Here is a 144,179-nt window from a genome sequence, read left to right as displayed (position 1 = left end):
TTTACATTTACTTTTTTAGTTTTCCACCGAAAAGTTTGACAGAAAAATGCACCTGCCTAGCATGCATTTGTTGGATAAATCAGGTATTGAGTAACACATCCCAGAATACATTTACCCTTTAAATTTTGGATGATTTCAATCATTTGAGAGAAAATGTGTGAAATCTGTGTTAGAGGTGCCTACAAATAACATAGCATTTCAAGGGTTATAGCTAGTTGCAATAATACAACTCCCAGCTATTGACCCTCCGGATCGCTGGGAGTTGCAACTGATAACCAGATTTTCCATAGAAACTCGCCACCCAGAATCCGAGCTGCAGTTTTATTGGAAATATTAGCCACATTAACTATTTTCTGGCATAAATAAGCACACATAGATTGTAAATATATGCATAATGCGCAAATTAAAACAACTTACATGATATGTTATGCTTGCATAATATTGATATTAATCCAAAATTTCAAACACTTCAACGGTTCTTTTAAATGTATATGTTTAGGCAATGGACGAAGCCGAGTACTCCGAGTAATTCCGAATTCAAAAGTACGCTATAGACTACATGTATCTCCGGAATCCTCGGCGAGATAAATCTGGTGTCTTATCTACCAATGGTAATATACTGACTATCTCCGGAACATCCGTTAGATGGATTGAATCGTCAATTAAAAACTTCCGCTTTCGGTTTGAGAACGGTTTTGTAAACAGTTTTTGTTTTGAGTATTTCTCCACAATTTACTAGTAAATTGATATCGGTAATAACAAGTATTGTGTTTGTATCGATGTATTAGGTTGATTGAACTCGATTTTATAGACATATGTGAGACATAATTTTTTTACATTAAAAAATGGGTTATCAAGAAGAACTCTGAGCTGTACGTATGTACTTAAAAATGCTCAGAGCATTCAAGAAGAACTAGGGTTAGAGCCCTGTTGCGCGAGCTTTTAATTTAGTGTCAACACAATTTATTCCATGGTTTTCAACGATGTATAGCCTTATTAGGACTGTATCTACAGCTCCAAAAAGAATCGATAATTTTTGTATGACAAAATCGTATCGCGAAATCGTATGATAAATTTATATTAATTAAATGTGCATTGCAATTCACATGATGCTTTATGTCTACCATGCATATCAAATAGTTAAGGACATTTGAACAACGCTGTAAGTGTTCATATGGTACATAACAGTTGTCATAACAGTTAACATAGTTCATATTTCAAAAAAATAAACAACTCACTTCGGGTCCGTCTAAAATGCGTATATGACTCATATTCGCGAATATAAACGGAACGTCAAACGAGCGAATATGAACGAATATTGGCATTATTGGTGCTTTTTCTGCAATGTTTTTATCAACAAATTACTGTACTAATGAAAAATATGCACAATGTATTCAAAAACCTGTTAACATAAATAGAGCAATTTACTAGACATTATCATGTTTCCAACTCTAAAGTCATGTTCTCGAATATGAACATCGTTTTCGGCTAAGAAAATGTCAACAACCGTGACGTCATGAACACAAATATTTTATGAAACGAATTAATTTAACTTATCAGGCCCGTAGCCAGGGTTTTGAAAAGGGGGGTGCGAATTTGTGTCATAGACGATTGTTATTGAGCAACGAAGTGGAGAAGGGGGTATGTGCGGGAGGGGATGTTGAAACGTAAACTCCTGCATTCTGGTCATTTTTATAATATATTCAGAGACTGGAGTTATAGAGCATTTTATATCAAAATTAACTTTCATTGACCATACTCAGTGACTGAGCTACATGAATATGATACAACATACATGTATTCCCCACTAAGTTTTTCAATAACAACCCTTTTTCGATCAGTCAAGGGAAAACATCATTTTATACCGTGTTTAACCCGACACTAGTATGCTCGCACGCACTTTGTTTACCTATGCAACAAAAATTTATAGAATGTGAAATCAACAATAAGAACGGTATAAAATATCAGTATGTATTGGAATCTTGATAAAATTGGTGTGTTTTACCGTTCTTACATTCTACCATTCATAAATCGAGCAAATTAAATGAAAATATTTGACTTTTTTACAAAACAATTATTTGTCTGCTACTATGGATATTACCAGAGGCCTAGCATTGCTCAAAACGTGCTAATAGTGTATTGTACAGCAAACACTGATTAACAAACCTGGGTCTTCTCTAATGTGCATCAATTCTAAAAAGAAATCAAAATGGTATAATTGGTTACTTATTTATTTTATTAACTATTTTTAACAAATAAGTTATCTATTTCAAAACGAATTTCGGAAACATACTAACACTTTAGGCTACATTAAGACCCTATAACCACAAACTACTGGCCCTATGGTCTCAAAGTCCTAAACAATGTATACCAGGACGTTGAAGCAAAAGATGTACTTATTTGCCCAAGATCCGTCACAGTTGATGAAAATTAAACGTTAACGTCCAGCTGATCATAGAACGTTTTGAATTCATTATAACAACTGTTTAAGAGTAGGACATTCATAGTATGAAGTTTGTTATAATTAAAACCTTGTGGAAAGTTCTGTATGTGGAGCAGAACAGATGCCATTAAGTGTTGGTAAATAGAAAAAAAGCTACATTTCTTTGTAACAATTATTTGTTTTCTTGTAATTCAAAAAAAATAATCACCTAAAATATATTTTCTTGTTTATAAGATTATTTATTTATTCAAGTTAATCAATTTTTTTCCAGCCATTTAGACAATTTTCGAAAAAGGTTATGGGACTGGGATTTCAACCCACAATAAGTAGGCTTCAACTTTTTGTTATGATATCTCTCACAGTCATAGCTTTAACAGACATTAAAAACGATTAAAAAAGTTACAAAACAATCATTTGGTATCAAATATATATAAATACGTATCGATTGTATACATATAAGAGTGCCAGGTTAATAATTTTGCATCGTACAGAAAACAAATATCTATTTGTAACAAAGATTCCAATTCCATTTTGCGGTGACCGGCTTCTTAGATCTTCTAAAATTTTGCTTTCAGTTATTGCTAGATTTCAACAATTCTACGGTTAAAACTTGTAAATAAAAATCACGCACTATCTTGGAAATTACTTAATCGAAAAATTAATTATATGGAATCCTGTCGGTTGCATTTTGAATACAACATTATTTTAGCGCTTAAATACGAAGACTCACTGGGTTCCTGGAAAAAATAATTTTCCGTTTTTGCGTCCAATAAAGCTGGGTGCAACTTAGAGTACAATGTTTTAACTCGTCGAAAAAGATTGGGTGCGAACGCACCCAACGCACCTCCCCTGGCTACGGGTATGCTTATATTTGTATTGTATAGTTATTAAATCTTAAAGAGATAAGCAAATTTAACTCTTAAATAAAAAATATAAATTTACTTCGTGTATTTAGTATAATTTCCGGACTTTACCGTAGATATCGCTTATAGCCGAAACGCTTTCCGAATACGGCGATATCGACCGACTATTCCCGATCTCATTAGGCACCTACTGCCTTAATTAGTATTTCCGATTTATTTGAATCCGACATCGGGTTATTACAGGGAGAAATATGTTCGCCAATAATGTTTTCATTATTCTTAAATGACATTGAGTTGTACTTACAAGCTGATATAAATGCGGGCATTACAATTGATCAATTATCCATTTATCTTCTATTAATTCGCCGACGACGCAGTACTAATCTCAGAATCAGCTGAGGGTTTACAATCATCCTTGAACAATTTGTTTGAGTATTGCACGAAGTGGAATATAACGGTGAATGTCGAAAAAACAAAAATTGTTATTTTTCATAAAGGCAGATTAAAAAAAGGCTATAGATGGGTGTACAATAATAATCCAATTGAAATCGTGAACAATTTTAATTATCTAGGAATAGTAGTTTCAAGCAGCGGCTCGTTTATACAAGCCACAAATACTTTATCAGCCAAAGCGCTTAGAGCGATGAACGCATTATGTACTGTTACAAAATCATTGAATGTATCTGTTAAAATAATGTTAAATCTGTTTGATGCATATGTTGCCTCGATCCTAAATTATGGAAGCGAGGTATGGGGGTTTACTAAAGCCGAAAATATTGAGCGTGTCCAACGCAAATTCTGTAAATGGCTTTTAAGTGTAAAAGCTTCTACTAATTCAAATGCTTTGTATGCCGAAGTAGGGAGATACCCGATGTATATATGTCGATATTTGCGAGTAGTTAAATATTTCTTAAAATTGTGCAACGAAAAATCTTCTAACTGTATTTTAAGTAATATTATTCGTAAACAATTTAAAGAATCATGTGATAATCCTCACTCCAAGTCATGGACATCAAACGTTCGGAAACTCTTGCAAGAGTCAGGTTTTAATGACGTATGGTTATATCCAGAATCGGTTAATGTTAACAGCTTTATTATAATGTTTCGCAATAGATTAAAAGATTTGTTTATTTCAAAATGGCGAATTGATGTAAATGACTCTCCATCACTATATTTGTACAAAGAATTGAAACCCATATTTGAAAGATCCATTTATTTAGACAAAATTGAAAATTCGAAATTTAGAAACATAATCGCAAAATTGAGATTATCTTCCCATGTTCTATTTATAGAAACTGGTAGGCACCAAAATATTCAAAGAAATGAAAGAACATGTACATTTTGTTCAATGAATGAAATTGAAGATGAGTACCATTTTGTTCTTATATGTCCTTTATATGATAATATTAGAAATACATGTATACCTGTTTTTTACAAAAGAAGACCAAGTATGTTTAAATTTGTACAATTGTTGAATGAGACTAGAAAATCTGTATTGATACGTCTAGCTAATTTTTGTATAAAAGCATTTAAACTTAGAGTCGAAAATTTAAACCCATAAACATGCCCCGGCAATATGGCTTACCTTTTGCCTTACCACTGTCGCGGTGATCTTCCCGCGAGAGAAGGCTAAGGCAATAGGGGAAGCCTTTATCAAACTGCTAGGCTCTGAGAGAGTAAGACCCCTAAAAGAGTCCAAAGCTGGTCTCCTCTTCAAAATTAGGGACGACGCACTCAACCAAGCTAAACATTTCTCCTTTGATAGATTTGACTTCAAGCTAATTGCTTCAAACTAAACTTGCAAGGGGTGTCATCCAGGTTCCCAAAAACGCGGATATAGACAAATTAAAAAACGATCTAAAAAACAAATCCAATGTAGAAGCAGTCCATAGTGGTCTTAAAAACAATGTCATTACGGTCACATTCAAGACGGAAAACGCCCCAACAAATATACTAGGCCACAATGTTAAGCCCGCGCTCCTAGCAACTCTTCGATGCTTTAAATGCCAGATGTTCGGCCATGCGTCCAATGTTTGTAACAATAACGCGAAGTGCCCACATTGCGCGGGGAATCATTCGCACGCGTCGTGCAATACCAGGCACGCTAGGAAATGCGCAAACTGTGGCGGCGGGCACAGCGCGGCGTATAAGGGGTGTCCGATCTATCTCAAATACCAATCTACTATCAACAGCAAAAACTTAAAGGTTACCAATCAATACATCAATAACCTTCAAGCTATAAATAAGCGACCCAATCTTGCCCAAATAGCTAAACAGTTAGTTGGTAAATCTGAAACAGAAATTTTGTCCATACTCAAATACAAATTCCCCGAAAATGAGGCGCAATATAATATTGAGCATACCACTCCTACTCCGCCCGAACAACCGGCATCAACATCAACCACAAATAATGTAGCCACAAACAATGTTGAACATACATTCCGCCATCAGCAACAACAACAGCATAAGCTACCCTCCAGCTCACAAACTTCAGATCACCCTAAAAAAATGCTCAATCCTATACCATCACCGCAACAAACAAGGCAACAACAACAACCTAGGCAACAACGCCATCATCAGCAACGACACAGGATATCCGACCACCCCGCGTATTCTCCCTTCATTATACATAGAAACCGGCTACGCATGGCCCGTAACAGCTCGACCCCGATCATGCGCCATAGCCTCCGCAAAGGACACGCGATTGCACCGCCGTTTCCGGTCTTCTTTCGCCACGCGTACGGAATATATTAAGTTAATCCAGTAGCCTTAAGCCCGTACGTTAGGTCAATTTAACACACCAAACCCCAAATGTCTGCGACAGTTCATACTCATAATATAAACAGTCTTACAATTATGTCGTGGAACGCCCGAGGGGTTACTCATAACTCAAATGCAAAAATGTACGAGCTTCAAAATTATGTTAATAACAACGAAGTGCATGTAGTATGTCTCCAGGAAACGAACTACAAAAGTAATCACAGACAAGTTCATTTAAAAGGATATCAAGAACCTGTGAGAGGTGAACAAAGAGAAAAACTTATAGGCACTGGGGTAGCAATATATGTAAAATCGGGCATTTCATTTACTAAAATAAACATTGATCAAGATTGCCCTATTGAATCGTGTGCCCTCACACTGTACTTGACTAAGCACCAATCATTCCGCATTCAATGCGTATATGCTCAAACTAAAGATAATACGTGTAAAAATTATGCAAAAATAGTCCATTCAGTTGAACATAGAAAGAATAATATTATTGTTGGCGATTTCAATCTAAAACACCTCTGCTGGAACCCCGAGGGTGATCCACGATGCGACGATAACTCTGAAAATCTCCTAAAATTAATTAACAATAACAGCATAAACTTCCTAAACGACGGTCAAATAACGAGATTGTCTGATCGCGAAGATCAACCCGACAGCGCGATCGATCTAGCTCTTACCTCAGCCCATCTTCAAGCTATAAGCGATTTCAATGTCATTGACGACTCGTTTGGAAGTGACCATCTTCCAATCATAATAAACATTAAGACAAGAATAGAGAATACCCTTCCGTCCACACAACACAAATGGAAAATACACAAAGCCACACCTGAACAATGGAACAACTTTAAAACTCAGTGTAATAATGAGTTCCTTCCTAATGTAGATAATACTGACGCCAACTCTTTCTTTAAATCCTATATAACAAAACCTAAAACTGCGCTTGATAACTCAATCCCTGTAAGCAAAACACCTAAAAAACTCAAACGGTCTGTACCATGGTGGAATCAAGAATGCACAGACGCCATTAAATATCGTGAAAAATGTAGGAGAAAATGTATCCGAATCAGAACCGGACCTAAGTATGACAAATATAGGGAAGCCCGCAAAAGTGCTAAACAAGTATTAAAAAAGGCAAAATTAGAAAGCTGGAACGAATTCTGTAATAATCTCTCACATAAAACAACTAGCAAAGAACTATGGGATCAAGTTAAGCGCATGCAAGGCAGACCTCCTACTAATACACCTATCTTTCGGGTTAACAACGAAGTTCTTGTATCTAACGCTGATAAAGCTTCTGCCCTGGTACAACATTATCAAAAAGTAAGCAGTGACGAAGGATACTCTGAAACGTTTATTGCAAAGAAAATTAAAACAAAAAATGAATTTCCTGTCTGGTTACAATCTCTTACCGAGGAAAAAACTCACAAGTACAATGCTCCTTTTAGCCTGTTCGAGCTCGAATCAGCTCTCCTTACATGCAAAAACGGCGCGCCGGGCGACGATTACATCCATTATAAGATACTTAAACAACTTCCACTCTCGGGGAAACAAGAATTACTTGCCCTTTATAATAAAGCATGGTCTGAAGGTACTCTTCCTGATGAATGGCACGAGGCCACAATAATTCCGATCCTTAAAATCAATAAGCCTAAAGACTCTCCAGCCTCATATCGGCCGGTCTCTTTAACCTCTACGTTCACCAAACTAATGCAGAAAATGATAAAACCGAGACTCTGCGCGTATCTAGATAAACATAACAAAATTTCAGAAGTCCAATCGGGCTGTAGATCTAACCACTCTTGCGAAGATCATTTAGTACGCCTTGAAGCTGATATTAAAAGAGCCCAAAATCTTGGTCAAACCGTAGCAGCCGTATTTTTAGACCTCACAGCCGCATTCGATAAACTATGGAACGAAAACGCCATTAAAACACTTAATACGTTAGGAATAGAGGATAAAATGCTCAACTGGCTTGCAGCTTTTCTTACAACGCGTAAAATAAAAGTGAGACTGCATGACGCGACATCAGAATCAGTTGAGACTATAAACGGCTGTCCCCAAGGTAGTGTCCTATCTCCAATATTATTTTCCGTGACTATGAACACCCTAGACAGAGAAATTAAGGCACATAATGCACAAAATAACACTGATCTAATCAATTTATCACTTTTTGTAGACGATAGTGCAATGTGGACCACATCTAAATCACCGAATCTAGCAATTACTAAAATCCAAAAAGCCCTAACTGCAATAGAAAACTGGAGCGCATCGTATGGCTTCCAAATAAATCCCACAAAAACCCAAGCAATCTTATTCCCTGCCAGTGCACAAAAAGTAGCGGCCAATGCACGTAAAGCAACTCGATCTAAGAAAACCCCTAACCCCCCACAACTTACTCTATGTGGTGCTCCTCTTCCGCTTCTTGACAACATTACTTTTTTGGGTATGACATTTGACAAATATTTAACATGGACAGACCACATCCTTAAACTAGTTGTACGCTGCCAAAAGGACCTCAACTTTCTAAAATGCATCCAAAGAAACAACTGGGGTACGGATAAAAAAGCCCTTATGCGTATCTATAAAGCCACTATCTGGGCAAAAATAAACTACGGAAGCATTGCGTACAATTCAGCCAGTGAAACATTACTCAATAAATTACAAGTAATCCAAAATACGGCACTTAAAATTATAACTGGTTCACGTAAATCTACAAGCACCGTTCTGCTGCACGCTGAATGTGGAATGATAGAACTGGGTCAACAAAGGCAAATTAACCAACTAAAATACCGCGCGCGCACGCTATCTATGGGACCACACCTCCCAATTAACCTTAGTGTTACTGAAGACCCGGCCTACCAAACAAGGAAAAAGAAGAGTGGTCTCCCGTACGCGCAGAACGTGCTCGAGCTAGGAAATTATTATGAGACTATTGACATTAAAACTCAGGAACCTACATACTTTAGCTTAAGAAATCTATCAAAACCAAATATTGACTTACATCTGACAACATTTATTAAAAAATCCGACAACGACCCAAACAGTGGCTCTATAGCTCAAAACTATATAACAGATAAATATGGGGATTACACCCAGATTTTTACTGACGGTAGCAAAAATGAGGAACTTGAAATAGCAGGCGCGGCTTTTGTAGTGTATCAACCCAAAAATGTCATTATACATCAGTGCAAGGTAAAATACAATAAAGAACTGTCTATATTTGCTTGCGAACTAGCTATAATAAACAGCGCCATAAAGTGGCTTAATGAACTTGAAACCCACGAACGCTCAAACTACGCGATATTAACCGACTCTCTCAGCGCCTTACAAGCACTTAATGCAGGATCCTCGAAAACGCGTCCCGACCTTATATGTGCAACATTAAAGGGAATCACAAAACTAGCAAACAACAATATCACTCTCCAATTCGTATGGATCCCGAGTCACGTAGGCATTCCGGGTAACGAACACGCTGACCAACTTGACAGAATAGGTTCCCATGAAGGTCTAAGGGTGACCAGATTGCACGGCGACTATTACAAAACTGTCCTCTGCCCCCAGTGCAACATTCATAACACGTTTGAACATCTTTTCTTTATATGCCCTAAACACGCTGAACAGAGACTAGAACTAAGTGCAGGGGTAATAGCGGCCTACAAAAACCCACTTATCATTAATCGCGACTCACTGTTGATGCCTCCAAGCGGAATCGCTCCTGCTGTGCGACTGCACGTGTTTAAATTTTTGCGCGACACGGGCTACTTAGATAAAATATAATATTCCATTGGACTATTAGCGGTAGATAGAAATAACAACACATACCGTCAGTTATATACTGCTTCATTTATTCAAATTAATAATAGCAATCTTATGTACTAATGACGGGCGGGTCTCGGACGATGGTCACTTCGGTGTGCACCATATGGCCACTCGTCTGGGCCCGAACTGAACCTAACCATATTATCCCGGCCCTATAGGAAAAATTAAAATAAATAAATAAATAAATAAAAACTCAGATCAATAATGGCAACTTTATGTACTAATGACGGGTGGGCCTCGGACGATGGTCACTCCGGTGTTGTCCATATGGCCACTCGTCTGGGCCCGGCTCGAACTTATATACTATTATTAATTAATTTGGTTCTAAAACTGTACCGTAAAACAATCCATGATATATGTAATTTTAAAGATTCCAATTAATAATGACTATCTTATGTACTTATGACAAGAGGAAAATTGCATCAATAAATAAATAGATATAGAAACACTGCATGTAATGTGCACGCCGAGAACCTATATTTGTATTTGGGGTCCAAATGTACTTTGGATTGGTAGTACATTACAATGCAGTGTCCAATAACACCTTGTTGACGTCAATACATAAATAAACAATACTATAAACAAGGCCAAGATGAGGGAGCTGTCTATAACGAACGTTCGCGGTTTCCTCGTCTGCGCTTGATGATATATAGGAAAATTACACCAATAAATAAATAGATAAAGACTAATAATACTAAAACGACGGAAGGGTACGTCCCCCCCCCCCAATACATATGTCACTTGGCCCCTTTCGACCACTATGGATAAGCTCTAAGCCTTCTTTTACAACCAAATAGCGCTCTAGGTAACAAAACCCAGGGTTCCGCGAGACCCTCGCTTTCCTTCTCTTAAGCTGTAATCAGCAACAACGACGAAGGTAGGGGAAAAGCACACAGACAACATACTTCCACGCAGGATCGGAAGACGCAGTAAGTGCGCACGTGGGCAAATTTACCCACAGTGCAACCCCTATAGGTGTAAATATTGTTGTAATTAAATGTGATTAGTTAACATTTTTCCCATATGTACAAGACTTAAACATGTTGAGTAGAGCGTGTCAGCTGGGCCAGAGGGCGCGCCTGAAGAGATATCTCTCGCCCGTGCACTCTGGCTCCGTTGACATGACATCCGTGCACTCTGGCCCCGTTGACATGACATACCCAACATGACAAAAATAAAAATAAAAAGAGAATGGTGACGGTATTTGTTGTTGTTGTTTCCCCTACTGTAGCATAGGTGATGTTTTCTTGTAGAGTAGTGTAAGTTTTTTCCTTGCATGCCTGTGCCTTGTTACGTTTGACGTTGAATTGCAAACCTTGTATTGCTAACCTGCACGTATTACCCTTGTCACTATGAGGATCAGATCGAATTAGAGGGATGGTCAGCATTAACATCCCAGATCTATTCCCTCCTGAACAAAATGCACTAATACATATAATTACCATCTGTGTAACCACTAGCAATATAAACAGGAAGAAGAACGTGCGCTCTCTCTCTCTCTCTCTCTCTCTCTCTCTCTCTCTCTCTCTCTCTCTCTCTCTCTCTCTCTCTCTCTCTCTCTCTCTCTCTCTCTCTCTCTCTCTCAAAAACAAATAAAGGCGCGTGAAAATTGTCTCCCAAAGAACGAAAGTGTAGAACCAGATATTGTCCTCCCTGTACCACCAACAACCAACCAGTCATCTCGGTCCAACCACACAAACGCAGCCCCTTTTCTACTATATTAAACTTCAAAACTATTCTGACCCTTGCAACACCATTAAACACCTGACAATATCCACCAGCACAACAGAGAGCGCCCATGTGAATTTACACCAAGACACAGGGCAATAGAGTAATATCTGTACTAATCTATGTTTATGTACTAACACGTCCTCCTCGAGGGACGTTAAACGGGGGTGCAGTGTATCGGTGCTGTACACCGGGCACTTAAAAGAACCTGGGGCGCCTCTGGAATCGGGGCGCCCTCTGTATCCCGCTCGAACCCCCACTAACACCTCTTGGGGCGGAGAGCACAAAAACCGCACACAAGCTATAAGGAATTAACATTAATGCCAATAAGGATCATGATAATCTAGAGATAATAGGAATACTGCAAAAACCACTTTGATAAAAGGCAAACCACTACATAATCCATTAAAAAAAAAAAAAAAAAAAAAAAAAAGCATCTAGTCACATTAAGGTCTCATTGGCCATCGTGCTATGATGTATAATATGACCTTATTTTCTCCCCTGAAGGGTTACAGGGGCAGGTCGATACATCTGTAGTCGAGAAGACGCTGGACGACCTGTAAATAAATCTCAAATAAACAAAAAAAACAAAAAGTCGAAAATTTATAGTCTTATGAGAGAATAGTTTTTTCCCCAAAATTGTGATTTTGTAAATAATTTATAACTGCATAATGTCTAAATTTTATTTTTCTCAATCACTAACGGATCATAATCATTTACTTAACTTTGTTTAACAATTAAGAGCCTTCTCTTTCTCTTTCATATTGCATTCTCACAAAAATCATCTATGTGTAAAAATGCATAAACATTTGTTGTTAGTTTGACGCATGTGTATGTATATGTATTTATGATTGATTTATTGTTTTTGACGATGAGCTGTATATGCTTAAGTCGCAAATAAACTATCTGTTCTGTTCTGTTCTTAATAAGTGACTGTAGTGTAACGGTTATCAATAAAGCAATTAACCGTGTAATCGCTGTAGTCTTGTAAAATTGAAATAAAAAGACGCGTTTACGTAACTCGAACAGCAAAAGTCTGTAAGAAAAACCACAAAATAAATATATTTTGATTATGTTTTTTTTTTATACAAAACCAGAAAGTTTCACCGGTTCGCGTATTTGCCCAGTCCCTGTGATCTTTTATTATTGCCCAGTCCCTCTGATCAGTTATTAATTAAATTAGTTAGCTTTGCATTATTGGCAATAAATGTTGTATTCAATGTAATAGGCACAAATGCAGTACTTATTTACACTAATTAAAAAAAAAACACACACCACTATGCAAGATATTCTTAAAACAAAAATATATACATTGTTCCGTAAATTAACTTCTCCTCACATAAGCGGAAAAAACCCTATTACATACTAGTCGCCGCTATTCAGTGAGACGCCAATAATAACCTTTTTTGAAAAATATGTATGTAAATCATGTGTTTTAGTGTTCGTCTGTCGTATAAGAAAACGCGATTGGAGAAAGACAAATTATCCAGAATACGGACCTTATTATGTACTGATAATATAATTATTTTGTTGATTTAAACACAACAAGAGTGTCGTTGCACAGACGGCCCATGTGTTAGTACAGAATGATATCCGCGACTATGGGGAAATGATCGCAATCAATGCTGTTCATGGAGTAGCAAGGAGTGTCAAAAGTGAGAATTTGTATATTCGCTTGTATTTAATCTAACGATGTGATTAACACATCATCTCTTATCGATATAAACGTAGTAAACTTATTTTCTAGTTCGCATAATCGTGTAAAATATTACTCTTTATACAAACGTATTTGATAAACAAGCTTATTACTGATAATCTTCGGATAAATAACTATGTTGATTATATACATGTGTAATGCTTTTAACAAAATACAGGTTGTATCAATCGTTGAAATAAAAAATCCCGTATTACGCTACTCGCTGTTTCCAATTCCGTATTACCATACTAGCCGGACTACTTCGACCCATTTAATGACGTCACATTACACGCACCGAAAATAAAAATATCGGTGGTCACATGACGAGACTTACATACCCTTTTACGAAATATATTACGTAGTTCATCGTGTGACGGCATTTCTACGACAAAACACAATAGTTTTATCTAAACTCTGTAAAGACATGTAGGACCTGGTGTTTTTTAGCAGTAAACTATGTGTTAAAAACGTGTTTTTGAGTGTGTGTTTATCATGCATAAATGTATATTTCGATAGGAATACAATAAAATAGTGTGGTTTAAACTAAGTTTCGATAAAGACATGGAAGATAGAAGTGAAAGTGCATATCGTTTAAACGTTTTTGTTATAAACATCGGATTAAAGTTGTCAACTTAATTGTTATAAAAATTGGATTAACGATGGCATTAAGGTAAGCGTGTCGGAAACCTGTGTTTTCCCGGTTCGAATGTTTACACGTTAATTTACATAAACTGTATTCATACGCGTCTTAAATAAACTATGGCGTACCGTTTTAGTCATTGTTTTGTCAGTTTTGTTAAAGTAAAAAATACATTTGTTAACTGTTTTCGTAAGTTGTTGTATATAATAAAAGAAATTTTACGCTAGTCAATTGTTCCAAGAGTTTGTATCACTCTCGTGGCTTGTGCTATTTCGCATCACACTCGAGGCGATACGTCATCACACAAGCCACTCGAGTGATACAAACTCTTGGAACAATTGACTATCGTAATATTCCGTATGTATTATTCAATTCACGTTGGGTCGAAAAATGTATAAAAATTTTGCGTGAGCGCATACTAAATTATCTTTTTTTTCATGTTATATTGTAACGGTATACATGTGTATTAAAATATTGTGTGATTCATAATGGAAAAACGTGTATGTTGTTATAATGTTTCCTTCTTTACTTTCAGCATACCATAAAATGCAGCAAATACATATTAGCTTCCCGAGCCGATTGTGACATATTTTCCTACAATAACCGAAGCACTCGTCTTCATCGGGTGTCGTATGAATAGAATAGCATAAAACATGGACAGACTGCGAGTTAATCGCAGGCTGTTTTGGTTTTATGCTGTTTGCACATCACCCCAGGAAACCCGATACCTTGTGATCAGCTTAATACCAATCGAGCAGCTTTGTGAATTTTAGCCTGAACTTATATAGGGTAAGTAAATTGAAAAAAATAAAAAAATTCAAAGTCCAATTTCAAACAACTGTGTATTAACATTGATTACAAAGATGACAAACATTTTGTCACGAAAAAGAATTATAAAGTTACTGCTCACATAAGGTTTCCTATTCTTCTCCAGATGGTATCCATGTTTTCCCAACATGGTCATAAAAACGCAAATTCCTCCACAAGAAATAGTGTTCTGGAGAAACCCTGCTGAGAGGTTATGGCAGACATGTGTAAGTTTGTATAACTCCTTTAATTATTGTAGTGGTTTGCAAATTAAAGCAGTTTTTCTCCCCTAAATGCCTGAACATAGCCCATTTTGCCCGATCTTCTACTTCAGGGAGCCACATTTTGCTCAATTTTTAAGAAAATTTGTCAGGATTTTTTCTACATGTATGCCAATACCTTTGTAATCAATGTTAATACACAATTGCTTTAAATTGGACTTTGAATTTTTTTATTATTCCAATTTACTTACCCTATGTAAATTCACGCTAAAATTCACAAAGCTGCTCGATTGGTATTACGCTGAACACAAGGTATCGGGTTTCCTGGGGTGACATAGCCATTTTCACTTTTCTTCTGAGGGAGAAAGGGTTAACGTTAAATTGGTTCTAATAAAAGAAAATAGCATTTATATTACCAAAAATACATCATTATAAGAATATTTTTTTTATAACTCATGATAAAATATGACATTTCTGCAGTGAAATAACAGCAGTGAAAAGAATCGTTGCATGAAATTAAAATGATCCGTCAAACAAAATTGTGTATTTGTGTCGTATGAACGAATCTGCACTAAAACTAAATTTAGATTCACATCGTACATGCATGCTGGCGAATTCGACTGTACAGATATTTTTGATTTCAAAATTTAAAATCTTGCTTATTTCGCATTTTCCGACACATGTTCTTCTTAACTTTTATTTTAATTTATATTGAAATATATGTATAATTTGTTTTTTACACATTTTATATTGCATAACTTGAAAAAGTTCATATTTTCAGTATGTTCGGTAATAACATTTCGCGATGTGAAATCGAAAGTACTTCGCGAAAAAAGACGACATAACGATATACACACTATAAATAACGCAAGAAGATTGATCATTGTATATATAAAAAAATATACAATTCACTACGCATGCACAATTGGCATTCCTGGGTTTACCACGTGACGATGATGATCAATCTACTTACGTTATTTATAGTTAACTGGTAGTTACCTGGTAGTCATACCCAGAAAAAAATTATTATTGAATATACTGAAAATATGAAAACTAAACAACTTTTTTTCAAGTTATGTAATATACCAGTCGTGTTATTTTAATAAATATAAACTTAAAATTGTAAAAAAATACGGTATTTTAGATCTGTTCTTTTTTCGTCCTTCGTGGTTGACGGTCCCTTTAAGTAAACCTTACTTAAATACATACACAACTCAGGCTATACATAGACAAGTTGAAGACAACTGTACTGTTTTGTACGATTTTAATTCTGGCAGGCTCAAAAATAATAACCGTATATGAAATCGCCCATTTGAACATGACAGTTTGTGAATATAAGTCTCTCGACCGCCGTTTGTTATTACATGTGTAGTACAGTCGAATGTTCGCCTACCCATCTGGTAGAACATTGCTTATCAAGATTTTATGGATATAGACATCCTTTATTTATGAATAAAGACAGTATGCACATCATAGAACATTTAACACAATACACATAAATATATAAGCTGGTTTATGGTGAGGCACGTCACGTCATGTAAGGTATACGTACATACATATAGTAAATTAAAGTTACATCAACATTTTGTATTGATAATAAAACACGTTTGAAAGCAATGGGAATAAACAAAATTTAACCTTTCTCTGTCTTAGACAAGAGATTGGGTTCTTTCGGAATAAAAAATAAATAATAGCTTAATGACATGTTATTGTGTTATTATTGACGGAAAAGGCTGGTTATAACGGTGACGATGTGGTGACAGATATAGTAAAACTGAATTCAACAGCAACGCACATTTCGCTCAATTGAGTATAAATTAAAGTGTCACCGCTCGTACACATTATTTGCATATTTTTAACGGTATTGCAATAATGAAAACGCTAAAGGTTGTTTTAACAACTGTATCGTATGTCGTCACATACCAATCAGTAGATATTACGTCTTAACTTAGTCTGAAACAACAAACTATTGTTCGTATACTAAGTAATATTTCATAGAGAAAAGTACTTAAAATGATATATCCCCTATTAATATACGTAGTTTTCGTTTCCTAGGAAGACGTTACTCTCCTTGGGATGAATGATTTATCAAACCCTCATCCGATGTATATTTGGAATTATATATCTTGATACGTTCTCTCATCATAGGAAATAAACAATACTAAAACTTAATTCATGTATAAAGGAATCCTTTAAGTATTCACCTGTTACAGAAATTACCTCCAAAATAAGGTGATGTGTCTCCACATAAATCTATTATCAATTAAATCAAAGTCGGTATGAAAGGACAAATGTAATTTTATCCTACCAAAATCCAATCAACATTTCAAAAGAATCAACTTATTAAATGTAAATGTACAGCGTGTTGAGAGAACGTTATTTTTTGTTGTAAAAATTAAGGAAAATAAATATCAATACATATCAAACAAATGTGTTCTCCAAGCAATCTAAATACATACAGTGTTTAACCTCACACCATTTAAATGTAATAAACTTTATAGGCATGGTCATCGCATTTTAAAATATCTTCATATATGTGTAGTATTTTGAAATACCTATATGTATGTTATGTAACCACAAAAACATAAGAAAAGGGTCACTAAATGCTATTAATTTTAAGATTTGTGATTTTTAACAGAAACAAAACAACAAAAATAATAAAACGGTTTATCAATGTGGGCAGCCGCAAATAGAATAAACATGTTTGGTTTCTATTCAATTGTTTGTGAAATGTTATTTAACATAAATCTCTATTTGCTACAAAAGTATATAATTAAAGTTTTTTTTTCTGCAGTTGTGCAGATTTTTTTACATTAAATAGATTCTGTTCAAAATTTATATTCAAGTAATACATACAAACACCATATGAAAAATAAAATAAAACATAGGGTCAACGGCTTTGTTTTGACTTTATTCACAATTATATAACATGTATTTTTTCATAAGAACTTAAAAATAATTCATAACTTATAAAATTGGCCACATATAGATATCATATAAGCTAAGATACATCATTTTTATTATAAAATCACACTTCTAAAATAATGGAGAACACAAAATTATAAGAAAATTGATTTATTTTATACATGTAATATTGATGTCACCTCCTAAACGGTCAAAGTTTTACTTTTTTACCACTTACTTGGAATTTTTAAAAAGTTCTGTCATATACAATTTTGCGAAACTGCTTAAATATGTTCAGTTACGTGTAGTGATCATAAAACAAAATTAAACAAGATGTGTTTGTAAAACACTATGTGCCCCCCCCCCATATATTTGACCTTTTACTTTAAAGGATGATCTTGACCTTGTCCTTTCGCCACTCTGAATGCGCAGCTCCATGAGATACAGATGCATGCCAAACATGAAGTTGCTATATTCAAGTTGCTATAGTTCAATATTGCAAAAGTTATGGCTAATGTTAACGTTTAACGATTTTGACCCATTTATTTGACCTTTGACTTTGAAGGCTGACCTTTGACCATTCACCACTCAAAATACGCAGCTCCATAAGATACACATGCATGCCAAATATGAAGTTGCTATCTTCAATATTGCAATAGTATTCGCAAATGTTAAGGTTTGACGCAAACAAACCAACAAATCAACAAACAAACCAACAGACAGGGCAGAAACAATTTGTCTCTCAGCATAGACTTCAATCATATGTGTTTGGGCCTTTTACCAAAATGATCTGCGATTGATTAGTTGTCATCTTTTGTTGTTGAGATTAAAACATTGAACTTGTTGTTTCTATTGCTTGTTTAATTTAATCACTAATATGCACAACTGAAATCAAGTGAACTGCCTTTTGAGAGCTCTTTGAAAGTCAAAACACCTTTTGAGACGGTCCCTGACCTTCACTCCGAATGCATCAGGCGAACGATTTGCCAATCAGTCACGTGATTCGGAACACCCTCAAATGGTTCGAAATTCCCATTCAGAGGTGCGGGTATTGATAAATTTCAACGGGTTATTACGAAGGCGAACATGAAATGCATTCAGAAGTCTATATACGTTGAACATGTGACCTTCTCAAAACATAAAGTTTGCTTGGTAAACCTTTAAATTATAACCGTCGGTGCTGAAAATATCGTTACTGATTCAGAACTCCTAGCGCGACTAAAACACGAAATATATGCAATTTGTTACATAACGCCTTATATATATATATTAAGATAGTATTAATCTATGTTTGTTTTACATTAAGTTCAATATAATGCATACTTAAATAGATATGCAAACATAAACCATAAGACCAGATAGCCAGGACCTATTGTATCTTCTAATTATAGATGTTACTCAGCTCATTAATGAAGGGACGGATACATGTGTTAGAGCAATGCCATAACGTCAAACTAGACGAGAACACACCAAGTTTATTACTAATTGCTTATCTCGCGAATTAGTCATGTCTTGGGTATACATACGACCCATTGATTGTTGTATAATTTCATGTTAATGGCGGGCTGACATATCCACATACTTCCGTTGCAAACAGTTATTTGATAATCATATAACGTCGCTACCTTTGGGCACGTGGTTTTGCACAAATTCCCGTGGGAAATTGTACACGTCACCTTTGGGTGTTACAATCTATATTAATATATAATTCTTCAGTAGAGGGAGGGAGGAGTATCAGAGACACGGCCGAATTTAACTGTCACACAATTTGTTTTTGTCATGGGGTCAAAAGTTCGCTACATTTAGCTTGTAATTCAGAATATTTTACCAACATTGGAAAACATTGTGTTAGAAGTAAATCAATATAAATTAATCGCGATGAACACTGAAATGGAGTTGTGTAAGTTTATTTTGTTTTAAAGACTAAATCACCAATTAAAATTAGGCAATATAGCTTTATGACCAAAATATTGAGCAAACGAAAGTGTTCGGTCATTTGATGAAACACAAACGTATACCCTTTAAATATAGTTAAACAACGTGACAGGTATTTTGTAATCGCCTTTGAGACTCCCCGAAATGTGATTTTGTTTTAGTTTCATAGTTTGAAACTGCGCAAAAACGAGATGATTGGTTGTGAAATTAATATCATCATCTCGATCCAGGTTCTCTAATTTTTGCATGATAATACAGAAAAAAAATATATGAGTTTTGGATAAAGATCAAGTTCATCATGCGAGACTGAGAACCATGGTGGCGCGAGGCTTGCCAATTTATCCTATCATTTCATCCCTTTTTCCCATTTATTAATTATCAAATATCGCATTTTTGACGATTTTGTTTATCCGAAGTTGACAAAAACAAATTCTATTTTTTAAGAAACCCCCGAGCGTGATCGGCGATAGCAATAGTATAAATAGCGATAATATCAAGCTAAAGATTATGCGACCGTTGTTATGCTGTCGATTTTTATCTGATAATAGGATAAATCGCGAATATACGGCGGCATGGAGATGACAATACTCAAGTGGGCAGTTGTAAAACTTCACACGTGCGTGTCTTCACTTGCGCACATGAAAGTCCGACCAATGAACGGCCCGAATTCATTCCATTGACACACATTCCACATAAAGTATCATATTGCATTTTAAAAGGGTGTTACTTATAATTAACGTAAAGATCTGCGATTTTAACTTCTTAATTATTAAAAGCATGTAATGGTGTACATGTTCAAAACTTCGTTAAAAACTAACTTAGCCCTTTGTGCGAATACTTAAGTCGATATCACGACTTTCAAACTGATTAATTCGTTTCCACGAGTGAGTAATGTCGTAACCACGACTTTTTAAGATTTGCGCACTTTATTGAGTCCATATCACGACTTACTAAGTGGATTCCACTCAGCAGTTTGTTTATTCCATTACTTACTTAGTCTTTCATACGAGTTAGTTATAACATCCGTGTCACTGAACTAAAAACACGTTCACATTAGTAATGTGTATCTTCGATAACGGAGCGAATATACTACGCGCACTGCGATTTCTCAACCTATCTCTTTTGGTGAAAGTTAGAAAATATACGATTAAACCCAGGTATTTTATTATTTTACTTATATCGATTTCAGTTAAGACGCGTGTTCTTATTATTGTTATTGTTTCAGTTATGTCAATACAATTATGATTTTTTGCTTAAACACGTGTATGACTGTTACGTGATAAAACTGAATATCATCTCATAGATACCCGTATCAATAAATAGTACTTCCACTATCTCTCAGTGTCGCGTGGTCTATCACTATTAGGACATTACTTGATTGTATGTAAAAAGTTAAAGATTTCATCTTTTCTCGGGTTTATAATCGAATCACTGGATTATATTCATGATTAATATTTACAAATACAAAACCTTTTAGTTTTTTTTCAATATTTGAAAACGTATATAAGCGAAGAAAGAAGGATTGTTTAATATAATAGAAATGGCAAATGTAATACCGATTGTCGTTTCCCTTACTGGGAGCATTTTGGTCCACCTTGTGTTGGGTAGCTACTATATTTTTGGTAAGTCAACATTTTCATATGTTTTAGCCTCGCACTGGGAAAACGGCGATTAATGCATGTGCGTTGAGGGTCGACCCAGATTAGCATGCGCAATCCGCATAAAGCTTTATAATTGTTTGAATACGACATAAAATATCATTATAATTTTACTGTAATTTTGTTAATTAATATGGCTTTTATAAAATGGACACAGTTTTTATAACTAAAGTATACAAGAATTTACACTCGTTTGTGAAGGAAAAATGTTACTCACAAAAATACCAAATCAATTCCTAATCCCACAAATTGACTCGATAAGTAACAGCAATGATGAAACTGACCATATATATGCACTTTCTTGTTTACCATTTGGCACTAATACATGTATATGACTAACTTTTCATCTCCAGACGTTTCCATGAATATTCTTGTATGGTGTATACTATTGGGCACTATCAGATGACCTCAACCTCTTCATCTCCAGGGCTGGTATTCATAAAGCTCCTAAGGCAATCTGGATTTAAGGAGAAATTTTAAAATTCAATTTTCTATTGAAATTTTAATTATTTCAGTCGCCGTGGTGTAATGGATATGGTGTCCGCCTAGCGACCAGGAGGTCACGGGTTCGATCCCCACCGCGGGAGCGTTCTTTAAAACTCCCCAAAAAGTACTGGCCCAGGAAACGGACTCGATAGCGTTTATATAAGCCTTGGGCTTTCGATGCAATCGAGCTAAAATAAATAGGTTTAAACTAAAATACTGTTCTTCTATGCAAAATTTACTTAAATAAACTAATTAAATGAAACAAGACACCAAAATGAAAGAGAAAAAGACTTAAGGAATTTTTAATTATTTAAGGAATTTTCTTAAGTTTACCCTTAGGAGCTTTATGAATACCAGCCCAGAACTTTTCATGCACACTTGATTTATACAACTTGACACTATCAGATTACCATGGCATTTGCGTCTCTAGGCAACGTATCCCCGTACATGATCTCCTATCTCAAGAACAGGACCTCTGAGACGACGCTTCGAAATGAGGACAACATCTGGATCGCTAACTCTGCCATAGTGCTGTCACCCATAGCTACCAGCCTTGGTGGAATCTTAGCCGCACGTTTTGGTATTCGAATCACGTGCGCCATCGGCTGCTCTATTCTGTGGTAACACGACTTTCCGCACTTTGTTTTTACATGCGCGGCTTTTCAATTAGCATTTTCAAAAAAAAAACTTGTATCCATGGACTGTCATCCGTGTTCAGCTGCCGTATTCAACAGTTCATAGCTCCTCCAACAACATTTCATTCAGCGACTGATCTGTCAAACGAAAGCTTGCAGACTTTTATAATCGACCTCAGTCAAACGAAAGCTTGCAGGCTTTTATAGTCGACCGCAGTCAAACGAAAGCTTGCATACTTTTATAGTCGACCTAAGTCAAACGAAAGCCTGCAGATTTTTAGAGTCAGCCTCAGTCAAACGAAAGCTTTTTTATTATTTTATATCACTAAAAACAAACATTATACATACATTGTAAAAAAAGTTTTCCTTCAAGAAGATTACTATGCAATTTATTGGCGTATATGCACGTACAATAGAATGGTTTTAAAACTTTTTTTCTTTAAAATATACTTAATCTGCATGGAAATTAGAGATAATTGTGGTTAAACAATGGATAATTATTAATATAATTTTTGCAATATGAAAAGAAAACAAAAACAAAATAAAAGTTAAAAGTAACAAAGAAATATAAGAAAGAAATATATCAAAAGAAATATAAACAAAAGCTTGCAGACTTTTATAGTCGACCGAAACACGGTGTACCTTTAACGCAGCTTTTCTAGACCGCATTTGCATCACATAAACTGCATACGATTTGCGAAGTACATGTTTCATTCACCAAATATAGAATATTGTTTGGTGATTGCACGACTGTGTGATGGTGTTATTTCACATCTTAACCTAAAAAAATGTACATGACTACCATAATTAATTTTCGTATAATCCCTAATAGTTCATAATTATCAGCATTGTTTAAATGAAGGAAATAAATCCAGTGTGTATATGTGCAATTTAATGACGATCCACTTTTGCAATTTCAGTGCAGGTGTTGCGCTTACGTACTTCACGTTGAAAGTGTCTTTGGTTTGGGTGTCCATAACATATGGTCTGGTAAACAGCTTCGGCAACTTTATTGCCTACGGTCCACCAGCACAAAACGCCGTTGGGGTAAGTAGCCTTTCCTTCAACGACTTACCTAATTTACTTTACAACCGAACATTGCAATCTTTTTTCGTGTGCTTTGTAATAAACTGTCTCATTTTCATCGCCAATATCTTGTTAATGTTTTCATACATTTATTTGAACGTTTTAAGCTTTTAATTTTAAGGCGCTCCTTTTTTATTTGGTTTTATTTCAATTGTCACTGGAACCGTATATAAAATACAGTCGACTTGTGCGCAGGTGTTGAAATTTGTTTGCAACTAATTAAAAAAAGGATACGAGCCTCGCTAAGAGAAGACGGGACTCAATTCACGTCCGTCAATTGCCATCCCTTATTAGCCTGTGCAGTCCGCAAGGGATAATCAGAAGCGACACTTTCCGCCATTATGGTATTTTTTGTTTTGAAGAAATGCTCTTCTTAGCAAAAATCTAATTTAGGCGGAAAGTGTCGTACATGATAAGCCTTTGCGAACCGCACAGTATAATCAGGGAAGAAATTATGCGCACATGCATTAAACCCAATTTCCCCACAGCGACGCACACATTTTTCGCTGTACAGAGGATCCCAAATCTCCCTAAGATGAAAGTTAACGCGAACGAAATCATATGATACTGTCATTTCAAATAAGTCTAGAATTTTTAGGATCCCAAAGCGGCTGCAGTACGCGTTGGATCTGAACACAAAATTAATGTGACGCTCTTTCATCACTATTTCACCGTCTATGTATGTTCGTGGTCTTTTCCTACTAGTCCCAAACTTGCGCTGGGTCTGACGTAAGTGGCTGTTTAGTCAGTTTGGACAGTAATAATATTCACAACACACTATTTCCAGTGGATCCCCAAGCGGCCCACGTTTGCGGTGGGTCTGATAGTATGCGGGTTTGGGGGCGGGGCTTTCATCTTTAACCAGGTCGTCACCGCCTTTATCAACCCCGACAACATCTCACCTGACCTCGTGGACAAAAATGGCGACAGGTAAATTATCTGACCTCGTGGACAAATAAGGCGGCAGGTAAGTCACCTAGCCTCATGGGCCAATATGGCGACATGACGTCGTGGAAAAATATGTCGACAGGTGAATCATCTAACCTCGTAGATAAATATGTCGACAGGTGAACTGCCCAGATTTCAGTAAACCGCGTGGACAAATATCGCAACAGGTGAGCCACCAACATCTCACCTGATCACTTTGACAAATACGGCGCCAGGTGAGTCACCTAACCTCTTGGAAAAAATATGGCGACATGTGAGTCACCTAACCTTGTGGACAAATATTGCGACAGATGAGTTACCAACATCTCACCTCACCTCTTGGACAAATATGGCGACAGGTGAGTCACCAATATCTCACATGACCTCTTGGACAAATATGGCGACAGGTTTTTTAGTCACCAATACCTCAACTGACCACTAACGTCTTGGTCAAATAAGTCAAGAAAAATCCGTTGGGACGAGTGGACCTGAGATCTTTTAGCAAGTAATTTCTGCCAAGTATACAGAAAGACGTGTTTGGACGTATTATCATATTTTAATGACGTTGATTTATTTGTGCAGGTATTTTACCAACAAAGAATTACTGGACCGGGTTCCCTATGCATTCCTGTTACTTGCCGGAATATACGCCGTCATGTGCATCGTTGGTGTTATCATGATCATACCCGCTCCCATTCCAGGACAGGTGCGCTGAGTTTTATCATTAAGTTTTTGAGCTCTGGGAAAACGGGGTTTAATGCATATGCGTAAATTGTCCTCGCAGATAAGCCTGTGCAGTCCACACAGGCTCAGGCTATTCTGAGACGACATTTTCCTCCTTAAGTGGCGTTATCACTCAGAAATAAGAATATAACTTTAAAAGATAAATGCAATAGAAGCCGAAAGTGTCGCCCCTGATTATCCTGTACGGACCACAAACTGAAGTCTAAATGGGAATGAAACATGTAAACTATTGTTTGGTACTAGAATGTAATCCAAATGGGTGCATGCTTATTAGATTGTATTTCATATTATGTAAATCAATACATCCAGTTCTACGATGACAAGTATGAAATGTAAATAATATATTACATTAAAACGATGCTATATTTCATGTATATTTATGTTTTATGTTGTTGTTCTATATGTAAAGAAGACAACTCAACACATGTGTATACTAGTGAGTATTTTTGTTCCAGAGAGACACTTGTTGTATGCAACAGATTGGAACTGTTGATATAGAAAATATTCAACAAAGTGGTTCTACACCAAAACAAAAGTAAGTTGTTAACAGCATAATATAAAATATCTGTTTACGACTTGGGCTACTTCATATAGAATTATTGCCGATATGAAATGTTTGGGTTTTGATACGTTCTTGTACCCATAATGAACAAAGCATATACTTATTATTATATTTAAAATAATATTCCATCTAAACAACATAAAAGCAAAACATCTTTTAATTGTTAAATACTACATGTATATTAAAAACACACCCTTAGATTACACTTAGGAACACGCCGAAGCATTATCCTTTTTCTGACCAAGGCGGCAACTGTAAAGAAAAAAAAACTAGGCCGATGTTTAAAAACCTTTTCTTAAACTTAAGAATAAAGAAGACTTTAAATCACGAACATAAGTCCAGTCTTTGAAAATATAGAGGCTTCCAAATTTGATTATTATTTAAAAAAAAATACATAAAAAACCTTGTAGTTAGAGGTCATTAATGCCAAGTTTGACTGAAAAAGAATATTCTTTTTGCTTAGACTTGAGTATTAGAATTTTTGTGTAAACATTGGGTTCTAACACCTGTACGTTCTGTGACGCATTTAGGGAGCCGTTCAAAACTGTTCTCATACGGATCATGAAGAGCAAGAACGCCTGGATCTGGGTCACCATCATGTTTTTCATGTTCAGCGGCATGCAGTTTGCTAACAGCTTGTATAAGGTATATATTCGAGTACATGATGATGTACTGTATTTATAGTTTGTTTTTTCTTATAAATGAAATCAAAATAAAAGAATAAAGAGACGTTAAAACACGTATCGCTTATTTGAATACCGAATTAATCAATCTACGTTTTTGTGTATTCTTCCATATTAAAGATAATAAACACACAATAGCGGACCTAAGGTCTATTATTGTTATTTATTACCTGCTTCGTGTCAAACATTTCAATGGCCATCATTCTTAAGTTTGCAACACGTTGTTTCCGCACTTTTAACTCTCAACAAAGGATACCCGCTCTGGGAAACCCGGAATTAAAGCGTGTGCGTAAAGTGTCATCCTACATAAGCCTGTGCTGGTATGGATTTTTTTAATTTAAAGGAGGTCTCTTCTTAACAAAAATCCAGTATAAGTGTCGTCCCTAATTAAATGAACTAAATGGGGACGACACTTGACGCTCATGCATTAAGCCCGGTTTTTGAATAGTCTTGTTTGTGCCGTATTCTTTATTTTCTTACTGATTCTTGTGCCTACATGCCAGAAATGCTGTATGAGTGATCAATTTATATTGAAGGATTATGGACAGACGTTCATTTACGACGACCATTTCCTGGCACTTGTCGGCGCCATTGCATCCATTTTCAACTGCGTCTTTCGGCCCATCTGGGGTCTCGTCATGGACAAATATGGATTTGAAGTAAGTTCATCATAAGATATATGTTATGTTGAGAAATTCAACAAATCACATTTGCTTTTTGTTCTAAAACTCTTGTTTTCAATATCGTATGATACATTTTTATTAGGAGTTGACGATAATCCGACATGGAGTTTTACAGATAAGGTACACCGTTTGTTCAGACAGTGTTTCCTACACATCATCATCTTATCTTTGCATGCGGTCCCGTCTGGGCTACATTTTAGGCCACAAACCAGCTTCCTCTTGGCTTCTCGGTTCTGGGCGAGTTTCTCCAGCTGCCCGCATGTTTGGCCCATCTGCTTAGCATTTGCATCCAGGTCACGGCGCCAGATGTTTCTAGGCCGCCCTCTCTTTCTTTTCCCTTGCTAGTTCCATGTGAGAGATTGCCTTTCCGTATTGAATGCCAGCTTGCGAAGGAGGTGGCCTATCTTCCTCCTATGTCTCTGAAGGATGTCTTCTTCAACTGGCTGCTGGTTTGTTCTTCTCCATAATTATTTGTTGGAGATCTTGTCTGGCCAGCGGATCTTGAGGATCTTCCTGAGGCAGGTTTTGATGAAGACCTGTATTTTCTTTATCGGAACCTATTAAGGTAGTACGCAGTGTGAGGCAAGAAGAGGAACTATCGACATTTTCCTACCTAGCCTATATAGATGAGCTATTACGAGAACTACAAGCAAGTGCTTGTGGGGCAACGGTACTAGGCATAAATGCGGGTAATCCGGCGTTTGCCGATGATGTCACACTGGTCGCGCTTAACCCTCTTCTACTCCAAAACCTCGTAGATATCGTGTATCGGTACTGTAAAAAATGGAGAATTTATATGACCGTCGAAAAATCAAATGTTTGGTTTTTTCGAAACGTCGTCATAGCTCACAAACAGGTATCCTGTAAGGGGGCCAGTATATAGAACAAACCAGGTCTGTCTCGCACTTAGGCATTTTACAAGAATCTGATCTAAAGCTACATAACCGCATCGAAGATGGACTACAGAAAGCTAAAAAATCATTTTTGCTATGGCAAGTCAGGGTCTCCATCCAAGGGGTGTCAATCCCCTAGTTTCAGTAGAACTATACAATTTTTTTTATACCAACTGCTTTATATGGCGCCGAATTATGGAATGACATGACACAAAACAACATACTTAGTATAAATCGCTTCCAACATTTCATCGCATAGCAGATTCAAGGACTACCCATAAGAACACGCTCAAATATGGCCGAACCAATAATTGGTCTCCATAAATTATCAGCAGCTATTGATATAAAGAAGTTAATGTTCCTAGAAAAGATATTGTCACTACCCGATGACACAATCACCCATAAACTATTTATAAACAAATTCATATTGTATAAGTCTGATAATAGATTGATTTAAATGGGTTTTATTCCAGATATTTGTAGTCTTTTAAGAAAGCACAATCTCTATTTTATTGTTAATGAATGTATAGAAAATGGTTTTACTTTGCCTCTAAAATCAATTTGGAAATGCGTTGTGGAGCACTCTGTTTAAAGGCTTGAAAAGCTACGACTCTCCAGCCACAATAAATTTCTATTTGTTCGTGTTTTGCACCCATTATTTAAACCGGCCGTCTTATATTCTGTTTCAAAGACATGTAGCTTTAGGGATACGCTACTAACATTAGCAAAACTGTGGTTAAGGCCCTTTCAATTGGCCATGAACACATGTGATCGATGCGAACAAATATATTACGACCATCTTGTACATGTTTTGTGTGAATGTGAAGTGTCGTCCTCGTTGAGACACAGTTACTTCGACCAGATAGACACAGCACTCGGAAATGACGTTAAACATCAACTCGAATAGCCTAAAAATTTAACTTTTTTAGAAAGTGGTACGATTAAAGCGTGTTCGTATATTGTTTTTGCTTTTGACTTAAAAATGAAAAACAAGGTAGTGTACATATACAGTGATGCAATTTCACTTTTGTTGTTCCTTAAGTCCGCAGTGAAGATACTGTGCACACTGTGTACCGTTCTGTCCTGCACCCTGATGTATACGGAAAAGATGAACAAAGTGTTCTTCCTTCTGTGGATTGGTGGGATTTATGGAAGTAATTGTGGTAAGTACTACTATTGATGGTTTCACATAGTCCTTGAGAGTTTACAGTTGCAAATACATCAAATTTATATAGCGCAACATTTATTTACATATCTTCACAATTGCGCTTACATATTAGGCATTTAGATACAAACTTGTCATTGCTATACGTTTATTTTCAGAAAATTCAAAAACAATCATAATTTTACTATTTTAGTTAAACAAGTTTAGTTAGTAATTTGACTTATTTCATTATTCGATCGATCTTACATCAGAGCCATGATCAGAGAAAACTTTCATAAACAAGTCCAGTTTGCTTTCTACCCACATGCAATTTATTCATAATTATTCTGTGTTTTTTTTAAATAACTATAAATAACTATTACAAACAACCAAAGAAAAAAATACATATTATTTTTTTTTAAATAAAAAAAACAACACAAGGTCAAAAAAGTATATATAAGCATATCTTGTATAACATGTTTAAAAAATATTGCTGCTACGTTGTATCACTTTGTTTTATTATCATATACATGTGTAGATTTTATGTATTATATTGAATAAAAAAATGATCAGAGAAAACATGAAAACATGAAATCGCGAATTGTTATTTAGTTAATTTTGTGTAAATGAAATTAAATTGCATGTCTTTATATGTGTGGTATATGTTTTAATGTATTTGAGCCGTGCTGTGTAAAAATCGGGTTTCTGTTGTGTGCTTTACGTGTCGTCCCAGATTAGCCTGTGCAGTTCTCACAGGCTAAACTGGGACGACAATTTCAGCTTTTATATGGTTCGTTTCAAGAAAGTCTCTCCTTAGAAAACATCAAGTTTAGGTGGAAAGTGTCGTTCATTATTAGCCTGTGTGGAATGCACAGGCTAATCTGGGACGACACTTTCCGCACATTCATTTAACCCCTTTTCACAGAGCAAGGCCCATTTGTAATTTTGCTGGCTAAACTGAGTCTCATAAAGTATCGGTATACTATAAAACATAACGTAAAGGTATTCTATGAAACATAACGTACCGGTATACTATAAAACATATCCTACCGGTATACTATGAAACATAACGTACAGGTATACTATGAAACATACCGTACCGGTATATTATAAAACATAACGTACCGATATACTATAAAACATAACCTACCGGTATACTTTGAAACGTAACGTACCGGTATACTATGAAACATAACGCACCAGTATATATTGTACTATGAAACATAACGTACCGGTATACTATGAAACATAACATACCGGTATACTATGAAACATAACATACCGGTATACTATGAAACATTACGTTCCTGTATACTATGAAACAAAGCGTACCGGTATACTATGAAACATAGCGTACCGGTATTCTATGAAACATAACGTACCGGTATACTATGAAACAAAACATAACGGTATACTTTAAAACCTAACGTACCGGTATACTATGAAGCATAGCGTAACGGTATACTATGAAACATAACGTACCGGTATACTATGAAACATAATGTACCGGTATACTTTAAAACCTAACGTACCGGTATACTATGAAACATAGGGTACCGGTATACTATGAAACATAGCGTACCGGTATACTATGAAACATAGCGCACCGGCATACTATGAAACATAACGTACCGGTATACTATGAAACATAACGTACCGGTATACTATGAAACAAAGCGTACCGGTATACTATGAAACATAACGCACCGGTATACTATGAAACCTAACGTACCGGTATACTATGAAACATAACGTACCGGTATACTATGAAACATAGCGAACCGGTATACTATGAAACCTAACGTACCGGTATGCTATGAAACTTAACGTACCATGAAACATAACGTACCGGTATACTATGAAACATAGCGTACCGGTATAAAATGAAACCTAACGTACCGGTATACTATGGAACATAACGTACCGGTATTTTATGAAACATAACGTACCGCTATATAATGAAAACTAACGCACCGGTATACAATAAAACATAGCTTGCCGGTGAACTATGAAACATAACGTGCCGGTATACTATGAAACACTTCGTTTTATATAACACGTCTGTATCCACTTGGTGGGTCATTAAGTATTTTAATAATGTATAAAGGACTTTTATGATAAAAGGAATACACCTTACTGTTAGCCGAGATTTGTGACGTGTATTTTAAGCACTCAAATTATACTGAAAATGTATAATCTGCATTATTTGTGAGACATTATTATATTTGAGTCGCGCTCTGTGAAACGGTGGTTTAATGCATGTGCGTAAAACGTCGTCCCTGATTAGCCTGTGCAGTCCTTGTATATTACTAGTACTTTTCTTTTACAGAACATCTCGTCTTTGCAAAAATCCAGGTAAGGCGGAAAGTGTCGTCCCTAATTAGCCTGTGCGGACTGCACATGTTAATCTGGGACGACACTTTACGCACATGCATTAAACCCCATTTTCACAGAGCACCGTCCATTTTCATATCGATGAATGATGTTTTTTTCAAAATTGGAAATCCACATATTTTCATGTCAATGAGTTTTAAGTTTGTCCACGGAAAAATATGTTTTATTTCATGGCAATTATTATACGGTATACTGTTTCCTATCTCCGCATTGGAATATCCGATCATATAAAGGATTCGTATCAGCAGAGATCTGAGACTTATAAACTAGCGTTAAAACAAACCCATCTATTGCGTAAACATTACTGGAAAGAGAGAAGCTATGTAATAATTATTTTTTTTCGTTTTAATCCTTTTCGTAGAATGAATATATTGTGCATTATTGATATACACTGTATTTAACAATATAAGTCAATATGTTCAAACTAATCTGAGACACGTTATGATACTCATGATTTCACAGGTGGGCGATGGGCCCATCCGTGATGGGCAAGCTGTTCGCTAATCTGAGACACTTTATGTTACCTATGATTTCAAAGGTCTATGGGCGATGGGCCCGTCCGTGATGGGCAAGCTGTTCGGCGTAGAAAACATCTCCGTGGCAACTGGCTTTCAATTCATTGGTGTCGTACGTATCTGCTTTATACATGTACATATACAAGTACTTAATTTGCATTATTTTTACCTTTTACAGGATTGTTCTATGCTTTATAACAATAATTTACCGTGATGTTTAAACCAGACAAATGTTTTCCTCCAATTGGTTCCAATATATTGTTAATGATGAATCCCTTATTACATCCACAACTTGCTGACCAGACATAGCAAAGAAAGCCAATATAAGCGTTTAGGATGATTTTTGACCCAAAACAATAATATAGTAATGAACTAAAATTGCATTCAACAAAGATGAAATATTAACAAGATACTGTATGGCCACTATAATGTACATGCGTTATTTATCAGATTGAATACGAGTGTTTATTCAATTTCATACAATTTTCAGGCAATCGGCACGATTGCTGGTGGCTTCCTTGGTCTTGACTTACAGGCAACCATCGGGTGGCATTGGTTATTTATTGTTGCAGGTTTTCTTGGGGCGTCAGGTACGTACGAATAGAATGATACTATATAAACGTGGTTAGTCTTTACTAAACGTACGAATATAATCATAATGTTCACTTAGTTAGTTCAGTTCTGAATGTACAAATCAAAGTCTGCTGTAAATTTGTTAAGTTCAGGACTTAATTTAAAAATCTAATCGTTTTGTCAATTTGTTCAGTTCATTACTAAACGTACGAATATAATCGTTCCGTAAATTTGTTCAGTTCAGTATTAAACGAACGATTCTAATCCTGTTGTCAATTGGTTCAGTTAAGTACGAAATGCACGATTCTAATCGTGTTGTCTATATGTTCAGTTCAGTATTCAAGGTACGATTCTAATCGTGTTGTCTATATGTTCAGTTCAGTATTAAACGTACGATTCTAATCGTGTTGTCTGTTTGTTCAGTTCAGTATTGAACGTACGATTCTAATCGTGTTGTCTGTTTGTTCAGTTCAGTATTAAACGTACGATTCTAATCGTGTTGCCAATTTGTTCAGTTCAGTATTAAACGTACGATTATAATTGTGCTGTCTATTTGTTCAGTTCAGTATTAAACGTACGATTCTAATCATGCTGTCTATTTGTTCAGTTCAGAAATTAAACGTACGGTTCTAATCGTGTTGTCTTTTGTTCAGTTCAGTATTAAACGTACGATTCTAATCGAGCTGTCTATTGGTTCAGTTCAGTATTAAACGTACGATTCTAATCATGCTGTCTATTGGTTCAGTTCAGTATTAAACGTACGATTCTAATCGTGCTGTCTATTGGTTCAGTTTAAGTATTAAACGTACGATTCTTATCATGCTCTCTATTGGTTCAGTTCAGTATTAAACGTACGATTCCAATCATGCTGTCTATTTGCTCAGTTTAAGTATTAAACGTACGATTCTAATCATGTTGTCTATTGGTTCAGTTTAGTACGAAACGCACGAATCTTTTTATGTTGTCAATTTTCTCAGTACTAAACGTACGAATCTAATTGCGTTGCTATTATTTTCAGTTTAATCGTGTGTCAATTAGTTCGGTTCAGTATTCAACGTACGAATCTAATCTTGCTGCCAATTTGTTTAGAAATTAAACGTACGAATCGAATCCATTTGTTCCGTAAAGTGCTACATGTACAAATGTAAACGTGCTGTACATTTATTCAGTTTATTATTAAACGTACTTATCTAATCGTGACTATCTTTTTCAGTTCAGTACTACACGTACGAATCTAATCATGCTTTCAATTTGTTTAGTTCAATGCTACACGTAAACATTGTTGCTGTTGATTTGGTCAGTTTAGTATTACATTTATTTATCTTATAATGCTGTCAATTTGATCACTTCAGTGCTACACGTACAAATGTGATCGTGCCGTCAATTTGTTCAGCTGAGTACTAAATGTACAAATCTGATCATGCTATCCTAAACTATACAGGCAGTATGACAATATTGTATTTAAGTCACAGAAGTCATGATCATTGTAATTTTAATGACGTGAGTACAAAGTTGCTCTCATCAAGTCGTAATCGATCGTGTCGTTTATGGACAAATGCACTTTGCTCTATATTAACGAAGCTTAGTAAATCGTTGGTTTGATCTGAATGACTGCAAATGAAGCGCTTTTAGGGCGCAGTATGATGTTATTGCGCCCACTTACACGTTGACAGATGTTTGAGGCTGCATAGCTGATCGATTTAACCTGTTTTATTTATTTGATTAGTTTATCTGTGTTTGATTAAAGTTGTTATATGTATTTGATAAGTTGATTTTAAAGATTTCGATCGATCTTATCAAGAACGATATGCGTTTTCCGTATTCATCTCATCTATGATAAGCTACTCCAAAAGACACCAAATACTGGTTCTACCTAAGAAACGAACCCTAGTGTGTCTCAATAAACTGTAATAGAATATATGTACCACTTAAACTAAAAAAAAAGATGTTTCTGGTCTTTACAAAATAGTATATATGCATTCATTTAATATAATGATGTTGCATTTTTTACTAAATTGTTATTGTATACTTTTTAATTTTAGGTTTCTTAGTATCGTTTTTCTTCGACGGCAGGGACCTCACAAACAAACCGATCTAATTTTGAGGAGAAAAATCTCATACGAAAGGGTGCAAAAAACTCCATTACTTTGAAATGCGTTCTGATTTATTTGCTGTCCAAATACATAATATTTATTATAATATGTTTGCCATCTATCCGCAGTACCTTTTTAACTTTATCCTGTTTACAACCTTTATAACTCGATAGTATTACATGTATAATAGCAGAACAATTGCAATCACATTTTGTTATATGGCATGTTGTGTTGTTCCTTCTATACTTAATATATGTATATACAATGTTTGTACACACAAAATATATACTTTAAGAATGCAACATTATCTACTACATCGGAACGAATCCAACGTTTTTGTGAATGTAGCATAGTTGAAAGTGCAGAAAGCAATCGTTTGATGCAGTTAGCTGAGTAATTGAAATGTCATAATCGGGGAGGGAAAACATATATTTTATGTTGACAACTTAACTATTTCACACCTTATAAAGGTCCTCGCGTTTCTAAATTGGTTGTGATTGTATGTTTCTGTTATATTAGGCTTGACCATTGCTTCTCGTTATGACACGTCAAGCATTCCATTTTACAAGTGTTATTTATGATAATGAACTTTGTTAGAAGCTAGTACAAATGTAATGAGGGCAGTTGAAGCATAACTAACCGATTTCCCTAATCAACTACTCTATGGCAAATACAAGCGTTAAATGGAAGCACATTTACGAATATGCAACATTGCATGATTGTTTTACTTCGTCCTTTACGATTGGTTGACGTTTTGTTAGTCACGTGCTTTTGAAAACTGGATTAAATCTATCTAAAAACTCATACTCAAAACACATACAAAACAACTTGAAATACACCACCATAATACCCAGGATATATATTTGCTAGTTGGCCTTTGCTCATTCGGATATATAAGTTTGTTTATATTAAGATGGAACTTTTTATGCCATTGATTGTATATGTCAGAAGTGGCGAAACCGCATGACACATTTAAAACAGGCAATCACCATTGAATTATAATTGCGAGAGCAAAGTTTCATGTGCACTGCATCGCCATGCAATGTAATGTCTTGACCTATAAGCAGTTTTGAGCTTGCATTTTCTCGAATTTGAATAAAGGTTAAACTAACTTGTTGGCGAACCTGAAATGGTTATCATATGACCGTTCTTCTCCCTTATACAAATGTGCCTGTATACGATTTAGAGCAACGATACACATTATAGAGCAAACTAATAGTATTTAAAGCAACATTACACAATTTAGAGCAAACCAATCCGATTTAAAGCAACGCTACGCACTATAGAGCAAACAAATACGATTTAAAGCAACGCTTCACACTATAGAGCAAACCAATAGGATTTAAAGCAACACTACACACTACAAAGCAATCCAATACGATTAAAAGAAACGCTACACACTATAGAGCAAAGCAATACGATTTAAAGCAACGCTACACGCTACAGAGCAAACCAATACGTTTTAAAGCAACACTACACACTACAAAGCTACCCAATACGATTAAAAGAAACGCTTCACACTATAGGGCAAACCATTTTATATGATTTAAAGCAACGCTACACACTATAGAGCAAACAAATACGATTTAAAGCAACGCTAAACACACTATACAGCAAACCAATACGATTTAAAGCAACGCTTACACACTATAGAGCAAAACAAATACGATTTAAAGCAACGCTACACACTATTAAGCAAACCAATACAAGTAAAGCTTTATTTATATGAGCCTCGCGCTGCAAAAATGGGTCTTAATGAAGTTGCTTAAAATGTCGTCACAGAGTAGCCTGCGCAGTTCGTATCGGATAATCAGGGATAATCAGGGACGACACTATCCATTTAAACTGTATTTTCGCTAAGAAGTGAATTCCTTTAAATGAACATATAAATTAAAGCAGGGAAGTTTGACCCCTGAATGCTCAGTCTAATCTGAAGCGAAACTAAACGCATGAGAATTAAGTCCCGTTTCCCAGGGCCACGCTCATATAGATAACGGCATCAAGAGGCTGTACACAGGAGTACACTTATTTTTAAACTCGTCTATACCTTTACCACTTAAATGGGTATTTTGACGCATTTGTAGTTCCTTAGAAAGTTAAATGTTATTATAGATCTTTCTTACTAGATTCAAGTCGAGTCACCCGCAGGCTGTTCTGGATTTATGTTGTTTGCACATAGTCATTTTCACTTTGCTTCTGAGTGGGAAAGGGTTAAATTACGCCATAAAACGTACTGTGGTAATATTGCGTTCAACAAGTGTTACAGTAGGAGATTGACGTGGTTGATGTCAAACCTCTTATACTGTCTACCTATTAGACTTAAATGATAACAAGAGTCGCGTTGTGAGAAAACTGGGCTAAATGCATTATGGTATTTTTCGTTAAAAGGAAGTCTCTTCTACACGAAAATCCAGTTAAGGTGGAAAGTGTCGTCCCTGATTAGCCTGTGCGGACTGCACATGCTAATCTGGGACGACATTTTACGCACATGCATTATGCCCGGCTTCTCAGAACGCGACTCATATGTTCATTTTTGTCACCTCATCAAAGGAGAACTATATGAACGAATTTGAAAACGTTTGATTAAATCCCTTACGAATAATGGCCGGGCTATTTAAGTATTTAACATAGAAACATTTAATTTAGAAATCAAAATGTTGTTTTTGTATGGAATTTTTGACTTAGAAATAGAGCAGTATATTATCGAATTTCCTCAAAATCTTATTATTTAATTACAACGCAGTTTTATGCATGCTTTCATTTCTATCATATATAAATCAGGCGCGCATGGTACTTTACATACGAAAACAAGTGGTTACATGAATTTTATCAGAAAAAAATATATTATGAATCTATTAACAAATGCAAACGTGTTATGTTTGTTCAAATATAGTCTTGGATCGCCGTGATTTCAACAACTGCAGCACCTAAGAAAAATAACGGTATGTTATTTTCATGTTCACATAGTGAAAAGTTTCCTACAACTAAAATAAAGTTTTACTAAACAATTAAAGAAGATTGCCTTAACAATTGAATGAAACGTATGCTTTATTATCCACAGAATGCGAAACACACAACACATGAGTGTTATTTTAAAATCCGACCTTTGCTTACCAATTATCATCAGAACTACATGGACTTAGCTAAGTCGAAGTTCAATTTCCTTTAATTATATTACAAATGTAGATGTGAAATTTATTTAAAAATGTTATTCAAATAATTCCAAACAAATCGTGTAACTTTGCACTTTTGCATTGTCGGGCCGTCGTGAAATATCCAATTTGTCTTCGCAAATGACACCTGCTTATATTGAATTTATTATAACCTTAGATAATTTTGGGAGAATATATCGCTGCATTTATGTTACGCATATGAATGCAATTATTTTATTCACAAACAAGATGTGGATGAATAAATATATGTAGGTGCATTAAACGCAATCTACACACTCGATCAGATGACGGTTCATTGCATAAAATAAGCAATCTTATGGAAGATTCCGGTGATAATCGATTGTAAATGATTTATCACGTTTGCGCAATCCATTTACTTGTACTGAATATTTTGGCGTCGTTCTATAAATAGATGAACTCGAGCTGAGTTTTCAACTGAGCTTATTACGCGTACTTTTCTAAAAATAGATGAACTCGATCTGATTTTTCAACCGCACTTATTTCGCGATCTGAATATTCACATTGCTCGTGTTTTGGATTTAAATAAGAGACGCTGTTCGTCGCTCACCCAGCTAAATTTGCATGCCTTCGCTTAGTCGACTTAATGTAATGTATTTTTTTTTTATCGAAATTTGAGCTTGAATACTCGTGCGCCAAGAACAAAAACATCATTTAACACCTAACACAAGAAACACTAATTGTAGCTCGATTGGTCATTGTCGGCTCGGGTACTTCTTACATGTACCTCGAGTACTCTTAAGTTTGCTTACATGTACCCCGGGTACGGAAAATATACTAAAAGTACCCGGGAATTTTAACGCTACTCCGGTCGTTGTCGACTATTTTTATATCAAAGTTTCTGTTAAATGGCCTCAATATTATCGAAACTGGTACTCAAAAAGCATGTTGATGCAATTTTTTTAAAGAGATGTTTGCTTAAGATAAACAATATCGTTTTACGATTATCGTTATCGCGTTTTGCGACATCGGATTTTGGGCAAGAATACAACTCAGGTCTAATATCGACCGGGTACGTTTAAGTATATTTACCGTACCCGGGGTACATGTAAGTATACTTAAGAGTACTCGGGGTACATGTAAGAAGTTTCCGAGCCGACAATGACCAATCGAGCATAAGTGTGTTAACATTTTATTTTAACAACTGGAATGAATTTTATATGAAAGTCATACTGTCATAGTAAAGTATGGTTATTAAAACATTTATTATTTTGATAACAGGGAATATCGTTTTAGAAGCTGGTGTTTACATATTATGAATTGACACATGTACACAAATAAGACTACAGATATGCAGTTACAGACATGCTTGATTTCTGTAATTTACAGAGGAGTGTGTTTTTAAATGCAGTGATACCAATGTTCCAGGCGAGCAATGCGTTACATAGAGACATCGTAACTCAGAGTGATTTAAGTTTGAGGAACATTTCGTCAGTAAGAGCGGTTATAAAAACAACGACACTTAACTCTTGAGAACAGTTGTTAACATTGTTGAAGGAATAAAAAAATAACAGCGTCTAGCGCAAACTATTGTCGATAACTTTAAAGGTAACTATATATATATATATATATATATATATATATATATATATATATATATATATATATATATATATATAAATAAATAAATATATATATATATAATGTTTTAATAATGGTAGATCATAGAGAAACAAAAGTGTTCTTTATTAATTCAATATAAGTGAAATGGGATTGGTTATACCTAGCAATTAATGTTTAATAGAATCACAAACATGAAATAAAAACCGATATTGTATTACGTACAATATAATGATTTACCATTCGAATTTAAATATTTACTTTATTGACAGACAGTTTCTAAACACATCAAATGATAGTTTACAAATGCGCAATTAGTTATTAAAGTATTATTTATGTTATGCTTCAACAGAAATGTCGGAAAACAAGACGCGTGTCAATGCCTCTGCAACTTCCGGTGCGATACTTCCTGTCGCCGTCGCCACCTTGTTCCAGAGCGGATGCTTCCTCGCCGCTGCGGTGTTGAAGAAGAATGTGAATTTCCTGCCCAAGGATCCGCTGGTTCTTATTGGGACGGTCTACGCGCTGGCCGCCACCGATATGTTCGCATACAGTTGGTACATAAGCAAGAACAACGACAAAGACAATAAACAATAAACGTGGATTAATAGAACATTTTAAAGACTGATCATATACATATGATTACTTTTCAGTTTTAAAGTTTGAGTTTTTTTTCAAAACTTAATAAATAGATTACATGAATTCAATGTCACCAGAGGACTGTTGAGTTTATCATGCAAGAGAAGAGAATGTGGTTTTATACGAATAACATCCAATATTTTGCCGTGACCATTACACTCAGAACTACAGTCGTTATCTCTTGTACGTGATTTATTATGACATTATGACCAGCAGCCGTACAAGTCAAAGCCATTTTGCTGTTTGGAATAGACAGCATGGTCACTCAACGTACTGATAGTGTGCATAGTGTGAAATTTGAATTAATTTGAATATTATTTTTGAGGTTTATGTTAGTCAAAAAGTACACATTCCCAACGGTGGAATGTGTGCGATGGATGCGTTCTGGTATATTTATCAAATTAAGTACTTTGATCAAACTGTACAGTTCGCCATTCTGGTTCTCCTTCTATTCATGATATGTTCACGTTATTTAGTGGCAAAAAAAATCAAAATTGTTTAGTATTTAGTTTAATTTTGAAATAAATTTTCTCTTTATAACGTCTTACAACTGTATGATTTTATTAATAGTTGTTGTCCATTAGGTTATAAGTTAAATATTATAATGTGCGTAACGTGTTTGTTTGCCATACGAGAAAATACTACTTGATTGTAAGGAGCCAAACTTGTTTTCAATATTTTGAAAAGCTAAATGCTACAATGACGGACCATTATAAAAAGCAATTATGTAAGATTTGGATACCGACTGCCGCCGATGCGATTTTTCCCGATTAGCATTTTTTTTCGATTAATGCTTGCCGAATGCGACGTGCATAGTGTACTCGCCCGTCCTTCTAAATTGGATCAATTTATTTCCAATATTAGGGCTGTATAGTATACTTATTTCTATATTAAGAATATTTCGTACAGAAATTCCGTTAAGCAAACAGCACAGACCCCGATGAGACGCCGCACAATGCGGCGTCTAATCTGGGTCTCCGTTGTTTGCCAAAGCCTTTTTTTCTAGACGCTAGGCATAAATGGGTTAATTAGCTAGATTTATTTTATGTTCGCTTGCTGTCTGAAAATCGTTCCGAAGAAGTACTTCAGTTCACCAAATCACATAAAAATTCGAGGATTGATGGCACACTGTTGTATCTGTAAAGTATTTTCTTTGAGATACAATAGTTGAACACCCACCTAAACAATCGAGGTGTAAAGGCAACTATAGTGCATCTGTATTATATTTTTAGTTGTTCGCTTGCGAACAACTATGGTTAATATCACACGTTTTAAATCAGTTTTCCTAACTACGATAAACCTGATAACTGCCGCATCTGCCGCATCCGCACCGAGAATGAGTTGTATACAGGTATATACAGGTAATTTATGCAAGAGGTTTGAGTTCTTCAAATATATTCATTCACAAATGTAAACATAATGTGAAGAACGTAATAAATGGAATATATTTTAACGGAGCGTATATAGAAAAGAATCAATAAACAATGTTTGTATTATACGTGTTGCGTTTATGAATGATTACACTTTTTATTGCATCTTAATGACGTGGTATATTTGCTCAGCATAGGTCATTCAGAATCTGTTGCTATTTATAAATGCGAGAAAATAAAGTTACTGTTCATAAATAAGGGATATGATGAGTCCAACACATTATCACGCGTCTGTTGCACAGCCTTGTTGGTAGTGCTTTCTACCACGGCAAACCTTTGTGGTCAGATAATTTAACGAGTTTCCTCTTAACGTGACACTTTACTTAAACGCAAAACTGTGTTTATCGATAGTCAATTATGTCTTTCCCTGACGATTTTGTGACCGAGTACAGACTCTGAAATTCTGCGAGATGGATTTAAACGCGTACTTGTAACTGGGCCAACACTTGTGTTTATGTGTCGTTTGAACTTGCAGAGAGTACTCCGGAATACTGTACATTGAACAGTGTCATATCCGTTACGCCGTGTACAGACACAGTGATGCAGCCACCTTTCAGGAGATTTATCTCGAATCCGCCTTTAAAATATTCGAATGTATTAATTCGTGTCTGCTGGTGTTATGTAGATGTCATTCAAGGTGAAAAGCTCGGTAAAGCAGCTATGCCAAAAAAGCAAGAATGTTCTATACCAATATTAAGGTCATAGACTGGTTGATACCGTGTGAACTATTGGGTAGCAAGTAATGCATAAACAACAAAGTACGGGTCAGCAGCGCTGTCTTTATGACTATCTAATTCGTGAGTAAAAAGTACTGCCCCTAGATTGATTTGTTTTTTTCTTGCATCAATTATGTTATTGTTTATTTTGAATTGTATATGGTGTCAAAAAGTTTTTTGAAAAGGGAATTTCCATCATGAAATTATATTCTTAGTGTGATAGTTATTCGATATTCCCACAATATTCATTTAATATGTTGGTGATTGAAAATTTTATTGTATATTCACTGGTTTTCATTATACCATTTTCATCATATTTTTAATGCTTTCAGAACGTCTAAAAAAGAGACATGTTGTTGTTATCTATATAACATACTAGTAAATATGATAATAAACGGTGCACACACATCTCGACCTGTACGTTAAGACACACTCTTTATAAATGTGATTGGGTTGTGTTCATTTCCAACTTGCGTTTGTGTGCGCGTATCATAGCTATCGCGTGCACACGTAGTGATGTCACTGAATAAACTATTTCATATGTCCCCTGAATAACAACGTACAATGACAAAAAGACGGCATGTCAAAGTAAATGGCTAACCGTGTGGTCTTCAGAAAAGTTCAAGACTTGGATAAAGGCGAATATTATGACAGCGAAAAGGTACTCAATTTAGCCTTCAAGACGCTATGAGACAAATAAATATTATTTTTTTTTGTGCACGGATTTATTTTCACCTTATAATATTACAAACATGCATGTTATGTCCAGAAATGTACATGTTTATAAAAAAATATTGTTATTATATATATATATATATATATATATATATATATATATATATATATATATATATATATATATATATATATATATATTATTTATATATATTCTTTATACAATATTCAAAGTTTCATATTGAAAAAAAAAATAATTTGTAGGGTTTCATTCAACAACAAATTAGTGAAATATAGTGCACTTTCTCGCATATTGCACGTTCTCACATATTGCACTTTCTCACATATTGCATTTCTGGCATACTTTTATTGCACATTCAGATCTTATGCATAGATCGTCAGTTCTGCGATATGATGCCTATATTTTCTTGCCGTTTGTGTCTCGTCCATCAAAGAAAAACGTTATGAAAAATGCTGAAAAGAGAAAAACAATCTTAGTTATACTGGTTCAATCAACGGCCGTTTTTACATAATCAATATTAAAGGTATTCCTTGGATATTCAACATTATCTCCGTCAATCAATCCATTTTACATCATCACTATTTAAGATTCTCCACGCATAGTCGATATTCTCCATGCATAGTCGATATTCTCCGCCCATAGTCGATTTTACAGACATCTTACAGAACAAAGTAAAAACAACAGCAATTGCAAAAATTGTACCGTATTTCTCCAAATGTTTTTGTTATCGTACAGATACCAATGTCGTTAGCGAGGAATACTGCTTCTAACGTAAACGATTTGTGCGTCATCCGTTCGTTTAAAAGACAGGCATGAATAAACTTCTTCACAATTGATAGTTTTAAATAAAACAAACGTTATGAAAATTCATTAGTATTTACATCAACTAGGAATGCACAAAATTACGTTATATGTTTACGCAGTTTTGATGACCCCAAAAGTTCAAGACAAGCACTTACAAACAGTTCCTAAACCGCCAGCGAATATGAACAGCCAGTGCCACCCTATGACGGCCTGCAGGTTGAGACCGATAAATCCTCCAACTATCGTGCCTATGGACTGAAATAACAAACAAGCGTGGTAATGGACTAAAATAACAAAACGGGCGTGGGGATGGACTGAATTAACAAACAAGCGTGTGAATGGACTGAAATAACAAACAAGCATGGAAAATGACTGAAATTACAAAAGCGTGTGAATGGACTGAAATAACAAACAAGCGTGGAAATAGACTAAAATAGCAAACAAGCGTGGGAATGGACTGAAATAACAAACAAGCGTGGGAATGAACTGAAATTACAAACAAGCGTGGTAATGGACTGAAATAACAAACATTCGTGGGAATGGACTGAATTAACAAACAAGCGTGGGAATGGCCTGAAGTTAAAAACAAGCGTAGGAATGGACTGAAATAACAAACAAGCGTGGAAATGGACTGAAATAACAACATTCGTGGGAATGGACTGAAATATCAAACAAGCGTGGTAATGGACTAAAATAACAAAACGGGCGTGGGAATGGACTAAAATAACAAACAAGCGTGGGAATGGACTGAAATAACAAACATTCGTGAGAATGGACTGAAATAACAAAACAGCGTGGGAATGGGGCGAAATTACAAAAAAGCGTGGGAAATGGACTAAAATTACAAACAAGCGTGGGAATGGACTGAAATAACAAACAAGCATGGAAATTGACTGAAATTACAAACAAGCGTGGGAATGTACTGAAATTACAAACAAGCGTTGGAATGGACTAACTTAACAAACACACGTGGAAATGGACTGAAATAAGAAACAAGCATGGGAATGGACTGAAATAACAAAAAAGCGTGGGAATGGAGTGAAACAACAGAAAATAGTTAACATTGACTGAAATAACAAACAAACGTGGCTATGGTATGTAATAACAAAAATGTAAAATAGTTTAAATGGACTATAATAAAAAACGTGGTTATTGAATGAAATCAAAGCAGTGGTTTGAAATGACGTAAATAGCAAACAATAGTTTTAGTAGACTGAAATAATGAACAATAGTTCAAGAATAACAAGCAAGCGTGCTTATGGAATGAATTAACAAACTTTAAAAAATGTGGCCATGGAATGAAATTACAAATAAATGTTGAAATGGACTTAAATTTAAAAGAATAACGGACTGAACGAACAAGTAATCGTGGCTATGAAATTAATTATAAACAATCGGCCACTTTGACTAAAATAACAAACAATCGCGTATTACGACTAAAAAAACAAACATTCAAACGGATTGATAAACTACAGAATTATGTCGGTCGACTGAAATTACAAACAGTAGTGCCAATAAAGTGAAATATAAACTTTCCAGTGAGATTTGACAATTGCTTTCAAATGAAAGGAAATAACAAAATTATTGTGAACATTTTTTACTGTGTCTAAGAGATACAAAACAACTGAAATTTCAAATACGATTACATAAGATCACTATTCAACGTTAATATTTGGAATATAAACTTTGATACGAACACATTCAGTATTTTATTCTTTTATTATTTTGTTAACTGTTTACTTTGCATTGCATTGCCGGCTATAATTTATATTGGTATGTTAACATGTAAGTTTATATATTACTAAAATAAACTGTAAATACAAATTATAACAAATGAAGTAATGAATGCTGGATGGAAAGCGTGATGCAACAAATAATAATGGTGATGGTAATAGATCATTGATGAAATGAATAAAATGGAAATATAAACTTTGTATGGCCCTTCGTTTATACGCAAGTTACAGACGTGTTAATAGTTGTTAAATATATTTTAATATATCTGACACACCATCTTGAGAAAAAACAACATATATACAATACTAAATGGAATACCTGTTTCACATATCAGATATTATTACGAATTGACAGTACAATGAATGAAGTAAGCGCACAAAACACGTTTCTTATTTTTAAATATATTACATACTAGATACATCTATTTCATGAATAACAAAACTGTCTAAGTATTGTATATGGCATCATATGTAGCAAGCTTAACAGCGTTCATTATTGCGAAATCAAAGGATACTTACAACACCAACAAATTGAAATCCTATTGCCACGGCCATATAAACCATAGGTTACTTACAACACCAACAAATTGAAATCCTATTGCCACGGGCATATAAATTATAGGTTACTTACAACACCAACAAATTGAAATCCTATTGCCACGGGCATATAAATTATAGGTTACTTACAAAACCAATAAATTGAAATCCTATTACTACGGCCATATAAATCACAGGTTACTTACAACACCAACAAATTGAAATCCTATTGCCAAGGACATATTTTCCACGCCGAAGAGTTTACCTAACACCGATGGACCAATCGCCCATATACCTGGAACATGAAAATTTAAATGCATTTGTAATTTAAAGTAACTTTAAAATGAAATTAAATTATTCATTAAGTGAAGGAGTTACTTCAAAATACATGAACTAATCAAATGAGAAATTGTGTAACACATATTAATCAACTAGTTACTTTCTATAATAAATTAAAAAAAATATAATAAAATTATAATACACTAATTAACTTATAACAATATATATAAAGATGAAATCTTTTCGCAATCGTTTATACTAACAATTGAGTGTCGCTATAGAAAACAACAGGGGATTAAAGCATGTGCTTAAAGTGTCGTCCCAGATTAGCTGTGCAGTCCTCACAGGGTAATGAGGGACAACATTTGAGCTTTTATAGTATATTTTAATTATATTTGTTATTTAAAGAAAGTCTCCTCTTAGAGAAAATCCAGTTTTGCCGGAAAATTCCGTCAAGATAAGCCTCTGCGATTTTCACAGGCTAATCTGGGACACTAAACCCGGTTTTCCTAGAGCGAGAGTCAATAATATAATATTGTGTCTTATGTTGCTTTCTGAAAATGTTGTTAGCTAATAAAAAATATGATTCTGTACACGATCCCCGAGTGGTAACTATTTTTTAACAAACGGTGATAAAACAAACAAACCGCAGTTGCTGCCATATATGCTGCCTATCCACAAGAGGAAGAATATTTTGTGCATCTTTTCTGTGTACATGATGGTACAGGACAAAATTGTAAAGAGTGCGCAGATCATCTTCACAGTGGTCTGAAATATGATTCGTGTTCTGAGAAAACTGGGCATAATGCATGTTCGTAAAGTGTCGTCCCAGATTAGCCTGTGCAGTCCGCACAGGCTAATCAGGGACGACACTTTCCGCCTAAACTTGATATTCGGCAAGGAGGGACTTCCTTGAAACTAAAAATACCATTAAAGCGGAAAGTGTCGTCCCTGATTAGCCTGTGCGGACTGCACAGGCTAATCTGGGACGACACTTTACGCACACGCATTAAGCTCAATTTTCTCAGAACAAGACACATATATCTGAAGTTTGCTCTGGGAAAACTGGGATTTATGCATGTGCGCAAAGTGTCGTCCCAGAATAGCCTTGGCAATCTTCACATGCAAATCAGGGACGACATTTTCCGTATACTCTGGATTGTTGTTGAGAAAGGCCCTTTTCAAGGCCAAAATTCTATCAAAGCGCAAAGTGTCGTCCCTGATACGACTGTGCGAAATGCACACACAGGCTAATCTGAGACCACACTTAACGCAATTGCATTAAGCCCGAATTTCCCACAGCGAGGCTGAGTTGATATGTCTTCAAATCTGTATTAATGTATGAATATGTTTGTATATTTTAGATGCCGTTCAAAGATATGTTGGGGTTTATATAGAATATATATATATGTGCTGTACAAAATACGAATATTAATTGATAGCTTATGCCAACTGGGATAGACACATTGCTACACGAAGTGTACATGAAGTTGCAGTGTCAAAGATTTGTAGACATGCAAAGCACAAGTTAACATGACACATAACATGTGTTTCCTTCACTGAAATCATTTAGCTATAGGATTAATCGACTTACTTCAAATCCATATTTGTCCATCACGAGTCCCCAGATGGGCCTGAACACGCAGTTGAATATTGACGCAATAGAACCGACCAACGCGAGAAAATGGTCATCGTAAATAAACGTCTGACCGTAAGCCTGTAATAATAAACATGAGCCTCGTTCAGGGAAAATCGGACTTCAAACATGTACGTAGAGTTTCGTCCTAGATTAAAGTAACTTTTAAAGCAATTTACTGTATGTATGATGCTCTTTTTTATTGTGCTTGACACTAGGATGTACAATTAACCATATATAATCTTTCAATAGATAACTGATCATATATTAACTTTGGATAGATAACTGATCATATATTAGCTTTGGATAGACAAATTATCATATATTAACTTTGGATAGATAAATGATCATATATTAACTTTGGATAGATAAATGATCATATATTAACTTTGGATAGATAAATGATTAAATACTTATTCGGACAGTGATTTTAGTTGACCATATACAATTCTGGATATATAAGTGAGAATATACTAACTTTGGATATATAATGTACCAGGGGTACATTTAAGTATACTTAAGTGTACCCGGGGTACATTTCAGTTGTACCCGAGCAAACAATAACCAATCGAGCCATACGTACTTTGGGTAGATACAATTTAATGATGCTATACTAAGTTTGGATATCGTATTGGTCAGTTAATAACGTTGGATATATATTTAACAATATAATAAATCTGTATAGATAATTACTGACCATATACTAACTTTTTAAAGATAATTTACCATGTACTAACTTTTAAAAGATAATCGACCATATACTAACTTTTGAAAGATAATTGACCACATACTAAGTAGTGAACGATAATTGACAATATACCAACTGTTGATGGATAGTAGACCATATACTAGCTTTCGAAGGATAATTGATCATATACTGACTTTTGATGGATAATTGACCATTAACCTACTTTTAGCAGATATTTGACCATTTACTCACTTTTGAAAGATAATTGACCATATGCTAACTATTAATGGATAATTGACCGTATACACTACGTCTAGCGCGATTTCTGCCATCCACCTCACTCCCACCGTGGACATTTTTTCGTGAGCGTGGAAAATCACCGCGATCGGAAGGTGTTTCCATCATGATAGATCGCGTCGACAGTGACTGAACACCGCGGGCGTTATCGGGAAATCGATCTCACGGTGGACCACCATGATCGCGGTGGACCACCGCGGCCTCGGTGGTTCGCGGGTGAAATACACGTAAATGTGAATAAACATGTATATTTTGATATTGCAAACCGTATAATTTTTGCAAAGTTCTAAAATGATTTGTTACATTTGTATGTTCATGTGTATACATTGTAACTTGATTGTTAACAATCGTCATTATTTTCTGTTGTTTACCCTCGTTCCAGAATCATTTGACATGTCGTACATCGAGCGTGATGTGCTTTATGTTTTGTTTCTACAGTTTCTGCGTGAAGATTTACTTGTTGTTTATTTAAAAAAATGTTTGTTTTTGTTAAAATTTCGGAAATGCTTTCTCGTTTGTACACGTATAGCTTGCGGTATCCGGACAAACGGCACCTGGACAATCGGCACCTTATTTAAAGTACCCGGTCATCACTATATATATTGACAGAATCGTTGCGATAAAAAGTACCATCTCCGTGTATTGTGGTGTTTTCAAATTATATATTGTATACATGTACATATATTTTGTTTGGGTAATGGTGAGGTTAATCGGCCGCGCTTGAAGTAATACATCGGATGCACCGGTTTTAATTTTAATTCTAACACGGCACGTGACTTGTTTTCTATAGACAAAGAAGGAAATCAAGCGTGGGTTATTCTGCAATAACTTATGGGCGGAGCTTATACACTGAAAGCACGCGCTGTAGCTAAACAAAACATGCCGATACATTTTCCACCAGCGTAATAATCCGGTATTTTATGAATGAAAGTCACGTGACAAAATACTACGCTATGAACAGAAATGCGTAAACTTGACCCAATTTCCCACGGTGTTCGTCTGCTGCTTCGATACTGAAATGGCTGAAGTTCGAATCGGAGTTGTTGTCTTGTAGATTCAACACTCTTGCGTTAATTTAAAGAGTACAATGAAAACATGTTAGTTTACGCAAGTTGTTGTTCTTAGTTAACCAAACGTGAGAAATGAAATGGGTTTTTTCCATCCAGTTTGGCTGTTATTGAGGGCGGAGATCTGATCGACAGAACAGCCGAAAGCTATTTTTATGGGCGGAGCTTCACATAAAATAGTATGCAAGAAAAATAAGATACATTCTATAAATCTTTAGTAAAAATCGTGTTAGAATCGAAATAATTCGTGTACGTTATAGTTTGTGATCGAATAACCCACGGCCGGAAGTTTAGATGCGTGGTTTCAAATTACTCGTGCTTCGCACTCGTGATTTAATCCCTACGCATCTAAACTTCCGGCCGTGGGTTATTCGACAACAAACTATAACGTACACGAATTATTTCTTAAATCGATTCACACTTGTAATTGATAAAAACAAGCGACGACGATTAAACGTTTCGTTCACAAAATTTGCAAATTTGGAACATTTAAAAATCGGTGAAACGAAACGTATTTGTAAATTGTGACGACACATAGCGGTAATTACGGGGATAATTAGTTGATAGCGATTACATAATTATTTCACCAAGCAATGTTCAACTTATCTAATTGCAGAAAACAAACAGCGTGAAAAACAAAACCAGCCGACAATATTCGCGGCGATTTTCAATAATGACGATTAAATAATAATTTGCGAAAAATAATGAAGATCTGACAGTTACCGATAATTGGTAAAGCACGGGGAGATAAAATAAATTTTCCGAAATGTATCACTTCTGTCGGGCACTGATTGAGAAAAACGCTCACGATGTCGCACAAGTTAATTGACGCGTGTATGACAATACACAGGGTCGAGTTTGTACACAGTAATCTCGATACTGATTTTTCCTGCTTGATGGCCCGATTTGCACGCATTTTGCACTCTCCGGAAAACTTGTAGAGGCAAACTTTTGTTTATGTCGTCGGATAAAATAATCGCCATTTTTTCTTGTCAATTTTAAGAAATGTTAATGCAGCATAAACATACTAACACAATATCGCGTAAAGAGAAAAATAATGCATTTAATGTCAACCGTACTTTCGTTTGACAACGGATCATTTTAATATCCTGCAACGATATCTATTCATACGCCACACGAACACTAAATCCGATCTTAATAAAAAAGACAGTTCCGCTCGGTAAAATATCGTGTATATTTTTTTATAAACAACTGGTAACAAGATGACCTGTTAATTCTGTTCAGCTCAATTGTCTTTGATATTTGTAAATTGTTTAGAGGTGTTATTAAACCAATTAGCAGATAGCGTTAATCAATCCACACTTATATTATGTCACTATTATTTATTGTGCTATAAAATTGTATTATGTTTATGCAAAAAAATTTTGGACTTCGACTTGGTTTGATAACACAGTTTGTTGACGGGATTTATTAATCATCTCTTTCACCAAAGCAATTAGCGGATTATACGAATTAATTCAACAAGGTGCTGACGGGCTTTATCGATCGCATTTAATCGGGAGCCGTTTGTGCGGGTATACAATTAAATCGGGTGCCGTTTGTCCGGGTATACAATAAAATCGGGTGCCGATTGTCTGGGTCGACAAATTTACAGGGTGCCGACTTTCCGCGTATGCAAAAAAACACTGGGTGCCGATTGTCCGGGTGCCGTTTGTCCGGATACCGCGAGCTAAACGTGCACATACGAGAAAGCATTTCCGAAATTTTAACAAAAACAAACAATTCTTTAAATAAACAACAAATAAATCTTCACGTAGAAATCATAGAAACAAAATATTAAGTACATCACGGTCGATGTACGACATGTCAAATGATTCTGGAACGAGGGTAAACAACAGAAAATAATGACGATTGTTAACAATCAAGTTCGATGCATACAAATGTACAAACAAATGTAACAAAACATTCTAGAACTTTAAAAAAATTATACGGTCTGCAATATCGAAATATACATGCTCATTAAAAATTAACTGTATTTCACAGCGAACCACCGAGGCCACGGTGGTCCACCGCGATCATGGTGGTCCACCGTGAGATCAATTTCCCGATAACACAGAGACTGACACCGCAATTCGCCACGGCGAACCGTGTTCAACGGTGTATCGTGGTGAGATAGTAATTGTCTACTCTGGGCTGAATCACGGTGAGGCGATGTGGATGGCAGAAATCGCGCTAGACGTAGTGTACTCACTTTTGAAAGATAATTGACCACATACTAGCTTTTGAAAGACAATTGACCATATAACAACTTTTGAAAGATAATTGATCAAATACTAACTGTTGATGGATAATTGATCATATACCAATTGTTGATGAATAATAGACAATAATCTAACTGTTGTTGGATAATTGACCATTTACTTAATTTTGATGAATAATTGACCATGCACTGACTTTTAACAGATAATCAATATGACCGTGTTCCTTTGTAGTTTCAATTCAATTTATGGTTTGCAATGTCGACGGGCATTAACACGCTTTAAACGCCTTACTTAAGTCCTGTTCGCAAATTATGTTTAGCTATTTTTGAAAATGCATCATGTCTAATGCACTTACCTATTTCCTTTACTACATACGTCCAAAACTTCAAATTTCCAATTATATATATTTCAAATATTAGAACATGTATCCCAATTATTCCACATTTATGTTTGACAATGTCGATGGGAACGGACGCGTCAGAAAGATTTTATAACGATCTCCTTCACAAAAATCAGTAGTGAGCCAGTGCCGACATTTCTTCAATACTTCTTCAAACATTGAATTATATGGGCCACGTTCTGGGACAACTGGTCGTAATGCATGTACGTAAAGTGTCGTCCCGGATAAGCCGTCGCACATGCTAATCCGGGACAACACTTTCCGCCTTCTTTGGATTTTCGTTTGCAAACTTCATGCTCACCTTATAGAAGCTATTTGCAAACTGCATGCCGCTGAACAAGATGAACATGATGGTGACCCAGATCCAGGCGTTCTTGTTGCTAAGGATCCTCTTGATCACCACTCTCACTGGCTCCCTGTGGAATATAATGGGGCCGCGTTCTGAAGAAACCGGGCTTAATTAATATAAGTGCGTAACCCGTCGCCTCAGGAACAAAACTTTCCGCATACTCAAGTTTTTCTCAAAGAGACTTCGTTCAAACGAACAATACAATCAAAGCGCAAAGTGTCGTCCCTAAAAAAGCGTATGCAGTCCGCGCAGGCTAATGTGGAACAACAAAATTTACGCTCATGCAAGTCCCGTTTTCCCGGATCGGGGCTTTATTGCAAAATTGCACGTGTGTATTAATTACAACCTACGCCTAGAGATTTGACGGAAACCAGCAGAGCTGGATCAAATCCATGCCTTAATATCTAACCACGTGATGATAGCCTAGCCACTTAGCCATTTAGTACAATCATTTTACAGTTTTTTTGTTATTTTGTTATTAATTTTTTTTAAAATTATGATTATAAGCGTATACACTATTTTCAAAATGTAAAAGAAATTGATACTTCTTTTCATAATATAATACTTAAACCAATAAAATTAAATTATTATTTTTTTTTTAAATTATGATTATAAACGTATACACTATTTTCAAAATGTAAAAGAAATTGATACTTCTTTTCATAATATAATACTTAAACCAATAAAATTAAATCCTACCACATATTTTAGGATTTTCTTGTAATGGCAGAGATTGTATGTGATGCATGTGCGTAAAGTCCGCAGTCTGCACAGGCTTATCAGGGGCGACACTTCGCTTTTATGATGTTTTGCGTATAAAGAAAGTCTCTTCTCAGCAAAAATCTAGTTTAGGCGGAAAGTGTCGTCCCTGATTAGCCTGTGCGGACTGCACAGGTTAATCTGGGAATACACTTTTTGCATATGTATTTAACCCCATTTTCACAGAGCACGGCCAAAAGGATATATGTTGGTTTCATTTACTGTCAAAATATGCGTTTCGCTTGAACGTATTTAATTTAAAATTATGCAACCTATTTTGACATTTTTTGTTTAAAATTAAATTACGATAATTGATAGATTTTAACTTCGGAACTAAAAACCTTGAGTATAATTATAAGAAAATCTAAAGAGAGATTAAAATGCACACTATAATTGAACGTGTTTCGTACACAATTGTAAATTATTCTTTTCTTTAAGCCATCATATTTTTAATAAACTTCAAATATATTAAAATACACAACATTTTTGCTTAAATGTTTTATATTCTGCAATTTAAGGTCAAATGTCCGGTATTTATTTAATTTCAAATGCTGTTAACACGTTGTGAGCTATCTTATTTCAATCAACGCGCAGTCAAATATAGATGCTTAAAGCTGGTAAGTTCTAGGTTATCCCTTAGCGACTTAGATGCGGATTTTCACGCAGATGTACACCCTTAGAAAGTTATATTTAATTTAAGACCTTTCTTACTAGAATCAAGCTTTTTAGGCTTCAACTCCAAATCTAATTACTGATGAGCAGCAAACAGCATAAAACCTGAACAGCTTGCGAGTTACTCGCAAGCTTTTCTGGTTTTATGCTATTTGCACATTTTTACTTTGCTTCAAAGTGGGAAAGGGTTAAATAAAGACAGTTTATGAGCGAATACACAAATGGTAAAACTGTGATGTAGCTAGCTGCAACACAGTTAATAGTTTTATGAAACGTTTCTTGGTTTTACATTTTTGAAACGAAAAATACAAAACACACGTAATAAGCAACGGGGGTGGTTACAGTAAATATGCGTCAAACACAAAAGATAAATAATGGCCGCATACTTTTTAGTTACTTGCATTGACAGACTATCTGTTTTGTTTATTTCTCCAATGTCATCAACTTGTCTGAAGCCACAACACCCTGTAGACTCCTACAATATACAAACAGGGGTAACTAAGCTGACAAAATAATTCATTAACGTTGATAAATACATTATACTCATAAAGACAGGTTATGAACATGATAGAAAAACATGATATAAAAACATGATAGAAAAAGCTGATAGAAACATGATAAAAAAAGCTGTGTATGTCATTTTCGTATTTTATCATACCACTGCATTGATTACTGCCTGATATAACGCTGTATGATATATTTTTTAAATCATATTGCCAGATGAAAGTCGATAGTGTAACAACGATCGTATAAACTTGAGCTCTATACTATCGGTATTTTTAGATCACACTCGGGTTTTTCCAAAAACTGGAAAATCTGTTTTTGTAAACTACGGGAAAAAATCGTCATAAAATGCGATATTTGATAATAATTAATGAAAAGACGGATGAAAATGGGATGAATATTCGCGCCGTTATTTTTCTTTAAGCCCTGACCGATATATTACAAAACGATCAGGCAGTTATCTGATATTCTCTATATACTTGATCCGTTCAGGGCTGAACAATCAAAACTATAATGCCGAATCTTGAAACATAAAATGAAACACTATTATGAAAAGACAAATTTCTTTTTAAACAAGGGACAACATTGTAACAAAACCAGGTTTTCAAAAAAATATTTTTTCTAACTAGAGCTTTGTCACAGACATGACGTGTACTCCCACATGCTGCATTGACACATAATATTTTGCATGTTGTCTTTATGGTTACGAAAATTTCGGTCAAGAAAAAAAATGTGCGTACGAAATTTTGGTTAAATTTTGGGAAATTTAAAATTAACAACATAGTTATGGCCCGGACAAGCTTGTCCCACCCGCCAGCCAGCCCGCCAGCCCACCAGCCCGCTAGCCTGCCTGCCACCGACATTCGCCAATCAAATAACCAGATTTTTTCATTCGGAAAACCTGGTTTAACATATTTGTCACTGCCAAACTTTTCTGAAATATCAGTGTATGGCAAAAAATATACTACAGAGCAAAGTTAAACTCCAGGAACATACTTGGGAGAGTATTTCGTTAAGCTATAGCGATGCAATTCAAATAAAACCACAATAAAAAGAGAATATCAATTGAACAAAATAACAAATGAGCATCGTTCAGGGAAAAACGGAGTTAGATGCATTTGTTTAAAGGGTCTTCCCAGATTAGCCTGTGCTGTGCGTACATGCTAATACGGGACGACTCTCTACGTTAAGACAATAAGCCCCGTAATACCACAGTGAGGCTCAAAGTTAAATGCTCGGAAACATAATCATTCCTACCTGTCCCGGTTTAGGCGCTGGTATAATCATGAGGATACCAACCACACACATGACGAAGTAGATACCGGCCAGCAACAGGAATGTGTATGGAACACGGTCTAACACTTCCTTGTTGGTGAAATACCTGCAACATGCAACAGGAAAGCATATGGGACACGGTCCAACACTTCTTTGTTGGTGAAATACCTACAACATGCAACAGGAATGCATATGAGACACGGTCCAACGATCCTTTGTTGGTGAAATACCTGCAACATGCAACAGTATTGCGTATGGAACACGGTCCAACACGTTTTTGTTGGTGAAATACCTGCAACATGCAACAGGAATGCGTATGGGACACGGTCCAACACTTCTTTGTTGGTGAAATACCTGCAACATGCATCTCGTGCTTCTCAAAATTTTTCTAGAACTAGAAGCTTTCAAATTCATTGCAAAATAACTGTTCATGTTGTTTACACAATCAATAAAACATGTGCATGTATGCAAAAGTAACACAATAGCTGTATGGTTGTGGTTGCAAGTACTATTAATGATGTCTCACAAAAAAGCTAACACCTTTGGCGGTTAATGGATAACAGGTGAGATGTTGGTGTCTCACCTGTCGCCATATTTTTTCCACGAGGTATGGTGAGATATTGGTGACTAACATATAGCCATATTTGTCCAAGAGGTCAGGTGACTCACATGTCGCCATATTTGTCCACGAGGTATGGTGCGATTTGTGACTAACATGTCGCCATATTTGTCAAAGAGGTCAGGTGACTCACATGTCGCCATATTTTTTCACGAGGTCAGGTGAGATGTTGATGACTAACATGTCGCCATATTTGTCCAAGAGGTCAGGTGACTCACATGTCGCCATATTTGTCCATGAGGTCAGGTGAGATGTTGATGACTAACATGTCGCCATATTTTTCCAAGATGTCAGGTGACTCATATGTCGCCATATATGTCCACGAGGTCAGGTGAGATGTTGGTGATAAACATGTCGCCATGTTTGTCCAAGAGGTCAGGTTACTCAAATGTCGCCATATTTGTCCACGAGGTCAGGTGAGGTTTTGGTGACTAATATGTCGCCTTTTTTGTTCAATAGGTCAGGTGACTCACATGTCGCCATATTTGTCAACAAGGCCATGTAAGATGTTGGTGACTCACCGGTCGCCATATTTTTCCCAGAGGTCAGGTGAAATGTTTGTGACTCACCTGTCGCCATATATGTCCACGAGGTAAGGTGTGATGGTGGTTACGCACCACCTGTCGCCATATTTGTCCACGAGGTCAGGTGAGATGTTGTTGACTTACCTGTCGCCAAATCTGTCCACGAGGTCAGGTAACTCATCTGTCGCCATATATGTCCACGAAGTCAGGTGGGATGATAGTTACTCACCTGTCGCCATATTTGTCCACGAGGTCAGGTGAGATGTTGTCGGGGTTGATGAAGGCGGTGACGACCTGGTTAAAGATGAAAGCCCCGCCCCCGAAACCGCACACTATCAGACCCACCGCGAACGTAGGCCGCTTGGGGATCCACTGGAAATAGTTAATCTTAAACATTATTCAACATCGTTTCTTAACGGACTGAACAGCCACTAACGCTTATTGGTCGGTGTCGGTTCGGGTACTACTATTTGTTCGCCTGGTTCTCGTAAGTATACTAAAATTATTATGGGTACGGAAAATATGCTTAAATCACCGGCCATATTCCGTGGTACTTTTTTAGTATTTTTCCGTTCCCCGGTCCATTGTAATATACTTAAGTACCCGGGGTAGTTTTAAATGGTAGCTGAGCCGACAAAGACCAATCGAGCCTTACATCAGACCCGCCGCAATAGTGTGCCGGTGTTGACATCAAATATAGTTAAATCATAAATAATCGGTGAAATGATGACGATGAAAGACCGTCACATTGGTATTTCGCTCAGGTGGGAATGTTACAAGTCCATGTGACCTTGACCTTTGATCTCAAAATCAATAGAGGTTTTTTTTTCATTTCACATCATAGGCTTACCCATTGAGATGATCGCGGGTCATTCGTTCTCTAGATATCATACGGAAAGGAATAACACTCTACTGTTCCATGTGACATTGACCTTTGATTTGTTGACCTCAAAATCAATAAGCGTGCGAGATTATGGTAGATCAACTTATTCTATGTATGTATAGCGGTAACGAAGTTTCTTTTTCTTAGCAGTCGCTATCTTTTTTAAACAAAGGCGCATGGAACGGCGTAAGGAAAGTATAATATAGTGTGTTTTTATCGAAAATTTCCAAAATCTAAATAAAAAAATTAACGAGTGTAATCGGTACAACAGACGCCACTTTTCGCTTTTATGGTGTTTTTCGTTTCAAGTTATACACTTCCTAACTTCCTTAACGCATATGCATTTAGCCCCGTTTTCCCAGAGCGATGCCCAATTTATAACCCACAAGTCAGAAACTATATTAGTTTAACCTTGCCGGGTTTAGTTGCTGGTCATGAGTATAAAACCGTTCCAGCCGTCTGTGAGTTTAATCACTACGATACTCTTTGAATCCCAAAAGACAATCGAGTGGACATCTATTGCTTAACAACAATTGTTCGTATGTCTTTCTACACATCACGTGAAAACATTGCAATTGTGATAATCTTGTAAAAGTGGCAAATACTACTTGAAATACATTGTATATCATTTTATCAATATCGTGCCCATTTGTTTTCATGGAGGGTTTCTATTGCAAATAAAGGCTCTATCAAGAGCAAAAAACAAACAACATTATGTTCCCTTGGAAATATAACGCATCAAATAAGATCCGCCTAAACGTTATAGCTAGATAATATACGTTTTTTTAATCAAGTCTTCGTAGTTTTAGTATGCAAATAATTTGGAGCTCGTTCAATCATACATTCTGTCAAATATACAAGCTTTTCTTGTTTGTAAATTATACAGGTGCATTTACAGCGTAGATAATACATGTATTCTTAATCATGCATACACGATAAATTCCTATTATTAAGTTAAACAACAGTTGTATCAAGATCATGGAAGATTAAGTCATATATCCCAATATATCCCAAGCGTGAAAAGTGAACACATTAAAACACGAAGAAGAGGTCAATCACCAATGTAGATGAATAAATAAACAAAAATGTAGAATAAAAAATTTACACCTGTAAACCTAGCTGAAAAATTTCTTTCACAATAAAATGGAGCTTTACGTTTTCTTTCGCGACAAAAAAGCAGCTTTATATTTGATACATTTAATATAAAGGGATACGATATACATTCATACGGCTAAATTATAATGTTTTCATAAAACATTTGTATCAAGTATAGTTTTTTAACGAAATATTTGGTTTCTACATTGTAATATTTGTAAGGTCTGTTTCCACATTAATATTGGCAATTACACGTAAATTGGCATCTTAAAAGAGCGCCCATAACGAAATGCACTTCATTATTGTTAGTTTAAATGAAGAGATTCAGTATTTGTTTTGCAAAAACAAACAACAACATTATAGTGTTCTCTCTCTCTGTTGAAAACAGAATTTTAGCCTTGCTCTGGCAATCGGGGTTTAATGCATATGCGCACAGGCTAATCATGGTCGACACTTTCCGTCTAAACTTTATTTATGCTACGACGATACCTTCTTTAAACGAAACATGGAAGCGCTTTACGCACATGCATTAAGCCAGGTTTTCCTTGTGACTCATTAAAGGGACCTTTTCACAGATTTTGGCATATTTTAAAGTTTGTCATTAAATGCTTTATATTAATAAATGTAAACATTCGATCTTAAAAGCTCCATTAAAAAATCAAGAATAAAATTAAAAAAAGGAAAACATTGTAGCCGGTACCAGGGCTCGAACCAGTGACCCCCCCGGAGTCCTGGAGTTAGTCTGAAGTAAAAACGCATTAGCCCTCTCGGCTATTCCGCCGAGTATTCACAGTTGAAGTATTTTATACCTTATATAAGCAATCTTCGTAGTTTCGTAAATTTAAACGACAACAACAAACTCCCCAAATTATTCAATCGTTTCGCGTTGCAACGCTTTATAATTTTTAGGTTTTCAAATCGTCAAAAGATACATATAATGACTATATTGGACTATGGTAAATGTTCAGTAATACTGTTTCCTCACAAATATCATAACTAAAACGAAAATTTGCGAATCTGAAACAACTTTTTTCAATTTTGTCAATGTACCAAACCGTGAAAAGATCCCTTTAAATTGCCTGCCTTACCCCGACGGCATTTTGAGCGGGTGGCCCGTACGCTAGAGAGTTGCCAAAGTTGTTGATGAGGCCGTACGTAACGCAGACCCATGGAAGTGACATCTGCAGGGTGAAATACGTCAGACCTACCCCAATGCTGAAACGAAATCTCGAAGCCTCGCTATGGGAAATCCGGGCTTAACTCATATGCATACAATATCGACCCAGGTTAGCGTATACAAAACGAACAGGTTCAACAGGGACGATACTTTCCGCTTCTATGGAATTTTCTTTAAAAGGAAGTCTGTTCTCAATAAGAATCCAGACTAGACGGAATGTATCGTCCCTCGTGCAAACTGCACAGGCTAATCTATGAAGACATTTTACGCACATGAATAAAGCTCCGTTTTATTTAAAGCTCAAATTTACGATAAGGATTAAAGGTATGTAAAATATGATTTCTAACGATCTCTCGATCGCAAAGTACAAGGATTTTACGTCCAGAACTTAACATGCGCACGTGCAAGTCCTCGCGTGCGCACGTGCACGTGAGCGTCTCCTCATTCTTAAGCACGAGTCTTCGTGAGAAGAATTTCGAATAATAACATTTTAGGAAGTACTCAATAGAACGCCAAACAGATCGCTCATTGGTCAGTTACGTTTGTGAAGAAACAAAACAGTTTGGTTGCCATTTCTAATTCAGCGTAGATAGCGGTCAACCAAAATAGACCCATTTCACAATGAAAACTTTGCAATAAACCATGCAGTTAGAGAGGAGGTGACAGTTTCGATCCATAGCTAAAATCTTACCTAAAGACACCAGCGACTGGTTATACCCATTAAAATCTGAGGTTTTTGATGCATTTGAGCTAAAATAAAAAGGTTTATAACTCATGAAAACTTTGATTCATGTCTTAGTATAGCTTCTCGTTGCATTGACGTACCACATTATGGCACTGCCCAAGGCGACCGTTATCCTGACCCCGACCTTAGCAGTCAAGACACCTCCAAGAGTCGTGGCCACGGAAGACAACACGGTCGCTGTGGTCGGGATCCATATGTTCTCCTCGTTACGTAATGTGTGCTCGCTCGTCCGGTTGCGCAAGTACGAAATCATGTACGGAGATACGTTGCCTGCAATAAAAGCTAGTGATGTTTTGTACGGCGAAATGGTATTTGGACTAAACGTGATGTAATATACGAGAGATTTTTTCCTTGGAATTCAAACTAGTGATCTAATTTAACGGGTCCTTTTTAACAAAAATGTTTGAGATGTGCACATTTTCGTTGTTGTTATGATACTTGCGAGAAACAGTAATACTGAACATTAAAATATCCAAAATATGCATCTTTTGACGATTTAAAAAATACCGGTAAATACAGGTTTAAAGACATGAGCACAGCCGGCCGAGTGGTTTAATTGCTATACTTTTTACTCGAAGAGTCAGTGGGTTGAGCCCACTTAAGGATGTATACTTTTCTTTCTTTTATTTGTATTCTTGTTTTTATCTGGAGCTATAAAGTTCACATTGACAAATTTAAAGAATTTAATAACAAACTTAAATTCATTACAAAATCTGTGAAAAGGAGCCTTTAACGGGTGATATTACTTTAAATAAAAGCTAGTGATGTTAAGTACCGAGGAATGTTAAATAGAACGAAGCTAGAGAAATCACATGCGCACTTATGTTAATTGGCATGAAAGCTCCTTACATGTCTCGATTTATGACTATGTCCGGTTGGGTATTTATGAAGTTAGCAGGGGACAGATGTCATAAATTGTGTCTTGTTCTGAGAAAACTGGGCATAATGCATGCGCGTAAAGTGCAGTCCGCACAGGCTAATCAGGGACGACACGTTCCGCGTAAAGTGGATATTTGCTTAGAAGAGACTTCATTTAAACGAAAAATGTCATAAACACGGAAAATGCCGTCCCTGATTAGCCTGTGTGGACTGCACAGGCTAATCTGGGATGACACTTTACGCACATGCATTATGCCCAGTTTTCTTAGAATGCGACTCAATTAAAGCTGGTGTTGTACTTTTAAGTTTATTATAAAGCAGAACAACCATGATCGGTTCAATGGTTACCACATATTACGGTTCGTTTGCCATTTAACTACTTTAACATATATAAATAAGAACAAGCCATGTGAAAACGAATGTACTATATATCGCTCCTCAAACGAAAAATGTCGTATCGGACTTCGCAACAGACATATCCTAAATCATTATAGAATGCATAAAAACGTTGTTATTTTGACGAATGTGTATTTATTATTTCTTTATTGCTTTTAGACGCTGAGCTTTATATGCTGTAGTCGCAAATAAATATGTTCTGTTCTGTCCTGTTCTGTTCTATGTTGTCAGTACATTTTTGCTTGGTATTCCAGTTTTAATTTTTGTTCAGAGTCCTTAAAGGCAATCGGACACTTTCCTTAAATTAAAGACCAGTGGATGTTAACAAGAATTCCTCTCCAGATAATATGTCTGGAGTTTAATAAGCGATATTGTGATAATAGTATGTATAATGGAAATACTTCATACCCATTATTTCCTAAGCCATTACAACGTTTCTCTAAAATGTTTATTTATCAACAGGCACCATACCCTCAGCCCCACACCCTCGCCTAATACATGTGTGTGGTTCTTCAGCGCCTCACTACTTCATTATGTGATGATCCGGATTGTGTCCAAGCACCCCTCCCTAGTTCACTAACTAGACTTACGAACGATGCGACGGACTGTGGATATATTTATCAATTTTTTATGAAGGCATTTGATGTCGGTGCGGTTTTGTGCAGTGGTAGGAAACTGGAGTACCCTTAAAAAACCTGTTCGGTATGGTGACCACAAACCAAGCTGAGATACGCCATGAGCGGGGATTGAACCCCAGTCGCCTAGGTGAGAAGCGCGCGTACCAACCACTGCACTAACCGGACAGCCTCCCATATTAAACGTGTGTGTATTTAAAAGTTTGTTTGCTTGTCCATAACCCTCACACGTGTGCATTTATAAGGTGGACCTATCATTGCTATTCTTCTTTTGAAAAACGGTGGACCTGCCCCTGTTATCCATCTTGGGAAAACGGTGGACCTGCCCCTGTTACCCTTCTTTAGAAAACGGTGGACCTGCTCCTGTTATCCGTCTGTGGAAAAACGGTGGACCTGCCCCTGTTATCCGTCTGTGGAAAAACGGTGGACCTGCCCCTGTTATCCTTCTTGGGAAAACGGTGGACCTGCCCCTGTTATCCTTCTGTGGAAAAACGGTGGACCTGCTCCTGTTATCCGTCTGTGGAAAAACGGTGGACCTGCCCCTGTTATCCTTCTTGGGAAAACGGTGGACCTGCCCCTGTTATCCTTCTTGGGAAAACGGTGGACCTGCCCCTGTTATCATTCTGTAGAAAAACGGTGGACCTGCCCCTGTTATCCTTCTGTAAAAAAACGGTGGACCTGCTCCTGTTATCCGTCCGTGGAAAAACGGTGGACCTGCCCCTGTTATCCTTCTGTAGATAAACGGTGGACCTGCCCCTGTTTTCCGTCTGTGGAATAACGGTGGACCTGCCCGTTATCCGTCTGTGGAAAAACGGTGGACCTGCCCCTGTTATCCTTCTGTAGAAAAACGGTGGACCTGCTCCTGTTATCTGTCTTTGGAAAAACGGTGGACCTGCCCCTGTAACCGTCTGTGAAAAAACGGTGGACCTGCCCCTGTTATCCGTCTGTGGAAAAACGGTGGACCTGCTCCTGTTATCCGTCTGGGAAAAACGGTGGACCTGCCCCTGTTATCCGTCTGGGAAAAACGGTGGACCTGCTCCTGTTAGCCGTCTGTGGAAAACCGGTGGACCTGCCCCTGTTATCATTCTGTAGAAAAAAAAACGGTGGACCTGTTCCTGTTATCCTTCTGTGGCAAAACGGTGGACCTGCCCCTGTTATCCGTCTGTGGAATAACGGTGGACATGCCCCTGTTATCCTTCTTGGGAAAACGGTGGACCTGCCCCTGTTATCCGTCTTGGGAAAACATTTACTTTTGAGCCAAGGCAGATAAATTTACCCAAAGAAATAATTTGGATCCAAATAGACCACAATCTCCACGCAGAGTTGTCGTCCCATGCTCCCACATACAATCTCTGCCACCAAATATCCTACCACATTTGATAGGAATATTATTTTTTTTGTTAGATGTATACTTTATGAAAAGTAGTATCATTTTCTTTTATTTCTTGCAAATAATTTATAAATATAGGTTCATAATAAAAAATAAATTACCTAAATTTAAAAAAAAAAGTTATACATGCATCGGTGAAATTAGTGTAGAACGTGGCTAGGCTTTCATCACGTGGTTGGTTATAAAGGCAGGGATTTTATCATCTTTGCTGGTTCCAGTCAAATCTGCGCAGAGGTTTAGTAGACCAGTGCACGGTGGCTAATGATACATTATAGTGCTCTGATATATGTCTTTTAATAAGCAAGTGCCCTTACCAAATATATAGTAGCTCCCAAGGCACAGATGCACCAGAACGCTCCCTGCGAGTGTAGAAACTATGGCAACGAGATTGCTCATGTTTGTGCGCAACAAATATACCTGCAATATAATATGTTGCGTTCCAGTATTACTATTTTATAGTTACTATGGCAACAATTGGTGTTATTTACTATAAAAGTATTCAAAAGTATCCACTGACTACATTTATCCCAATGCGTGTGGTCACTACTGCAAAGCACTAAATGTAACGAATACTAAACCACCATATGTATATGTTACTCGTGTGACTTAAAATGTGTATACACGGTATCATTATATCTCTATCGCTTTTAACATAACACCCGATCGACAGCTAGACCCCCAGTTCATTAGATAAATGCATGTAAACAAATAATTGTATATAAAGTTGACATATCTCCTCGTGGTTGATAAACAGTACCGTGTTCTAATTAAACAGCGAATAATTTCATAATTTTAAATCATAGTAAAATAAAACAAGCAGTAAACCCATATCAAGATATCAAAATGTTTATTTTCTCATTACGGACCCTACAACATGTTATTAACATATTTAGTATAAAAACAATTAGATAACTATAAGTTATTACGAACTCAAATGTGTGCAGATGGTATAGTTGAAAAGAGGATTTAAATAATAGTATTTAGAATGCAATGTCCGTTATACACTCTTTGTAAAATTATCGATGAGGAGCATTACAAATGCGTTATTTTTTCCGATTTCCTTAATGATTATATCTCAATAAAAATGTTTGGAACACTTGTATTTCTCCATGTCAGAATAATTGTTTGGCTTGTTTTAATTTAATCCATAATTCATTCGGAATCGATGACGTTTTTGTTGTTTGCCCATCTGTTAAAAAGTCCCTCGAAATATGTCTGATAGCACGTATGCAATTAGGAAGTAAAAGCAAAAATACATGAAAAACTGTATGCCAGTGTGATGCTTGAGAACTTAAATCACTCAAGTGTAAGTATTTCAAGTTAATGAGGTCCATCTGAGTCTGTGAGGCTGAGTTATGTGAGAACCCGGTGTGTGTATCCCAGCACTCATTCCATTTTTACCTGTCTCACGAATAGTGAATGCTAGATGCAATTGCCAGCTATTCGTGTTTCAATGTGAAATATTCAGTGTAATTGTGCTGTGAAGGGTAAACGAATACCAGGCGGAAACCCCGCCTGTCCGCCTTACTACTTATGGAACGCATATGTTGCCGAAACGGTAATTGAATCAGTCCAGTTGGATTGTGCAGTGAAATCGCATCATAGACTCGTAACTACAAAAGCATCCACAGTAATGATGCTGATAAGAATGGTCAAGTTTCACATACAATGACGCATACAAAATATTTGGCCAAAAAAAGATTCAAACTGTAAAAAAATGGAAAGATTAAAAGGCCATTACGTACTTCAAATATTAAAGCTACACATATTATCCGTTAATGAAGCTTTTTTCTTAATACGAGGAATAGTCTTCCTGTTAGTGGAATAATCTATTGAGAAAACTGAGGCATGGGAAGACACACCTGCAAGGAAAATTATTAATGTTGGGGAATAATAATCAAAACAACTGAAAAGGGAAAGATATATCCTGATGCACACTTGAAAGATTGGCAAAATGATTTCATTTCAAAGTGAGGGAAAGGACCTTTATTTGGCCTAGGCACAGGCTTAAGAAGGAAACCAGTCCTGCCACAAGATGAAGAAAGAAGTCTTACAACATACCAAAATACCTGAATATAAAGTCTCAACTCAAGTCTGTTGAACCTAGCACAAAGCCAGTCAAACTTCACGAGGTTCAGTTAAAATCCCTTGTCTGTTTTTTATTGGCCTTTTATATCGCCTGCAATGGATTGGTATCTGGAGAATACATATTGGGGATATGGACACTCTGTTTAAACATATTTCAAACGAGTATGTCCTGATGATTTGAGTGAGGTGTAAAACAAAGACACAATACATTAGGCATCAACAACTTGTGTATGTTTTGTTGTTGGTGTCCGCTGTTTTCAACAGTGTTTTCAACAGTAGCCATTCAAATCTCGGTGATTCAGCTAAATATACGTTTTCCTGGACTAGCTGGTTTACCAGAACTAAGTTAGACAATGACCGTACCAAGTATTTAAAAAACACACGTGTTCAGGTTTCAAATTCAGATAGTTATAATTCGGACCGAGTTTGATAAAAAAAGGTCAATAAATGTGGCCTCTGTTCACGGTCTTTTTCTTTCATTTAATTAACTGATGATCTAGTAATTGATCCAACATAACACAGCCGAGATATACTTCCCATGAATGTTCTGATAACAAAGTTTCATGAAGATTGGGCAATAGATACGTTCACTGAGAGTGGCAATAAGCTTTTCCTTCAATTTGATCAAGTTACAGAATTTCTAATTTATCCGAGATATAATTCGGTCAAATTTGAAGATTGGGTGATGCCCATGGTGTCTTGAGTGGTCACACTTAGGCAATGTTGACCATGAGCTATGGCGTAAGGCGATCATAAAGCCGACCCTTAACATGTTGTGCTCAATGAGCTAAAAAGAGAGTAAATAATAAAAAGGTTAAATTATCTTTTATTTAGCTTTAAGAACACTTCATTTTAAGAACTCAAGTTTGGGGAATAAACAATATTAAACATTAAATTAACATAAACATTTTTCAAGTACCAAAATATTTAAACTTGTTCAAAAAGACACCACTTTTAATAACTGTCAGAACATGAACATGTTAAAACACTTGTAGCACATTCAGGTAGCGCACCTCTAATGGGCACATATCCAAATATAATCTATTTAATTATTTTCTTAATCAGCATCATTTCACTGAACTACATGCAAATTTGTAGGTAGGCTTTCCATGCTTTTTAAAAAAATATACCGATTTTTTCAAAACCACCCCCACTCTCGGCTTTTGTCCAGTTTATTTTCACCCCTGGGGTACATAAAAGTTCCATAATTCATTCAAATTTCCAAATATGGGCATGCAGTTGGTGTGTACAGATGCTGTAAAGGTGTTTAAAGTTTTTACAAGATGAAATAAGTATTCTTTTACAGATATTTATTTTTTACAATTTTTTTTATCTATGGAAGAGCGCCATGAAATGTAAGTGATTTCAGCCAAGTAAAAATTGGGTCGGTTAAAAACAAAGTGTCATAAAATTCAAAATAGTATCATTTAAGTCATATTTTAAACTTAGTTTTTATAGAAACACTATATACAGCAAAAATACCAAGAACTAGACAGATTTACCGTTGACTTTTTGAAATAAAAATGCAACATGCATGGTTCGTATTTTCAACAGTAAATCACCCAATTTCGCCATAACGTTGTTTTAATTTTAATAATTGAAGAATGTGCATAAAAATTGCAACATATTTAACAATATATATAGCTTATATGCCATATTAAATCAAATTTTGTTAGAAAATAAATAAAACGCGTCGCAAAAAAGTATACGTCGTCGGCAATATTCGAACCTGCGCGGGAATATCCCAAAAGATTTCTAGTCTATCGCCTTAACCACTAGGCTACGGCACCTAATAGAAGGCTCTTCAACCTTCGAAGAAATCGCGGGAAATCATTAGAGGTGCGCTACCTTAAAGCACTTCATAGACGTAATGTAATGCTTATTAAAATGCATTTTCTACATTAATTGAGTAGCGTCATTCCAAAATGCTATATGAGTACCCCTAGATCGGCCTATGCATAAGTGCGGTCTGGGTGGAGCTTATAAGACCACAAAACCTTGCTTGACTAGCAGACAAGGTAGCTCCTGACTAGACTGTGCAAATGTTCAGGCTTGTCTTGAATTTTTCTGGCCTCATATGACATAATATCAATTTTCGTAAGACGATGATTACTTTATCAATATCGGAACTGTTACATAATGCATTCTTTATTGAAATTCCAATGAATACTGTGAACTATAAAGTCAAATAAGTGACAAATTTCAATAAGCTCCAAGATAGCATTTTAAGTTAAACTTACGTGAAGAGTTCATAATCTAGGTAAATATTGTTACTCTATTGATACAATCTTATAGAAATGAAATCTCAAGTTAAAAATGTTTTAATCTACAATGAGAAAAACATGCAACAACCACTAACTTGATAAACTCACTTTGACGAGATAAACATATTTTTTGCTTACACACATGCAAATAATCTTAGAAAGTATTAATACGTAAATAAATACTTGCAATAAACTATAAGAACAATTTTACCAAAATGACATTATCAAAATTTGATTCCCATTACTGTAAGAAAACAGGAAGTCCATCTTGATTGGAGTTTCCATGAAAGTCTGCTATTAAATATTCACAGAAAAATATTAAATCACAATGACAGATACATGTTTTTTACCATACACACTTCAGTAACTTATAATACAACCTGCAACATATGAATTACCAAAAGTCATAAATCAAAATTTGTATCTGTATGTATTTCTTCAAAACGAGAAATCCTTAATAAACACTTGGCAGATATATCATACATAAATTTCGTTGTTCGATGCAGCAGATGGATTAATAACTGTAACATAAGAACCCTCAGGGTTTTTATGCATTTCAAGTCTCCTCATTGATATATGTATGTATATATACACACATACATTTTCATATTTAAATATTGTATCAGTTATATCATACGCAAACAACAAATAGCAATCACTCGTATTTACGAAAGCGTAGGGTTGTGGCTCTTGTGCATGGCACTTCTCTTCATTTATATATATATATATATATATATACCACTCAATTGTTCAGTTCCATGAGATACACATGCATGCTATATATTAAGTTGCTATCTTCAATATTGGAAAAGTTATGGCCAATGTTAAAGTTTTCGGACGGACAGACACCATAAATTTGGCATTTGACATTGAAGGATGACCTTGACCTTTCACCACTCAAAATGTGCAGCTCCATTAGATACACATGCATGCCAAATATCAAGTTGCTATCTTCAAAAGTGAAAAAGTTATGGCAAATGTTGTATTTTTCTCGGACGGACGGACAGACTGACATACTGATAGACAGTTCAACTGCTATATGCCATCCTACCGGGGGCATACAAATATTTTTTGGGGGGTGGGGGTATAGTGTGAGGGTGTGGTGGTCATTTATATAATGATCTTTAATTAAAAAAAATAATGGGGGGGGGATTGAGGGGGGATTCGGGGGGGGGATTCGGGGAGGGGGGATGGTTTGGGTGGAGTCTATTGTGGTATGTCAGGTAAGAGTTGTTTTGTCAAAGTATCAATCGAATCATAAATAAAGAAGTTATGGCAATTTTAGCAAAATTTAATAATTTGACCTTGAGAATCAATGTCATTCAAAGGTCAAGGTAAAATTCAACTTGTCAGGTACAGTACCCTCATGCTAGCATGAAAGTATTTCAAATTTAAAAGCAATAGCCTTAAAATCACTATCACGCTCACCAATACATACGGCTACTGTATTATGCTATATTAAAACATTCGACAACAAGTAGTACCATACGATGGTTAATTACAATAGGAAGACCCTAAAACAAGTAACATTGATGTAAAACATTATATTACAAGCATTCGGCAAGTTTTAGGCATCTAAATATCTAAATATCGTTCCACGATGTAATCTAATTTCGCTTTCAAGTCAGGATCGGATTCATTCGGGTTGCGTTCATTTGCATAATTTATACAAGCCATTTTCGCATTCGCTAAGTTCCAGTTACCCAGAATTCATTTTGATTTCACAGAATGATTATTCATGAGAGCTACGTCATGCTTCCGACGCTTACCGTATCCAATCTCGTGTTCGCCCGTAAATGTTCGGATATTTCACGGGAGATATAAATGGAATTATCTGTGGCCACAAAAAAATAAAAACGAGCATTTTGTATCTCGTTAAATCAGTTCTACCAGACAACATCTAACGTTGAAATTTTTCATTTTGCTAATAGGAACATTGACTTTTTATGGGTTAGCTTTATTTAACGAAATATTCGATATTTTTTATCGTGATTGTTACGTTAATACTTTAGAAGTGAAGCGGATCTAAACACAAAATGGAACCATATATTCAAAGTTACTAAGTCAAAAAAGGGCCATAATTCCGTAAAAAAATGACAACCAGAGTTATGCAACTTGTCCTTTACTGTCCCCTTATGATAGTTTGCGAGTGTTCTAAGTATGAAAGCAATATATATGATACTTTAGGGGTAAAGTGGACCAAAACACAAAACTTAACCAAATTTTCAAGTATAAAGGGCCCATAATTCCGTCAAAATGCCAGTCAGAGTTACATAACTTTGCCTGCACAGTCCCCTTATGATAGTAAGTGTTGCAAGTATGAAAGCAATAGCTTTGATCAACATTTCCAATTTATTTTCTAAGTATAAAAATGGCACATACTTCTGTCAAAATGCACGCCAGATTTATCTAACTTTGCCTGCCCAGTCCCCTCATGATAGTAAGTAAGTGTACCAAGTTTGAATGCAATAGCATTGATACTTTATGAGAAAAGTGAACCTAAACGCAAAACTTAACCGGACGCCGACGCCAAGGTGATGACAACAGCTCATTTTTTTTCAAAAAATAGATGAGCTAAAAACAACAAACGGAAATAACTCTTATTATAGAAAGTCTTAAGTGTTCATGGCGCTTCTCCTGTGTGAGATATATATACACACGTGAAGTTTAATTTTTCAATCTTATATAGTTTCTGAGATATATTTCTGAATAGTTTGTGACAGACGGACATCGTACAAATACAAGAAGGCAATAGCTCTTTAACTTAGAAAGTGTAGGATTATGGTTCTTGTTCATGGCACTTAATATCAGTACAACCATTTGGAGGGGGAAAGCACATTAAACCAAACGTGTGTGCATGGTATTGATGTTTGGTACCGTAGAGGCAGTTTATAGGGTACTTTTCACAGATTTCGGCATGTATTGAAGTTTGTCGTTAAATGCTTTATATTGATAAATGTAAACATTGATTCTAAAAAGCTCCAGTAAAAAGACAACAATAAAATCGTTTTGCGTTGCTACGTTTAATAATTTTCAGGTTTTAAAACCGTTTAAATCATTCTGGTTAAATGCATAACAACACACCTCACACTTGTCCTGTATGTATCCTCATGTTTCTCTTAAAGTTACCAATATTGTTACATTCATAACTACACCCCTCACAATTATATGGTTTCTCTCCTGTATGTATCCTCATGTGTGACTTCAAGGTTCCACTATGGTAACACGAATAAGCACACACCTTACACTTGTACAGTCTCTCTGCTGTATGTATTCTCATGTGTCTCTTCAAGGTACCATTCTGGTAACATTCATGACCACATATCTAACACTAATATGGTTTCTCTCCTTTGTGTTTCCTCATGTGTATCTACAATGTACTACTATGGTTTCATTTATAACTACACACCTCACACTTATATGGTTTCTCTCCTGTATGTATCCTAAAGTGTGTCTTCAAGGTAAAAGTCAGGTAACATTCATAACTACCCACCTTACACTTAAACGGTTTTTCTACGGTATGTATCCTCGTGTGTGTCTTCAACGTAAAACTCTGGTTACATTCATAACCACACACCTCACACTTGTACAGTCTCTCCTGTATGGATCATAATGTTTGTCTTCAAGGTACCACTATGGTTACATTCATAACTTCACACCTCACACTTAAATGGTTTCTCTCCTGTAAGCTTTCTCATGTGTCTCTTTAAGGAACAACTCTGGTAACATTTTATAACTACACACCTCACACTTATATGGTTTATCTCCTGTATGTATCCTCGTGTGTGTCTTCAAGGTACCACTATGGTTATATTCATAACTACACACTTCACACGTATACAGTATTAGATCTCTCCTGTATGTATTTTCATGTGTCTCTTCAAGTGACCACTCTGGTAAAATTTATAACTACACATCTCACACTTTTATGGTTTCTCTCCTGTATGTATCCACATGTGTGTCTTCAAGGTACCACTCCGGTTACATTCATAACCACACACCTCACACTTATATGGTTTTTCTCCCGTATGTATCATCATGTGTGTCTTAAAGGTACCGCTATGATAACATTCATAACTACACACCGCACACTTATATTGTTTCTCTCCTGTATGTATCCTCATGTGTGTCTTCAATGCATCGATCCTGTTACATTCATAGCTACACATCTCACACTTATATGGCTTCTCTCCTGTATGTATCCGCATGTGTGTCTTCAAGATACCACTCAGGTTACATTCATAACTACACACCTCACACTTATATGGGTTTTCTCCTGTATGTATCCTCATGTGTGTCTTCAAGGTAAAACTCAATTTACTTTCATAACTACACACCTCACACTTATATGGTTTCTCTCCTGTATGTATTAACATGTGCTTCTTCAAGGAACCACTATACTTACATTCATAACTACACGCCTCACACTTATATGGTTTCACTTCTGAATGTATCATCATGTGTCTCTTCAAGTGACCACTCTGATTAAATGCATAACTACATACCTCACACTTGTACTGTCTCTCTCCTGTATGTATGCTCATGTGTTTCTTCAAGTCACCTATATAGTTACATGCATAACCACACACCTCACACGTATATGGTTTCTCTCCTGTATATATCATCATGTGCGTGTTCATGTGACTACTGCTACTACTAGTTAAATTACACACGTCATTGGTCTCATTTTCATCCATATTATCTATGCTTTTCTTCTGTAAAATTGCACTTTTTACTTGTTTATCACAAAGACTTTGTGAAATGTCACTTTTATTTTGTTCAACATTTAATATACTGTTGAACTTTGTGTTTCTGGTTGTGAGATGTAAATGTTTTGAATACTTTTGAAGATATTTATGATCATTTTCTAGAGGCCACTGGTCCAGACCTTGTAAATAATTGGATGTCAGTTTATCACCATGCATTGTCCTCAAATGACGCGCAGAGGGAACTGCACTTGTAAATGCTGTCTTGTAGTACACACATTGGTAAATTTCTGAAAATAACAATTTTAGCATGATATTCAGGACACTCTATTAATTCTAAATTCTCAGACATCAAACGTTTTCCTTTGACATTTTAGGTCTGAACAGCAAGTTATTGTATCTGATGAGGCTAAGTTCTCTGGTGTAGTCATCCCTGTTCCAGACAGTTTTTGTTTACAGAAATCAACAAAGGAGGGATTCCTGAACTATCAAAATTTCCAAGCTAAACACACAGTTATTATCTGTGGTGATCTTTATTGGTTCTGTTGGTTTACTTGGAAGAGACATGTGTGAACTTTTATAGAACTTTGAAAAGTCTATATCTGTCTATCTATAAACAAAATTCAGCTATGGCATAAATGCCATAATAAGATCAGATGTGCAAACAATGTCAAAGGTTTGTTAAATTAACAATTTGAAGGCAATTATGCTGAAAAACTATTTAAGTTCCCATCCATATTTAGTCTGTTTATCGAAAAGTGTCCGCCAATAAATGTCAAACAAGTTATACAAAACTTACCACAAGTAAGTAAAAGCACTAAGTACCTGTTGTGATCATTTTAGTAAGATAGTGTGATTCTAAACAGTAGTGTAATTCTAAACAGTAGCAAATAGCTTGTTTAGTAAATGCATTATAGCATAATGCATTTAATGTGATTTCTATTCTATTGTGTAATTAATACATTGGTTGTTACTTGTTAATCCATGATAAATGTTTTATGGCTAGTACAAAAGCAGCAATGCTAATTTTGTAAAAGGTAATAAAAGAACATCACTTTGTAATTTCATATACGTAAATATTCTTGTACTGTAGGTTGATGACAGTGTTTTAGTATTACTTATTTTGTAACTATTATTTTATGTGCAAATAAATGATGTGAAGTGTTTTGTATCTCCACACAATACCACATACCTTTTTATATATGTACTGTGTTATGTGTTATTTGAATGTTCAAATAAAAATATGAATGATATAACATGATGCATTCTTATATTTGCATTCCAATTGTAACTATAGAGCTAAGTGTATGCAGTTTAGACATTGATTTTAGAATTGCTACACAATGGCTAGTTTTTTAGTGGCGACAAAATTTAAACTATTCAACAATAGTTTGCGAAAGAAAATTAGAAACCTGCAAGATATCTGTATTTATTAAATATTTTAATTGCGAAACAAGTGTGTTTTTATGCTGTTACACATAATTATACATTGATAATAAATAAGAAGACAATTAGTGGCGTTAACGTTTGCCAACAGTAGAAATCGTTCTTCTGATGAAGTCAGTGATATTCAGACGAAAGCTCCAGGTATGGCTTTCAATACGTAGTGTGTGTTATTTGACAGTCTAAAACTTATTGGATTAAAAAAAATCCTGTCAAATTTGTCAATCAAAATTGATTTGACACATCACATGATTTTGATTATGTTAAATCAGTGTACTGTATGCTAAATGCAACTGCTTTAGCAAGCTGTCAAGTTGAATTGAGACATTTGATGAAACAAACTGTTTCCTGGGTAGGACCAGTACTTAGTGTCTATATGACGTACCATGACGTCGAAAGTCTACAAGACCTACTAGGTAGAACGAGAAATGTACTTTGACGTACAATTTTCACCGACCCTTGAGTGTTAGCCAATCAAAAGACACCTTACATCTGTTGCTTTTAGAGATATTTGACATTATTATTATTATTTATACCGAATTATGCGACCATCGACCGCTTACTCATTGATATTATGCGTTTTTATTAAACATTATTATTATTATTATTTATACCAAATTATGCGACTATCAACCGCTAACTCATAGATATTGTGCGTATTAATTGACCTGGCGTGGCGGAATTAACCTCTGACTAATGCAAGTTATTGTTATCACAAAATACGACCAACGGGGAGGTTATAATACATTATTTATCCCGTTAATGCTTGGTAACTGTTTGGTTACAGTTGGGAATTTCCTACACAGTTATGCGCTGGACGGTCGTGATACTCCGCCCCGCATGATCAAAAAATACTCACAATATGCTGAATAATTTTAATTTTAAAAAGGTAACAATTGAATCTTCTTCAAATTTGTATATACATGTAATCTATTTTAATGCATTAAATTTTTGAAACTTCTATGTGTTCTTTTTTTGCCATTCTGATATTTTTATTCATTTTGTCCTCAATTAAAAAAGATATTTTAAACATTTATTATGAATAAATCTGAAGGAAAAGCGGCTCAAGAGACTAGTGTTTTGATTGGCTGTTCAGAAAATGTGTACGTAGAAGTACAAACATGTATGTCGAAGTACAAATTGTACTTTGACGTACAAATATATACTTCGAAGTGTATTTTTTTTATATTTATGTCGACGTACAATTAATGTGCTTCGACGTACATTTCTCTTTTTAACTTGTAGGTCTTCTTGACTTACAACCCAAATGGTACGCCATAGTATGTCTTTAGGGTTATCTAAAGAATGCTCCCACTTAAGGGATCAATACAGAGACCTCCCAGTGACTAAGCCAGTTAGCAGACACCCCATCCACTATACCACAGACACCGAACCAGCTATAAATTCCTGTGGCTAGAAAACAAAAAATATATAAGATGCTAGATCTTTAAGCTTGGAACATGTAACTCGTTTAAAGATTGATTTTTTGTATGCATTACTTAATTATTGCAACAATTATAATATTTTGAACACAATCATGTCCATATATTTATTAAAAATACATGGTTATCATCAACAAAACTTAAAAAGCTTTTGCCCGTAAATTAGGTAGCACCTATAATCGTATTATTTAAAATACATGGTTATCAAAAAAACTTTTGCCCGTAAATTAGGTAGCACCTATAATCATATTAATGCTTTGTACACAATATTGTCCAAATTTTTATTAAATTACATGGTTATAAAATAAACTTTTACCGGTAAATACCCAACAGCTGCTATTTTTTAAAGTCGCCAAAACATGTAACTTGGAAACACGTTAAATCATTCCAGAAATACAAAACACTATGTATGCAGTTCACTACAAACATCTATCCACAAAAACCATATCTTAATACCAATGCATCTAATTTGAAAGACATGTCATTGTCATTAAACAAAGACTAAATACGTCGGTCAACTTCAACATTTTCTTCCGGGTACGACTAAAATGCGTATATGCCTCATATTAGAGTATATTACTGAAACATGCAGATATGAACAGATAACGGCTTTTAAATTGCTTTTTCTTTTATTGTTTGATATACGGATCGTTCTACGAATAAAAATACACTCCGTGCATGTGTTATGTTCAGATCGAGTTAATTTTTATATGATTTTAGTTGGCATTTTAATTTCAGTAACTCCAAAGTCATATAACTTTTATCAGCGAACCGACCAGAACTCCGCTCTGAGGCTACACAACACCAACTCTGAAAGCAAAATCCATACCGAAATTGAATCAGTAAAGCTGGTATTGGTATGCTTTTTTATAAATCTTCCGACAAGTACAGAATTTTGTTTCACACGATTTTCATATTGAATGTCTTTATTTTTTTAATGAAGTCAGGTTAAATTGATGTGTAACATAAAATCTATGCAAATTGTGTGTGTGTATATATATATATATATATATATATATATATATATATATATATATATATATATATATATATATATATATATATATATATATATATATATATATATATATATATATATCTATATATATATATATATATATATATATATATACAAAGTTTAAACTTTGTCTCTGCGCATGCTCGACATTAACAACGATTACTGAAAACTTGCTATGGTATTTAGACAGAGTATTCAATACTGTATCCAAATCTGCCAAAAAATGAAATATAAACAAACAAAACGGTCGTAAACGGTTAAAAACTATCTGTTACCCCACAGGATATACGTCACTGAGAAGCACTTCTAAGTTCGACCAGCTGTCTTAATGACGTCGCAAATGGGGCTCACATGGGGTAGATAAAAAGTTATTTGCTCACACGAATACTTAAGCTAGGAGCGAGACATTCTAATGTTGATTTTTTACAATAGAATGTTTATTCATATATTTTGAAGATTATTGTAATGTGTGTCTTAAATATTTATTTAAATTAACAACAACTTACAATTAAGAAGGTAACAGAAAAGAACATTAAACACTCATAAACACACATTTGTAAAATTACCAAACATATTTACATTATAATACGATATTTTTTCCTAAACACAATGTGGACATAGGAATGTCTCATCCCTTCTAAAGCCAGTTTTTCGTGGAAATTGCGCTGCAGTAAATTTCTTAAATTTAACAATAAACGTCTAAATTTACATCTATTATCTTAAAATGTAATGCGCTGATCTAATTTATGAATGCCCCCTTATGAGCCGCAGGTAAACAAAGCGCTTATTTACGGAAAATTGTCTTACCTCCCCTGAATACTGCAGCGTCCCTGGCAATTTAGAAAAGAGTATTTTTTATGAATTTAATGGTGATTTAAAGAATATAAGTGCGATAAATGCATGAAAAATGAGGTATCAATAATTGACATAATTTTAGCTTTGTTTTCATAAAGACCTGTTTAAACCGCATTTTTACGAGAGGTTGACGGAATTACGACTTCTGTTATGAGTTTTCGCAGGAAGGCTGGCGCGTAATGTAAGTGCTGGTATTCGAAAATACGTCATAAAAAACTGATCGAACTTAGGAGCCTGATGATGATGATGATGATGATGATGATGATGATGATGATGATGATGATGATGATGATGATGATGATGATGATGATGATGATGATGATGACGATGATGATGATGATGATGATGATGATGATGCTGCTGCTGCTGATGATGATGATGATGATGATGATGATGACAAAGATACGGAAACGAGCAAGAGTGAAATGAAATAAACTTTTATTTATCATATCAGAACCAGCGCCAAGGCTTCAGAAGGATGGACAACGTTAGGTTTTTCCAACAAGTCTCCAGGGCAGGAAAACCCATTGTGATCGTCAGGGGGAATATGGCGTTTTAATGCAAGAACAAGTAAACTTTAACATGTATCTTTCATGAGATTTAACATAACACGCAACACGTAGCAGCGTACATGTTTATTTAAGTACAAGAATATGCGTGCATCTTTAAATTTAGTATAGACAATATTAGATATTTTCAAGAAAGAAAGGCTTGTGTTAAAGGGGCCTTTTCACAGATTTTGGCATTTTTTAACTTATTCATTAAATGCTTTATATTGATAAATGTAAACATTGGATCGTAAAAGCTCCAGTAAAAAATCAAGAATAAAATTAAAAAAAGGAAAAGAACATTGCCCGGACCAGGTTTCGAACCAGTGACCCCTGGAGTCCTGCCAGAGTCCTGAAGTAAAAACGCTTTAGCCTACTGAGCTATTCCGCCGAGTACACATATTTGACGTATTTTATACCTTATATAAGCAATCTTCGTAGTTTCACAAAATTTAACGACAAAAACAGAACTCTCCAAATTATTCAATCGTTTCGCGTTGCAACGCTTTATAATTTTTAGGTTTTAAAATCGTCAAAAGATGCATATAATGGCTATATTAGACCATGGTAAATGTTCAGTATAACTGTTTCCTCACAAATATCATAACTAAAACGAAAATTTGCGAATCTGAAACAACTTTTTTCAATTTTGTCAATTTACCAAAGCGTGAAAAGATCCCTTTAAATTCACAATACAATTACAGTACTTATTATCTCCCAGATATAAAATAGATCATTTATTAATAGCACAGGATCCAAATACATAACATATTAGTGTTGTATATAGCAATGTCTGTGATTAAATCCTACAAAGTTAAGTTGTATTATTATTTATAAATAACTGTGATGCTATTTAATTATGCCTTTACACTGACTGTGGTGTAACTATAAACACTGTGATAAATGTTCATTTACAGCATTAACACACTTTTATTTCCGGTACAATGGACTGCGTTCCCGGTGGTTGTAGTGGTTGCCGTTTTCCTTGCGCCACTGTGGTCGTCTGTTTTCCTTGTGGTCTTGATGGCGATTGCGCTCCTTAATTCCATCGTCGACTCTCTATTGTGGGACCTCTGTTTGCATAGTGGACTGTGTCATGGGGACAGCAGGAGGCATCTGGGATGGCTGTGCACGCAGATAACTGATGGCTCCTGCGAGATTGACCATAGTCATGGTCAACTGCTGGTTAGTGTTGCCCTGTGTCTCCAGTTGGCTTTTAATTCCTCGCAGCATGCCCTTTATGCTGTCCAGTTCCTTCAACATACCACGACAGCCTTCACATGAGGTCTTGCGGTAGAGGATGAAGATGATGATGAGGAAGAAACTGACTTTTTCCCCTTCAATTGTCTACACTCCTCAATAGTTTGGAGGCTGTCCAGAATTGCTGGAGATGGTGCCGTGTAGTTGACCAGTGATGGTGTATTTGTCTTTGGCTTTGGGGTTTCAAGCCTTGCGCCGACATGTCAGGGGTGTTAGATCTTTGCCCAGATTGCTGTGCCTCAATCATATTGTCAAGAAAATCTAACCTTTATGGGAATACGATGTCTACTATTCCGTGATAGAGTGTCGTCTGCCACTGGAGCTACATCTCGTGGTCCAACGATGTATGGGTTGGGATTCCTTATAAGATAGCTTTCACTATCCTCCCTCCCTTCTCTCGCAGCAACATCCTCTGCCGAGGAAAGTGTTTTACATGCCGCTGCAAATCCTCCAACTGAAAGCAGCCAACAGGCAGAGCTTGCAGTGGAATGATGGCGCCTGATCCAGCAAAAGGTGCTGACGCAGGAAATGGTCCATGATTAGGTATCGGGGTCCAACTCTCTCTTACAATTTACATGGTAGCAACGACGGCATTGATACCGAATCCGGTCGCTTCAACCATGGCCTGACTTTGTTTGCTCTTCCATGATTCTATAACAGAAGATTGAATTTGCTTTAACTACTGTATACTAGCATTTCGCATTAAATCTGTCACATATGCAGTATCTGGACGGAATAGTTGCTCGCTCTTCAAGTCCTCTTTCTCTTTCTTCTCTCTCTCTGTCTGTCTCTGTCTCTGTCTCTGTCTCTGTCTCTGTCTCTCTCTCTCTCTCTCTCTCTCTCTCTCTCTCTCTCTCTCTCTCTATCTCTTCTCTCTCTCTCTCTCTCTGTCTCTCTCTGTCTCTGTCTCTGTCTCTCTCTGTCTCTGTCTCTGTCTCTTCTCTCTCGTCCTCTTCTCTCTCTCTCTCGCTCTCTCTCTCTCTCTCTCTAGACGGCTCTCGTAGCTCTCTCGCTCTCTTCTCCTCTCTCTCTGTGGCTCTCTCTCTCTGTGTCTCTCTGTGTGCTCTCTCTATCTCTCTCTCTCTGTCTCTCTCTCTTTTCCTCTGTCTCTCTCTCTCTCTCTCTCTCTCCTCTCTCTCCTCTCTCTCGCCTCTCTCTCTCTCTCCTCTCCCTCTGCTCTCTCTCCTTTTCCATTCTCCTCTATCTCTCTCTCTCTCTCTCCTCTCTCTCTCCAAAAAATACTGAAATATTAAAGAATGCTCATATATAAATGTACCCGTGCTGTTCCGGCTGTCTGCAACAAGCGAACAGATGCTTTGGTGGCGACTTGAGCAGAAGGAACTGTTTGACTAACTCCAGACCAATGGCTCTGTTGGCAACAGTAATGAGAAGTATCTTCGGGGCTAACATATTGGCTGTGTTTATTACAAACTTCAGCTCACGAAAATCACAATGGCTGTCTAAAAATATTGAAGTATGTATGAATTGAAATGAGTTTTATTTGTAAAGATAACAATAAATATAGTTCATGTTGACAATGAAGCTTGAACGAAAAAAGTAAAAATGTTCCGTGTGACAAAGTTTAACGATATTATAGATTTAAAAAAATATTTATCCGTTTCAATGAATAACACTTGATTATTTCGCGACGGGTGGTGCCAGGTCAAGATAACCTAGGTCAAGATAACTTACTTGTTGTACGGCCATGTGATGGAATATGCGTGAAAGTCCGAATAAAGAGAGAGATATGAAATGATAGAATAGGTAGAAGAGATTTGATAGTCAAAAGTATAGAGATAGTAAAAAGTTTAGTCAGCTTCGTTTCCACCTCTTCAACCCAGACCTCTCTAGTTACGGTAGTCGCGGCAGGCACAGCAATAAGAATCACTAGAGGTTACTTGGAGCTTGGCACCTAACAGTGCGCTGGAGGAATACGAATGTGCTGTTTTCCTTTTTTACTGTTTTGTCCACATGGGGGTTTCATGAAAGATTATGGGACAAGGTCACTCACCGGTACTTGGTAGTCGAGTCAGTCTAGAGGATATGATCTTTCAGGGAGTAATGGAACATGATTGGGTTCCTCTTTCTGTGAACACGGAGAATGCTACACTTCTCTGAGTGAAAGTCCATACCCCATTGTTTCTCCCATTCAGCTAGCTTTATCAGGTCGTTTTGTAGGACCTGGCAATCTTCTTCCGAATTGATTTCCCGATACAACACACAATCATCTGCGAATAACATTACTCTGGATGTGACATGTAGTGGCAAGTCGTTGATAAAAACAAGATACCGCGCACATCACATACGATGTATTTTGCCTAGGTATAAACACGTAAGATTTTATTCAAAAGTCAGATAAAAATGTAAAGATATATTGGAAAGCAGGCATGCGTGAAACAAGTTGTTGAGCTTCGATGACCACTGGGAATGAACACAAACTGTCACTTGACCCCATAGGTCAACGTCCGTAGGCGTTTTATGAAGGACAGCAGCTGATCGTCATCTGGCTTTCATACGACATAGCGTAGGTAATAGGGCATGCATAAAGATTGCGATCGATGTATCACGCGTTGTATGTGGTGTTCGAGAACACTTCGACACAAATTTCTATTGTAGAAGCAAACGTCCGTAGTAAAATTTCAAAGAGTCGGTGTTCACAAAAATAAACGATCACACAACCGTTGATGTGTTACCGGACAAACATAAATTACATATTTCTATGCATAAACAAACAAAATATGTACCGGATAATAAATATACGTTTAAAGGGATCTTTTCACGCTTTGGTAAATTGACAAAATTGAAAAAAGTTATTTCAGATTCGCAAATTTTCGTTTTAGTTATGATATTTGTGAGGGAACAGTCATACTGAACATTTACCATGGTCTAATATAGCCATTATATGCATCTTTTGACGATTTTAAAACCTAAAAATTATAAAGCGTTGCAACGCGAAACGATTGAATAATTTGGAGAGTTCTGTTTTTGTCGTTAAATTTTGTGAAACTACGAAGATTGCTTATATAAGGTATAAAATACATCAATTAGTGTAATCGGCGGAATAGCTCAGTAGGCTAAAGCGTTTTCCCCTCAGGACTCTGGCAGGACTCCAGGGGTCACTGGTTCGAAACCTGGTCCGGGCAATGTTCTTTTCCTTTTTTAAATTTAATTCTTGATTTTTTACTGGAGCTTTTACGATCCAATGTTTACATTTATCGATATAAAGCATTTAATGAATAAGTTAAAAAATGCCAAAATCTGTGAAAAGGCCCCTTTAAAGAGTAAAATCAAATATGACAAACGTCAGTAGTGCGAATACAAATGGCAAACGGCAGTAGCAAGAAAATGCAAACGGCAGTTGACGAATATATGCAGGCATTCCTTCTACCTTTTAGGCACACCTATTACAATCTTTACTAATATAATTACATTTACTTGAACACGTATTATATTTCTGTAAAAAAATGAGATTAAGAACCTTGATAGTATTTATTGCCACGCATACATACGAACTGAAACTGTGCTGTATACATTAATAAGTACAAAGAGTGAAAAAGTTCCTTTGAAATAGGACGTTTATGAACGAAAATAGTAAATGAGCTCGACACGCGTGTGTGTGTTTTACATGTTATTTTCTCAAAAATGGTAGTCAGCTGTTATAAATAAATTTATATGCCATAACATGGTTACATAACATTTTACTTGCGACTTTTTTAAGTGTAAAATCTTACTCATTTTCAATGGCTAGTTGTAACAAGGAATCGTTTACATTATACATAAACTGTGCTAAGATTCTTTATATGATGCATAGTTTGTATTCGGTATATTTATCCTGCTTTCAGATATGTCACATGTGTGTCGTTTTGCGGAGACGCCCTCAAAACCAAATGGGGATTAAAACTAAACGATGAAAGGCATATCGGCTAATCCAAATAATCATGTTGTGTTAATTAAAGGGACTCTGTCACTATGGTACCCCAACAACTCTGAAATGAAGAATATACTATTTCTAAATAATAAAGGTTTATAATCAAAATATTTCGTGTACAAAGTTTCACGGAATTTTAAAATGGCATAGTAAACACCACTATTCTGATTGTTAAAGATCACCTGCCTCGATTTAAAAAACCATAAATATACAATTTTAACGTGAGATTATAATACTTTAATGCATTTCCGTGCCATTAGATTAAAACCAACGTATTCAGCATGTATACAGCCGATAACTATGCCGAATTTTCGCTCTTTGCGATCGAGAAGAGATTTTTGTTTAAACCGGAAGTGACGTATTCAAACACCACTTGCTTGAGTTCATAACAAAAGAATCGATATCAGCTGATGTCATAGTAAAGATCGACATATATATATCGAAGGTTTTCTTAGTACAAACACATGACGGCGTATCTTGATTGTTTTAAGTATCGAATTATGACTTAATCAGTTAATTATAAATGAAGCATAATGAACAGATAAAAATATTACCAGAAATTGATCGATGTTTGATTGCAAGTCCAAACTAACCGTTCAAATTTAACACTTCAACAATATAGTGAAAAAAATGTCGATTTGAAATGAATGAATCTTACGTAAATGTCGCGTCATTTAAACTAGAATTGTCTAGAATATTTGTTTAATTTCGTTTGCTATTATCCGGACAGTATTGAAACCCGATGTTGACCCTTCACACGATTTTGTATTTATGTTTAATTGATCTCGTTGTTGTCGCCATTTACTTCAAAGTGAAAATTATCTTATTTCGGTTATTTCAACTTATTTGATATATGTGTATATAAGTTGTCTTAACAATAAGCCTTGATTTCATATAAATTTGACGAAATTATATTGTTCTAAACTCTCCACGAGCGAGGTAAATTGATATCATACAGAAAAAATACCATGTCAACATTTATGCATTTTGCATTTATTTAAAATCTAGTTTTCAATTCTCGGTATCCGGACAATCGCTCCTACGGACTATCGCTCCTACGCTAAATTTGACAAGGCGGACAGTCGCTCTTACGATGTTTTGACAGGGCGGACAGTCGCTCCTACATTATTTTTCCAACCCGGACAATCGCTCCTACATTATTTTGTCAACCCGGACAGTCGCTCCTACATTATTTTGACTTTTGGTGCAGAATGTTGAATTTTCTGTTACAATGATTACTGAAAGACAGATAATCTACTTGTTTTATAACTGTCTGTGCAGATGAAATTGATGACAAAAGATCACTGTTAACATGACTTCAGAAACAAACTGGACCGACTATTTTATGACACCAGCTTGATTTATGACAACTGTAATGGTGTAATACACCAAATTCTGTCAACTTGGTGCAACTTCCATACCTTGTTGGCATGGTGATTTGCACCAGTACAGGCACTTTAGTGACGTCGTTGACGTTTATGCCAGACGAAAGGAGCGCCGTTTGGTCCTTTTATTTCGTGTGTAATGTAATGCATGTAATACTGAAGACCTTGCATTAATTCGAATGTATACAGTTTACGTGTATTGCTTATAAAAATATTTTGCTATAGGTAGAAAAAACAAGACGAGATATTAGTACATTTATCGAGTAAATATGATAGACATAGATGCTATGTAAAAGATGGATATTTTGATTTATTATGTCTCTTTTACTTGTGTTTAACAATACAACTTAAGCTTTAGTTACTTTTATCCAAAAGTTTTATGCCCTATTTTATACCATACCTAATCATGGTTTTATTTAGACGTACATGAACATTAAATGATATACGCCGACATAATTGTAGAATATAAATCTTAAAGGAAATCACAAGTTTTAAAATCGAAGATAAATGGGATCATATCCGAGTTTATCACGCCATATTTTGCACAATAATATGGTCTGAAACATCTCTAGAATGCACTTACGGCTTCGTAGAGGTAAACAAAATTCCGGGGGAGCATGCCCACCTAGCATGCCGTTTGCGTACACTGAAAATCAGCCCAGCTACGCCCCTGGTAGTAGAAGCAGTAGTAGAAGTAGTAGTAGAAGTAGTAGTAGTAGTAGTAGTAGTAGTAGTAGTAGTAGTAGTAGTAGTAGTAGTAGTAGTAGTATCAGTAGTAGTAGTAGTAGTAGTAGTAGTAGTAGTAGTAGTAGTAGTAGTAGTAGTAGTAGTAGTAGTACTAGAAGTAGTAGAAGTAGTAGTAGTAGTAGTAGTAGTAGTAGTAGTAGTAGTAGTAGTAGTAGTAGTAGTAGTAGTAGTACTAGTAGTAGTAGAAGTAGTAGTAGTAGTAGTATGATGGTGAAATTGCGTTGTACGTGATGTACAAACAAATTGCATGATGAATATCAAGGTTTGATGTTGGTATATTTTCAGCCTTCAGAGGCTGGTGGCGGTATTGTGTTTTTATTATTTTTTACTGTTTGGGCAATCGGTCACTTGCCTTAAATAAAGGACCAACTAATTGTTTTAATGAAAATTCAATACTGCTCCAGCAGCTGGAGTTTCACTTCTTTATACTGCATTGCACAACAGTTTGATGTGTGCTGCGTGGATGCAGTAGCGTGTATCCCCGTACATATCTTCGATGTTGTTATATTTTCAGCCTTCAGAGGCTGGTGGCGGTATTGTGTTTTTATTATTTTTTACTGTTTGGGCAATCGGTCACTTGCCTTAAATAAAGGACCAACTAATTGTTTTAATGAAAATTCAATACTGCTACAGCAGCTGGAGTTTCACTTCTTTATATTGAGTCACGACAAGTCCAGACGCACGCACACACAAGCGCATACATACAATCGACCAGTGTTATTACATATCGACATTTCTGAAACCGCACTCGACAAAAAAGTTACCTATATGCACAGTAGATAACACATTGGTATGTAGTGGCTAATTGTCTACGAGTCTATCGGAAAAGGTTTAGGCAAGCATGTCATAAATACGTTTTGCAAGATCGTTTACAAAGAATATTACATTAGTATGTTTCGTTTGGTTTTATCACATGAGTTGATTGGGTGACATCTTATGAGGGAACATGAATGAGCTGTACATTCCATCGTGCAGTCTTTGTGAGATGCGCATTAACGGCATCATTCAATTGTCCATATTTAGCTCACCTAAGCATAACGTTCTATAGGCTACTGTTGTTTGAGATTCATGAAATTTGGTCATGAGATTTTCCCCAATTATGTAATGGCCAAGTTTGAAACTGGGTCATCTCAGCCCAGTTGAAAACTAAAAATTACCCGTAAATTCATTAAATAGTTTTCGTTTCTTAAAGTGCTTTAATTAATCTTAACTCCACATTATCGGTGAAGTTAAGTTTTTACGAGTCGCAGGTAAGCGCATTTGGGCCCATGGTCCCTTTTTTGTACGGAAATGATTTATAATTTTTGCAGTAGTTTTATTTGAAAGTACATAAGGACTTCCACTTCAAAGACATCATTCTTGGCTTTCACTAAAAGCGACTTGTTCAAATATTTTATTATTTTTGAAAAATATCATCAAATGAATTTACTCGCAAAACTAAAATCTTTGGAATAAAGTTAAATAATTGTACCAACAAAGAAAACGAAATAATAAAAAAATGTGCAAGTTGCCATTATAACCATTACAGAATGCGATGCTATTACAGCACGAAGCTTTCGACTTTGGGAAGTATTAAAAACCGCTAGTTGAGAGGAGTGTTCACTGATATATGCAAATTCCAGCTTTTCGGTATTTACTGTGAAATATTTACTTTTCTTCGTGGTATTGTGCTGTGAACGGTAAAAGAATACCAGGAGCTAGGAAATCCCGCCTGTCCGGTATGGTGACCACTAACGGAACTCACATGCTACCGGTAATTGGATCAGTCCAATTGGATTGTGCAGTGGTATCGCATCATAGACTCATAACTACAAAAGCATCCCTAGAAGTAAAGCTGATAACAATGGTCAAGTTTCGTCATAAAATGACGCATACACATGTTTGGCAAAAAAAGATTCAAACTTTAAAAACATATATGGGCACATTAAAAGGCTATTATATACTTTATTTGGCCTTGGCCTATGCCTAGGCTAAAACAGGAAACAAGTCATGCCACAAAATTGAGAATGAAGTCTTACACCATACTAAAAGACCTAAATATCCAGTCTCAACTAACATCTGTTGGACCTAGCACAAAGCCAGTCAAACTGAATGGGGTCCAAGCATAATTAAGTGGTTTGTTTATTTTCTTGGCCTATTAAATTGCCAGCAATGGATTGGTAGCTGGAGAATACATATTAGGGATATGGACACTTTGTTTTATTATTTAAACGAGTATGTCATGATGATTTGAGTGGGGGTAACACATTGTCACAAGACCTTAGGCACCAAAAACTCGTGTATGTTTTGTTTTTGGCCGTTTGGAACAGTAGTTCATTTTAAATCATGGCGGTCAGTCAAACATATAACTTTTTCCTGGACTATCTGGTTTACCAGAACTAAGGTAAACAATGGTCGCACAAAGAATTTCATGACTAATAACCACACATTATGTGACCGTGCATGGGATCAAACATGTCTGTCCGCGATTCTCAGATTTAAACCAAAGCCTGAACAGGTATTTTCAGAATCCAAATTCAAATGAGTTATAATTCGGCCAAAGGTTGATGAAAGCTAGTCAATAAATGTGGCCTCTGTTCACGGTCTCTTTCTTTCATTAAACTAACTTATGATCTCGTTATTGATCCAACATAACACATCAACGAATACAGCCGAGATAAAATTCCCACGAATGTTCTGATAACAAAGTTTCATGAAGATTGGGAAACAAATATGTTCACTGAGAGTGTCCATAAGCTTTTCCTTTAATTTGACCAAGTGTTTGAACAAACGTTACAGAGTTTATAATTTAACCGAGATATGATTCGGTCCTATGCTTTGTCAAATTTAAAGATTGGGTAATGCACGTGTTGTCTTGAGATGTCACTCTTATGTAATAATGACCACAAACTATGGCTTGAGGCGATCATAAGAGCCCACCATTCACATGTTGTGCTCAGTTGGCTAAAAAGAGAGTAAATGATGACAAGGTTAAATTATCTTTTATTTAGCTCTAAGAACTCTTTTCATTTTAGGAAAACAAGTTTTAAGAACAAACAATTTTAAACATTACATGAACATAAACATTAGTAAAATACCAAAACATGTATACTTGTTCAAAATGACAACATGCTAAAACACTTCTTCACATGTGTAATGTAATGCTAATTAAAATGCATTTTCTACATTATTTGAGCAGCGTTATTCTAATGTCTATGGTACATGAATACCTCCAGATCAGCCTTTGCATAAGCGCAGTCTGGTCTGGAGCTTATCTGTCAGCTAATAAGTCCACGAAACCTTGCCTCACTTACTAGCAGACAAGGTAGCTCCTAACAAGACTGCGCAATGTGCAGGCTGGTCTGGAATTAGTCTGGCCCCATTTGACATTATACCCATTTTCGTAAGACGATGCGTACCTTATCAATTGATATCGGAACTGTTACTTAATGCATTCTTTATTGTAATTCCAATGAATACTGTGAAATATAAAGCCAAATAAGTGTCAAATTTCTATAAGCTCCGAGAAAGCATTTTAAGTTAAACTTAAGTAAAGAGTTCATAATCAAGGTAAATATTGTTACTCTATTTATACAATCTGATATAAATGAAATCTCATGTTTAAAACATATGGATGTACAATCATAAAAACATGCAAAAACCACTTACTTTATGAGATAAAGATATTTTTGCTTATATACATACATTTAAATATTATAAAAAAAGATTTATACGTAAATAAATACTTAATATAAACTAATAAAACAATTTACCAAAAGGACATCATCACAATTTGCTTTCCATAACTGGAAGACAATCATGAAATCCATATAGATAGGAGTTCCAATAGTCTGGTAATATTCACAGAAAAACATTTAATCCCAATGACAGATACATGCTTTTTATCATCTAAACTTAAGTCTAAACTTGAGCAACTTACAATATAACTTTCAACATATAATATTTCCAAAAGTCATAAATCAAATTTTGTATCTATATGAAATACTTCAAGACGAGTAATTCTTAGTAAACACTTGGCAGAGATAGCAGAAATAAATTCAGTTGTTTGATGGCTGCAGATGGATTAATAACTGTAACATAACAAACGTTAGGGTTCTTATACATTTCGATTCTCCTCATTGATATATGTATTCATATATATACACACATGAAGTTTCATATTTAGATATTGTATCAGTTATGACAATAACTCGTGATTACTAAAACGTAGGGTTGTGGATTTTATGAATGGCACTTCTCATAAATGCTTTATATATATATATACCTATGAAGCTTATTGTTGAAATCTTTTATGATATAAAGCTCTAACAATTACATCATGTACAAACAACAAATGGCAATAAATATTGTTTAAGAAAGTGTTGGGTTATGATTTTGTGCTTGGTACTTCTTATAGATATATATACACTCGTGAAGTATTATGTGAAATATTGTATAGTATCGGAACAATAGCCTTGAAATAAAACATACAAAAACAACAAAGGGCAATAACTCGTATTTGAGAAAAGCTAGGGCTGTGGTTCTTGTGAATTGCACTTCTCCTCATATATATATATATATATTATATATATATATATATATATATAAATATATATATATATATATATATATATATATATATATACACAAATGAACGCCCATTTAGTCAAATGTTAAATCTTATATAGTTGTGGTTCTTGTTCATGCCTTTTGTCTGGTTGAGATACATATTCAGACATGAAGTTTAATTGTTCAATATAGTTTCTGATATATATTTCTGAAAAGTTTGTGACAGACGGATATCAAACAATTACAAAAGGCAATAGCTCTTTAAATAAGAAAGTGTAGGGTTATGGCTCTTGTTCATGGCACGTAATTTCAATACACTCATTCAGAGGGGGGGAAACAAGTTAACCGAAACGTGTGTGCATGCCATTGATGTTTGGTAGATGAAGTTTAAAAGATTTTGAAAGTTTCCCAGTATAATTATACGGGAAACAAGTAACCATGCCGAATGATCAATTTTGACCCAGGTACACGATTTTGTACATACTTGGTAGAGGACCATCATGCCATGTTTAATGCAAAATACCAAATCGCTGTGCCTTGCAATTTCAAAGATATTGTTAACTATAAATTAAATGAAAACAGGTTGCATCCAGGGCGGTGCCAATTTAAAATCCTTTGGCTTGTTTTGAACAAACTTGGTGCAAAATAAAACAAATCTATATGCCTTATTTTTCAGAGATTTTTTTTAATTTTCATATTTCACAATTATAAATATCATTGAAACAAAATAGTTCCAGGACTTGGTAAGTCTTAACCCTAGGCGGAGTATTTTAGCAAACTTGGAAAAGGACCATAATACAATGTTATATGCCAAATATTACACTTCTGCAACTTGTCGTTTCAGAGTAGATTCTTAAGTCATCATACAGTTCTATGTATACACCTGTAAATGTCGTGATACGGGGGGTTTGGCTTTCTTTGACGACAAGAGCATGAATTGAAACAGTTAGTAGAGTGCCACTACACTATATTACATACCAAATATTACCAAAGTCCTAACCATTATGGTTTCACATATTTTGGAAGAGTACATTCTTCTTTTTTTTTCTATTTTTAGCTCTGTTGACGTACAAATGCAATGGGCATACATGATTTTAACAATTTTAATAGAGGGTCGCCAAGGATTATTCATGTCAAGTTTCCAAAAATTCTGCCCAGTGGTTCAGCAGATTTCGTTAACAAGAAAAATTTGACAAATGCATATAAATATGGACAACAAACGGCAGGGTTTCCTAAAGGCCCCCAACATTAAAGCACTACGTGCTCAGGTGACCTAAAACATGCTCCTTTTCCAAATTAAACATTTGTTACTGAACTTTCTCTTAATACATTTTTATGGTATAATGGTCACAATAAATAATGCTCTCAATTATTCACATTCATTGTCTCAGACCAATGATGTGTTGAAAAAAATCTGAAGAAGAGCTTTTTCAGAACGCATAGAATGCAAACCACCACAAAAGCAGAAGGGACATATTCAGCATCCGATGGTCAATGACCACTATATGTATGTTTGATGAGCCCCAATATTTTCTGAGAAAGCTCATTATTTCCTCAATTCAAAAAGTTCACAGAAATAGGCTGGGCAACCATGGCCAAAATGTAAGTTTCTAACCATGCGAACATGTTAATATCTATTTATGAAATTATGAAATTTGTTTAACAAGAGAACCGCCTAGCGGATGTAGACCACTCATCTATTTTTCTTTTTAAAGGTGAAGGGACCTATAACAATACTTAAATCAAAAATGGTAGAGATGTGGGGGTGGAGAGGGGTGTATAGTGTGGGGTTTGGTCATTTATTACATTATCTTTCAAAAAAGAAAAAAAAGGAAAAAAATATGTGTTTAGGGGGGGGGGGATTCTAAGTGTGGGGTGTGGTCATTTATTAAATGATCTTTTAAAAATAAGAACCAAATGGACAAAAAAATGGGGGTGGGGATTCTGGGGACGGGGCGTGGGTGATGGTTTGGGTGGAGTCTATTGTGGTATGTCAGGTAAGTGTTGTTTTGTCAAAGTATGAATAACATCTGATCATAAATATAGAAGTTATGGCAAATTAAGCAAAATTTTATACTTTGACCTTGAATGTCAATGTAATTCAAAGGTTAAGGTCAAATTCAACATGCTATGTACAGCACCCTCATAAAATAAGAAGGTATTTGAAATTTGAAAGCAAAAGCATTGATTCTTTAGAAGTAAAGTGGATCTAAACACAACATTTAACAAAATATTCAAAATTACTAAGTCAAAAAAGGGCCATACTTCCATCAAAATACCAACCAGAGTTATGCAACTTGTCCTGTACAGTCCCCTTTAAGGGTTTTTTTAAGAAAAAGGGGAAGACGCTGGACGCTGGGTAAAAGGGGAAAATCAAGCGCGAAAGAGACATATTTGGGGAAAAAATAAAAACTGTTCATTTCAATGTCATTAACTCACCTGCAGACTTCAGGTGTTTTTTTAGAAAAAGAGGCATGTCTCTGACCTTTTTGTTCTTATAAACATGAACAAGTATGATATTATAGTCAAAGTCCTAAATAAAGTTGCAGGTGTAGATCTAATAATGGGAAATGTTTTCAACTGGGGCCGGGGAACGATGTCCATATTATGATCTAAATTTCATGATGAATGGGTTGACGATCTAAATCTGCTACAGTATTGGAAGGGAAAGGTGCGGCAGCTTCCGATTGTCTACTTTCCTCTCACAATAATTCGACAGTATTAATCGATGTTGATTACATGTATCTCCGAATTCTGCTGGGTTTCAACGGTTTTTGATGATTCATTCTTAAAAAATGCGTCAACGCAATTAATATTTTCCGAGTACAAACGTTTTATTTTGTTCGTGTATGAACGCCAATTGTGAGACTTTTTTTCTGTTTTAACGTTTATATCTTGGCTTTCACATAACCCGGATGAAAATTTGACTGGTTTCCGGTAATTAATTGACGAAACACCCTTCTCGCGCAAGACCGGAATCCAGTAAAATAGTCACATGATTAATACGATTAGTTGCCCGGTTTCCATGACGTAATGTAAGAGCTATATATAGAATCACTGGTATTCCCAAATTTGAGTGTTCGTCGGGAGAGAAAGAGAGAGAGAGAGCGAGATCGTTGTACATGGTACAAATTTGATAAGTGTCGACTTCCCAAAAGAAAAAAACATTTCTTTGAGGGTAAATATTATATTTTGGTAAACAATTATATTTTTGGAGGGGAAATGGTATTTTTAGGGGAAAGTTCTGGTAGGGGAAGACGCCGAATATCGGGGTCACTTTCTTAGTAAAAAAAACAAACCTGTCTTATGATAGTTAGCGAGCGTTCCAGGTGTGAAAGCAATAGCTATGATACTTTAGGAGTAAAGTGGACCAAAACACAAAACTTAACCAAATTGTCAATTTTCTAAGCATAAAAGGGGCCATAATTTTGTCAAAATAACAGTAAGAGTAACATAACTTTGCACAGTCTCCTTATGATAGATAGCAAGTGATCCAAGTCTGAAGCAAAAGCTATGTCACGTAAGGTGTAAATGGACTAAAACACAAAACATTACCAAATTTGCAATTTTCTAAGTATAAAAGGGGCCATAAATCTGAAAAATGCCAGTCAGAGTAACATAACTTTGTCTGCACAGTCCCCTTATGATAGTTAGCAAGTTATCAAAGTCTGAAAGCAATAGCTATAATTCCTTAGGAGAAGGTGGACCAAAAACACAAAATGTAACCAAATGTTCAATATTCTAAGTATAAAAGGGGCCATAATTCTGACAAAATGCCAGTGAGAGTTACATTACCTTGCCTGAACAGTCCCCTTATGATAGTTAGTGAATGTTGTAAGTATGAAAGCAAAAGCTTTGATACTTTAGGAATAAAGTGGACCTAAACACAAATCTTAACCAAATTTTTAATTCTCTAAGTATAATAAGAGAACATAATTCTTTCAAAATGCCAGCAAGAGTTATCTAACTTTGCCTGCCCAGTCCCCTCATGATAATAAGTAAGTGTGCCATGTTTGAATGCAAAAGCTTTGATACTTTATGAGAAAAGTAGACATAAACACAAAACTAAACCAGACGCCGACACAGACGCCGACCCTCAGGTGATGACAGACAATAGCTCTTGTATATAAAAAAAACAACAGATGAGCTTATAAAATGATTATATAATCTAACAAGAGGGCCTGAAAGGCCCAAAGTCGCTCACCTGAGATAACAAGATATTATTGGGATTAATCTCCTGATCAAGTTTCATGAAGATCGGAAAATAAATGTGGCCTCTTGAGTGTTAAAAAGTTTTACTATAGCCATATAAGGAAACATGCCCCGTCCCCTGGCAGCCATGTATTTCAACCAACCAACATCATTTTTGAACTCATCCAATATATTATTGGGATGAATCTTCTGACCAAGTTTCATGAAGATCGGACAGTAAATGTGGCCTCTAGAGTGTTAAAAAGATTTTACTATAGCCATATAAGGAAAAATGCCCCGCCCCTTGGAAGCCATGTTTTTCAAGGAAACATAATTATTTTCGTTCTCATCCAAGATATGATTGAGACCAATCTTCTGACCAAATTTCATGAAGATTAGACAATAAATATGGCTTCTAGAGTGTTAACAAGGTTTTACTATAGCCATAATTGCCATGTAAAATTAAATGCCCCGCTCCTGGTGGCCATGTTTTTAAAGCAACCAAAACCATTTTCAAACTCATCCAAGACAAATCTTCTGACCAAGTTTCATGAAGATCGGAATATAAATCATCGGCTAAGGTTAAATGCATACGCCAAAGACTTGTACACTCTCTCCCCTGCATGAATAACCGTTTTATCTGTCTCTTCAAGTTACAATCCTGGTTTCATGCATAACCACACACCACACACTTGTACAGTCTCTGTCCTGTATGTATTCTCATGTGTGACTTCAAGGAAACACTCTGGTTACATGCATAACCACACACCACACACTTGTACAGTCTCTGTCCTGTATGTATTCTCATGTGTGACTTCAAGGAAACACTCTGGTTACATGCATAACCACACACCACACACTTGTACAGTCTCTGTCCTGTATGTATTCTCATGTGTGACTGCAAGGAAACACTCTGGTTACATGCATAACCACACACCACACACTTGTACAGTCTCTGTCCTGTATGTATTCTCATGTGTGACTTCAAGGAAACACTCTGGTTACATGCATAACCACACACCACACACTTGTACAGTCTCTGTCCTGTATGTATTCTCATGTGTGACTTCAAGGAAACACTCTGGTTACATGCATAACCACACACCACACACTTGTACAGTCTCTGTCCTGTATGTATTCTCATGTGTGACTTCAAGGAAACACTCTGGTTACATGCATAACCACACACCACACACTTGTACAGTCTCTGTCCTGTATGTATTCTCATGTGTGACTTCAAGGAAACACTCTGGTTACATGCATAACCACACACCACACACTTGTACAGTCTCAGTCCTGTATGTATTCTCATGTGTGACTTCAAGGAAACACTCTGGTTACATGCATAACCACACACCACACACTTGTACAGTCTCTGTCCTGTATGTATTCTCATGTGTGACTTCAAGGAAACACTCTGGTTACATGCATAACCACACACCACACACTTGAATAGTCTCTGTCCTGTATGTATTCTCATGTGTGACTTCAAGGAAACACTCTGGTTACATGCATAACCACACACCACACACTTGTACAGTCTCTCGCCTGCATGTATCCTCATTTGTTTCATCAAGTGACCACTCTGTTTACATGCATTACCACACGACTCACACTTGTTCAGTCTCTCTGCTGTATGTTTCCTTATGTGTGTCTTCCAAGTAACCACTCCGGTTACATGCATAACTCATGATAACTGCACACCTCATATTGAAACAGATGTATTCTCACGTGTCTTTTCAAGTGACCGCTATGGTTAAAGATATAGCCCAATACCTAAAACTTGCGCACTCTCTCTCTCCTGCATGTATTCTCATGTGTGTCTTCAAGGAAACACTCTTGTTATATGTACACTTGTACAGTCTCTCTCCTGTAAGTATGCTCATGTGTGTCTTCAAATGACCAGTGCGGTTAAATGCTTAGCAACACACCTCACACTTATATGGTTTCTCTCTTGTATGCATCCTCATGTGTCTCTTCAAATTACAACTCTGGTTACATTAATAACAACACACCTCACACGTATATGGTTTCTCTCCTGTATGTTTCCTCATGTGCGTCTTCAAGGTATCACTATGGTTACATTCATAACTACACTCCCCACACTTGTATGGTTTCTCTCCTGTATGTATCCTCATTTAAGTCTTCAAGGTACCACTATGGTTACATTCATAACATCACACCTCACACTTGTACAGTCTCTTCTCTGTATGTATCATCATGTGTGTCTTCAAGGTAAAACTCTGGTTACATTCATAACTACACACTTCACACTTACATTGCATATGGTTTCTCACCTGTATGTATTCTCATGTGTATCTTCAAGGTACAACTCTGGCTACATTCACAACCACACACCTCGTACGTATATGGTTTTTCTTCTGTATGGTTTCTCACCACTGTAACATTCATAACTATACAACTCACACTTATTTTATTTCTCTCCTGTATGTATCCTCATGTGCGTCTTCAAGGTACCACTATGGGTACATTCATAACTACACATCGCACACTTATATGGTTTCTCTCCTGTATGTATCCCTATGTGTGTCTTCAAGGTACCACTATGGTTACATTCATAACTACACACCTTACACTAATATGGTTTCTCTTCTGTATGTATCCTCATGTGCGTCTTCAAGGAACCACTATGGGTACATTCATAACTACACACCTTACACTTATATGGTTTCTCTCCTGTATGTGTCCTCATGTGTGTTTTCAATGAACCACTCCGGTTACATTCATAACTACACATCTCACACTTATATGGTTTCTCTCCTGTATGTATTCTCATGTGCATCTTCAAGGTACCACTATGGGTACATTCATAACTACACACCTCACACTTATATGGTTTCTCTCCTGTATGTATCCTCACGTGTCTCTTCAAGTTACCACTATGGGTAAATTCATAACTACACACCTGACACTTATATGGTTTTTCTCCTGTATGTATTCTCATGTGTGTCTTCAAGATACCACTCTGGTTACATTCATAACTACACACGCCACACTTAAATAGTTTCTCTCCTGTATGTAATGTCATGTGTGTCTTCAAGGTTAATCTATGGTTACATTCATAACTACACTCCTCACACTTATAGGGTTTCTCTCCTGTATGTATACTCATGTGCGTCTTCAAGGAATCACTATGATAACATCCAAAACTACACACCTTACACTTATATGGTTTCTCTACTGTATGTATCCTCGTGTGTCTCTTCAAATTACTACTAGTAGTACATTCATAACTACACACCTCACACTTATATGGTTTCTCTCCTGTATGCATTATCATGTGTGTCTTCAAGTGAGTACTCCTGTTACATTCATAACTACACACCTCACACTTGTATGGTTTCTCTCCTGTATGTATCATCATGTGTGTCTTCAATGAACGACTCTGGCTACATTTATAACTACACATCTCACACTTATATGGTTTCTCTCCTGTATGTAACGTCATGTGTCTCTTCAAGTTACTTCTATGGGAACATTTATAACTACACACCTCACACTTATATTGTTTCTCTCCTGTATGTAACGTCATGTGTGTCTTCAAGGTAACACTATGGTTACATTCATAACTACACACCTCACACTCGAACAGTCTCTCTCCTGTATATATCCTCGTGTGTGTGTTCATGTGACTACTGTTACTTCTAGGAAATTTACACACCTCATGATTGGTCGTCTTATCATCCATATTTTCTATGGTTTTCTTCTGTAAAATTGCATTTTTTAATTGTTTATCACAGAGACTTTGTGAAATGTCACTTTGTTTTTGTTCAACATTTAAAATAATGTTGAACTTTGTGTTTATGGTTGTGAGATGTAAATGTTTTGAATACTTTTGAAGATATTTATGATCATTTTCTAGAAGCCACTGGTCCAGATATTCTAGATAATTGGATGTCAGTTTATCACCATGCATTGTCCTCAAATGACGCCCATAGGGGACTGCACTTGTAAATGCTGTCTTGCAGTGCACACATTGGTAAATTTCTGAAAATAACAATTTAAGAATGATATTCAGAACACTCTATAAATTCTAAATTCTCATTATGTATAAATTTGAACAAATAATAGATATTTTGATTCTATTGACAATACAATACTTTGAAAACATTAATGAATTGATTTTTAAGAGGGAACAGTTATTTAATGTCATGATAAACTGTCAAAACAGAAATCAAACCTTTTCCATTGACATATTTAGGTCTCAAAGGCAAGTTATTGTCTCTGATAAGGTCAAGTTCTCTGGTGTAGTCATCCCGGTTCCAGACAAGCAGTTCATCTCCTGTAAATAATCAATGTATCTTAAAGATAAACATGTAAATTACTTTTAATAATGTGAAAATATTGAACTTAATCATGTGACACTAAATGTCTTAACTAGAAATATGTCAATATGTCTCAAAAAAGGGGCATATAGGTTTTAATTTTATCTAATAAAACTGAGTAATTTATTCTTCTCAACATACGTTATCTTTGATTTTAAGACTGCAATAAAGGCTTTAAGGCAAAGTTAACGTTTCCATTATATATGACTTTTCTAAGTACCTGTACAAGTTTGTACGGTTTAAATTGAAGTACGATTGGCGAAGTACGAAGGCAAGGTGGTCAGTTCTGCACAAAACTAATGATAATTTGTTTATCTGTACCCAATTGCTGCAACATGGAGTCCGACCTAACAAGATATAGTAAGAAGCGGGTGTTTTAATTACTTGGATTCACCGGGCATTCATTTTTGTTTATATTTTGACGTTGATGAGGTCTTTCCATACCGCAGGCTGAATTATGCAAGGGTCCGGAGTGTGTCAGAAACAACATTTAGATTTAAAGCTGCAATTGTAAACTATTTATTTCATACTCGAAGGTATTTTATATTGATAACCTATTATTATCAGGAGAAATTGAGTGCCGAAGAAAAATACAGCTTTCCTGTATGGTGAAGATCAAGTAAACTCTTACACTGGTAAAGGGATTTTAAACTGTATTTCCAAGGCAAGACTGCGCTTATGAGACAGCCCCCACACTATTCATATCTTTAGTCATGCAACATTTATATACCTGGTGAAACTGGCTTAAATGTGCAGTAATAGATGCCTCCTTTGTACTGGAATGCTACAAGGTTCTGATCTGTCTCTGTCATTGCGCAGTTAACGTATCTCATCCAGTTAGAGGTGGCCTTATTCTGGGCATCCACAAAGTGGCTCTCTTTGCCTTCCTTGTAGATCTGAATTGCATATAGAATCTTACAATTAACAACAAACAGATAAAAAACAATTATACACAAGAAAATATGATACCTACATGTAATATTCTTCTTATTGCGAGCCACATTAAAATGTTAGACAACAATACTGAAGAGTGCATTAAGAAACAAAACAGCTGTAATGATAATAGTAAATACACTATTTTCTACAGCACACACAACCTAAGTTATTTGTAAGTTTAGGGTTTCATTCATGGAAAATGGTACAGAACTTAACATCCTTAAATTATATACTTATTTCAAATATAACTGTATCAGTTCACAAGACGTGTGAGATCGAAATATGACAGCATGCTTATATAGAACACATTTTAGTTATTTTAACAAGAAATGTTTTCCAGACACCAATGGCCACCCAAAAATATTTGGACACAGATAACTCAACTATGAATTCTTCAGTAGACATACAGACAAAACGACAGGCTTTTGGGGAGCACATTGGTTGTTACACGCGCTTCTCACCTATGCAGCAATTGTCCATTCCCCGTTCTCTGAAATGTGTGAGTTTGGTTGGTGGTCACCGTAATGGAATGGAGAGGTGGGATTTCCTCCAAGTATTTTAGATTCCCCACTCCACAACCCCACAACACAAGACCACCCCAAAATTGACAATCTTTCAGAAATAGCTTATAAGCCGGCAATTGTAGCTATAAGTAAAAATTTGTCCCAACCTGTGCGCGTCCAGTACGTTAATAAGGTAGGAGTACTGGGCCACACATAATACAGTCTCAGACCCAGCAGGACCTCATAAACTTCGAAATACACCCACATACAAATAACACAATTTAGCCAAAACTGGTCGCTCTTTAAATTTCTTTCTTAAAAATCATTTACACACTAAGGACATTCAGCTATATACACATACCATCTGCAAAGATAAGCATTTGTTTCAAATGCAGCTCTTTATTTTTAATCATTTAGACTTTGCTAAATTATTAATGTTATTTTAAACTTAAAAATAAGTATCAAAGCATGTAGGTAAGCATCACTTTAAAGTCACCTGTACCTGCCAGCAATATCCTGACTTAGAGTTGTCAGAGATGATGTCACCCTCATACGGTCCAAACATAATCCCGGACTCCAGTCTAACTTTTGAAAATACTCCAAGACAAGCTCCAACTATTTTAGAGGTTTTAATTTCAAGGTCATCTGGCAAGGTATGGTCAGCTCTATCGGGGCCCCCTTCTGGCACCTGCAGTTGATATTGAGGTATATGAGAAGGTACTGGAAACACTCTTTTGAATAAGAATAAGAGGGGCATATATAAGGCATTTCTAAAATGTATAGACATATATTAAAGATATTAAAAATGTTATACATTCATTAATACACATTTTAAGTAACAGTCTCAAATAAACATAATAATATATGATATTTTGTCATTTTGTTATTCTCTCTTCCAAATTTAGTTTATGTGTTTAATTTGAACCCTGTGTAACCTTTTTGTCCTGTATGTAGTAGTACGGTCCATGGACAGGGCAGTCCCCTTCAAACTCCTTCTTGCATTCTCCACAGTCTAAGAGAGCAACATAGTCATATGACAACAATCAAACTAAGTAAAAGGCTGAAAGCAACTGGTAATTCAGATTTTAAGAAACCACTTATATTTTTATGAATATTACAAACCTGATTATTTAGATGCTAATCGGAAAGATAGTATTTTCTTCACAGCACCCTATTTTATAACTACACCCAAGGTCATCAATTCAGATAATTCGGTTTATATGGTTGCATTATATTTTACTTTCTTAGTTATGCACAACACATAAACTGACAGAAAAGCGAACATCCCCTCATCCCAACATAGGAGCATTACATGACTTTAACCCATTATCCCTTTGATACATATTTTGACGCATTAGTAGTCCTTTATAAAGATTATTTATTAAAGACCTTTCTTACTAAATTCAATATTAAAAGCTTCATTTCCAACCTTTAGTAACTGATGAGCAGCAAACAGAATTAAACCTAAACAGACTGCGAGTTAATCACAGGCTGTTCTGGTTTTATGCTGATTGTAAAAATCATTTTCACTTAGCTTCTAATAGGGGAAAGTGTTAAAACACTGACCTGAGTTCAAGGAACCTATTATTTGACACAGTTCCTGTGTTTGTTATTTCACATGACTCAGTTCTTATTAAGGCCTAACATGGTCAGCAAAAAAAAACAACAGTTAGACATAGATGAATGAGAAACAAATGAGGCATTTGGAGTGTTATTACTACTTTTCGCAGATTGTACCTGGGGACCTAGTTTTGTTTAATAAACCTGAAATTATGAAAAAATAAATCAAGATGAACAATCTTACCAAGGTTCTTTAAGATTAAAATTCATGCGACTTGTCATATGCTACCAATGTTTTTCTGAATTTTGACCCAGAAACCTAGTGTTTTACTGCACTTCACCCATAGTCCCAATTGGCATAGATATTGTTAGATAAACGTTCTGACAAAGTTTCATAAAAATTGAATCATAAATAAGGCCTTTAAATGGTAAAAAAGGCTTTCTAAATTTGACCTGGATACTTAGTTTTGACTCCACTAGACACAAGTTCTTATTTTTCCTAGATATTGCAAAGTTAAACATTCTGACCAAATTTCATCAAGATGTAATAATTTATGTTCCTTCAAAAATGTAACAATTTTTTTCTAGGATTTGACCTGTTGTAAACGTTCTTGCACCAGGTTTTAACTTGGCCTAGATATTATCAATACAAACATACTGACAAAGTTTTATCAAGATTAATTCAACTGTTGTCTGTAGAGAGGTAACAAGCCAAATGTTTTAAATACACAACACATGACACCAAACTTAGACTGATCACAATCGCTCAACTCGTTAACTAAGTGCCCAGGGACTTGAACTTTGTAATGTGTTTGATGTGCTTTAGTTAGACTTTTTAGAGCAAGGTTATGGATATTTTGTACTGAGGCTTACAGAGCAAGTTGTCATCATCTGAAGGTTCCAGGTTCATACAGCTAGCTAGGTTCCTCTCTCGAAGACTGCACTCAGTCTTGGACTTTTCAGGTGCCTTGGCTTTCTTCACTCTCTTCAAAGTTGTTTAAGACAACATTTATCAATTACATCTTATACATTATATTCTTATAACAATAATCTTTTCATCTAAACAAACAAGCATCCAATTCAACAGATATGAGAAATCTCATTCTCAAACAAACTATACTTAAAACAAGAGCTGTCACCATAGGATGACATATGCCACCTATAAACGCTTTGATAGAAGTTATGAGCATTTTTTGAAACCTTAACGCAGATTTCGAAACCTAAACACGGACCCTTAGTTCAAGGTTAAGGTCACAGGGGTCCAAATTTTTGTGGGTATGGAAAGGCCTTGTCCATATACACATACCAAATATGAAGGTTACATCTGAAGCAACATATAAGTTATGAGCATTTTTTGAAACCTAAACGCAAAGTGTGACTGACAGACGGACTGTGCGATCACTATATTCCCTCCTTCGGGGGCATGAAAAAAGAAAGCCATTGCTATAGTTAATGAATCAAAATAAAAACATGCCAACATAAGCATTGTCTGGGTAAATTTACAATCAATTAAATGTGTCTGTAAAACACAGATGTCTGTAAGACACCGATGCCCCTATATATCCCTTTGTGTCTGAAAACCCCACGTGTGTTGGGAAAAAAACTGAACCAAAAGATGGAGGTGCGCAAGTTCACAGCCTGATTAAATTGTTCGTTAATTTTCAGCCCTTTGGTGGCAATACTTTTTGAGTGTGATATTTTGCTTGTAAATGGATTACAACTCCTGTTGTGTAGAAATCATCACAACCCAGCGATTGTTGTCCTCCTTTACAAAGTACCAGTAAATGGCACTTTCCCAATAACGAAAAAACTGCAAATTTTCCAATTGCTGTCCAAAAAAATCCCATTTAAAGGAAAAAAATATTAAATAATTTTTTTTGGAAATGCAACAGTTAGTTTCTCTATGCAGCTCTACGGCGTAAACCTAGGTAAATATAATATTGACAGCTTGAAAACACTTAGTTATCAATTTTAAAGTATTTGGGAGCATAAGATCAAATACACCGATTTCCAAATTTGACGAGTTTTCACGACTTGATTCTTCCCAATTTTCAGGTTTTCACGACTTAATTTTTCCAAATTGGACCGGTACGGTTACTTTTCCCAATTGGACAAAAAAAATCGCTGCAACCAAAATATGGAGGCCCACAACTCAACGAAATAGTTAAAAGATTTGTTATGTTTCAGCCCCCTCATGGCAATAATTTGTTTAAGTTACTCCCAACACAAGTTAGAAGATGTAATCTTAAAGTATAAAGGCCATTACTCTGATTTTGTCGAAAATATCCGAACTAAAATATGAAGGTGCGCAAGTTGAAATAATGGGGCGATCAAGGGGGAATCTATATACCTTCCCTTCCCCCCACTTCACCCTCCCTCCCATCTCTATTACAAAAAGGTCCATACAAAAACAGACATAGGGCCATCTGCAAATAATGGCCAAATCAAAGTGTATTTTCTTAACTTTAGTCTTATTGCGTTTGATTGGGCAGTGAAAGTTTGCGTGAAGTCTGCCAAACCATTAAAGAAGACAAACAAAATATTGGGACAGACCAAGGGCAGTAATTCTGTCGCAAATTGTTGCAGCACATTTCCCTTTCTTTATGATCATCACACATTAAGGTCATTCAACTGTGAAGTTTTATAAACGATTAACCCAGTCGTAAAAGAGAACTTGAAAACACAAGCTTCTGGAATGGCAGCCACACAAACGTATGGACAAGTGCAATGTTTAATGTCTCACACTACGTGGTAGCGGAGAAAGACCATACACGAGTAACTTATACATGTACATACCTTAATACTCACTAAGTCACACGTTTCGTCCAATTTCCTCTTAGATGGTTCTGGAAAAGGAGGAACATTCCTTGTTGCAGCTTTCTCTGCAAGCATATCACTAAAATTAGACAAGCAATAACTCTTCCACACCCTATTTTTTAGCAAAAATAATAATTTGTGATTCTAATTCTTCGAATACCCAGAACACCAGTAGCTAAATACTCTATAATATTATTTTATCTATATCTATAATATTTTTGACAATTGAATCTGAATTCCTTTATTAAATTCGCATTAAATTAAATCTCATTTCATTAACATATCGCATGTAATTGCACAAGTGGATGAAATTTAACTACAAATGGTACAGCCGAGGCTGACGCTGTAGCTTTTGACACAGGGGTCATATCAAAATTCCAAATAATGCACTGTCCCACATATTCTCATAGCTGCCATGTGTTTAAGTTTCAAGGCTCTAGTGCTAAAAGTGAAGGAGATAGTGGCCAGATAGAGATTTTCATCGCTTAATTGGGAAGAGGCCCTAGCCTATGGATTTTGGGAAGAAATTGCTCATTTTGGGAAGAATTCTCGCTAAAATTACTGCTTTGAGAAATGAAAAAGCTGGTGTAAGTTTGAATTTTTGGGGAAACTGCATGATTTTAAAGAAATTTTCAATTGGGAAGGGGCCTTTAATAGACCCCTGTTATATAAGGCTGAAAACCTCTGCCAGGAGGACAGACAGCGGATAAAACCATATAAACCCACGCTCCCATTTGGAGCGTGAGCCGTGGGGATAAAAACCCAGACAAATAAATGGAAGAAGCCAGTAGACTGTTGCAATTGCTACTTTTGTGTGAATAGGTACACTATGTCTTGCAGAATTTCTGCCTTGACCACGCATCAACGTGATTCAGCCCAGTGTGACACATACTTTCATCACCACGATACACCGTGGAAAACAGTGATGTCGCCATGGCAATTAAACTAGACAGTGGTCCTCCGTGACATCGATTTCCCGATAACAATCACGGTGCTGATCCACTGTCATCACGATCTATAACGATGGAAATACCTTAAGAACACTGTGATTGTCCACTCGGACGAAATATTGTTCACGTTGGGACTGTGCTTTAAGCAAAAATCATGCAAGACGTAATGTATGAACATGTATGTAGACTCACAAATTATCAATCAGCTCAGTTTGCTCAATATCTGAATGCCTTGCGTAAAAACCTCCGTAAAATGATTAATATAGAGAAAATGTCCACTTTTGTCTCAAATATTCATGCTTTGTTTTTTCTATTAACAGACTACTCCCTCGGATTGTATTGCTTTGAACAAATACTTCCCTCGTCAAAAATTTACATTGTACATGTACCTGCTGAATGAAAAATTAAAAGTATGTAAACAAGTGTGTAAAAAAATAATTCCAGACAAAAGTTATTATAGACTATATTTCTAAGTCCAAGGCACATCTCCCGATTCAAAACATCTTTATGGGATATAAGTCAATAATTTGTGTAAGTCCAAGGCCCATAACTTCGCTAAAAATCAATGGACCGGGACCAAAATCCCTCACATACCAACAATGAGCTCGATATCAAACCTCCTAAAAAGGTAATTATAGAGAAAATGTCATGGAGGTAGAGTCACATACCAAAAATCAGCTCACGATCTAAAGTGTTGGGTAAGAAAGCCTCCAAAAAATTTGCTTTGCTTTGGCAATACAAAAAATTATGTACCGCGACTTGTATCCATAATTGGCTCAAGTTATATAAGGTTGAAATCAACCACATAATGCAAAATTTTGACCCTTTAAATGTTACAGCATATAGTTTACATGCAATAATATACGTAATATATTTCTTACAAGAATATCAATAGATATGGACAACCAGAGTCAAATGAACCCTGTCTTCAAACTTGCAGGGGTCAAATAAATTGTTAAGGGATCACAGATACCAAATCAGAGTAATTTTCTTTTTGCATATTCAATAATGTTGTGAACATGCTTTATGTGTAAATTTCACTACTTCTAGTTATCCCCACGCTTTTTGAAAAAAAGGTGGGGATATTGTGGTTATCTCCGCCGTCCGTCCGTCCGTCTGTCCGTCCGTCCGTCCGTCCTGGCCACTATCTCCTCCTACACTAAAAGCACTAGAACCTTGAAACTTACACACATGGTAGCTATGAGCATATGTGCGACCCTGCACTATTTGGAATTTTGATCTGACCCCTGGGTCAAAAGTTATAGCAGTTGGGGTGGGGCCGCGTCAGAAATTGTCACTCATTTTTTTAGGTTATTTTACATTTACTTCTTTATTTCTACACCGATTCACTTCAAATTGATACTGGACCTCTCTTATGACAATACGGTCAATCTCAACCATGCATGGCCCCATTCCCAACCCTGGGGCGCCCCGCCCACATAGGCCACACCCACCAAAAATTTCCATTTACTATAATTTTTTCATTTCTACACGGATTCACTTCAAATTGATACTGAACTTTTGTTATGACATTAGGGTCAATCTCAACTATGCATGGCCCCAATCCCAACCCTGGGGCGCCCGCCCACATAGGCCACACCCAGCAAAAAATTCCATTTACTATAATTTTTTCATTTCTACACGGATTCACTTCAAATTGATACTGAACTTCTCTTATGACATTAGGGTCAATCTCAACTATGCATGGCCCCATAACCAACCCTGGGGCCCCGCCCACATAGACCACACCCACCAAAAATTGCCTTTACTATAATTTCTTCATTTCTACACCGATTCACTTCAAATTGATATTGAACTTCTCTTATGACAATACAGTCAATCTCAACTATGCATGGCCCCATTACCAACCCTGGGGCGCCCCGCCCACATAGACCACACCCACCCAAAATTGCCTTTTACTATAATTTCTTCATTTCTACACCGATTCACTTCAAATTGATACTGAACCTCTCTTATGACAATACGGTCAATCTCAACTATGCATGGCCCCATTACCAACCCTGGGGCCCCGCCAACATAGACCACACCCACCCCAAATTGCCTTTTACTATAATTTCTTCTTTTCTACACCGATTCACTTCAAATTGATACTGAACTTCTCTTATGACAATACGGTCAATCTCAACTATGCATGGCACAATTACCAACCCTGGGGCGCCCTACCCACATATGTCACACCCACCCAAAATTGCCTTTTACTATAACTTCTTCATTTCTACACCAATTCACTTCTAATTGATGATGAACTTCTCTTATGACAATACGGTCAATCTCAGCTATGCATGGCCCCATTACCAACCCTGGGGCACACCTAGGTCAAACATTCGGCGTGGGGATACGCGTCGGCCTCTGCCGCGCCATTTCTAGTTTACTATGAATTCCTTGTTTTCAATAAATTATGATAACAAATATATTTGAAATATTTGTTACAGTCAAAAGAAAAACATTTCTCAATTCTTGCATCACAAAGCAGGTTGCTGTTTTAATTGAAATCTCTGTACAGCTCAAAATTTTTTCATAAATAACAATACCTCTAACTGAAGTACCCCTCGGCTTGACAACGCCTCTGGACAAACCTTGACAACCAGCCCTCTTTGGTGATTGAAGAGCTGAATCATCGCTCTTGCTTTTCCCTTTGTTTACTTCAATGAATATCTCTTCAAAGTCATCAGAAGAGCATTCACCAGACTCTTCTACCAGATTTGAATTCACTATCTCTGATGTTGAAAGCATTGGCATACGTGGATAATTCATTGGTGATATTGCACTTTTTTGGTCCATCTTGCCTGTTTTATCACTTGACAAACCAATGGACTGATTTGTAGCATTGTCTTTTTTAATTGATTTATCACCACAATCCCTTTTACCCCTAACATTAGTAGATTGAGAACTGGTAGCTTTCACAAAACTGTGTGTTAAGGAAGGATTAACACTGATAGATAAAGCCTGATCTGGTGAAGTGATCATAGCATTTGCACCATTTTTAAAAGCCAAAGGAAATACATGAGTCAAGTCAAGTGCAGAATGTGGTACACTTGGCATAGACTGCTCACATACAAAATCTAAAACAAATGCTTGAGAACCAAACTGGCTTTGTAATAACTTGTGTTCTTCAAGGATGTGATCTCCAAAATCCTGTATTTCATCAAACACACATTGAGGGGTCTTACATGTAACTGTGGTTACCAGTTGTGGTTGCTGTTGCTGGTAGTATTGGGACTGTGAACTCAGAGGTGAAAGGCTTAGCAGAGGAATATTTGCTTCTTGGCCATGGTTTGAAGGCTGGCTGTCCACTGAAGGAACTGAAGGAATGGATAACAAAAGCCCCGGACTGTGGACATAAATATCTCCATGCTGTTCATTGCCATGAAACGTGTCTGTGTCTAGTGAGGACAGAACTGGTTTAACATCCATTACCTTTGGGTTCAAAAAAATACCATTTTGAGGATCCAAACAGGGTCTTGTAATACTTATCATACCAGCAGTATTTAATGTTGGTGTTGTAAGAACTGATGGGTTTCCTTTAAAAACAGAGATTTCACTTCCTTTATTCACACTACCAGGTTCAAAATTCAGACCAGTTTTGTCTGAGTGACTTCTGCACCGAACATCATCGTTCTCAAAGGGCAGAGCATACCAGCGTCCCAACAAAAGTTGGTTATTAGCGTCCTTAGAAACATCAGAAGGACTCAGTTGGTGAGTTGGAATAATTGTTTCCACATTTGAAGAGTCAGCATTCATTGTTTCAGGCACAGATGCATTGCTTTCAATGAACGGACATTGGTCAGCAGGATTCCTAGCAAGCATATTCAGGAGTAAAGAGCCACTTCCTTAACTACTGGTAGGTAAATGATTGGCTGTTGTCTTGACCTGTCCAACAGAAACTTTCTCCCACTGTGGATTCATTTGCTGGACTGGAGATTGGAATATGAAAAGATAAATAACACAAATATGTATTCGTTAATGTAAATAAAAAAATAAACTAGAACTTTGTTACAGACGTGACGAATACCCCCACATGCCGCATTGACACATAATATTATGCATGTTGTCTTCACAAAAAACAGCAGATACCATGCTCTATGTTCAAAACCCACTATGTGGCCCCGTGACCTAGTTTTTGACCCGGCATGGCCCATGTTCTAACATGACCTATGCATCATCTAGATACAACTTCTGACCAAGTGTGGTGAAGACCGGATGAAAACTACATAAATTAGAGAGCGGACACCATGCTGAATGTGTAAAACGTAGTAAGTGACCCTGTGACCTATTTTTTATCTGGCATGGCCCATGTTCGAACTTGGCCGATAAAACTTCTGACCACGTTTGGTGAAGATCGGATAAAAACTACTTGAATTAAAGAGCGTACACGATGCTGAATGTTAAAAAACGCAGTAAGTGACCCCCATGACCTAGTTTTTGCCCTGGCATGGCCTACAGTTTGTATGTTCAAACTTGAGGTAGAGATCATGCAGATAAAACTTCTGACCAAGTTTGGTGAAGCTATTTGATGAAAACTATTTGAATTAGAGAGTGGAAAACATGCTGAATGTCTAAAACGCACTAAGTGAACATGTGACCTAGTTTTTGACCGGGCATGACCCATATTCAAACTTGACCTAAGCATCATCTAGATACAGTTTCTGACCAAGTTTGGTGATGTTCGGATGAAAACTACTTGAATTAGAGAGCAGACAACATGCTGAATGTTTAAAACGCACTTAGTGACCCCAAGAACCTAGTTTTTGACCCGGCATGACTCATATTCGAACTTGACCTAGAATCATCTAGATACAACATCTGACCAAGTTCGGTGAAGAAACATGAAAACAACTTCAATTAGAGAGTAGACACTTAATACTTACAAACCGACAGACAGACAAACAGACGGACAGACATGTTTACTCCTACATGTATATATCCCCCTAAACTTTGTTTGTGGGGGTATAATAAGGATTCCATTAACAAAAGCACATCTTTCAAAATATGAACTTAATTAATGTGTTGTTTTTTACATAGTTCTAATGATAATGAAAAAACCTGAACCAAATAACTATCCACATGTAAACCACTTCATTAGTGGTGTAATTTTTTTACATTAGTATATAGACTACAGCGATTTTTTGTTTTGCCATATTGGGAAAAGTACCAGAACTAAATTGGGAAAATTTGCAGTGTGGATTTTCGAATCAAGAATATGGTTTATTTTTAATTGCTTGGTACTAAATTAAAAAATAAAATTAAATAAATCGTACAACTACAAACACGTCAATTTTGTTCATTAAATTGTCTTAAGTACCAAACATGTTTTGGCCATAGCCTTCATCAAGCCTTCTACTTAATAGTACAAACACATTTAAATTTTGATTCCTATGTCTTTTGGTGAAAGGTTCAGTTTCAGTGATCATTTAGGACATACACTGTTCATCAGATATAAAGTCAGATAGATATTGCCATAATAAACATTATGACTATATTTCATTGAGATTGAGATATCAATATGGCCTCTAGCGAGCTGAAAAGGTTTCTTAAAAATATAACCTGTTGACCGAGTTTTATAAACATGCAACCGGGACTCACAATTTGGCCAAGAAAATGTGAAGATTCTGACAAAGTTCCATCAAGATTGACTTATAAATATTGATTTATAGTGCTAACAAGTTTCATTTAAGTGCAATACATTTCCCAGATTCAAATTCAGCCTAGATATATAGGATCTGGCACGAGTTGTCTTATCATACCATGTTTTATTAAACTCCTTTAATAAAATATGGTATGATATGGCAACTCGTGCCAAATCTTTTTTATCACATGCTTTTAAATGAGCAAATTAAATAAATATTTACGCAAACATAATAATGAATCCCAGATGTTGTTTACATTTCATGACGTCATTTGACGTTGCAACGTCATTTCAGCAAAATAAAAAAATGCGATTGGTCAATAAACGAAAACTAAGCCAATGAAAACGCTTAAAAATGTTGCATTACACAGTCATGTGTTATATAGAAAAATATGTAATGGTTATATTACATGGGAAACAGGGTTATATGATAAATTGAAACAACAAACATGATTAAATACAATATTGACATGTTTTGTGTCGCATTTGTGATCAGCAAAACGGCAACTTGGTCAAAACGTTTTTTTCCGTAAAGATTGCATAATGCGAGAACATTCCATCACGCAATTTCACATGATCTCCATAACCACATGTCTAAAAGAACCCAAAACTCAACAAGAAACTACCATACGCTATATGTTTAGTGGTGGGTACTTTCATAAAGATGTTACATCTCAAATATATTATAAATACATGTATATAACCACAAATCATTATGAAAATACTTTTTAAACTTTTGTATTTTGATTTCTTGCCTTCTTTACAAAATAATGTTTAACATCTGTTTACATCAAAATAAATCAAACTGGCAAATTGAAAGTAACGTTCTGGATGAGTTGTGGGTTTTGATTGGCTGCTCCAATTTCAAGATTTGCATGCTGTAAACACTCTAAACAATGGCATTGCAGAGGAGGTTACTTTCTTTGGTGAATGCCACTAGCATAGAAGACAAAAATGACATGTTTATCATGTTTTTTTTAATCTTCTTGATTTTTAAGTAAACAACTGTAATTTATTTAGCATCACATTCAATAGACACATAAACAATTATATCAATTCCACAACTTTTATAATGCATGTAACATGTAAATAATTTCATTTAACTGGTAATCATTATAACATTACATAACATTATTTAAAATAGAAATGGCGCGGCAGAGGCCGACGCGTATCCCCACGCCGAATGTTTGACCTAGGTGTGCCCCAGGGTTGGTAATGGGGCCATGCATAGCTGAGATTGACCGTATTGTCATAAGAGAAGTTCATCATCAATTAGAAGTGAATTGGTGTAGAAATGAAGAAGTTATAGTAAAAGGCAATTTTGGGTGGGTGTGACATATGTGGGCAGGGCGCCCCAGGGTTGGTAATTGTGCCATGCATAGTTGAGATTGACCGTATTGTCATAAGAGAAGTTCAGTATCAATTTGAAGTGAATCGGTGTAGAAATGAAAAAATTATAGTAAAAGGCAATTTTGGGCGGGTGTGGTCTATGTGGGCGGGACCCCAGGGTTGGTAATGGGGCCATGCATAGTTGAGATTGACCGTATTGTCATAAGAGAGGTTCAGTATCAATTTGAAGTGAATCGGTGTAGAAATGAAGAAATTATAGTAAAAGGCAATTTTGGGTGGGTGTGGTCTATGTGGGCGGGGCGCCCCAGGGTTGGCAATGGGGCCATGCATAGTTGAGATTGACTGTATTGTCATAAGAGAAGTTCAATATCAATTTGAAGTGAATCGGTGTAGAAATGAAGAAATTATAGTAAAGGCAATTTTGGGTGGGTGTGGTCTATGTGGGCGGGGCCCCAGGGTTGGTTATGGGGCCATGCATAGTTGAGATTGACCCTAATGTCATAAGAGAAGTTCAGTATCAATTTGAAGTGAATCCGTGTAGAAATGAAAAAATTATAGTAAATGGAATTTTTTGGTGGGTGTGGCCTATGTGGGCGGGCGCCCCAGGGTTGGGATTGGGGCCATGCATAGTTGAGATTGACCCTAATGTCATAACAAAAGTTCAGTATCAATTTGAAGTGAATCCGTGTAGAAATGAAAAAATTATAGTAAATGGAAATTTTTGGTGGGTGTGGCCTATGTGGGCGGGGCGCCCCAGGGTTGGGAATGGGGCCATGCATGGTTGAGATTGACCGTATTGTCATAAGAGAGGTCCAGTATCAATTTGAAGTGAATCGGTGTAGAAATAAAGAAGTAAATGTAAAATAAACTAAAAAAATGAGTGATAATTTCTGACGCGGCCCCACCCCAACCGCTATAACTTTTGACCCAGGGGTCAGATCAAAATTCCAAATAGTGCAGGGTCGCACATATGCTCATAGCTACCATGTGTGTAAGTTTCAAGGTTCTAGTGCTTTTAGTGTAGGAGGAGATAGTGGCCAGGACGGACAGACAGACAGACAGACGGACGGACGGACGGACGGACGGCGGAGATAACCACAATATCCCCACCTTTTTTTCAAAAAGCGTGGGGATAAACACTTTGTTCAAAATATGTTAATTTTTTTAACATAATAACATTGATTTGTGGAAAAGATAATATTAACTTCAACACAAATCTAATTAATAAAAGTCACAAAGTAGAGAATGCTATGGTCAATTAAAGCCTTGAAATTCAACATTCGTTTGAAAATGGCATCTGAAATTGGTAAATTGCAATATTTACCTGTTTTTGTCGCATGAAAACGAATGCTGACTATGTCAAACTTTTTACAAACTGCAGCGTGTGTGAATGTTCTACGATCCGTCTAAAATGAGTATATGACTCATATCCGCGGATATGACTGAACATTGCGGATATGAAGACATTCACTTTTCAAATCCTGCCAAATAAAGTCTGCACTTGTCGGAAGATATAGACCATATGAATTTATAAAATATTCGTACAAATCTCGGTTTTACAAATTCAATTAAGGTATGGATTTTGCTTTCGGAATTGGTGACCGGTCGTTCATATTCGCGGATATGAATTGGGGGTTACTGTAATTGAAATGCCAATGAAAATCACTTAAAAATTCATTTGACTTTAACATTGCACACGCACAGTGTGTATTTTGTTCATAGAAAGATTTGCATAACAAAACATAAAGGAAAACGCATTTTAAAAACCATTATCTGTTCATATTCGCACTTTTCAGTCATATCGGCGGATTAGTCCATATAAACGGACTCCCAGAGCCTTTGATAATTTTTGCTATGGCGGTTCTGGCAGTCGATATGCACCCCTTCATAAACATGGGTTCAGTTCAGCGCAGCGAATCCGTGCGCTTCACTAAACAGACATTGTTCGAGACAAATTGAGGAAAATAATGAATAAACTTCATAAACATGTTAAATTTACCTGAATGGCAACCTACGGATGCTATCCTTTGCATGCATCTAATAAAAAACGACAATGTTTCAACACACTTTCCTCGCTGAAATGTTTATGTTTAAATTGGAAACAGTGTATTCTGTATGGAATACCACATCATTATCGACTTTATAGGCTGGAGCACATAACCCGACGTGCAAATTATTGGTGTACTGCGACCTAACCAATATTGGGTCAATTTTCCAATATGGCGGATACAGTGTCAAAGCTTTTTTTCCTTCTTTGGGACCCGCTGAAAATCGGCCCTTTCCCCAAGGATTTTTTTCCCCACAGCAGGTAAATTTTCCCCCAGACTTCATATTTTTGCCCTTAAAAAAAATAGATTTTTTTTTTTAACTTTAAATACATAAGTTAACCTGATCCAGTGTAGAAAATATAACATATTGCATAATTGAATTATCTGTTGCATTGAATTTGTTTTAAAAACAGCAAAATATGTTAAATTGATTATTTAAGACTTTCCCCTCAAAAAAGGCCAGGCCCATTCCCCAAAATCAGATAAAAAAAACCTGAGCATACAAAACAATACCTAAGTCAATAAAATCAATTATTTCTTGCTTTAATGGTACCATTTGGATGAGTTTGTGGTTTAGATAGGTAAACTTTAATAAGTTCTTGCAGTTTCAGTGTTTCTTAACCCTTGCTTTGTTGATAACATTTTGCACCCATGGACAAGAGAGAGCGCATTGCAACTCTAAGCAGCCCATTGGGCTATAAAGCTTAGAGTTATATTATTGCAACTAATCGGCGGATGTGAGTCATATATTATGCATTTTAGTTGTACCCTCTATAACCACGACTCATCAAGAACCCACGACTCAACCAAAACCATATATGGTTTTTAAAGAATGATCTAAAGAATGCTTCCACTTAAAAGGTAAAACTGAGATCTCTGAGTTGCTAAGCGGACACCATATCCACTTTGGCACTGCCACCGAACTATCTTTGAATTCAAGAGGCTAAATAAGCACACAATTATAAAATACTACTGGTAGATCTATAAGCTTGGCAGATAAAAAAACGCTTCATCCAGCAAACAATAAGATTGATTTGTTTGGATGAATTTTTTATATTGAAACAATTATAATGCTTTGAACACAACATTGTCCAATTTTTTATTAAATTACATGGTTATACGGGCAAAAGCCCGCGAAGCAGGCGTTGACCGTTCATACATATGGAAATTTAGACATTAAATTACATAAGAATACCACATATGGATGCGAATCAAAAAAATTTGCCACGCGACATATATTTTCGTGATGCTATTTACGACCTTGAACAAATCAAAAATACTTTGACATATGCTATATCACATTTAAATACATACCTCAGGAAAAATTATATCAATGACCTCATAATTGTGTAGCGAATTGCACTAAATATTCTCGCATTATTTGTTTTTCTTCGCAGCCGTTCCAGAATTAATTCATTACTCAATTATCTCCCCTGAATGCTCTTCTTCAGTGGGATAAGCCGAAGACTGGTTCACTACATGTACATATAGTGACAGTCTTTACCAAACACAATTTAGGTGAACATAACCCATCTTTAATATATTTCCGAATCTCAGATTTCTGTCGAATTTACTTGCTATGATCTTTTCGATATCTTATTGTTATCATTATCCTGACAAATCACAAACGCTTGTTAAAAAATTATTTGTTTTAAACATTATTGTTGGCATCTCTATTCTTCCAGTATTCTCGCGGTATTTCAATAACGACACCCTACTGTTAATTTGTCACAATTTGTGACGCATTTTCCATTCGCTCTCAGAAAGAAGTTTTACGTGTGCTCATGAGCAATATTCTGGTAAGTTGTCGTTGTTATCCACCAGAAACACATTTATTCACAAAATTTTAAGATATTCCGATCTAACTTTTTAGTCTTTTAGCTCTAATTTTTAACGTATTTACACCTCGTCTGCTCGCACTTTACCGATATCCCGAAAGGTTACATATCACTATAATTAGTTTAGGCCTAAAACCACAAAATCCGATACCGTTGGATTTTCATACCACAATCTTACGTAAAAAATCTTCCAGATTTGAAATCAACAAAAAACAAGACATTTATAAATTGTCTGCATTATTGATCAGTTTTTAAGATATTTGTTGGTTTTCCGTTTTTAGAAGCTGTTCTGCCAAGGCAAGAGCTGGGCATCATACAAGCCATTCTTTCCAGCAAAACTGACAGTTTTGGTTTACAGAAATCAACAAAGGAGCGATTCCTGAACTATCAAAATTTCCAAGCTATACACACAGTTATTATCTGTAGTGATCTTTATTGGTTCTGTTTGTTTACTTGGATGGAACATGTGTGAACTTTTATAGAACTTTGAAAAGTCTATATATGTCTATCTATAAACAAAAATCAGCTATGGTATAATAAGATCAGATGTGCAAACAATATCAAAGGGTTGTTAAATTAACAATTTGAAGGCAATTATGCTGAAAAAAATATGAAAGTTCCCATGCAAATTTTGTCTGTATATCGACAAGTGTCTGCTGATAATTGTCAAACTAGTAATCCAAAACTTACCACAAGTATGTAAAAGCACTAAGTACCTGTGATCATTTTTAGAAAGATAGTGTAATTCTAAACAGTAGCAAATAGCTTGTTTAGTAAATGCATAATGCAATTAATATGATGTCCGTTCTATTGTATAATTAATAAATTGGTTGTTCCTTTTTTTAATCCATGATAAATGTTTTATGGCTAGTACAAAACCAGCAATGTTAATTTTGTAAAAGGTAATACAATAACACCACTTTGTAATTTCATATACGTAAATATTCTTGAAATGTAGGTTGATGACAGTGTTTTAGTTTTACTTATTTTGTAACTATTATTTTATGTGCAAATAAATGATGTGAAGTGTTTTGTATCTCCACACAATACCACATACCTTTTTATATATGTACTGTGTTATGTGTTATTTGAATGTTTCAATAAAAAAATACGGATGATATAAAATGATGCATTCTAATATTTGCATTCAAATTGCAACTATAGAGCTTTGTGTATGCAGTTTAGACTGTGATTTTAGAATTGCTTCAAAATGGCTAGTTTTTTTAGTGGCGACAAAATTTAAACTATTCAACAATAGTTTGCGAAAGAAAATTAGAAACCTGCAAGATACCTGTATTTATTAAATATTTTAATTGCAAAACAAGTATGTTGTTTTGCTGTTAAACATAATTATACATTGATAATAAATAAGAAGACAATAAGTGGTGTTAAGGTTTCCCAACAGTAGAAATCATTCTTCTTTTGAAGTCAGTGATATACAGACGAAAGCTCCAGGTATGGCTTTCAATAGGTAGTGTGTGTTATTTGACAGTCTAAAACTTATTGGATTAAAAAAAAACTGTCAAATTTGTCAATCAAAATTGATTTGACACATCACATGATTTTAATTGATTATGTTAAATCAGTGTACTGTATGCTAAATGCAACTGCTTTAGCAAGCTGTCAAGTTGAATTGAGACATTTGATGAAACAAACTGTTTCCTGGGTAGGACCAGTACTTATTGTCTATATGACGTACCATGACGTCGAAAGTCTACAAGACCTACTAGGTAGAACGAGAAATGTACTCTGACGTACAATTTTCACCCACCCTTGAGTGTTAGCCAATCAGAAGAAACGTTATGTCTGTTGCTTTTAGAGATATTTGACATTGAACATTATTATTATTATTATTTATACCGAATTAAGCTACTTTCGACCGCTTACTCATAGATATTGTGCGTATTTATTAAACATTATTATTATTATAATTTATACCAAATTATGCGACTATCGACCGCTAACTTATAGATATTGTGCGTATTTATTGACCTGGCGTGGCGGAATTAACCTCTGACTTATGCAAGTTATGGTTATCACAAAATACGACCAACGGGGAGATTATAATACATTATTTATCCCGTTAATGCTTGGTAACTGTTTGGTTACTGTTGGGAATTTCCTACACAGTAATGCGCTGGACGGTCGTGATACTTCGCCCCGCATGATCAATAAATACTCACAATATGCTGAATAATTTTAATTTTAAAAAGGTAACAATTGAATCTTCTTTAAATTTGTATATACATGTAATCTCTTTCAATGCATTAAATACTTGAAACTTCTATGTGTTGTTTTTTTGCCATTCTGATATTTTTATTAATTTTGTCCTCAATTAAAAAAGAGATTTTATACATTTATTATGAATAAATCTGAAGGAAAAGCGGCTCAAGAGACTAGTATTTTGATTGGCTGTTCAGAAAATGTGTACGTAGAAGTACAAACATGTATGTCGAAGTACAAATTGTACTTTGACGTACAAATATATACTTCGAAGTGTATTTTATATTTATGTCGACGTACAATTATTGTATTTCGACGTACATTTCTCTTTTTAACTTGTAGGTCTTCTTGACTTTCAACCCAAATGGTACGCCATAGTATGTCTTTAGGGTTATCTAAAGAATGCTCCCACTTAAGGGATCAATACAGAGACCTCCCAGTGACTAAGCCAGTTAGCAGACACCCCATCCACTATACCACAGACACCGAACCAGCTATAAATTCCTGTCGCTAGAAAAAATAAAAACAAGGGACAAAATTGTCACAAAACCAGGTTTTCATTGTGAAAAAAAAATCTGATAAAGGGAGAAAACTCAAACTGAACTTTTGAAATGAACAAACAAAATTAACCCCCTTTGTAAGTTTGTTTTAAAAAAAAATCTATTTTTAGTTGTGGCGACCTTGGCATTGGTGATATTGACGTGATTCTTTCGTGCGACACACCGACCCATGATGGTGAACAAATGTGCCAAATGATTTTAAAATCTCACAATGAATGACATAGTTATGGCCAGGACAAGCTCATTTATGGCCATTTTTGACCTTTGAACTCAAAGTGTGACCTTGACCTTGGAGATATCGACGTAATTATTTCGCGCGACACACCGTCCAATGATGGTGAACAAATGTGCCAAATGATTTTAAAATCTGACAATGAACGACATAGTTATGGCCCGGACAAGCTTGTTCCGCCCACCTGCCAGCCAGCCCGCCCGCATTCGCCAATCTAATAACCAGTTTTTTCCTTCGGAAAACCTGGTTAAAAATAAGATGCTAGATCTTTAAGCTTGGAATATGTAACTAGGTTGGCGCTAAGGAAAAAAAATTATTAGCCAAATTTCAGCACTACGATGACGACCCACATTATAACCTTATTTGCTCAATGAACGACATAATCATTATCACGAATCTATAGGTATCAATAATGACTGTATTAAATTATTAATGAAGTCGCATTTAAATACATTATTTGTTACGTGAAATCAAATAATTTCATGTTTTTATTTTTCATTTATATTTATTTTCATGCACTGGCATAAACGGTATACATTGTTAGAACTTTCAGATATGTCCCGGTCTTTGATTGGGTGGGTCTTGCGTAACTCCTATTCGCCACCCCCTTCTCCCAATAATTTTTGCCGTAGTCCGGTGCTTCTTGATTCTTGAAAAATACATTTACTGCAATGTATTCTTGAATGGACATATTTTTCCATAGTTGCAATATATAATTTATTCAAACGTACCAGTAAATTTGTTAGTCTTAAATACTGCATGTACTGAGCGGCAAGGCTCCGCTATATTTAGTTACACATCTTCTGTTTTTAAAAAAGCATGCTTTGCATGCGTAGAACTTGGCATTGCAGACGACAGCAATAATTTTGCGCTCTTTCTTATAACACGGGTTCTAAATGGCATACCAGTATTAATGCATAGTGAATAGTTATAATCAGGTGGCTGTAGAAAAAGGTGTAAATCAGTTCTACAAAATTAATAGACATGATAAAATATACATGCACTGGATTTAATTTGTTACCGTATCAAATTATTAACGGGTTTTGTTTTTCACAACTTACTCGCCGTAAGTAAATTTACACTGCTCACCAATTGCAATTAACTTCTCATAATTAATGATTGTTTACAGTACAGTAAATAGGTGTGATGATGATGCCCGAAACCGCCTTTTATAATGTACTTCTTTATTTAACGGTTTAATATCACGTATTTATGCTACAACTGTGATTCATTGTTAATAAACCTGCAATAAACGCTTACTTTGTGACCGACGTCAATCAAAAATAATAATCGCTATATAACTCCGCCTCCATAAACATTCTCGTAACCGATTGGACGTTACATATCACAGTTTGGCGACTGGAAAGTTACCCGAAAATTTCCCGTGATGCATTTGTCAGCATACATGACTGTGTTATGTGGCTTGAATATACGATAAGGGCATCCGGTTATCTCTTATCAGTGGACTATCTATTACCACCTGGAGCTTTTATGGCGATTACATGTGGAAATCGGTACCGAGTTCTCTTTAAAAAAAAGGGAATATTATATACTTATAGAGAAATATCAGGGTTTTTTGCAATCGCCATTTTCATTCACATTTTAAACTTTAATCGCCAGCTGAAAGATTCAATCGCCTTTGGCGATTTTGGCGATCGGAAACGCTAACATAGTGTAACTGGTTTTAAGAATGATTTTTTTGGATGCATTACTTAATTATTGCAACAATTATAATATTTTGAACACAATCATGTACATATATTTATTAAAAATACATGGTTATAAAAAAAAAAAAAAAAAAGCTTTTGCCTGTAAATTAGGTAGCACCTATAATCATATTAAAATAAGCTTTTGCCCTAGTCAATATAAATTGCCGCCATAGAGTCTTTTGATGATTTTTGCTTTGGCAGACTCTTGGCGTCAATAGTCCACTCTATCTTTTTAATAGCGAAAGTTTTCCTTCTTTGTCTATATTGATGCGCAAGGAATTTGGTGCGCAACATTCAAGCCCCGATATCAGACAGTTAATATCAACGGATTGCAATAATATTTACATACCTGTGTAGATAATTCATTTCTCAATAATGTTCCGTAAGAATTATGTAATGAATCTTTCAATTTTGCACGCCTGACCAATTTAAATCAACACACCACTCACATTTTCCATTCCAATCGCTGTGCCCGCTGTATACCGCAGGTAGATTTTAATCGATAACCCAGCCTATTACACTGTAATGCCTTCTTCTGATTGGTTGATATTTAAATATTTCATAACATGACGAGAGGTCAGTGATTGTATTGTGATTTAAGCAGAAGTTAAACTGTAACAAATTATGCCTTTTAACTTCAATTCGACGCTATTTGAGGTAAAAATGGACTTCTTAACTAAAACTTTATGAGTTGGTTATGTTATGTTGCAATTTTAAGCATATTGATATAATAGCATTGTATTCATTTTTCGTTATGGTTTTTACAGACCGGAGTTTCAGCGTTCAGATTTATTCTGAACGCGAATTATTTCAGCTAGCTTTTGCCCGTAAATACCAAACAGCCGCTATTTGTGAAGTCGCGAAAACATGTAACGTAACTTGGAAACACGTTAAATCATTCCAGAAATACAAAACAATATGTATGCAATTCACTACAAACATCTATTCACAAAAAACATACCTTAATACCAATGCATCTAATTTGAAAGACATGCCATTGTCATTAAACAAAGACTAAATACGTCGGTCAACTTTAGCATTTTTCTTACGGGTACGACTAAAATGAGAATATGCCTCATATCCGAGTATATAACTGAAACTCGCGGATATGAACAGATAACGGCTTTTAAAATGTTTTTTCTTTTATTGTTTGATATACAGATCGTTCTACGAATAAAAATACACTCCGTGCATGTGTAATGTTCAGATCGAGTAAATTTTAATATGATTTTAATTGGCATTTTAATTTCAGATAACTCCAAATTCATATCAGCGAGTATTATCTAACCGGTCAGAACTCCGCTATGAGGCTACACAACACCAACTCTGAAAGCAAAATCCATACCGAAATTGAATCAGTAAAGCTGGTATTGGTATGCTTTTTTATAAATCTTCCGACAAGTACAGACTTTATTTCACATGATTTTCATATTGAATGTCTATAAAAAAAATTATGAAGTCAGGTTAAATTGATGTATAACCTAAAATCTATGCATACTGTATATATATATATATATATATATGCTGAAAGTGTTGTCCAAGATTGTGCGGTTTGCAGAAAATCACAATGTCGTAGTATAGTATATAGTAATTCAGGATAAACAACTCTACTACGACATTGTGAATTTCTGCGAACCGCACAGGCTAATCTGGGAAAACACTTTCAGCACATGCATTTAGCCCACTTTTAAAAGATTAAGGCTCAAATATAATTTAATAAAACATTGATCTAGTCAAATTTACATGACTTCACAAAATACAACTGTAAATATCCGGTAGCACTGGTTGACATTAAAACAGTGAAGCAGCTTTATATTTAACTTGTCAAATCTGATATCAAAACTTCCCATAAGACATCACACCAAATGTTAGGTTTTAAGTTACCTGTCACTTCAAAAGAGAAATGATAACTAATGTATTTTAATAATACACATTGTACTAGATTGACATTTAAAAATAGTTTTGTGGTGTTTTACAAGCTGCTTAACCACATCTTAACTTCTCTTTGTTTGATTTATAACGATTAAGTTATAAATAAAAAATAATAATAATTATACTAATGATGACATTAATGATAAAAATAATAATTATAATAATAATTATCATAATAATAATAATAATAATAATAATAATAATAATAATAATAATATTAATAATAAATTTATTTATTTATTTATTATTTTTATTATTATTATTAATATTATTATTATTATTATTATTATTATTAGTAGTAGTAGTAGTAGTAGTAGTAGTAGTAGTAGTAGTAGTAGTAGTAATAGTAGTAGTAGTAGTAGTAGTAGTAGTAGTAGTAGTAGTAGTAGTAGTAGTAGTAGTAGTAGTATGATACTTATTATATAATAATAATAATAAACAAATAGTGATCTATATTTTGAGAAATATTCATAACACAATATAAAAGCAAATTGCTTATGATTTATTATTTAAACAAGCATGTGCCCGTTAATGTATTTGCTGCGACACGGTCATACCATAGTGTGCCTACTTCAGTTAAATATGTTATTGTTGTTGACTCATAAAACAAGTTTTGAAAACTTGTATTTACTCGAACTATATGAGAAAAAAGTCATTATTTTCCGTGTATATTTACTATTATACTAGATACGAAACTGAGGTAATACTAAATACAAAATAAAGGTCATATTGACAAACTATACCGCTTTTGAGATCGCATGTGGCGCTGATGCGCTTCATTACGCAGAAATGTTGTGTTGTTCATATTATGTTGTTTTTGTTCATAAAATTGTCTTATCCGCGCGTTTAAGCATGTGCATAACATTAAGCAAGTGCCGAAACCACTTTACTTCAAGATGATCCGCATGAAGTAATAACACACTAATATGAATATAAAACCCTGCATTGTTTAGAAAATGATTAGCTTACTTTCCGTTTAGCCATTCCCTTCCTAGGAAACCGAATTTTTATCCCTATTCACGGAATAATTTGTGTTTGGTGGATGGTCACAATACCGGACAGGTGAAGTTTATTCCGGATACTTCCCCCCTCCCCTTTAAAACACAGGACCTCAGCAAAATAAAATAAAAAATAGCGGAAATAGCAGTTATAATTGAAAATGTTTGGAAACGTTTGTGAGTCATTAGTTAATTAGGTAGGGAGTGAGACACACCACAGGTCCTCACATAATGCTGCCTCGGGCACGGACTGATCTCATCAATTTCGAAATACACACACACACACACCCACCACACACATACACACACACAACTGATAATGTTTGCATGACAAGTCAGATGCTTCCATGATATTGACATAGACCCCTAGAAAGTATTTTACAATCGGCAACAATAACAAGAGTATTCGCGAGTCAAAATCGTCCGAATACAGTAGAAAGTACGTCAATTCAAAAGCGGTTCTATCTTTAATGCTAGATTCTTATATATAGTCACATGATACATAGATATCGAAGTGAAGCGTTTATAGCAAATCAAATGTGGTGTATTCATTATTTATGGAAAATATTCCTATATATTGCCGTCAACGCATCCAACATTTTGTCGCAAAATATGATTTCGTCTGATCCGTATCGGGCGAAATTGAAAATATCAATCGCAAAAAACATAAAACAAGATTAGTCGAGACGATTCATGCAATACGAATCATTGAATGACTCCTTTCAAATGAATAGTGTGTTAGCAAATTGTTTTGTAATGTAATTCGGTGTACTTATTGTATGTCCATCGCATACAAATATTTTTTTCTGAAAAAGTGAATAGATAATCGTACGATCTGATATAAATAATGACCACACATGACGAGGAATTAAAGAGATATCGGCCATTGCACTAGTCTACCGATAAAAGAGGTTAACACTGTAACAGAAGACCGTCGGGCACGGCTGATTAGTTTAAGTATCCTTACTGAAAATGTTTGGTAGCATTTTGCGATTGATCCAAAACGAACAAGCTACATCATGAACAAAATAGTTATTATGCCCCATTTCACGTGTATTGCATTTTAACAGAAAACAATGTCGCAGGTTAAATTAATACGATACAATCCGATTTCATTTGAAAATAGACACGTTGTCATACAATTTATGGTGTTCACCTAATAAAAGTGTATGTTCTTGAGCAGGTGCACATGCATTAACGTTTACAGGTTTTAACATCCGAACCTCTGACTAAGCATATGGGAATAACATCAGCACCCATGTCTAGGACATTGATTACGAAAATTAAACACTTGACCAACCAATTGATAACACACACATTAGTTTGTAAACTCGGGAAGAGAACATTATGTCTCAAAAATATTGAAATTATCGGAAGGCTAGCATAATAAGCCTTCATCTGTCTCAAATCGGATGCTGAGTGTCCTAACATTTGTTAATGTGTAGTGTCTTTTGACGAGCGATAATTCATTTGAATACTGCGTTAAAACGTCGAGGGCAATGTGTTTTATTGAATTAAATTGACAACTTACATATCAAGAAACGTTTCAGGTAAAAAATCGTTGATTCCGTTGAAATGCTTCTTGTCTTATACACGACAATACTAACGACACATATATGGTAATTATCATACACCATATACATGATCTTGAGATTCATTTTTGAAAGTAACTGCCATCATGTATTTAAATATTTCTTAAAAATTCAATAACAGAATGCTTTAAATAAAAAAGTTAAATGTTGGTCTCACTGAACGGTCCGTTCATATAATTGGTGGTTTAATCATGTTTAAAACTTATCAAACATTTATATGATAGAAATATAGAAACATATTGTTAGCTTGGATTATAACGCGGCTATTTGAAGTCAGCTATTGTTCAAAAATATATAGAATAGTACGGTAACCGTGTTTGGATATAATCGTAGTTCTATCATAGCTTATATACATCATTCAGTTCAGGAAGATAATGTCAATAACAATAAATGCGTTTTCTCCGAGAAATTTCCTTTTTACTTAGAAATGATTATATGCCAAGGTAAGTAAGCTAGTTTAACATGCATGCTCTAGTGATGGGTTACCTCTCTTGTATTGATTGACATATTGTTGAGTAGATACATGATTGAAAACCTCAGGTGTTCTTCTTACAGATGGATGCATGAAACGATTATAGTTCTGCCGCGTGTTAAGCTATTAAACAAAAATATAAGTTTACCTTCATAAAATCAGCACGAATGGAGCGTAAAGTATTCTTCAAATTACCATACACTTCAAATTTTATGAGCTGCCGAAAATAAAGATACGCATTAACATTTCCTGAAGACAGTGGCCGAAATTTAGAGACACAAATTTCTCGCAAGACATCAATATATTAAAGTAATAGAAGACAGCTACATTTGACATTGACTAATAATAGTATCTTAAGTTTATTATATTGTGATTTTCGTATATCAAACAGAAGTTTAAAATTTAGTGAGTGTTTTAAAAGCACAGCAACACAGTATAGTTAATGTACATCAGTAAATTCGTGCGCACGACATATTTCCACAAGTTCAATGGGATCAGTAGCTCACTTCAGGTTGCGCATTCCGAAAGAACGTGGTTGGTAAAGCAGTTTGAGCTTTTTATAAAATATATTATTATTACTCAAAATACAAGAACGACTCTGTTTTGAGATTCGAACATAGGTATTGCAAGTTAAGACTTTATCATTTTGAGGGAATTATCACATGCACGAGACGAATGTACACCATGCTCCATGAAAACTCTTGTTTTTGGCATGTTGATACTGAAACAGAGCATTGGGAATTTAAACTTAATATAAGACATCTTAAATGTAAACATGTGCATTTGCACGTGATGCATTTATATGTCAAGTCAATAAATAAGATTACTTGGTGAATCCGTATTATTGTAGCATTTGTAAGTCAAGAGTCAGGGTAAACTCTTGTGTATTACCTTTGGAGACGGAAACATGTGCAGTGTATGTTAAAACGTTAAAACGTTAAATCCAGAAACACAGTATAAGCCATTGTTCCAGAAAACTGTTTGAGACCTAAGCACTTATATTGCGCGATGGAAAGTAAATGTAAAAGCAAAATTGAAGACAAGTTAAAGTAATTAATGCCTACGGGACGTGAATATATATCAATTGTGTCGGAGCCCGTGTTCTAAGAAAGCACCTGTATGTCCACAGTACGAGTAAACTCTCGGAATGTAGTTACACCCATGTTATACTCACATTACATAAACATGTTAATAATAGAGCCACTAGTAACTTACATTAATTGACAAGTGCATGAGATGTATTTGCACGACACGTGATTATATAAGAATGGTGAGTGTTTGCGACTGTAAAAGCCAGAAGTAGTCCATAGAAGGTAAAAACTGTTGTTTGTGACTTGAATGACCATGTGCATGTGCTGCATTTAGACTCGTTAACTGTACTTGTAAGTACGTGTAAATCGGTGGTTATTCAAGCATAGACCTTCTACCTAAAATGATCATAAATGCTCTTATTTAAAATTGTATGGATGAACAAATGTTCCTGATATATGTATACGTCACTTGACTAGTTTCGATGTAATGCCTAGTGGTGTAATAACAAACTGTTTATATCTGTTAAAACAACCACTATAACGAAATTGACAAAAGTATAAAATAGATCATGAATTATTGATATCACTATACAACTGAAGACCTTAGTTTACAGTACTTAGCATCTCGGTCCGTCTAGTCTTGGGATCGGACCTCAATTTCCTTTTCATTTCATAAAAAAAAACAAAAAAAACAAAAAAACAATTTCAGCATATTTTAATAATATCTAGGCCTTTAGCTTCCTTAATTGTAAAAACTTAACATTCAAATTAGGGTGCTGCACAGAATCTAGCATTCCTTATTTTTGCTATGTATGTAGTTTGTATAAAGACATAATTGTAAATAAAACTGATGATAGAAAAGTGACACAATCTTATTTTTATAGTATGTGCCTATATTGAGTGGAAAAAAACCGTTGCTGTACCCGTTTAAACCCGGAAAGATATATCTTTCAAAATGTATTGGTTTGCGTTGCGCGCACGTATCTATATCAAGGGCATTATGACTGATGTGTTTGTTTGATAAATTTAAATGCTTAGAAAAATCCTATCAAACACGCTGGTAATGGATGATTAGCCCCATTTCAACAAACGAGACGTTTATTACTTATCATTATTGTGAACTGCGTTGAATCATATAATACAGGAAAATAACCGAGGCATCTTATACCGAATAATAAGCGGAGTATGTGTATTCGACATGTGATGAGCGTCTTAAAGTATATGTTCTTTCTTTACAGAGTTGGGCGCTAAATGGAAGCTTTACATCTATAAAACGAGAAGAGGAAAGTACAAATATTTGAGTGTATTTCGGGAAGTTAAAATGCAATGTTGTGCTTATTACTGTTCAATTGCTTATTAACATCAAAGGGGAATTAAAAAAAACACAAGGCACAAGTATGTCCTTATAATAACACATGTCTATGGAACATATTTTAATCATTCGCTTTATATACGGATATATATTAATACACGTGTAAAACACATGAACAAATCATGAACTCACGCGCTTTCGTTCGAGTCCTTCAACATTGGGATTGTCTAGTGGTAAGTGCGTTTATTTCAAGCTATTGTATTTGTACAAAATATTGTTCATTATATACGAGCTTCCTAGGCTTTGCAAGAAGGTACCTGATTGAATACTTCTTCATAATAAATATGTTAAACATTGACGATTTTTAAATGTAACCCATCCTGTTTCTTTTACACTTCAGCATTCGATAACACTGCATTAAATGTTTTATTTTTATATAAATAACGTTGAAATAGATCAGAAAAATACCTCAACTGTGAACACGCTGCATTTAATCTGAATAGATAACACAAGATGTTTCGTGGCACGCAAATTAAAGCAACTTTTAGTCAATTAAACTTGCGGAGGTTTCCTAAGCAGATTATTCAATTATCACACTCCGCATCAATTGAGACCTCATATAACGAATCTTAAGTTATGCGCAAAAGATGACCCAAAAGTTATATCATAAGGTTTATCGCATCTGAACTGAGTTATACCTAAATCAAGGATATGCATGCACTTGATTTCATCAGACAGCCGACTTTATGAAATCATTGAAAATCAGCCATCTTTCATGAAGATTATTCTCGGTCCGGAAAAAAATCGTGTATGATCTCTATCTCTGCTGTGTTTATTCTGGCCGTATCGGTCTGGGCTGGTCCGTGTAGATTACGTTTTAGTCCAAGTTTATCCAGGGCTATCCGTATCCCTGCCTTTCTGCACTGAGCCAGTCTGTTTTGGCGCAGTGTTGATTGCATACTGGTGTTCGGATTGCCCTTGTAGGTACGGTTTGGTCTGTGTGGAAACCATGTTGTCATCGGAGTGAAGACGGTCGACGCTAAAAAAATCCAAAACGTCCATTGATCGTATCGGTTCTTGACACGGGAGGATCCGGGACTGTATGCCCATACATGCTTATATGGGACTTGGGCTTTAGATTGATTGGTATTTGTGGTAATCAGGAACAAAACTTTGCTCCGAACGATCGTAAGTTTGGACATTTAAATCATAGGTTTTCAAATCAAATATTCGAATTTATTCGAAAAATGAAAAACGAATACTCGGATGTTCAGTATTCGTTCCCATCCCTTATTAATTTAAGTACAAGTCATTTCGCCGGACCACAGTAATGTTGTCATCTGAAATAAGCGTAGTTAATAAAAAAAATCTTTAAATTGGGAAAATTAATTTTATGTATTCCTCGAAAAGACGTCATATAGAGGCACAACTATGAAACTATGCCGTTATATAGTATGTTAGGTAATTGATAAACCATAGTTATAAGATTTTGCTGCATGATACAACTTACATTCTGTAATAGCAAAGTTATATTTTAAAATATGGTATATTAATTGTGGTTCATTTTTATGTAAATCCGTGTAACACATATACGTGTAATACATTCAGATGCGTGTCTCAATGTTCACAGTTAGCAGTCAGACAGAAGATCCACACTATATCTGAACACTTGTTTTAGTTTTTTCAATCGTCTGAGAATATTCGTATATGGCTTATACTTGTAATGAATATTGTTTTAAATTAAAAAAATAAGAACCACGTCGTTAAAAAAGACGCATGCGGTTAAGTACAAAATTATAGCAAGGGTTTAATTTATTTTTTAAACATACATTACAATGATTGTGTTTTTCTGTATACTTTTTTGTTTTGTTTCAAAGACCATTGTGTCGTGTTAATTTTGCAATTGTTATATGACTTTATTCACAATTTACCTTCGTGTAAATCATCTTATAAATATGTTAACTATCAAGTGACTGATAATTATGTGTACAATGATCAGATTTAACGCGATATAAGGAGATTGTTTTACGTGTAAAGACAGATCATCCCCATTTTATTAAAAAAGTCAACTAATATTTTTTTTAAATAAAAAGTTTTAGTGTGTATTTGATAAAATGATAAGTTGGTAATATATGAAGATTATAGTAAGAACAAACTGTTGAACATACAACTTTGTAACACCCTAATGATTGGCTAGAGGTGCATACAAATGATGCACTGATTAACTCAATAAAAGCCGCATGATCAATAATTTGCTCTTAGGAAAACACCCATTATTTTTCTTTCACTGATGTCTGATAACATGTAATGCCAATCATTTCAAGTATTTAAACCATATAATGTAAACAAATGTTAGCTTTAGTTGCAATAATATTAAGGACTTTAAGACCGTTCTAACTGAACCATATCACAGTCGCAGGGCATAGCCAGCCTCGGTACCAATATTAATTAAACATCTAGCAGCAAAACTTCTATTATTGTGCAGTCAGAGCTAGTGCAAGAAATTAACACTCACAAAACAGTCTTATCCGTTGAATTTAATGTTTGATAACAGAATTAAGACATAACACGCCAGTATTTAATTCAGGAGCTGTATGCTGTGCATTCTTAATTTGTACGTTATATAGTTTTGTTTGTGTTGATTTGTATGCGGTTGTTGAAGTACCATAAGCGAACTAGTACGGACATTATAAGGTAAAGCAGTGCAATTTTCTGACACATAATTGTATACGTTGTTGTTGTTGTTTTTGACGCGTTTGCTATATAAATAATAACATTTAATGTTTATTGACAAACGGCATAATACACAGCATTATTATTAGCACTATATGTAAGAGTCTGATTGGATACGACAAACATGTAAACACTTTGGCCATTCAAATCTTGTTTAGTAGTATACATGTTCAAAAAATATTCCAATATGAGTAGAACATGCAATTAAACATGGTGTGTGTGTTTTTTGTAAAAATTATTAGCCGAAAAGAAGAGTTCTAGAATCTCTTAGAATGTATCGCGTTGAAGCCAGGATAAGTGTACTCCTCCTCAGTGATCCGTTTACAATCATCTATATTGTCTTTGCTTATGGTGTTATTATCACGCTGTTTGTGACGTTTATACATAACTTAACTGTATGACATCCCACTTGATGTACGTTTTTTTTTTATTAACTACGCTTATTTCGGATGACAACTGTACTTTCGTCCGGGAAAATGACTTAACCTTTTAAGTCGTGCTATAATTTGACTTTTCTAATTGACGTCAAAACAATATATATATATATATATATATATATATATATATAGACTTAAACATTAATATGGCAGCAATTACCTTTGTAAGCTTGAATGTTGCACTAAATGTCAAACACTTTTCAAAATTGCAATTTACGTTTAATTCATCCGTATACATCCATAGTGTAGCCGTCTCAGTAAGTTGTTTAAGGTGCAAGTTCTTACGTACGATATCTTATATTTTATATAAACGATGACTTTTACGTTAAAATAAATCCAGAACTTAACTGCAATTTGATATGGCAAACAGGTGATGTATAAATGATTTTGTCACATTGTCATTGCTTTTTTAGAATATTAGCGTCCGAACTAACTGTAAATTGTATGATTGCATACGATGTCCAAATGGCTTTCGGCTCAAATTAAAACCGAAGACACTCGAATGTGAAGCACATTAACGCGACGCTTTTACGTTTCGTTATTATGTATTATCTAACCGTTAAATGTAAGCCGTCCAATTATAATTTGCAGATGCTACATGAACAACTTCCGACCACATCAGTTCTATAAAGTGCGAGGTAGTCTTGATTGTGTTACTTACACTGAAACACCCACAGGTTGGATCATGCACGTTAGCAGCACTTTATAGCGTATTAACCTTTTTATGAAAGTATATGGAGACAAAACTAATCGAAAACTGTCTAAAAGGCGATCGAAACGTGATTAGGCATTCTTAAACAAACGAATGGCCATACTGATTTTAACTGATTACAACATATATCTAGTAAAATCTCGAAGAACGTATACAATTACATCTTCGCATTAACGGAAATAGTCTTCCTCAAACGAAGGCTTCTTACAAGATTTATGAGACACTTATCTTTTCTTGATAAGCGAGAAGAGCTAGTGTAGAGAAGCAGATTGTTTCACAGTTAAGTTAATAATAAAGCATTTAAAATATAACTAAATCATCACGGATATCATTAATGAGATGTGAACAAAAAAACGACCAAAGGAGGCAAAATGCATATCTGCTTAAACATAAATGGACATATGATACCTCATATTGAGCCTTCAATTATTTTGCATCTATGTGATTTTATTCGTTTTTCGTTTTTCAGTAAATGATTTCAATCTATAAAACATAACGCCTGATGCACAAATACTTATTATTAACAATTTGTATTAGTAAACATGTGTTTGATGCCATCTGATTAGATATTTATATTATCTTGTTTCTTAATTAGTATAGCTTTACCCGAATATACGGCGTGTTGATCATGTGTTACTGTCAAAGAATTGAATATAATAACACAAATAAAAAAATCAAGAAATCTACATAGTTTTTATTTATAATAAAAAAGTCAAAAATAATCAATAGGGAGCCTTACAATTGGAATAGAAGTTTAGTAGAGTAACTGTCTGTTTCAGTGCCTGTCGCTCATTATCCGATAACTGAGGCGTTCTTCGTGTCCTCTAATATTAAAAAACAGAGAATTGCTAGCATGCAAACATTCATAACTTGTTTTACCATTTGTATAGCTATGAGAAAGAACCTGATTAACTTTTAAGTGTGTATTGCATATATATTTATACGGTTATAGAAACCTATACAAACTGAATACAATAAAAAAAACTTCCCACAGTTTATAGACAATTCATACGTGTTGGGTTTGAAAGGAAGTAGTACCTGGTTTCACAAAGCGCACCTAGAGAGTTAGCACAAGAGGGTATCGACCTATTGATCATCGATAAAAGGGACGAATGCTGCACAGTCCTCCGTGTTATGGTCTCCTCCATCGTCCGGCTTGAAGTCTGTGAGGAGCCATACGAGTACATTCGAACACGAACTGCGCTTTGATATTTTTTTCCCAAATGTCTAGTAAGAAAAACAAAACGTTTCTTGATTTAGATTGTAAATACGTGTACGTGTTTAAATTTGTATTCGGATTTGGCGAATGCACACAGTCATAATTGAGCATTGTCATAAACTCAATATTGCACAACTGCTTCGAACATTAAGAACACTGCAATAGCTTGGCAAATGGCATCGTATTAAGAAGCTAATATTTAGTGTCAATCGAAATATTCGTGTGTGGTCTGTTTTACCTTTTTGAGATTAACATATTGGAATTGCACGTGAGTGTTTGTGCTTCTTTCACAAATATACAGTCAAGCTGTTCTTTATATCGCGCACTCATATGTACAGATATTATATACATTTTACAAACCGGTCATTTTAGAAATGTATTTAAAACAAAACGTGTACGGACTTAATCAAAATGACGTCTACCAACACCTATAGGCGAGGTTAATCAAATCGTTTTACTTGACAAATATTTTAAAAACACTGAATATAATGTTCTAAATAAAGATGTTAGGCTTTGAGTTTCTGTGTCTCCAAGAACATAAATTTTACAACGTTATCGTCGACCCCAGTGACATTATGCAAACATAATAGCGAGTTGCAATTTAATTGCATTACCATATATAATATGTATGTGCCTTAAACTTTCATACCTATTTGTTATACTTCTGATTAACGCTTTCATTAATGTCCATGTGTGTTGTTTCGTTGGTTTGATAGGTAAAATTGTATGCAAATAAAGTCTACTTGACTTTTCCTAATGTGACTTGTTTTTTTTTAAGGTAAAAACTGTTCGTAAATATGCTTCTCGAATGTCATACGAAATAAATTAGATTATGCTATTACACAATTACCGTAATGGAGCTGGTGTTTATGAATGAGTAAATGAAGTTTCATTAAATGATTTCAAGCAAAAGTATTATTCTTAAAATTGTAAAAGTATCATAGCGAAGACCGGCTATGAGTACGTGATGTTCTAATTTATGACGACAATGGCTAGTTTGATGATAAGGCATGTTCAACACCAGATCATACTTAATTATAGACTGAAAACCCACTAAACGGTGTGTTTGTCTACATGATTTCTCTATGATCAATTAGATCACATTGATATGTGTGTTCTAGTAACATATGTACTATTATGTAAAATTAGACATTTCGATGTGCACATAATTGAATATTATTCTTGCATGTATAAGTATTATTTGAAAACGTATCCATGCCGCTTGTTTGGATATTATACAATAAATTAGAACATGTTCCTAACGTACGGATTAGGACGTTATTTTTCGGGAGAGGCCATACTTTAAGTTCGCACAAAAATGTGTTTAACATTTCCGATCAGGATCCATTCGCCTGCGTTTAAAGATGTGATCAATACTTGTTAATGTATAATCTTGGTATAAAGTAGGCTTTATCGGACATGTTTTTTTTAACTATGTTCGTCATTTGTTTACGCTTCGATATATACTAAATGGTTCTTACTAAAACATTCATCGAATATTATATTGACAAAACGCGTATGCAACTTGGACTGCTGTGCGACGATATTAAGCGAGCGCATGCGTTGTTACAATTTAAGTAGTAGATATGCTATTATTGAAAGGGCCGTGAATGTTTGATTCAAACACAAATAATACTTTCGAATTATATGTTTGTCATGATTTGCTGATATATCGTTTGATTTGGTTTTACTGTATATACATATATTATTTAAGTTGTGTTCACTAAGGTGAAATGCATTCGCTTATGCATTGCGAAATAAAAAATATATCGCTACTCTCAAAACCGCATACAATAAACGAATGTAAGCAGTTTTTCGAATTAAATCTGATTGTATACCTGTATATGTTGCAAAATCATCGGTGTCGAGCCATTTCCAGACTCCCTCGTTATCCTCATCCTTTATTCCAACCCACCACTAGAAATCTATAGGTTGTTGAAAAATACAAATTATATAACATAAATTTTAGTTCCCATTTCCGTTGAAATTAATATCTCAGATGATCTTTTAGTGTAACAAGTGTTATCGTTGTATTTACATAAAAATTTAATTAAATGATAATTGAATGTGGAAAATGTGTATTATCATTTTTAGAATAATTATTTTATGGCATTAATTATTTTATCACAAAATCCGATGATATGACTCATTAAACAATCGATACCAATAATCGTATTTAGATAGTAAAAATCGGCGCTAAGATCTAGTATCATCGGTGTACTTTAACAGTTTATTTTGCGTAATTTGACATGTGGAACACGGAGTTTGTTTGAATGTATGCAATTTAAATTTGATACTGACATTTTCATTAAAACTGAATTTTGTATATTAACGTACCCAGCAGTTGCCTTACACGTTAAAACGAAGCAATTTCAAGAACAGCAATACTGATTTGATAATTTAGTAATAGTGTAAATAAACATATTTCGACAATTCACTAATAAACGTGAACATACCGCGACGGTTAAGCATGGCTACGAAAGTGTACCGTACACATCTGACGAAATCAGTGTCAAACAAGTAAATTAAATACTTACCTTTGAACAAGCGAATTCGGCCTTTGAAAAACCCGTTTTCTACAGAATCGTCTACGTGGACAAGATTACCTTTTTCATGTTGTAGACAAAAATGGTGTAAAAAATATAGTATAAATTCGAGTTAACATTGATATTATAGCGGGTCTCATAATACTTATCATATTACAAAATTGTATTTACATGCCGTAAGGAATTTATTTTTTCATTTACTGCTATACACATTTTTTATAGAGAATACGCTATCTATGTTAATTGATGTTTTTTTTTTTTAAATTAAATATAAAGACAGTATGTTCCTCCGCTTCTGTAAATGTCATTCCGTTCGCAGAGAATAAGTAGCAGGAACCCTTGAACGGAATCCATTCATCTTTGCATGTTGTATAATACGACACACTACCTATTCGAATAAACGGTGATCATTCAGTTATTTTTTTAAAGTTTACATGTAACAAACCCAAATGTGTTCCTAAAGAGTTTAGCTGCTCATATACTACGCTTGCAAATGTTACTTTATTTTTTGTATAATGTATTAAAAATAAATGAACAACACATGTCCTTACCAGAAATGCACAGACACAGAGTAATATATACACCGCTGTCCCACATGTTGAAAGTATGTGCTGAATCGCTTCAAACAATCTACCGATAGCAGATCGGTCTTTTATTTTCGAGTACTCTATATTCATCAACGCGTGTACAAGTCAACGGTATCTCCTCACACAGGAATGATTAAAATTATCATGTATAGTCACGTTGAATGTGAAATGTGGCAGTCGGTGAACGTTGGTTTCAACATTGAACGGGACAACGTTTGGTCTTTCGTCTTAATACGATTAACAATTTTAATTCAACTTAAACTTTAGACCAAAAAAGTATTAAAGGAGGAAAGAGAGCTTTATTTCTACATACTAACTACAGATCAAAGTACAAAATGCGCGCGCAAGTACATATTATATCAAAGTATAAAGCGCGCGCTGACCGTACATAATATACAACAGTTAAGAATGCGCTCTCAAACGAACATAAATCAAATACTAGTATACGTCAACAAATACCATGCGCAAGTTACATCTATAACATCCAATTGGTAGCGCTGAGTTATACATGTGAATTCAAGTAATGACCTATTAACAAAGCGTAGGTGCGCACATTGAATGCTACTAAAATTACAATTATATCAAGCACGTTATGTTCCACATAACATAAATCAACAATGAGATAAAAGCACTGTATTAACATACATTGATTGACTATTGACCTTCCCAAACCCAATTGTAGGTGTTGGTTAATAGAAGTAGACGTAATGCAACGAGGTATAATAAGGAGCTGTCTTCATTTGCGCGTTGCATTAATTGAATTGTTTGGAAACGCTGTCGAAAATCGTCTGAGATATATCACTCAGGCAGGCGGGACCAAGAGGGTCAGCCTGGCAGTCTGTCGGACAGCGTGAAAAATGTCCTGCAACGGGCATAGACGATATTGCTGAAGGCTTGGTAATGGAATGTCCAATGATTTAGACTGGAACTGGTTAGTCTTACTCCATCGAACGTGCAACCGAAACACCCCAATTTCGATACATTATGTCACACAATCGTTATTGTTTGTCAGGATCGAAAGCCTTGTCAAGACTGTGTAAAACATTGCTGTTCCATAATTGTCCATAAAACATCGTAAGTGCGACTGCCTATACGGTTGAATCAAGCGAGTTTGTAAAATCCAATGCTGATTTGATAGCGAGGAGCATAGCAGGGGTAATCGGTCGTTTGCGCACCACATTATCACAAAGGTGTCGCCGTATGCCTTGCAGCATTGTTGTCAGGCGGAAGTCATTTGATAGCGGGTTCGAAAGATTCCACTCGGCATGCACAAGGCGAATTATGTTCAGATACTGTTTGTTAGAGTTAACTTTTAGGGATTGCACGATCCAACTCCCTCTCTCGTTCACTTTTAATACATGTAAGTGGAAACAACCGACCTGAAACATTGTTTCCATAAGTCGCCTAATACCGTTAGGCTCATGAAGCCAGGATACATTATCTGCTAGTGTATTAAAACGACCTGGGTAGTAAACAGCGCGCGTGCAAAAGTTAAACACTGCGCTTAACCAGAAGACACGGCGTAACGAGTCCATTACGATTGGGTGTCTGCTCGAACCCTTGTTAATAATGGCACGGGGTGCAATGATATCGCAGTGAGCATAAACCATCTGATTAAACAATATATGTGACCAACGTCTTGCAGCAATTTCCAGTGATAACACTTCTAAATAGTTAATAGTTAGTTGAGAAGAAGTTTGTGTCTATGGCATGTTGATAAAGTCTCCTTAATAAAAGGCGCCACAAGCTGTTTTGCAAGCGTCAATACTGACAGAAATTGCCGACCTATCGTCAATCATCGGCATGGTTCCATTACATATTTTCATGAATTCCAGCCACCGCAGTATGTCCTGTTTCATGTCAATTGTGACACGGGTTCTGTGTCCACTAGCTCGTAGCGTATTTGCACGGTCTATTAAACGGCGCATATGAAAACGACCACCATAGTTGCATTGCGTTATCCAGTGAAGTTTTCCAACGAGTTGCTGAATATGCTGTTTCGTAACCTTATGAAAGTTTACCGTTTTGTGCAAAAGACAATGCATTTCATGTATTTTTTTTCTGGTACTCTTATAGTTCTTTTAACAGAGTTTAAAACTAGACCGATAAAAGTGATTTTTTTTGGGAAGGGCCGTCAAGTTTGCTGTAATGTATTTGAAACCCAAGCTCACGTACTAGTTTTATGAGTGCGCAAAGTGAACGTTTACAGCCTTCTTAGGTTTTATCTATGACTAAGAAATCGTTTAGATACACAACAATATAATTATGTTCCTGCCTTTTCATTATCACTTGCACGACTTGCGTAAGTTTGATGAATATCTCCCAAACAAGTCCGTGAATTTTGAAGAACCGTGGAATCGCCTTTTTATTCCCGTTGCTTGGTAATTCGATGGGTGAATTTTAACACTACGATAAGCGTTTTGCAGGTCCAGTTTTGCCATATAAAAATTTAGGACTTATCATTCTGACTGAGTTCTGTATTGACTGGTACTTAAAATGATTCGTTCTTGCGAAATCGTTGACGGCTTGGCCCGTCGGTTGGCTGCAATCATGGATGAGTCTTACTTTTGAGTTAAGTCCCTTGAGGATAGCTCCTAGTGCAGAGGTGATCAGGGGTTTTATCATCGACGTTTTTGTTATGCCCATTTTCTCATTCCGTGAAAATTTGGGCTTCACAAAGCGCGCGCATTTTAAAGTTTGTGGCCGATGAATAATTTTCAACTTCGACACTGTCCGAGATGAGTTCTGTATCCACGATGCTAAATCCATGCTTTATTCCTGATAATAAAAAGTTTCTATGTTCGTAATCGGTCGGTAGATGCCGGTTCCATGCTTTAAAGACGTAGGTCGGCTTAGTGGTGTTTTGGTTTGTTTGCTTCTTGGGAGTCAGAGGCGTTCGCTTTATTATGGCGATACCGGTATCTGTTGCCGAACGGACATTCCCCACTGACTTTGAATATCTTGCAGTCTTCCTGTTTGCTTGTTGGTCCTGTGCCATGGTGGTACGAGGTGTTTTGCACCATAGGCGTAAGTATTTGGAGCTCCATATACGGGGAAAATGCGCCCCACTTGAATTGGTATTCAGCTTGTAGCTCTCTGTATCGGACTTCGTAGTGAAGCACACTATTCAACTCATATTTCTTCGCAAATTCGAATATTCGGACTATTATAATATATTGTAAGCCATATAGTATTCAGTGTCCTCTCTTTGGAGTTCTTTTGTCACCAGCAAATAATTCAAGAGTCTCATATTGTCGGCAACCCATCCCTCAAGGAGGACACCAAGGTATGGGTGATCTTCTGTTTTTAGCACGATCGTCTCTGTGCCCGAAGAACGTAATACGAAATCTTTCCTCCTGCTGTGTCGTCGGCGTTTCGTTACTTCTGACAGGACCTGTGTTATATTGACAGCTTTCTTTGAAGTTGACTTAATTGTCAATAGGGACCGAGGGTCCATGAAAGTAGATGTGGGTGTTTTGTTGCCACCGGCTAGTACTCCATTGCTGCTGGTAAGTAAGTCATTTAGGAACTTACCAGCTCCGTCAAGTGAAGCTGCATCGGGGTTCAGCTGGTTTCCAGACGCAGGAGATACGCTACCCTTCCATTTCCAATTTTCTTGGATGATAAGTTTAGTGCATCCTAATGGCACATCTGGAGCCTTCAAGTCGCTTTCCTGGACAAGAAGCAGCGCCTCTTTACGAGTTCCTCTTTTCGGAGTTGCTGAATAACTTTACGTGGTAGTTTTAAGTCTACCCCCAGTTATCAAACTGAAAGTCACTTTTGTCTCTATCGACCTCTTCTTCCATGACGATTTTTTTTGGTTACACACATGTATGCAGACATATAACAGATAAACAAATTATCCTATGCACAAAAATCCATAGCCGGAAGAGAGACGTGTCAGCACTTTGAGCAGCGCGAACTGACTGCCTGAACGGGTTTCATGCTGGACAGAGCGCGGCTACTGACCCGCGGTCTCAAAGGTTATGCTGGCAGGGCATTAGCCGGCTTGTCATCATAAAGCATAAGTGGCAGGACAAACATATGGGCAACAGTGCGTTTGTTCTCTCGTCTTAATACAATACGGAATTTGAATTCAGCTTTAATTAAAATATTGATGTCATAACATAGTCAATAGGAAACACAAACTAAATAATTAAAATACTTTCTACATAAAATCATCTTAACCAAAAACACAAAGAACAAAATTCAAACAAATTAGATCATTGTATTGAACAAATCGAAAAACCCGCCTATGTCCGTCTGTTTGATTGTCGTTTTGCATTTGACGAAGACCAACACTAAAATCAACGCCTTTTTAGCGTGTATTCTTACTTTAAAATAATCGAACGAAAATGCAAAACTGTGATGTTGTTCGTCTAACGTAATATACTAGAAGAGACGAAAGTTTAAATAATTAATATTTTGGTTCAATCTTAGAATTACAATCATGAAATGCATGGGAATTGAAATGAAGGTCATGTTCAATGTAACCATTTATAAAGTGATATAACTATAAACGAAAGCTTTCGTTTGATACAAATAACGAGTTGCTCTTTGCGCACATTTCTCTCCCTTTGATACGAATCTGATACTTATGTGTTGCCATATTGGCATCAAACGTGCTGTTTTCGTATAGTAAAAGAAATACCGTGATGTAGGAATAAATGTAGATTTCCAATGCCAAAATGATTATCAGACAGTGCCACAGTAGGGCCATTGCTTATGCATGGATAAATTAGAAAGCGAATGTGCGATAGAACAATGATGGTAAAGCGAAAGTGCGAGGGCAATTAAGGATAAGAATCACAGCCATAACTTTTTTTCAATATCAATGTTGCAAGCGATGATTTTTCAGAAACAATGGTACACGATGAAGAATATAAAAAACACCTATGTAAACTGTACAGACTTTTGTTAAACTCAATCGTGAATAGGGCTCATCCGTGCAATACGTTAGCGAATGTAGGGCAAGAATTAAACTAAATATTCTGATATTAATGACCAGCGTCATTAATGTTATTTCAAAACTGCTCGATTTAGACATGCATTTTGATAGTATTTGTTTAAGAGTGATACAAACTACGCTAAACGAAAGAATATACAATGTTAATCCCTTAAACATAGTACAAGTGTACTCTGTGCACTTCGTTATTTTACAACTCATCTTCAAATTCAACATTGGTCGATTCAGCAGCTTCCAGGAATTATTTCACGATCCATCAACTCGCATGTTCTTTACAATATTGTTCATGGTGTCTGAATATATATTGTACCTACCCCTGCTGTTTGTCTGGTATGTTAGATATTATTATTGCAACCGATGACAAATGGCATGATAGACGTCTGAATCAACTCCACACATAAGTCAATACATTACACGGTGCAATACATGTGTTAAATACATTTAAAAGGGCGGGTTCAAGATTGATCAATTAGATTTGGTTCGTTGTATTCAGGTTATAAAATATACACGTGTATATTGTTTGCAGAGTTCATTTTCATGTTATGACATGATGTTAAAATAATTATATGGCAATACTTTCTGAAAACTTAAACCTTGTCAGAAAATAATAGTTTGTATTCATTTATGTGATTTATATCTAATTTATCATCATGCTATATAAAAGAAGTATAGGACATAATAGTTATTTAACGTACACATTGTATGCTTTATGTATCAAACTTAATGGGCTAAGTGGTATATAACATAATGTATAGTGTGGAATTTTGCAACTTTGCAAAATTCATACTTGTATTCCGCTATGCAGTAAAATGAAAATGCAATTTATACAAAAGAGTGATTGATGCTTAGTACACGCAGATTTTCTTATTATCTTGTTTCATTGTTTTAAGTCACAACATCAAAGGAAGTCTTTACCAAAGACTTAAAAATGTTGGTTTATTTTTTACAAATTGCAAGTCGAAGCAACCAAAACAGTCGTGCAGTCTTTATTTAACTCTAAGAATAGTTTGTGTCAGTGCATTTGATCATCCGACGATTTCTGACGCATCTTGATGGCCTCTTAAAGGTAATAGAATAAAATAAAAAATAAAAATGCAAACTAATTATTTTGTATTTATCATTACAATTGATATTGCTATGTTCAAATAAGAAGCGTTTTAACATTACTAAGTTTTAATAAACATATACAAACTAAAACAGGCAAAACTTCATATTTAATGCAAAACACACAATAGTTGGGTTTGAATGCGTTTAGTACCTGGCTTCACACAGCATATTCCAGGGATTAGAGCAGGAGCCATCAACCCAGTGATAATCATTATGCTTAGTACCTCCAAACGCTACACAGTCCTCCGTGGTGTGGTTTCTCCATCACCTGACCTGAAGTCTGTTAGGATGCAAAAGGAGGCTATTGCAAATAGTACACGGATTCGGTCTGGACACAAAAATCGAGTGCAAACATTACAATAAGCATGACTTTGGTTTGTGTATTTATGTAATTCTTGAACGTGTATACATTAATATACTTAGTATTTAGGATTCGGCGGATGCACGCAGTAAACATTTAATTTTAGCATTTTCATAATGTATATGTTGCAGATCTGCCACCATAATTTAGCAAACTGCAATAACTGGATAGAGAATACTTTATATAAATATTTCATGTTCATGCAACTATTTATGTGTGTGTTTAATTTTACCTTGTTTGTGTACAGACATGTTTAAAGTTCGTTTGCCTGTATTATGTTTTTGTTAGTCAATCATGTTTATTCATACGTATACACATACTACGAATTCAACC

At 35.5% G+C, this 144,179-nt stretch overlaps 4 protein-coding genes and 1 long non-coding RNA gene across 12 annotated transcripts in view; 2 read left to right on the top strand and 3 right to left on the bottom strand.

Annotated features, from left to right (window-relative positions):
- The first annotated feature begins 20,857 nt into the window (after positions 1-20,857).
- LOC127836293 (uncharacterized) lies at positions 20,858-35,052 on the top strand. Of its 3 annotated transcripts, none has more exons than XM_052362800.1 (12): positions 20,858-20,982; positions 22,400-22,589; positions 23,525-23,651; positions 24,478-24,620; positions 25,200-25,323; positions 25,817-25,896; positions 26,454-26,568; positions 27,143-27,265; positions 29,225-29,345; positions 32,259-32,347; positions 32,726-32,825; positions 34,851-35,049. In XM_052362800.1, exons 2-12 carry the CDS (start codon positions 22,417-22,419, stop codon positions 34,904-34,906), a joined length of 1,251 nt encoding a protein of 416 aa, XP_052218760.1. In that variant the 5' UTR covers positions 20,858-20,982; positions 22,400-22,416; the 3' UTR covers positions 34,907-35,049. The 3 variants fall into 3 exon arrangements, with proteins under 3 accessions (XP_052218760.1, XP_052218759.1, XP_052218758.1); XM_052362799.1 differs by having other exon boundaries at positions 20,870-20,982; positions 22,440-22,589; positions 34,851-35,052; XM_052362798.1 differs by lacking the exon at positions 20,858-20,982 and adding an exon at positions 21,165-21,447 and having other exon boundaries at positions 34,851-35,046.
- A 4,369-nt stretch (positions 35,053-39,421) lies between these two features.
- On the top strand, positions 39,422-40,354 carry LOC127834833 (uncharacterized). The gene is made up of 2 exons (XR_008028233.1): positions 39,422-39,640; positions 40,005-40,354. It is a non-coding gene; the product is annotated as an uncharacterized LOC127834833 (long non-coding RNA).
- A 2,975-nt stretch (positions 40,355-43,329) lies between these two features.
- Positions 43,330-77,204, bottom strand: LOC127833392 (monocarboxylate transporter 2-like). 4 transcript variants are annotated; one of them, XM_052358619.1, is made up of 13 exons: positions 77,093-77,204; positions 65,014-65,118; positions 61,480-61,669; positions 60,566-60,692; positions 57,729-57,871; positions 56,339-56,462; positions 54,964-55,052; positions 53,099-53,213; positions 48,082-48,204; positions 47,135-47,255; positions 46,415-46,503; positions 44,094-44,193; positions 43,331-43,586 (listed from the first exon to the last, which is right to left on the bottom strand). In XM_052358619.1, exons 2-13 carry the CDS (start codon positions 65,093-65,095, stop codon positions 43,531-43,533), a joined length of 1,359 nt encoding a protein of 452 aa, XP_052214579.1. In that variant the 5' UTR covers positions 65,096-65,118; positions 77,093-77,204; the 3' UTR covers positions 43,331-43,530. The 4 variants fall into 4 exon arrangements, with proteins under 4 accessions (XP_052214580.1, XP_052214579.1, XP_052214578.1 ...); XM_052358618.1 differs by lacking the exon at positions 77,093-77,204 and adding an exon at positions 65,217-65,381 and having other exon boundaries at positions 65,014-65,116; XM_052358620.1 differs by lacking the exon at positions 77,093-77,204 and having other exon boundaries at positions 43,330-43,586; positions 56,381-56,462; positions 65,014-65,381.
- LOC127833388 (histone-lysine N-methyltransferase PRDM9-like) lies at positions 72,202-122,910 on the bottom strand. Of its 3 annotated transcripts, XM_052358613.1 has the most exons (10): positions 122,803-122,910; positions 108,787-110,169; positions 105,264-105,349; positions 103,341-103,452; positions 101,843-101,919; positions 101,410-101,595; positions 100,199-100,364; positions 99,324-99,425; positions 98,469-99,130; positions 72,202-73,388 (listed from the first exon to the last, which is right to left on the bottom strand). In XM_052358613.1, the coding sequence occupies exons 2-10, from the start codon at positions 110,060-110,062 to the stop codon at positions 72,978-72,980; spliced, it is 3,078 nt and encodes a 1,025-aa protein (XP_052214573.1). In that variant the 5' UTR covers positions 110,063-110,169; positions 122,803-122,910; the 3' UTR covers positions 72,202-72,977. The 3 variants fall into 3 exon arrangements, with proteins under 3 accessions (XP_052214573.1, XP_052214571.1, XP_052214572.1); XM_052358611.1 differs by lacking the exon at positions 72,202-73,388 and having other exon boundaries at positions 97,143-99,130; XM_052358612.1 differs by lacking the exon at positions 72,202-73,388 and having other exon boundaries at positions 97,143-99,130; positions 105,276-105,349.
- Positions 122,911-143,288: 20,378 nt separating this feature from the next.
- The window catches only part of LOC127833393 (hepatic lectin-like), a 4,080-nt gene continuing 3,189 nt past the window's right edge, over positions 143,289-144,179 (bottom strand). The window contains exons 5-6 of the mRNA XM_052358621.1: positions 143,637-143,765; positions 143,289-143,437 (exon numbers count right to left, since the gene is read on the bottom strand). Coding sequence (XP_052214581.1) covers positions 143,719-143,765 — 47 coding nt within the window. The 3' untranslated portion in view covers positions 143,289-143,437; positions 143,637-143,718. The remainder of the gene's footprint in view (positions 143,438-143,636; positions 143,766-144,179) is intronic.

The sequence above is a fragment of the Dreissena polymorpha genome, chromosome 6, assembly GCF_020536995.1.
Source record: "Dreissena polymorpha isolate Duluth1 chromosome 6, UMN_Dpol_1.0, whole genome shotgun sequence".
NCBI classification, from domain to species: domain Eukaryota; kingdom Metazoa; phylum Mollusca; class Bivalvia; order Myida; family Dreissenidae; genus Dreissena; species Dreissena polymorpha.
This window is presented reverse-complemented; position numbering and strand designations above follow the sequence as displayed.

Coding starts and splice junctions, on each gene's coding strand:
- LOC127836293 (XM_052362798.1), top strand. CDS start 21,366: ATGGCAAATGTAATACCGATTGTCGTTTCCCTTACTGGGAGCATTTTG. Junction 25,324..25,816: donor CCGCTCCCATTCCAGGACAG/GTGCGCTGAGTT, acceptor TTTTTGTTCCAG/AGAGACACTTGTTGTATGCA. Junction 29,346..32,258: donor GATTTATGGAAGTAATTGTG/GTAAGTACTACT, acceptor ATGATTTCAAAG/GTCTATGGGCGATGGGCCCG.
- LOC127833388 (XM_052358611.1), bottom strand. CDS start 110,062: ATGCTTGCTAGGAATCCTGCTGACCAATGTCCGTTCATTGAAAGCAAT. Junction 101,596..101,842: donor ACTACATACAGGACAAAAAG/GTTACACAGGGT, acceptor TATCAACTGCAG/GTGCCAGAAGGGGGCCCCGA. Junction 99,131..99,323: donor TAAATATGTCAATGGAAAAG/GTTTGATTTCTG, acceptor TGTTATTTTCAG/AAATTTACCAATGTGTGCAC.
- LOC127833392 (XM_052358619.1), bottom strand. CDS start 65,095: ATGAGCAATCTCGTTGCCATAGTTTCTACACTCGCAGGGAGCGTTCTG. Junction 53,214..54,963: donor TCAATGCAAGTAACTAAAAA/GTATGCGGCCAT, acceptor TATATTCCACAG/GGAGCCAGTGAGAGTGGTGA. Junction 47,256..48,081: donor TGGACAAATATGGATTTGAA/GTAAGTCGATTA, acceptor ATCATATTTCAG/ACCACTGTGAAGATGATCTG.